The sequence below is a fragment of the Lipophrys pholis genome, assembly GCF_963383615.2.
Source record: "Lipophrys pholis genome assembly, chromosome: 2".
Classification (NCBI taxonomy): domain Eukaryota; kingdom Metazoa; phylum Chordata; class Actinopteri; order Blenniiformes; family Blenniidae; genus Lipophrys; species Lipophrys pholis.
The window spans coordinates 39,637,458-39,781,636 of NC_137636.1; the positions used below are offsets into that span (position 1 = coordinate 39,637,458).

At 48.5% G+C, this 144,179-nt stretch overlaps 3 protein-coding genes across 3 annotated transcripts; all 3 read left to right on the top strand.

Moving 5' to 3' along the window:
- Positions 1–30,505: 30,505 nt before the first annotated feature.
- hsd11b2 (hydroxysteroid (11-beta) dehydrogenase 2) lies at positions 30,506–73,787 on the top strand (the record flags this gene model as incomplete). Its single annotated transcript, XM_080458655.1, has 5 exons — positions 30,506–30,752; positions 43,465–43,677; positions 43,760–43,945; positions 73,114–73,251; positions 73,333–73,787. The coding sequence occupies 5 exons, from the start codon at positions 30,506–30,508 to the stop codon at positions 73,785–73,787; spliced, it is 1,239 nt and encodes a 412-aa protein (XP_080314781.1).
- Positions 73,788–86,472: 12,685 nt separating this feature from the next.
- LOC308106746 (transient receptor potential cation channel subfamily M member 1-like) lies at positions 86,473–136,139 on the top strand (the record flags this gene model as incomplete). The annotated part of the gene is made up of 28 exons (XM_080458656.1): positions 86,473–86,556; positions 88,681–88,757; positions 88,873–89,065; positions 90,204–90,417; positions 101,854–101,978; positions 102,713–102,884; positions 109,202–109,376; positions 113,290–113,413; positions 116,270–116,342; positions 116,432–116,532; positions 116,711–116,869; positions 117,025–117,159; positions 119,381–119,431; positions 124,449–124,589; positions 124,722–124,751; positions 125,011–125,294; positions 125,532–125,760; positions 127,810–127,935; positions 128,017–128,154; positions 129,609–129,737; positions 129,819–130,070; positions 130,144–130,318; positions 130,712–130,732; positions 130,882–131,026; positions 131,130–131,332; positions 131,517–131,649; positions 135,148–135,506; positions 135,604–136,139. 28 exons carry the CDS (start codon positions 86,473–86,475, stop codon positions 136,137–136,139), a joined length of 4,584 nt encoding a protein of 1,527 aa, XP_080314782.1.
- A 4,434-nt stretch (positions 136,140–140,573) lies between these two features.
- Positions 140,574–142,146, top strand: LOC308128343 (chymotrypsin B-like). The gene is made up of 7 exons (XM_080493436.1): positions 140,574–140,659; positions 140,730–140,833; positions 140,907–140,986; positions 141,166–141,247; positions 141,335–141,515; positions 141,604–141,737; positions 141,828–142,146. Exons 1-7 carry the CDS (start codon positions 140,608–140,610, stop codon positions 141,987–141,989), a joined length of 795 nt encoding a protein of 264 aa, XP_080349562.1. The 5' UTR covers positions 140,574–140,607; the 3' UTR covers positions 141,990–142,146.
- Positions 142,147–144,179: the final 2,033 nt, after the last annotated feature.

Sequence of the window (144,179 nt, forward strand, 5' to 3'; positions counted from 1 at the left end):
TCAGGTTGGTTGTGGTTGGTTGATGGGTAGGTTGGTTGGTTGATTGGCTGTGCTTTGTTGATGGGTTGGTGGGCTGGTTGGTTGGTTGTGGTTGGTTGATGGGTTGGTTGATAGGTTGTGCTTTGATGATGGGTTGGTTGGTTTGTTGTTGTTGGTTGGTTGTGTTTGGTTGATGGGTTGGTTGGTTGATAGGTTGGTTGTGGTTGGTTGATGGTCTGGTTGGGTGGTTGATGGTTTGGTTGATAGGTTGGTTGGTTGGTTGTGGTTGGTTGATGGGCTGGTTGATTGGTTGTGGTTGTTTGATGGGTTGGTTGGTTGTGGTTGGTTGATGGGCTGGTTGGTTGGTTGATGGGTTGGTTGTTGTTGTTGTTTGGTTAGTTGGTTGTTGTTGGTTGATGGTTTGGTTGATAGGTTGGTTGGTTGTTGTTGTGGTTGGTTAATAGGTTGGTTGATAGGTTGGTTGGTTGTGTTTGGTTGATGGGCTGGTTGGTTGGTTGTGCTTTCTTGATGGGTTGGTTGTTGTGGTTGGTTGATGGGTTTGTTGGTTGATGGGTTGGTTGGTTGATGGGCTGATTGGTTGGTTGGTTGTGGTTAGTTGATGGGCGGGTTGGTTGGGTGGTTGATGGGTTGATTGATGGGTTGATTGATAGGTTGGTTGGTTGGTTGTGGTTGGTTGGTTGGTTGTGGTTAGTTGATGGGCTGGTTGGTTGGTTGGTTCAATTCAATTCAATTCAGTTTTAATTGTAAAGCTCTAAATCACATCAACAAACATCTCAGAACCTCTTACAATGATAGAGAACAACAGAACCCAACTAAACCTTCCAGAACCTCTTACAATGATAGAGAACAACAGAACCCAACTAAACCTTCCAGAACCTCTTACAATGATAGAGAACAACAGAACCCAACTAAACCTTCCAGAGCCTCTTACAATGATAGAGAACAACAGAACCCAACTAAACCTTCCAGAACCTCTTACAATGATAGAGAACAACAGAACCCAACTAAACCTTCCAGAACCTCTTACAATGATAGAGAACAACAGAACCCAACTAAACCTTCCAGAACCTCTTACAATGATAGAGAACAACAGAACCCAACTAAACCTTCCAGAACCTCTTACAATGATAGAGAACAACAGAACCCAACTAAACCTTCCAGAACCTCTTACAATGATAGAGAACAACAGAACCCAACTAAACCTTCCAGAACCTCTTACAATGATAGAGAACAACAGAACCCAACTAAACCTTCCAGAACCTCTTACAATGATAGAGAACAACAGAACCCAACTAAACCTTCCAGAGCAGCAGATGGAACAAGCAACAGAGGAAACCAGGAAGAACTCCCTCTCAGGAAGAACAGTTCATAAGAAGTCCCTCTTCAGGAAGAAAGGGGGCGGAGCCTAGACTCTGGAAGGGCGGAGCCTAGACTCTGGAGGGGGGGGGCATCCACCTTGACCGGTTGGGGGGAGAAGTACATGGGATAGGACAGGGAGAGAGAGGAATAGAAGAAGGAGAGAGAGAGGAATAGAAGAGGGAGGGAGAGGAATAGAAGAGAGAGAGAGAGGCAGACAGACCAGAGAAGTACAAATACTAAGAAAAGTCTATGATGAGCGTTGGTCTGATGATGAACCAATCTCAGTCTGGAGTTTAAGGGCCGTGCCGTTGTGGTGGGGTCTCGGTGCTGTGGGGGGGGTCTCGGTGCTGTGGGGGGGTCCCGGTGCTGTGGGAGGGGCCCGGTGCTGTGGGAGGGGCCCGGTGCTGTGGTGGGGTCCCGGTGCTGTGGGGGGGTCCCGGTGCTGTGGGGGGGTCCCGGTGCTGTGGGGGGGTCCCGGTGCTGTGGGGGGGTCGGGTAGTAGGACCGTGGTAACTCCACTCTGGGAGTCTTGGGTCTGATCCCCTGGATCCTGCTCCCCTCCTGTCAGGATCTGGTGGCTCCAGTAATGTTGTTACACAGAGAGAAAGAAAGAAAGACAAGAAACAGAAGCTCCAAATGTAGAGTTCCTCCCTTTAACGGGAGAGAGGAAATCCCCTCAGCAGTCTAGGCCTAGAGCAGTTGGTTGGTTGGTTGGTTGGTTGGTTGGTTGGTTGGTTGGTAATATCGGGCCATTCAAAGGAAAATCCAATTCAATCAATTCAAATTGATAAATCTATTTTTCTATAGCCAGCACTATTGATCTGTAACACCCCATCAGACTGCCGGTAGAACCTAATCAGAGTATTGATCACGGTACAGGGACGGCACATGCTGTAGCTTCATGAGGATCAGGGTGGGGGCCCTGGCTTGTGTAGCCGGGTGGGGGCCCCCTGTGGAGCAGGGTGGAGCAGGGTGGGGGCCCCCTGTGGAGCAGGGTGTGTATAATACGTAAAAGTACAACTGCCACACTGCGTGTTGTTTACTGCGCTGCTCTGAAGCTCAATGAGCCGTGCTGCAGCCGCCATTGTTCTCGTCCCTGTTTACTGCCGACGTGCTGGAGCTGTGTGCTCGCTGGAGGTCTTGGTGTCACGCCATCCTCTAATGAGACTCCTGCTGCACCTCCTGCACCTCCACAAAGAGCTCCTTTCTTCTGCGGGAGGTTGACTCCACATTGTGACTGAGTGCTGACTGTTCCCATCATCCCCCGCTCACATGTTGCCCCGAGTTCTGTCCGGCCCTGCAGAGGAAACCAGGTCAGAGTGTTCAGAGGAGAGCAGGAGTCCTGCAGAGCAGCACGCTGCTCCTCCTCCTGCTCCTCCTCCTGCTCCTCCTCCTGCTCCCCCTCCTGCTCCCCCTGCTCCTCCTCCTGCTCCTCCCCCTGCTCCTCCTCCTGCTCCCCCTCCTGTTTACATGTTCAGCTGCTGTTCTGCTTTACTTCACTGGGGATCCTCAGGGAAAACACACACACACACACACACACACACACACACACACACACACACACACACACACACACACACACACACACACACACACACACACACACACACACACACACACACACACACACACACACACACACACAGAGCCAACAGGAACAAAGTTCACAAACAAAATCAATCTTTCATGAGTGAATAATTTTTCAAGGAAACACTGACCAACGTTCTGGTTGAACTTCTGACCTTCCAACAAACTAATAATACTACTAATACTGAACAATCCAGGTTAACCAACCGGCTGACCAAGCTGTTGACCCTCTTTATGACCAACCCAATGATCTACTGACCTACCTATTAACTAACCTACTGACCTACTACTGACCTACTGACAGACCATCATACCAATTTACAAAAGACTATAGTACCGATTCAGTCAAGATTCAAGATTGAAAAGAGTTTATTTGTCCCCAGCGGGCAATTAAAAGAGCACATAGAGCAGGCAGTGCAAACCACAGAGCAACTCCACAGAGCAACACCACAGAGCAACACAGCAGAGCAACACCACAGAGCAACTCCACAGAGCAACACCACAGAGCAACACAGCAGAGCAACACCACAGAGCAACACAGCAGCATTAATAGAAACCTGTCCCAGTAAAAACTGATCAAACAGTAGAAACGTGAGTTCAATATATGTACAAGAGCAAAAGAGATAAGAAGAGAGTGTAAATGTGTAGAAAACATGGTGCACATGAAGTCAGTGAGGGGGGATGAGTCCAGGGTGGGGGGGCAATGAGAGTGTTTCAGGAGGGGAGGGGGGATGAGTCCAGGGTGGGGGGGCAATGAGAGTGTTTCAGGAGGGGAGGGGGGGATGAGTCCAGGGTGGGGGGGCAATGAGAGTGTTTCAGGAGGGGAGGGGGGATGAGTCCAGGGTGGGGGGGCAATGAGAGTGTTTCAGGAGGGGAGGGGGGATGGGCCTACAGGTCACACTACCTACTGACCTACCCACTGACCTACAGGTCACTCTACCTACTGACCTACAGGTCACCCTACCTACTTACCTACCCACTGACCTACAAGTCACCCTACCTACTTACCTACCCACTGACCTACAGGTCACTCTACCTACTGACCTACAGGTCACCCTACCTACTTACCTACCCACTGACCTACAAGTCACCCTACCTACTTACCTACCCCCTGACCTACAGGTCACCCTACCTACTGACCTACAGGTCACCCTACCTACTTACCTACCCACTGACCTACAAGTCACCCTACCTACTTACCTACCCACTGACCTACAGGTCACCCTACCTACTGATCTACAAGTCACCCTACCCACTGACCCGCAGGTCACACTACCTACTTACCTACCCACTGACCTACAGGTCACCCTACCTACTGACCTACAGGTCACCCTGCCCACTAACCTACACCTCTACTCTTCACATTATACCTGCTTCCTGTAGGGAATATAATCAGGAAACAGTGATTTAGCTTTCATTGTTATGCAGATGATACTCTAACCTATTGATCAGTAGAACCAGATGATACTCTAACCTATTGATCAGTAGAACCAGATGATACTCTAACCTATTGATCAGTAGAACCAGATGATACTCTGACCTATTGATCAGTAGAACCAGATGATACTCTAACCTATTGATCAGTAGAACCAGATGATACTCTAACCTATTGATCAGTAGAACCAGATGATACTCTAACCTATTGATCAGTAGAACCAGATGATACTCTGACCTATTGATCAGTAGAACCAGATGATACTCTAACCTATTGATCAGTAGAACCAGATGATACTCTAACCTATTGATCAGTAGAACCAGATGATACTCTGACCTATTGATCAGTAGAACCAGATGATACTCTAACCTATTGATCAGTAGAACCAGATGATACACTGACCTATTGATCAGTAGAACCAGATGATACTCTGACCTATTGATCAGTAGAACCAGATGATACTCTAACCTATTGATCAGTAGAACCAGATGATACTCTAACCTATTGATCAGTAGAACCAGATGATACTCTGACCTATTGATCAGTAGAACCAGATGATACTCTGATCTATGATGATATTGATCAACTTGTCTTGAAGACATAAAAGCCAGTTGAGCTGTAACTTCCTGCTTGTGAACTCAGATAAAACAAAAGTTCTTCTATTAGAGAGAGAAATGATGTAAACGTCTAGAAACACTGGATGGTTTGACCTTTGACCTCCAGTATCACTGTGAGGAGCCTGGAGTTACTTTGGACCAGGACTGAACCTTCAACTCCCACATAAATCAAGTCTGCAGGTTTCTTCTCCTCTGGGTCTGGTTCTGCAGGTTTCTCCTCCTCATTGTTGGTTCTTCAGGTTTCTCCTCCTCTGACTCTGGTTCTGCAGGTTTCTCGTCCTCAGGGTTGGTTCTGCAGATTTCTTCTCCTTGGGGTCTGGTTCTGCAGGTTTCTCCTCCTCAGGGTTGGTTTTGCAGGTTTCTCCTCCTCTGGTTCTGCAGGCTTCTCCTCCTCAGGGTTGGTTCTGCAGATTTCTTCTCCTTGGGGTCTGGTTCTGCAGGTTTCCCCTCCTCTGACTCTGGTTCTGCAGGTTTCTCTTCCTCAAGGTTGGTTCTGCAGGTTTCCCCTCCTCTGACTCTGGTTCTACAGGTTTCTCCTCCACAGGGTTGGTTCTGCAGGTTTCCCCTCCTCTGACTCTGGTTCTGCAGGTTTCTCCTCCTCAGGGTTGGTTCTGCAGGTCTCTCCTCCTCTGAGACTGGTTCTGCAGGTTTCTCCTCCTACTGCTGAATGTGGAGTCATGTGACCTGGTCCTGTGGAGTCCTGTTGATCCTGAGCCGACACCTGAACCTGGTCCGACCACAGCTGTTTCACTCATTTAAGACCAAATATGCAAAACACCCAGAACTCTGCCACCTAGTGGACAAAGAAAAACAGAAGATTAAAAGCGAGACAGAGGGAGAGAGAGAGAGGGAAAGAGATACAGAGGGAGAGAAAGACAGAGGGAGACAGAGGGAGAGAGAGAGAGAGAGAGAGATCAATCACAGAGTGCGTGTAGAAACAGAGACTCCAGGTAGAAACAGAGACTCCAGGACCAGCAACTTAAGGACCAGCAGCTCCAGGACCAGCAGATACAGGACCAGGAGACACAGGACCAGCAGAAAGAGGAATAGCAGGACCAGGAACAGCAGATCCAGGACCAGCAGACACAGGACCAGCATCTCCAGGATCAGCAGACACAGGACCAGCAGCTCCAGGATCAGCAGCTCCAGGACCAGCAGATACTGGACCAGGAGACACTGGAACAGCAGACACAGGACCAGCAGACACAGGACCAGGTGACACAGAAACAGGAGACACAGGACCAGCAGACACAGGACCAGGAGAAAGAGGAACAGCAGACACAGGACCAGCAGACAGAGGACCAGCAGATAAAGGACCAGCCGCTACAGGACCAGCAGCTACAGGACCAGCAGACACAGGTCCAGCAGTCACAGAACAGCAGCTCCAGGACTAGCAGACACAGGACCAGCAGATATAGGACCAGCAGACACAGGACCAGCAGCTCCAGGACCAGCAGACACAGGACCATGAGTTCTGCTGCATCACATGCTGACATCAGCTTTGAACCATGTGATCAAGACTCCAGGCTGAGTTCAGTGAAGAACATTTCACACTCCACAACCCTGTGCTCTAGACTCTCACTGTCACAGAGTCAACGAGTCAGAGAGTCAATGAGACACCGAGTCAGAGTCAACGAGTCAGAGAGTCAGTCAATGAGTGAACGAGTCAGAGAGTCAATGAGACACCGAGTCAGAGTCAATGAGTGAACGAGTCAGAGAGTCAATGAGACACCGAGTCAGAGTCAACGAGTCAGAGAGTCAGTCAATGAGTGAACGAGTCAGAGAGTCAATGAGACACCGAGTCAGAGTCAATGAGTGAACGAGTCAGAGAGTCAATGAGACATCGAGTCAGAGTCAAATGAGTGAACGAGTCAGAGAGTCAATGAGACACCGAGTCAGAGTCAATGAGTGAATGAGTCAGAGAGTCAATGAGACACCGAGTCAGAGTCAATAAGTGAACGAGTCAGAGAGTCAATGAGACACTGAGTCAGAGTCAACGAGTCAGAGAGTCAATGAGACACCGAGTCAGAGTCAACGAGTCAGTCAATGAGTGAACGAGTCAGAGAGTCAATGAGACACCGAGTCAGAGTCAATGAGTGAACGAGTCAGAGAGTCAATGAGACATCGAGTCAGAGTCAATGAGTGAACGAGTCAGAGAGTCAATGAGACATCGAGTCAGAGTCAATGAGTGAACGAGTCAGAGAGTCAATGAGACACAGAGTCAGAGTCAATGAGTGAATGAGTCAGAGTCAATGAGACACCGAGTCAGAGTCAATGAGTGAACGAGTCAGAGAGTCAATGAGACACTGAGTCAGAGTCAATGAGTCAGAGAGTCAATGAGACACCGAGTCAGAGTCAACGAGTCAGAGAGTCAGTCAATGAGTGAACGAGTCAGAGAGTCAATGAGACACCGAGTCAGAGTCAATGAGTGAACGAGTCAGAGAGTCAATGAGACACCGAGTCAGAGTCAACGAGTCAGAGAGTCAGTCAATGAGTGAACGAGTCAGAGAGTCAATGAGACACCGAGTCAGAGTCAATGAGTGAACGAGTCAGAGAGTCAATGAGACATCGAGTCAGAGTCAATGAGTGAACGAGTCAGAGAGTCAATGAGAAACCGAGTCAGAGTCAATGAGTGAATGAGTCAGAGAGTCAATGAGACACCGAGTCAGAGTCAATAAGTGAACGAGTCAGAGAGTCAATGAGACACTGAGTCAGAGTCAACGAGTCAATGAGAGACCGAGTCAGAGTCAACGAGTCAGAGAGTCAGTCAATGAGTGAACGAGTCAGAGAGTCAATGAGACACAGAGTCAGAGTCAATGAGTGAATGAGTCAGAGAGTCAATGAGTGAACGAGTCAGAGAGTCAATGAGACACTGAGTCAGAGTCAACGAGTCAGAGAGTCAATGAGTGAATGAGTCAGAGAGTCAATGAGACACTGAGTCAGAGTCAACGAGTCAGAGAGTCAATGACTGAATGAGTCAGAGAGTCAATGAGACACCGAGTCAGAGTCAATGAGTTAACGAGTCAGAGAGTCAATGAGTGAACGAGTCAGAGAGTCAATGAGTCAGAGTCAACGAGTCAGAAGGTCAACGAGTCATCACAGTGGACAGGCTGTATGTCAACGGCCAGCTGTTCCAGGACCCAGCCGTATACACACTGAGTATAACCACTCTAACACACACATCACAGGTGTACTCCGGTCCAGGTAAGTATTTAACAGTAACGTCAGTATACTGATACTATCTACACCAGGGGTGGGCATTCCTGGTCCTCGAGGGCCGCAGTCCTGCATGGTTTCTATGTGTCCTCACGTCAAGACAGCTGACAGCAATTATTGGCTCCTTATCAAGCTTTCTGCAGAAACTCATCATGACAACTCAGGTGTGTTTGAGCAGGGAGACGTGGAAAACATGCAGGACTGCGGCCCTCAAGGACCAGGAATGCCCACCCCTGATCTACACACTGTGATCTCCATGATACTATCTACACACTGATCTCCCTGATACTATCTACACACTGATCTCCTGATACTATCTACACACTGATCTCCCTGATACTATCTACACACTGATCTCCTGATACTACCTACACACTGATCTCCTGATACTATCTACACACTGATCTCCCTGATACTATCTACACACTGTGATCTCCCTGATACGATCTACACACTGATCTCCTGATACTATCTACACACTGATCTCCCTGATACTATCTACACACTGATCTCCTGATACTATCTACACACTGTGATCTCCCTGATACGATCTACACACTGATCTCCTGATACTATCTACACACTGTGATCTCCCTGATACTATCTACACACTGTGATCTCCCTGATACTATCTACACACTGATCTCCTGATACTATCTACACACTGTGATCTCCCTGATACTATCTACACACTGTGATCTCCTGATACTATCTGCACACTGATCTCCCTGATACTATCTACACACTGTGATCTCCTTGACTTCACTGGCTCGGGCATGGCGCTGCCAGGAAGCTGAGGTGTGGTTCCCACTCCCCATTCGCGGTTGGATTAGTGGAGGATGGGATCTCGCAGTGGCCTGGTGGGGGCCCGGCTGGCGGTCTGGGGGGTGTTGCTGATGTTTTCTGCCATCATTCGTTCAACTTTCAAAATCATGTTCTTCTTTTGTTGTTGCTTCTTTGTTAATTCATGTTCCTGCTTGAAAATCATGTTACTGTCTAGATAGAGCTGCTCAGGCTGGTTTAATCTAATAACAGTTGGAAAGTATTTGGATCAGTGTGATAACTGCAAATAATATATGTAGTATTAACAAGGGTAGTGTATGTTGTCCGAGTTCGAGTCAACAAGTCCGACAGTCAGGGAGTCAGAGTGTCTGTCTGTTCCCACTGTTGTCAAGCTTGTTTACACCACAACATTTTAATGACTGACGAAGCTTTGGTCCTAGTCCTAGTCACCACGTTGGTTACTAGTTACTAATAGTTCTTCTGCACATACTCAGTAGAGCAAATCAGAACGTTTCCTCCCTGGTGTCATGATTCACAGTCCATATTCTCCTGGACTTGGTACTTTTATTTTGACAGTCACCGTAATAACAATCCTGTGATGACGAACTAAAGGACCCAGAAGCAGAGACGAAAAATCGGAGGAAAGGTGAACAGTTCATTGCTCAGAAAAAACACAAAACGAGACGGAATTTGGCTGGAAAACAAAAACTGGAGCGTTGGAAACTAACGGGAACGGGAAGCGACTCCGGGACCACTCTGGCAAAAAGAACAAAACGACTAGGATCAGGCAGAGCACCCAGAAAAACTAACTCCAGGAGGTACGTCGGGGGTGAGAGCACAGGACTGAATACCATGACAACTGACAATAATCCATCAGCGCCCTGCGATCAGACGCCGGCTGACGAATCACGCTGATTAAGATCAGCCTCAGGTGTGTGTAGTTGTCCACTAGGAGAAGACAGTCACCATAATAACAATCCAACTTGGTGGTCTGTGCACTAGAATGTCCATGTTCTCTCAGTGTTCATGATTAGAGCTTATTGTTCTTTGCTGCATGTGTGGGTGTTATTTCAGCACTAAAGCTAACAACAGAATCAATTAGTGGACCAACATTGAAAATACATCGTTTTCAGAACGGTGTTGTGTAAACGTGAAACATTTCATTTGACAGGTTGCTGTGTAAACAGAGCCTGAGAACCTCATAAGAAGAAATGTGTTTCAAAAAGGAGCCACTAAAGAACGATGGATGAATGAACTGTCACTCTCGCAATCAACCGTCATACTCGACAATGAACCGTCAAACTCACAATGAACCGTCACACTCACAATGAACCGTCACACTCACAATGAACCGTCACGCAATCAACCGTCACACTCACAATGAACCGTCAAACTCACAATGAACCGTCACACTCACAATGAACCGTCAAACTCACAATGAACCGTCACACTCACAATGAACCGTCACACTCACAATCAACCGTCACGCAATCAACCGTCACACTCACAATGAACCGTCACACTCACAATGAACCGTCAAACTCACAATGAACCGTCACACTCACAATCAACCGTCACACTCACAATCAACCGTCACGCAATCAACCGTCAAACTCACAATGAACCGTCACACTCACAATGAACCGTCAAACTCACAATCAACCGTCAAACTCACAATGAACCGTCACACTCACAATCAACCGTCACACTCACAATCAACCGTCACACTCACAATCAACCGTCACACTCACAATCAACCATCATACTTCATCACACTAACACTCAAACGTCACACTCACAATGAACCGTCAAACTCACAATCAACCGTCACGCAATCAACCGTCACACTCACAATAAACCGTCACACTCACAATGAACCGTCAAACTCACAATCAACCGTCACGCAATCAACCGTCACACTCACAATAAACCGTCACACTCACAATGAACCGTCAAATTCACAATCAACCGTCATACTTCGTCACACTAACACTCAAACGTCACAATCGGAATGAACCGTCACACTCACAATCAACCGTCACGCAATCAACCGTCACACTCACAATGAACCGTCAAACTCACAATGAACCGTCACACTCACAATGAACCGTCACACTCACAATGAACCGTCACGCAATCAACCATCACACTCACAATGAACCGTCAAACTCACAATGAACCGTCACACTCACAATGAACCGTCAAACTCACAATGAACCGTCACACTCACAATGAACCGTCACACTCACAATGAACCGTCAAACTCACAATGAACCGTCACACTCACAATGAACCGTCACACTCACAATCAACCGTCACGCAATCAACCGTCACACTCACAATGAACCGTCACACTCACAATGAACCGTCAAACTCACAATGAACCGTCACACTCACAATCAACCGTCACACTCACAATCAACCGTCACGCAATCAACCGTCACACTCACAATGAACCGTCACACTCACAATGAACCGTCAAACTCACAATGAACCGTCAAACTCACAATGAACCGTCACACTCACAATCAACCGTCACACTCACAATCAACCGTCACACTCACAATCAACCGTCATACTTCGTCACACTAACACTCAAACGTCACAATCGGAATGAACCGTCACACTCACAATGAACCGTCAAACTCACAATGAACCGTCACACTCACAATGAACCGTCACACTCACAATGAACCGTCACGCAATCAACCGTCACACTCACAATGAACCGTCAAACTCACAATGAACCGTCACACTCACAATGAACCGTCAAACTCACAATGAACCGTCACACTCACAATGAACCGTCACACTCACAATGAACCGTCAAACTCACAATGAACCGTCACACTCACAATGAACCGTCACACTCACAATCAACCGTCACGCAATCAACCGTCACACTCACAATGAACCGTCACACTCACAATGAACCGTCAAACTCACAATGAACCGTCACACTCACAATCAACCGTCACACTCACAATCAACCGTCACGCAATCAACCGTCACACTCACAATGAACCGTCACACTCACAATGAACCGTCAAACTCACAATCAACCGTCAAACTCACAATGAACCGTCACACTCACAATCAACCGTCACACTCACAATCAACCGTCACACTCACAATCAACCATCATACTTCATCACACTAACACTCAAACGTCACACTCACAATGAACCGTCAAACTCACAATCAACCGTCACGCAATCAACCGTCACACTCACAATAAACCGTCACACTCACAATGAACCGTCAAACTCACAATCAACCGTCACGCAATCAACCGTCACACTCACAATAAACCGTCACACTCACAATGAACCGTCAAACTCACAATCAACCGTCATACTTCGTCACACTAACACTCAAACGTCACAATCGGAATGAACCGTCACACTCACAATCAACCGTCACGCAATCAACCGTCACACTCACAATGAACCGTCAAACTCACAATGAACCGTCACACTCACAATGAACCGTCACACTCACAATGAACCGTCACGCAATCAACCATCACACTCACAATGAACCGTCAAACTCACAATGAACCGTCACACTCACAATGAACCGTCAAACTCACAATGAACCGTCACACTCACAATGAACCGTCACACTCACAATCAACCGTCACGCAATCAACCGTCACACTCACAATGAACCGTCACACTCACAATGAACCGTCAAACTCACAATGAACCGTCACACTCACAATCAACCGTCACACTCACAATCAACCGTCACGCAATCAACCGTCACACTCACAATGAACCGTCACACTCACAATGAACCGTCAAACTCACAATCAACCGTCAAACTCACAATGAACCGTCACACTCACAATCAACCGTCACACTCACAATCAACCGTCACACTCACAATCAACCATCATACTTCATCACACTAACACTCAAACGTCACACTCACAATGAACCGTCAAACTCACAATCAACCGTCACGCAATCAACCGTCACACTCACAATAAACCGTCACACTCACAATGAACCGTCAAACTCACAATCAACCGTCACGCAATCAACCGTCACACTCACAATAAACCGTCACACTCACAATGAACCGTCAAACTCACAATCAACCGTCATACTTCGTCACACTAACACTCAAACGTCACAATCGGAATGAACCGTCACACTCACAATCAACCGTCACGCAATCAACCGTCACACTCACAATGAACCGTCAAACTCACAATGAACCGTCACACTCACAATGAACCGTCACACTCACAATGAACCGTCACGCAATCAACCATCACACTCACAATGAACCGTCAAACTCACAATGAACCGTCACACTCACAATGAACCGTCAAACTCACAATGAACCGTCACACTCACAATGAACCGTCACACTCACAATCAACCGTCACGCAATCAACCGTCACACTCACAATGAACCGTCACACTCACAATGAACCGTCAAACTCACAATGAACCGTCACACTCACAATCAACCGTCACACTCACAATCAACCGTCACGCAATCAACCGTCACACTCACAATGAACCGTCACACTCACAATGAACCGTCAAACTCACAATCAACCGTCAAACTCACAATGAACCGTCACACTCACAATCAACCGTCACACTCACAATCAACCGTCACACTCACAATCAACCATCATACTTCATCACACTAACACTCAAACGTCACACTCACAATGAACCGTCAAACTCACAATCAACCGTCACGCAATCAACCGTCACACTCACAATAAACCGTCACACTCACAATGAACCGTCAAACTCACAATCAACCGTCACGCAATCAACCGTCACACTCACAATAAACCGTCACACTCACAATGAACCGTCAAACTCACAATCAACCGTCATACTTCGTCACACTAACACTCAAACGTCACAATCGGAATGAACCGTCACACTCACAATCAACCGTCACGCAATCAACCGTCACACTCACAATGAACCGTCAAACTCACAATGAACCGTCACACTCACAATGAACCGTCACACTCACAATGAACCGTCACGCAATCAACCATCACACTCACAATGAACCGTCAAACTCACAATGAACCGTCACACTCACAATGAACCGTCAAACTCACAATGAACCGTCAAACTCACAATGAACCGTCACACTCACAATCAACCGTCACACTCACAATCAACCGTCACGCAATCAACCGTCACACTCACAATGAACCGTCAAACTCACAATGAACCGTCACACTCACAATCAACCGTCACACTCACAATCAACCGTCACGCAATCAACCGTCACACTCACAATGAACCGTCACACTCACAATGAACCGTCAAACTCACAATCAACCGTCAAACTCACAATGAACCGTCACACTCACAATCAACCGTCACACTCACAATCAACCGTCACACTCACAATCAACCATCATACTTCATCACACTAACACTCAAACGTCACACTCACAATGAACCGTCAAACTCACAATCAACCGTCACGCAATCAACCGTCACACTCACAATAAACCGTCACACTCACAATGAACCGTCAAACTCACAATCAACCGTCACGCAATCAACCGTCACACTCACAATAAACCGTCACACTCACAATGAACCGTCAAACTCACAATCAACCGTCATACTTCGTCACACTAACACTCAAACGTCACAATCGGAATGAACCGTCACACTCACAATCAACCGTCACGCAATCAACCGTCACACTCACAATGAACCGTCAAACTCACAATGAACCGTCACACTCACAATGAACCGTCACACTCACAATGAACCGTCACGCAATCAACCATCACACTCACAATGAACCGTCAAACTCACAATGAACCGTCACACTCACAATGAACCGTCAAACTCACAATGAACCGTCACACTCACAATGAACCGTCACACTCACAATCAACCGTCACGCAATCAACCGTCACACTCACAATGAACCGTCACACTCACAATGAACCGTCAAACTCACAATGAACCGTCACACTCACAATGAACCGTCACACTCACAATCAACCGTCACGCAATCAACCGTCACACTCACAATGAACCGTCACACTCACAATGAACCGTCAAACTCACAATGAACCGTCAAACTCACAATGAACCGTCACACTCACAATCAACCGTCACACTCACAATCAACCGTCACACTCACAATCAACCATCATACTTCATCACACTAACACTCAAACGTCACACTCACAATGAACCGTCAAACTCACAATCAACCGTCACGCAATCAACCGTCACACTCACAATAAACCGTCACACTCACAATGAACCGTCAAACTCACAATCAACCGTCACGCAATCAACCGTCACACTCACAATAAACCGTCACACTCACAATGAACCGTCAAACTCACAATCAACCGTCATACTTCGTCACACTAACACTCAAACGTCACAATCGGAATGAACCGTCACACTCACAATCAACCGTCACGCAATCAACCGTCACACTCACAATGAATCGTCAAACTCGCAATGAACCGTAACACTCACAATCAACCGTCACACTCACGATGACGTCACACTCACGATGACCGTCACATTCACAATAAACCGTCACACTCGCAATCAACCGTCAAGCAATCAACCGTCACACTCACAATGAACCGTCACACTCACGATGACCGTCACATTCACAATGAACCATCACACTCACAATGAACCATCACACTCACAATGAACCGTCACACTCACAATGACCGTCACACTCAGGATGACCATCACACTCACAATGAACCATCACACTCACGATGACCATCACACTCACGATGACCGTCACACTCACAATGAACCGTCACACTCACGATGACCGTCACACTCACAATGAACCATCACACTCACGATGACCTTCACACTCACGATGACCGTCACACTCACGATGAACCATCACACTCACGATGACCTTCACACTCACAATGACCGTCACACTCACAATGAACCATCACACTCACGATGACCTTCACACTCACGATGACCGTCACACTCACAATGAACCATCACACTCACGATGACCATCACACTCACGATGACCATCACACTCACAATGAACCATCACACTCACAATGACCGTCACACTCACGATGAACCGTCACACTCACGATGACCATCACACTCACAATGAACCATCACACTCACAATGAACCGTCACACTCACGATGACCGTCACACTCACGATGACCGTCACACTCACAATGAACCATCACACTCACGATGACCATCACACTCACGATGACCGTCACACTCACAATGAACCGTCACACTCACAATGAACCGACACACTCTCAATGAAACCTCACACTCACAAAAAACAGTCACACTCAGAATGAACAGTCACACTCAAAATGAACCGTCACAATCGCAATGATCTGTCACACTCAAAATGAACCGTCACTCTTACTATGAACCGTCACACTGAGAATGAATGTCACACTCTCAATGAAACCTCACACTCGCAAAAAACAGTCACACTCAAAATGAACCGTCACAATCGCAATGATCTGTCACACTCACAATGATCTGTCACACTCACAATGATCCGTCACACTCACAATGATCTGTCACACTCACAATGATCTGTCACACTCACAATGATCTGTCACACTCACAATGATCCGTCACAATCGCAATGATCTGTCACACTCACAATGATCTGTCACACTCACAATGATCCGTCACACTCACAATGATCTGTCACACTCACAATGATCTGTCACACTCACAATGATCTGTCACACTCACAATGATCCGTCACACTCACAATGATCTGTCACACTCACAATGATCTGTCACACTCACAATGATCCGTCACACTCACAATGATCTGTCACACTCACAATGATCCGTCACACTCACAATGATCTGTCACACTCACAATGATCCGTCACACTCACAATGATCTGTCACACTCGCAATGAACCATCACACTCGGAGAGAATAGACCCTGTAGTGTGTGTGTGTGTGTGTGTGTGTGTGTGTGTGTGTGTGTGTGTGTGTGTGTGTGTGTGTGTGTGGTGCTGAGCAAACAGTTGACATGTCGGAGGAATCTGGCTGCTGAGATTATTCATCATATTACATGTTTCCAGACTATTTCACATGATTCCAACTGATTCCAGAAGATTCTAGAGGATTCCAGATGATTCCAGGGGATTCTAGAGGATTCCAGGGGATTCCAGATGATTCTAGAGGATTCCAGGGGATTCCAGATGATTCCAGGGGATTCTAGAGGATTCTAGATGTGCAGTTTGTACTAATCAAATGTTTTTATTAGCGCATTTCCAGATAGGATATAAACGTACACTGCAAGTATACAATGAACAAACTTTTGTGTTCTTTTCTTTTCTTCAAGTAAAACAAACAACAAACAATACCACTGACTAAAATGAACAACAAAAACAAATGATTAAAGTAAAAGGGTTCAGTGCTGAATCATGAAAGTGACTAAGGTAAAATAAGACACTGGGGAGGACGAGGACCACACACACAACCAACCACCCGTCCACCTGAGCAAAGGATCACATGGATTCTGAGTTGGAGGCGTTGAGGTGAACAGGGTGGAGGAGAAGGTCTTGGAAGAGAGGAGACCCCACCTCTTCAAAGTCAGAAAGATCATCTACAAGTGTCAATCTTCTAAGTAGAGAGTCGTCCTAAGTTCACCAAGCCACATTTCTATATGTCTTTCTTTGTCCAATGTGTGAGACACAGTGTCCTGGCAGTGATGATGCTGTAAGGAAGAAAACATTGCTTCACATTGTTCAGTGTCTGATATTCCTACAATGATCGTCTTTAAGTTCAGCTACTAGTTCAGTTTGAAGGATTTCAGATAAAATTCTAAACATATTCATCCAGTAGTAGAAGAGTATCGTCTGGGACTCCGCCTGTGTCACAGGTGGAGGACGTCTCAGGGGACGTTCTCCTTGGAACAATGAAGAGGACGCAAAATGTGGAATTGAATGAAACAGTGTTTATGGATGGAATCCAAGCTCTTTTCCCAGAGTGAGTCTGAGATCTGTAGGCTCACCTCCTTTTCATCTCCTCATCACCTCCTTCTCATCTCATCCCCAGCTCCTCCTCACCTCCTTCTCATCTCCTCCTCACCTCATTCTCATCTCATCCCCAGCTTCTTCTCATCTCCTCCTCACCTCCTCCCATCTCTTCCTCACCTCATCCCCATCTCCACCTCACCTCCTCATCTCATTATCATCTCCTCCTAACCTACTTCTCATCTCCTCCCCAGCTTCTTCTCATCTCCTCCCATCTCCACCTCACCTCCTCCCATTTTCTCCCCATCTCCTCCTCACCTCCTTCCATCTCTTCCTCATCTCCTCCTCACCTCCTCCTATCTCTTCCTCACCTCCTCATCTCCTTCCCATCTCCTCATCTCCTTCCCATCTCCTCCCATCTCCTCCTCATCTTCACCTCCCCTCCTCATCTCCTCCTCCTCACCTCCTCCCATCTCCTCCTCAAATCCACCTCATCTCCTCCCCATCTCCACCTCACCTCCTCATCTCCTTCACATCTCCTCCCATCTCCTCCTCATATCCTTCCCATCTCCTCCCATCTCATCCTCATCTCCTCCTCCTCACCTCCTCCCATCTCCTCCTCAAATCCACCTCATCTCCTCCCCATCTCCACCTCACCTCCTCATCTCCTTCACATCTCCTCCCATCTCCTCCTCATATCCTTCCCATCTCCTCCCATCTCATCCTCATCTCCTTCTCATCTCCTCCTCCTAATCTCCTCCCATTTCCTCCTCATCTCCTTCCCATCTCCTCCCCATCTCTTTCCCATCTCCTCCTCATCTCCTTCCCATCTCCTCCTCATCTCCTCCCCATCTCCTCCTCACCTCCTCATCTTCTCCCATCTCTTCCTCATCTTCTCCCATCTCCTCCTCATCTCCTTCCCATCTCCTCCTCATCTCCTCCCATCTCCTCCTCATCTCCTCCCCATCTCCTCCTCACCTCCTCATCTTCTCCCATCTCTTCCTCATCTTCTCCCATCTCCTCCTCATCTCCTTCCCATCTCCTCCTCAACTCCTTCCCATCTAATCCCATCTCCTTCTCATCTCCTCCTCATCTTCTCCCATCTCTTCCTCATCTTCTCCCATCTCCTCCTCATCTCCTTCCCATCTCCTCCCAATCTCCTCCTCACCTCCTCATCTTCTCCCATCTCTTCCTCATCTTCTCCCATCTCCTCATCTCCTCCCATCTCCTCCTCATCTCCTTCCCATCTCCTCCTCATCTCCCTCCCATCTCCTCCTCATCTCCATCCCATCTCCTCCTCATCTCCCTCCCATCTCCTCCTCATCTCCTTCCCATCTCCTCCCATCTCCTCCTCATCTCCCTCCCATCTCCTCCTCATCTCCTCCCATCTCCTCCTCATCTCCCTCCCATCTCCTCCTCATCTCCTTCCCATCTCTTCCTCATCTCCTCCCCACCGCCCCATCTCCTCCCATCTCCTCCTCATCTCCTTCCCATCTCCTCCTCATCTCCTCCTCATCTCCTCCCATCTCCTCCTCATCTCCCTCCCATCTCCTCCTCATCTCCATCCCATCTCCCTCCTCATCTCCCTCCCATCTCCTCCTCATCTCCTTCCCATCTCCCTCCCATCTCCTCCTCATCTCCTTCCCATCTCTTCCTCATCCCCTCCTCACCTCATCTTCTCCCATCTCTTCCTCATCTCCTCCTCATCTCCTTCCCATCTCATCCTCATCTCCTCCTCATCTCCCTCCCATCTCCTCCTCATCTCCCTCCCATCTCCTCCTCATCTCCCTCCCATCTCCTCCTCATCTCCTTCCCATCTCCTCCTCATCTCCCTCCCATCTCCTCCCATCTCCTCCTCATCTCCCTCCCATCTCCTCCTCATCTCCATCCCATCTCCCTCCTCCTCATCTCCTTCCCATCTCCTCCTCATCTCCTCCCCATCTCCTCACCTTCTCCCATCTCCTCCTCATCTCCTCCCATCTCCTTCCCATCTCCTCCTCATCTCCTTCCCATCTCCTCCTCATCTCCTCCCCATCTCCTCCCATCTCCTCCTCATCTCCCTCCCATCTCCTCCTCATCTCCATCCCATCTCCCTCCTCATCTCCCTCCCATCTCCTCCTCATCTCCTTCCCATCTCTTCCTCATCTCCTCCCCATCCCCTCCTCACCTCCTCATCTTCTCCCATCTAATCCTCATCTCCTTCCCATCTCCCTCCCATCTCCTCCTCATCTCCCTCCCATCTCCTCCTCATCTCCTTCCCATCTCCCTCCCATCTCCTCCTCATCTCCATCCCATCTCCCTCCTCCTCATCTCCCTCCCATCTCCTCCTCATCTCCTCCCCATCTCCTCACCTTCTCCCATCTCTTCCTCATCTTCTCCCATCTCCTCCCCATCTCCTCCTCACCTCCTCATCTTCTCCCATCTCTTCCTCATCCTCTCCCATCTCCTTCCCATCTCCTCCCCATCTCCTCCTCACCTCCTCATCTTCTCCCATCTCTTCCTCATCTTCTCCCATCTCCTCCTCATCTCCTCCTCACCTCCTCCCATCTCCTCCTCATCTCCCTCCCATCTCCTCCTCATCTCCATCCCATCTCCTCCTCATCTCCCTCCCATCTCCTCCTCATCTCCTTCCCATCTCCTCCTCATCTCCCTCCCATCTCCTCCCCATCTCCTTCCCATCTCTTCCTCATCTCCTCCCCATCCCCTCCTCACCGCCCCATCTCCTCCCCATCTCCTCCTCACCTTCTCCCATCTCTTCCTCATCTTCTCCCATCTCCTCCTCATCTCTTCCTCATCTCCTTCCCATCTCCTCCTCACCTCCTCATCTTCTCCCATCTCCTCATCTCCTCATCTCCTCCTCATCTCCTCCCATCTCCTCCTCATCTCCTTCCCATCTCCTCCTCATCTCCCTCCCATCTCCTCCTCATCTCCTCCCCATCTCCTCCTCATCTCCTTCCCATCTCTTCCTCATCTCCTCCCCATCCCCTCCTCACCGCCCCATCTCCTCCTCATCTCCTTCCCATCTCTTCCTCATCTCCTCCCATCTCCTCCTCACCTTCTCCCATCTCTTCCTCATCTTCTCCCATCTCCTCCTCATCTCTTCCTCATCTCCTTCCCATCTCCTCCTCACCTCCTCATCTTCTCCCATCTCCTCATCTCCTCATCTCCTTCCCATCTCCTCCTCATCTCCCTCCCATCTCCTCCTCATCTTCTCCCATCTCCTCATCTCCTCCCATCTCATCCTCATCTCCTTCCCATCTCCTCCTCATCTCCCTCCCATCTCCATCCCATCTCCTCCTCATCTCCTCCTCATCTCCTCCTCATCTCCTCCCATCTCCTCCTCATCTCCTTCCCATCTCTTCCTCATCTCCTCCCCATCCCCTCCTCACCGCCCCATCTCCTCCTCATCTCCTTCCCATCTCCTCCTCATCTCCTCCCATCTCCTCCTCATCTCCCTCCCATCTCCCTCCTCATCTCCCTCCCATCTCCTTCCCATCTCTTCCTCATCTCCTCCCCATCCCCTCCTCACCTCCTCCCATCTCTTCCTCATCTTCTCCCATCTCCTCCTCATCTCCTTCCCATCTCCTCCTCATCTCCCTCCCATCTCCTCCTCATCTCCCTCCCATCTCCTCCTCATCTCCTCCCCATCTCCTCCTCATCTCTTTCCCATCTCCTCCTCACCTCCTCCTCACCTCCTCATCTTCTCCCATCTCTTCCTCATCTTCTCCCATCACCTCCTCATCTCTTTCCCATCTCCTCCTCACCTCCTCATCTTCTCCCATCTCTTCCTCATCTTCTCCCATCTCCTCCCCATCTCCTCCTCATCTCCTTCCCATCTCCTCCTCATCTCCTCCCCATCTCCTCCTCATCTCTTTCCCATCTCCTCCGCACCTCCTCATCTTCTCCCATCTCTTCCTCATCTTCTGCCATCTCCTCCTCATCTCCTCCTCATCTCCCTCCCATCTCCTCCTCATCTCCTCCTCATCTCCCTCCCATCTCCTCCTCATCTCCTCCTCATCTCCTTCCCATCTCATCCTCATCTCCTCCTCATCTCCCTCCCATCTCCTCCTCATCTCCCTCCCATCTCCTCCTCATCTCCCTCCCATCTCCTCCTCATCTCCTTCCCATCTCCTCCTCATCTCCCTCCCATCTCCTCCCATCTCCTCCTCATCTCCCTCCCATCTCCTCCTCATCTCCATCCCATCTCCCTCCTCCTCATCTCCTTCCCATCTCCTCCTCATCTCCTCCCCATCTCCTCACCTTCTCCCATCTCCTCCTCATCTCCTCCCATCTCCTTCCCATCTCCTCCTCATCTCCTTCCCATCTCCTCCCCATCTCCTCCCATCTCCTCCTCATCTCCCTCCCATCTCCTCCTCATCTCCATCCCATCTCCCTCCTCATCTCCCTCCCATCTCCCTCCCATCTCCTCCTCATCTCCTTCCCATCTCTTCCTCATCTCCTCCCCATCCCCTCCTCACCTCCTCATCTTCTCCCATCTAATCCTCATCTCCTTCCCATCTCCCTCCCATCTCCTCCTCATCTCCCTCCCATCTCCTCCTCATCTCCTTCCCATCTCCTCCTCATCTCCCTCCCATCTCCTCCTCATCTCCATCCCATCTCCCTCCCATCTCCTCCTCATCTCCTCCCCATCTCCTCACCTTCTCCCATCTCTTCCTCATCTTCTCCCATCTCCTCCCATCTCCTCCCCATCTCCTCCTCACCTCCTCATCTTCTCCCATCTCTTCCTCATCCTCTCCCATCTCCTTCCCATCTCCTCCCCATCTCCTCCTCACCTCCTCATCTTCTCCCATCTCTTCCTCATCTTCTCCCATCTCCTCCTCATCTCCTCCTCACCTCCTCCCATCTCCTCCTCATCTCCCTCCCATCTCCTCCTCATCTCCATCCCATCTCCTCCTCATCTCCCTCCCATCTCCTCCTCATCTCCTTCCCATCTCCTCCTCATCTCCCTCCCATCTCCTCCCCATCTCCTTCCCATCTCTTCCTCATCTCCTCCCCATCCCCTCCTCACCGCCCCATCTCCTCCCCATCTCCTCCTCACCTTCTCCCATCTCTTCCTCATCTTCTCCCATCTCCTCCTCATCTCCTTCCCATCTCCTCCTCACCTCCTCATCTTCTCCCATCTCCTCATCTCCTCATCTCCTCCTCATCTCCTCCCATCTCCTCCTCATCTCCTTCCCATCTCCTCCTCATCTCCCTCCCATCTCCTCCTCATCTCCTCCCCATCTCCTCCTCATCTCCTTCCCATCTCTTCCTCATCTCCTCCCCATCCCCTCCTCACCGCCCCATCTCCTCCTCATCTCCTCCTCATCTCCTTCCCATCTCTTCCTCATCTCCTCCCATCTCCTCCTCACCTTCTCCCATCTCTTCCTCATCTTCTCCCATCTCCTCCTCATCTCTTCCTCATCTCCTTCCCATCTCCTCCTCACCTCCTCATCTTCTCCCATCTCCTCATCTCCTCATCTCCTTCCCATCTCCTCCTCATCTCCCTCCCATCTCCTCCTCATCTTCTCCCATCTCCTCATCTCCTCCCATCTCATCCTCATCTCCTTCCCATCTCCTCCTCATCTCCCTCCCATCTCCATCCCATCTCCTCCTCATCTCCTCCTCATCTCCTCCCATCTCCTCCTCATCTCCTTCCCATCTCTTCCTCATCTCCTCCCCATCCCCTCCTCACCGCCCCATCTCCTCCTCATCTCCTTCCCATCTCCTCCCATCTCCTCCTCATCTCCCTCCCATCTCCCTCCTCATCTCCCTCCCATCTCCTTCCCATCTCTTCCTCATCTCCTCCCCATCCCCTCCTCACCTCCTCCCATCTCTTCCTCATCTTCTCCCATCTCCTCCTCATCTCCTTCCCATCTCCTCCTCATCTCCCTCCCATCTCCTCCTCATCTCCCTCCCATCTCCTCCTCATCTCCTCCCCATCTCCTCCTCATCTCTTTCCCATCTCCTCCTCACCTCCTCCTCACCTCCTCATCTTCTCCCATCTCTTCCTCATCTTCTCCCATCTCCTCCTCATCTCTTTCCCATCTCCTCCTCACCTCCTCATCTTCTCCCATCTCTTCCTCATCTTCTCCCATCTCCTCCCCATCTCCTCCTCATCTCCTTCCCATCTCCTCCTCATCTCCTCCCCATCTCCTCCTCATCTCTTTCCCATCTCCTCCGCACCTCCTCATCTTCTCCCATCTCTTCCTCATCTTCTGCCATCTCCTCCTCATCTCCTCCCCATCTCCTCCTCATCTCCCTCCCATCTCCTCCTCATCTCCTCCTCATCTCCCTCCCATCTCCTCCTCATCTCCTCCTCATCTCCTTCCCATCTCCTCCCATGTCCTCCTCATCAGCTGGTATTATGGACTGTAAAGTATTACAGATATGAGCAGTGGACTTGTCCCTGTTTGAAGGAGGACACAGGCGTCTGTCTGGATCTGAGTCTTAGAAAGTCTCAAAGTTTTGGAGATTTTTTCTGACATAATCTTGATTTGCAAGAATCTAAAAAAATGGTTTCCTGGCAATTTATATTTTATATTTGCTCTGCAATGGAGAAAATGAAGCAGAGGTCCTGTGAATGTATGAATCTATTGTGTAGCTCCGCCTCCTGCCATTGAATGGACGTGTTCTCTCAGCAGGGTGGAGAAAGGAAGAGTTCTGGACGCTGACTCAGTGAAAAGTCTGGGTTTCAAACCAACATGAAGCTTCATCTGTTTCTACAGTGTCACGGCCACTCCAGTGTCCTGGTGCACATGTGTTTCTACAGTGTCACGGCCACTCCAGTGTCCTGGTGCACAGGTGTTTCTACAGTGTCACGGCCACTCCAGTGTCCTGGTGCACATGTGTTTCTACAGTGTCACGGTCACTCCAGTGTCCTGGTGCACAGGTGTTTCTACAGTGTCACGGCCACTCCAGTGTCCTGGTGCACAGGTGTTTCTACAGTGTCACGGCCACTCCAGTGTCCTGGTGCACAGGTGTTTCTACAGTGTCACGGCCACTCCAGTGTCCTGGTGCACAGGTGTTTCCACACTAGAAGGTGATAAGAGGGTGAGACCTGAGGAGTAAGGGTGACGTGCTTCCTGTTCTCCATTGGTTGTTGCTTCATCAAGCCACAGTGCCGTCATTTTAATACTAGTAGCCCGATAGTATTACAACTAGTAGCCCGATAGTATTAATACTAGTAGCCCGATAGTATTAATACTAGTAGCCCGATAGTATTAATACTAGTAGCCTGATAGTATAGTAAGAAGTAATAACAAGCCTCCTCCCTCCTTTCTAGATCTGCATGGATGTTTCTTGATAATCTGTGTGTTTTGTAATCCCAAAGAAAAGGAACTATAATTCAGTTGAACTGTCCAGAAAAGGATTTGTTGAGAAACAAGAGTAAGTACTGCAACTGAGGTCAGAAAATTATTTAGTTTACTGAAGATATTGGGAGCGTCTTCCAGAACTGTAGATTACTTTTCAGTTTTGAGATTAATGGAAGAAAATTGAATTTAGACAGTGAAGTGTATTCTTTAGTTGTGTCAATCCCTGAGCAGGTAAAGTTCTAATGAGAAACAAAAAGGAAGGATCAGAAACCAGGATCTGTCCTTCACACAGAGGGTCAGCTTCTTCCAGTTAATCCCACACCCTGGGAAGGTTCCCAACAGATCAGTTCTCTCCAGAACGTTTGGAATAGTAATCCTCGATTGCTGATGCTCAATAAAACCTCACACACATCCAGCCAGATTTAAATCTGGGATTATGTGTTCTAACCATGAATTCAGGGGTCGGAGTGGAAACTCCCAGTGAGTGGTTCCATTGCCAGTGTGCCTTGCCAATGCAGAGTGAGCCGTGAACACATTGTTTGATTAGTGAGTATCTGAGCTTTGGGATTACAATACAATCTCAACCAGATTAACCAGATGACTTCATCACCACATTTAAATTCTTTACAATTTCAAAAAGAAAAGACCATTCTACGTGGTGGAAAACTTTCTCTGCGTCCAGCGATAAGTCATTCTTCCTTTGACCTTTGGGCAGAATACTGAATATAGTATTATTGTCCCCCCCCCCCAAGAGGAAAACTTTGTGTAAATACTGTGAGAGGGTACTGAACATTTATAAAGCGGTCTGGGACGGGCCTTCTTGGTTTTTTCGTGACGCTGCGGCCTTTTGTATTTCCAAAAGAGACGTTTCAGAACTGAACAGGGCAGCAGGACATGAGTCCTCGTCCTCCAAGCAAGAGACATTACAGGTCTTCCAGGACATCACATCTCCGTCTGCGTCGTTGTTTGATTCAAAGAGCTTCTCATATTGAAGAAAATGGTCATTAATGTCTTTGGGTTTTATTAACATTTAATCTTTGTCAGACTTTATTTGATGTATTGAACCATCATGTCCTCGTTTGTCTTAGCTGCCGTCGACGAAGTCTGTCTGTCTCAGTAAATGATCAAATTAAAGTTTAGAGTAGAGAAAGGCTTTACAGGCCCTCGTCCAAACTGTTTTATAGTATTCAGATTTCAGAGATGAGATTTTCCTAAGTAAGTCAGTAGAAGGTTTATGCTCATTTTCCTCATCAAGGACATTGATCAGACTCTGGATCTCAAACAGTCTGGCCAGACTTGTCTTCTTCCAGGAAGCTTCATGAGAAACGAGCAGGTCTGAAATGTCTCCCCAGGATGGACGGTTCAGTCATCTGTCTGACAGTAAAGACAAATCTGGGGTTTGAAAGATTCACAAAACTCCTTCTCTGTGAGTAAGAAGGGCTAAACTCCAGTCTGGGCTTGGTTCCATCATATCTTCTAGGTTTGGGGTGCAGGTGATGGGGTGTGCAGGTGATGGGGTGTGCAGTGGGAGGTGTGCAGTGGGAGGTGTGCAGGTGATGGGGTGTGCAGTGGGAGGTGTGCAGTGGGAGGTGTGCAGGTGATGGGGTGTGCAGTGGGAGGTGTGCAGTGGGAGGTGTGCAGTGGGAGGTGTGCAGTGGGAGGTGTGCAGGTGATGGGGTGTGCAGTGGGAGGTGTGCAGTGGGAGGTGTGCAGTGGGAGGTGTGCAGGTGATGGGGTGTGCAGTGGGAGGTGTGCAGTGGGAGGTGTGCACGTGATGGGGTGTGCAGTGGGAGGTGTGCAGGTGATGGGGTGTGCAGTGGGAGGTGTGCAGTGGGAGGTGTGCAGGTGATGGGGTGTGCAGGTGATGGGGTGTGCAGTGGGAGGTGTGCAGTGGGAGGTGTGCAGGTGATGGGGTGTGCAGTGGGAGGTGTGCAGTTGATGGGGTGTGCAGTGGGAGGAAGAGCAGGTTGTGGTTTGAGGTTCTGGAGAGCAGAACCTTCCAGAGCGATGGTGGTCCGACCACACGAGCAGTTCATGTCCACCGGTTGGCTGCGACTCAGGAAGGTTCATCAGTTCAAGAGCAGCTGACTTCATGAGGAACTCTCAGTTGTGACGTTTCCCAGCCGACCCTGAACGCAGCACAGCGGCTTCCTGAGGACATCAGATAAGATGAAGTGAAAGTTCAAGATGGAGGAAACTTCTGATCCTCACAATGTGTTGTCCTTCAACTTCCTCTCTTCCTCCTCCTCCCCCTGCTCCTCTTCCTCCTCCTCTGCTCCTCTTCCTCCTCCTCCTAATCCTCTTCTTCTTCCCCCACTCCTCCTCCTCCTCTTCTTCCCCCACTCCTCCTCCTCCTCTTCTTCCTCCCCTGCTCCTCATCCTCCTTCTCCTCTTCTTCGTGCCCCGCTCCTCCTCCTCCTTCTCCTGCTACTCCTTCTCTTCCTCCTCCTCCTCATCTTCCTACCCTGCTCCTCTTCTCCGTGCCCCGCTCCTCCTCCTCCTTCTCCTGCTACTCCTTCTCTTCCTCCTCCTCCTCTTCTTCCTCCCCTGCTCCTCATCCTCCTTCTCCTCTTCTTAGTTCCCAGCTCCTCCTCCTCCTTCTCCTGCTACTCCTTCTCTTCCTCCTCCTCCTCTTCTTCGTGCCCCGCTCTTCCTCCTCCTTCTCCTGCTACTCCTTCTCTTCCTCCTCCTCCTCTTCTTCCTCCCCTGCTCCTCATCCTCCTTCTCCTCTTCTTAGTTCCCAGCTCCTCCTCCTCCTTCTCCTGCTACTCCTTCTCTTCCTCCTCCTCCTCATCTTCCTACCCTGCTCCTCTTCTTCGTTCCCCGCTCCTCCTCCTCCTCCTGCTACTCCTTCTCTTTCTCCTCCTCCCCCTGCTCGTCCTTCTCTTCCTACTGCTCCTCCTCTTCCCTCACTGGGTCCTGGTTTTGCTCCTGGTCTGGGTCCTGGTCCTGTTGTCCTCCCAGCAGCAGCTGCAGCTCCTCCTGAAGGTCGTTCTTCCCATGATGCTTTGCAGTAATCTGCAGGTGTCCATGGGTGAGAGGTCAGGGTGTCATGAAGCTGATCTGGGACACGTGAGGACTACCCCCCCCTCCCGCCCCCGCCCATTGCCCCCCGCCCCCCACCCCCCAGGTCAACCGGCGGGGGGATTAAGGGAAAGCGGTTAGCAGTTAGCGGTTAGCGGCGTGGCTCAGCTCAGCAGGTGAGTAATGGTGTCAGACAGCAACGGCTCACCGCCACATGATCCCGACCAAAACCGTCAGCCAATCAGAGCACAGCAATCAGGGGTGTCCAACCTCTAACACAGATTCAGCCTTTCTGTCCACATCATCATCATCATCATCATCATCACTAACACCACCTTCATCATCGCCATCATTAGAGAAATAGAGAACACGTGGAACAAAACAGTTCATAACACCGGTCGCAGTTCTGAAGAGTGGAGTCGGTTCAGTGTGAAGAATTGTTGTAGAGCTGAAAACATCTGGAAACATCTGGACCTACCTGGAAACACCTGGAGTTACCTGAAAACATCTGGAAATACCTGTACTTACTTGGAAACACCTGGAACCATCTGGACCTATCTGGAAACACCTGGAGTTACCAGAAAACATCTGGAAACACCTGTACTTACCTGAAGTTACCTGAAAATACCTGGAAACATCTGGACCTACCTGGAAACACCTGGAGTTACCTGAAAACATCTGGAAACACCTGTACTTAACTGGAAACACCTTGAAACATCTGGACCTACCCGGAAACACCTGTACTTACTTTGAAACACCTGGAGTTACCTGAAAACACCTGGAGTTACCTGGAAACACCAGCACTAACCTGGAAACACCTGGGGTTACCTGAAAACACCTGGAAATACCTGTACTTACCTGGAAACACCTGGGGTTACCTGAAAACACCTGAAAACACCAGTACTAACCTGGAAACACCTGGGGTTACCTGAAAACACCAGTACTAACCTGGAAACACCTGGGGTTACCTGAAAACACCTGTACTTACCTGGAAACACCTGGGGTTACCTGAAAACACCTGGAAACACCTGTACTTACCTGGAAACGTGACGCTGCTCACATTGATCTCTGGTACTGAAAAATGGCTGATTTTCAGATTTCTCAAGGCTCAGGAACTAGGACCCAGACCCAAACCAGGACCAGGACCCAGACCATAAATATAACCAGAACCCAGACCAGGACCAGGACCCAGACCATAACTAAAACCAGAACCAGGACCCAGACTAGAACTAAAACCAGGGCCCAGACCAGAACTAAAACCAGAACCAGGTCCCAGACTAGAACTAAAACCAGGACCCATCCCAGAACTAACACATGAACCAGGACCCAGACTAGAACTAAAACCAGGACCCATCCCAAAACTAACACCAGAACCAGGGCACAGACTACAACTAAAACCAGAACCAAGACTCAGACCAAGTAGACCTAGGAGTACTGAAGCGTAGCAGAGACTGAACACTCCTTTCTGAATGAATGACTCAACTTTGATAAAAACAAAGTGTAACACACACACAGAGAGAGAGAGACAGACAGACAGACAGACAGACAGACAGACAGACAGACAGAGAGAGAGACAGACACACACACACACACACACACACACACACAGAGAGAGAGACAGACAGACAGACAGACAGACACACACACACACACACACACACACACACACACACACACACACACACACACACACACACACACACACACACACACACACACAGTGAGCAAAGTAAACATATTATGGAACACATGTCTCCAAGAAATCACAGTGTGTCTCAGTGTGTGTGTGTGTGTGTGTGTGTGTGTGTGTGTGTGTGTGTGTGTGTGTGTGTGTGTGTGTGTTCTAGATTAGATCGCTCCTCCTCCTGCAGATCCTCTATATATTCAGAGTCAGAGTAAACCAGCAGCTCGAGCTCCGCAGTTGCGACACACACTCAAACACACACACACACACACACACACTCATACACGCACGCACACACACACACACACTCGAACACACTTGCACACTCCCGGACACACACTCAAACACACGTACACACTCCCGGACACACACACACGGATACAGGCGCGCAGTGAGAGACGTCACTGCTGGCCTCAGCCTACAGGTGTGCGGAGGAAACTGCGGGGGTGTGCGGGTCAGACGGGCGTGCGGGTCACAGGGAGGAGCGGGGTGATGGAGGACTCTGCGCTGCCCCGGTGGATTTACCTGGCCGTGCTGACGGTGTTTGTGGGCGGGGCCATGAAGCACCTGAGCTGGGCCCCGGCGGCGTGGCTCGGGGCCCTGTTGGAGCCGCTGTTGACCTCCTCCCTGCTGGGCCTGCTGTTGCTCCTCCTGCTCCTCTTGCTCCTCCTGCTCTTCTTGCTCCTCTTCTCCTCCGGGCGCCCCCTGCCGGCCAGCGGAAAGGCCGTCTTCATCACCGGTGAGGAACACCCGCCTAAGGCACGCTCACATGTCGCTGGGGCAGACGGGCCTTTAGAGTGTGTGTGGTGTTTGTGTTGTGTGTGTGTGTGTGTGTGTGTGTGTGTGTGTGTGTGTGTGTGTGTGTGTGTGTGTGTGTGTGTGTGTGTGTGTGTGTGTGTGTGTGTGTGTGTGTGTGTGTGTGTGTTGTGGTCCTTCAGTGGTAATCTGGCTGAGTTCCTTTGTGTCGCAAATAACAAGATAATCAGATTCACAGATTAATGTAAAGATTGAACAACACACACACACACACACACACACACACACACACACACACACACACACACACACACACACACACACACACACACACACACACACACACACACACACACACAGTAGATCAAGCAGTGTTATTATGACAGTCTGCTGCCCTCTGGCGGCCAATCGGACCAGTAAAATGTTGTAAAATATTTTACAGTCTAATCTGTGGTCGTTACAGGCTAATCTGTGGATGTTACAGTCTAATCTGTGGATGTTACAGTCTATTATGTGGATGGTACAGTCTAATCTGTGGTTGTTACAGTCTAATCTGTTGATGTTACAGTCTAATCTGTGGTTGCTACAGTCTAAACTGTGGATGTTACAGTCTGAACTGTAGATGTTACAGTCTAATCTGTGGTAGTTACAGTCTAATCTGTGGTCGTTACAGTCTAAACTGTGGATGTTACAGTCTGAACTGTAGATGTTACAGTCTAATCTGTGGTTGTTACAGTCTAATCTGTGGTCGTTACAGTCTAAAAGGTTGATGTTACAGTCTAAACTGTGGTTGTTACAGTCTCATCTGTGGATGTTACAGTCTAATCTGTGGTCATTACAGCCTAAACTGTGGATGTTACAGTCTAATCTGTGGTCGTTACAGTCTAAATTGTGGATGTTACAGTCTAATCTCTGGTTGTTGCAGTCTAATCTGCGGATGTAACAGTCTAATATGTGGGTGTTACAGTCTAAACTGTGGATGTTACAGTCTAATCTGTGATCGTTACAGTCTAATCTGTGGTCGTTACAGTCTAAACTGTGGATGTTACAGTCTAAACTGTGGATGTTACAGTCTAATCTGTCGTCATTACAGTCTAATCTGTGGATGTTACAGTCTAATATGTGGTCATTACAGTCTAAACTGTGGTTGTTACAGTCTAATCTGTTTTTGTTACAGTCTAAACTGAGGATGTTACAGTCTAATCTGTGGTCATTACACTCTAAACTGTGGTTGTTACAGTCTAATCTGTGGATGTTACAGTCTAATCTGTGGTCATTACAGTCTAAACTGTGGTTGTTACAGTCTAAACTGTGGTTGTTACAGTCTAATCTGTCGTCATTACAGTCTAATCTGTGGATGTTACAGTCTAATCTGGATGTTACAGTCTAATATGTGGTCATTACAGTCCAAACTGTGGTTGTTACAGTCTAATCTCTTTTTGTTACAGTCTAAATTGAGGATGTTACAGTCTAATCTGTGGTCATTACAGTCTAATCTGTGGATGTTACAGTCTAATCTGGATGTTACAGTCTAATATGTGGTCATTACAGTCCAAACTGTGGTTGTTACAGTCTAATCTCTATTTGTTACAGTCTAAATTGAGGATGTTACAGTCTAATCTGTGGTCATTACAGCCTAAACTGTGGATGTTACAGTCTAATCTGTGGTCGTTACAGTCTAAATTGTGGATATTACAGTCTAATCTGTGGTTGTTGCAGTCTAATCTGCAGATGTAACAGTCTAATCTGTCATCATTACAGTCTAATCTGTGGATGTTACAGTCTAATATGTGGTCATTACACTCTAAACTGTGGTTGTTACAGTTTAATCTCTTTTTGTTACAGTCTAAACTGAGGATGTTACAGTCTAATCTGTGGTCATTACACTCTAAACTGTGGTTGTTACAGTCTTATCTGTGGATGTTACAGTCTAATCTGTGGTCATTACAGTCTAAGCTGTGGTTGTTACAGTCTAATCTCTTTTTGTTACAGTCTAAACTGTGGATGTTACAGTCTAATCTGTGGTCGTTACAGTCTAATCTGTGGTCGTTACAGTCTAAACTGTGGATGTTACAGTCTAATCTGTGGATGTCACAATCTAATCTATGGATGTTACAGTCTAATCTGTGGATGTTACAATCAAAACTGTGGTCATTACAGTCTAATCTGTGGATGTTATAGTCTAATCTGTGGTCATTCCACTCTAAACTGTGGTTGTTACAGTCTAATCTCTTTTTGTTACAGTCTAATCTGTGGATGTTATAGTCTAATCTGTGGTCATTCCACTCTAAACTGTGGTTGTTACAGTCTAATCTCTTTTTGTTACAGTCTAAACTGTGGATGTTACAGTCTAATCTGTGGTCGTTACAGTCTAATCTGTGGTCGTTACAGTCTAAACTGTGGATGTTACAGTCTAATCTGTGGTCGTTACAGTCTAAATTGTGGATGTTACAGTCTAATCTGTGGTCGTTACAGTCTAAATTGTGGATGTCACAGTCTAATCTGTGGTCGTTACAGTCTAAATTATGGATGTCACAGTCTAATCTGTGGTCGTTACAGTCTAAATTGTGGATGTTACAGTCTAATCTGTGGTCGTTACAGTCTAAATTGTGGATGTCACAGTCTAATCTGTGGTCGTTACAGTCTAAATTGTGGATGTCACAGTCTAATCTGTGGTCGTTACAGTCTAAATTGTGGATGTCACAGTCTAATCTGTGGTCGTTACAGTCTAAATTGTGGATGTCACAGTCTAATCTGTGGTCGTTACAGTCTAAATTGTGGATGTTACAGTCTAATCTGTGGTCGTTACAGTCTAAATTGTGGATGTCACAGTCTAATCTGTGGATGTTAAATCTTAATCTATGGAAAACTGTCAAAACAAAGTTGAAACTGAAGCGCCCTGAGACGGAGTGTAACCCACAGAGTTTATCCTCAGAGGAACAGACCTGGTGGTTCCTGGAACCTCTCACTCACTGCTGGCTGCTGGAGCTCATGTGGTTCAGGACCGGAGGAATGTGTCCCTCCGGTAAAAGGTTGAGTCTCTGATCTAGAGGAAGATTTTCAGGATGAAGGTGGACATTGACAGAACTGAGAAAGGAGAACAGCTCAGCCAGTTCCCAGCCTAGAAGGAGACGTCAGTTTCTTTCCACATGTTGACACGGAGACTATTGGACCTGTAACCACTGCCAGTAGGGGGCGCTCATCCTCAAAACTGGACTGTGAAGGCGTCAGAAAAGTGACTTTAGACTTTAGACTCAGCTTTATTAATCCCTGAGGATTACTCCCTCAGGGAATTCTGAGTTCCAGCAGTTTAATAGAAGAGGAGCAGCACACAGAGGAACAGAGATGAGTTACAGAAAAAAAGGTAATTCACCTTAACTTAACTAGATATAGAAGTGGCAAAAAGAACTAGACTTCTAGCAGAATATAGTACAAAATATATCAAATAATATAAACTCTTAACTAACCTTAAGTTAACTAGATATAGAAGTGGTAAACAGAATCAGCCTCTAACAGAATCTAGGAGTGAAAGTGACCGAAGGTTAAACTGCTGGGTGGTTACAGACACTATTATTAACCAGGAGGATCATCTGCAGTGAAGAGACACTTAGATGTTCTGTTCTGCATTATGGGATGTGAGATGGAGGATGGTGAGGTGGAGGAGGTGGATGGAGGCTACTGCTCCTTCCCTTCTGCCCCCCCCCCCCCCCCTCCAGTGAGGACTTGTACAGCCTGATGGCCTGAGGGACAAAGAGACTCTCAGCCAGGAAAAGTAGGAGGAGCCTGGAGAGGTAAGGGGGTTCATTGCTGTTCATTGCTGTTCATTGCTGTTCATTGCTGTTCATTGCTGTTGTTGCTGTTCGTTGCTGTTCGTTGCTGTTCGTTGCTGTTGTTGCTGTTCATTGCTATTCGTTGCTGTTCGTTGCTGTTCATTGCTGTTGTTGCTGTTCGTTGCTGTTCGTTGCGTCATTGCTATTCGTTGCTGTTCATTGCTGTTCGTTGCGTCATTGCTATTCGTTGCTGTTCGTTGCTGTTCGTTGCGTCATTGCTGTTCGTTGCTGTTCATTGCTGTTTGTTGCTGTTCGTTGCTGTTCGTTGCGTCATTGCTGTTCGTTGCTGTTCATTGCTGTTTGTTGCTGTTCGTTGCTGTTCATTGCTGGTCATTGCTGTTGTTGCTGTTCGTTGCTGTTCGTTGCTGTTCGTTGCTGTTCGTTGCGTCATTGCTATTCGTTGCTGTTCATTGCTGTTCGTTGCTGTTCGTTGCTGTTCATTGCTGTTCATTGCGTCATTGCTGTTCGTTGCTGTTCGTTGCAGTTCGTTGCTGTTCGTTGCGTCATTGCTGTTCGTTGCGTCATTGCTGTTCGTTGCTGTTCATTGCTGTTCATTGCTGTTGTTGCTGTTCGTTGCTATTCGTTGCTGTTCGTTGCTGTTCGTTGCTGTTCGTTGCTGTTCATTGCTATTCGTTGCTGTTCGTTGCTGTTCGTTGCTGTTCGTTGCGTCATTGCTATTCATTGCTGTTCGTTGCTGTTCGTTGCTATTCGTTGCTGTTCGTTGCTGTTCATTGCTGTTCGTTGCTGTTCGTTGCTATTCGTTGCTGTTCGTTGCTGTTCGTTGCTGTTCGTTGCGTCATTGCTATTCATTGCTGTTCGTTGCTGTTCGTTGCTATTCGTTGCTGTTCGTTGCTGTTCGTTGCTGTTCGTTACCATCCTGATGTCTGCAGCTGCTCTGTTACTGTTCATTGTTGAATCTGGTTTTGCTCTTCTGCTGGATTTGCATGAGAACACCAGCTGGTCTGTGCTGGTTTAGCTAAAACCTGCTTTTATACTTTTTGGTAGTTTTATTTAGTTACCATTGAAGACATTGGACTAGTAGAGCCGGTGATCACAGCACCCCCACACTGGGGCAGCTCTGGCTCGTAGAGCAACAGACTTCCCAATAGGATGGTTGCAGATTAAATTCCCACCTCTGCCTGTCCAGATGTCGAAGTGTCCTTGGGCAAGACACTGCTCCCAATGGATAGATTAAGCCCCCTACATGGCGACTGCCTCCACTGGTGCGTGAATGGCTGAACGTTAGGATTAGGGTGAAGCAGTGGAAAACATGCTGTGGAAGCCAAATTCATTTACATCGCAATGAGTCAATAGGCTCTACAAAATCCACTCCCTAGAGGTTCTCCAGCAGTACTACTCGTCCCCATACCTGGACTGACGTCCCAGAAGTGAAGACAGTCTGTCCTCTCTGTCCCTGGCTTGTTCCAGGTTTTAAAAAGTGTGTTGCTCCAACCAGCCAATCAGAAATCAAACCCTATATAGTGTCATCGGGGGTTTAGCCAATCCCAATCAAGGTAGGCCCTCCCTTTGACTCCTCCCACAATTAGGCAGCTCTGCTCTGGCACATGGCACCACGAGAGGAAGTACTTCCTCCTCTTCCCAAGATGGGCATGTGTGGGCGGAGCCAGTCCAGCTCACACAGACACAGCAGATTCTGAATGTAGCTCCTATGATCCAATATTCAAATGAGGAAAATCAAGGCGGAGCTAGAAACTTAGAATACTGAAGGTTTCTGGACCGACCAGACCAGGAGGAGGAGGAGAACAGGAGGAGGAGGAGGAGGAGGAGGAGGAGAACAGGAGGAGGAGGAGAACAGGAGGAGGAGGAGGAGGAGAACAGGAGGAGGAGGTGAACAGGAGGAGGAAAACAGGAGGAGGAGGAGGAGGAGGAGGAGGTGAACAGGAGGAGGAGGAGGAGAACAGGAGGAGAAGGAGAACAGGAGGAGGAGGAGGAGAACAGGAGGAGGAGGAGGAGGAGAACAGGAGGAGGAGGAGGAGGAGGAGGAGAACAGGAGGAGGAGGAGAACAGGAGGAGAACAGGAGGAGGGGGAGAACAGGAGGAGGAGGTGAACAGGAGGAGGAGGAGGAGAACAGGAGGAGGAGGTGAACAGGAGGAGGAGGAGAACAGGAGGAGGAGGTGAACAGGAGGAGGTGAACAGGAGGAGGAGGAGAACAGGAGGAAGAGGAGAACAGGAGGAGGGGGTGAACAGGAGGAGGAGGTGAACAGGGGGAGGAGGTGAACAGGAAGAGGAGGTGAACAGGAGGACAAGGTGAATAGGAAGAGGAGGTGAATATGAGGAACAGGAGGAGGAGGAGGAGGAGGTGAACAGGACGAGGAGGAGGAGGAGGTGGTGAACAGGAGGAACAGGAGGAGGAAGAGGTAAAGAGGAGGAGGAGGTGAACAGGAGGAGGAGGTGAACAGGAGGAGGAGGAGGTGAACAGGAGGAACAGGAGGTGAACAGGACGAGGAGGAGGAGGTGGTAAACAGGAGGAGGAGACCAGGAGGAGGAGGTGAACAGGAGGAGGAGGAGAACAGGAGGAAGAGGAGAACAGGAGGAGGGGGTGAACAGGAGGAGGTGAACAGGAGGAGGAGGAGAACAGGAGGAGGAGGAGAACAGGAGGAGGGGGTGAACAGGAGGAGGAGGTGAACAGGAGGAGGAGGTGAACAGGAGGAACAGGGGGAGGAGGTGAACAGGAAGAGGTGAACAGGAGGAAGAGGAGAACAGGAGGAGGAGAACAGGAGGAGGTGGTGAACAGGAGGAGGAGGAGGAGAACAGGAGGAGGAGGAGGAGGTGAACAGGAGGAGGAGGTGAACAGGAGGAACAGGAGGACAAGGTGAATAGGAAGAGGAGGTGAATAGGAGGAACAGGAGGAGGAGGAGGAGGTGAACAGGACGAGGAGGAGGAGGAGGTGGTGAACAGGAGGAACAGGAGGAGGAGGAGGTTAAGAGGAGGAGGAGGTGAACAGGAGGAGGAGGTGAACAGGAGGAACAGGAGGAGGAGGAGGTTAAGAGGAGGAGGAGGAGAACAGGAGGAGGAGGTGAACAGGAGGAGGAGGTGAACAGGAGGAACAGGGGGTGAACAGGACGAGGAGGAGGAGGAGAACAGGAGGAGGAGGAGGAGTCCAGGAGGAGGAGGTGAACAGGAGGAACAGGAGGAGGAGGTGAACAGGAGGAGGAGGAGAACAGGAGGAGGTGGTGAACAGGAGGAGGAGGTGAACAGGAGGAGGAGGAGGTAAACAGGAGCAGGAGGTGAACAGGAGGAGAACAGGAGGAGGGGGTGAACAGGAGGAGGTGAACAGGAGGAGGAGGAGAACAGGAGGAGGAGGAGAACAGGAGGAGGGGGTGAACAGGAGGAGGAGGTGAACAGGAGGAGGAGGTGAACAGGAGGAACAGGGGGAGGAGGTGAACAGGAAGAGGTGAACAGGAGGAAGAGGAGAACAGGAGGAGGAGAACAGGAGGAGGTGGTGAACAGGAGGAGGAGGAGAACAGGAGGAGGAGGAGGAGGTGAACAGGAGGAGGAGGAGAACAGGAGGAGGAGGAGGAGGTGAACAGGAGGAGGAGGTGAACAGGAGGAACAGGAGGACAAGGTGAATAGGAAGAGGAGGTGAATAGGAGGAACAGGAGGAGGAGGAGGAGGAGGTGAACAGGACGAGGAGGTGAACAGGAGGAGGTGAACAGGAGGAGGAGGAGAACAGGAGGAGGAGTTGAACAGAAGGAACAGGAGGAGGAGGTGAACAGGAGTACAGGAGGAAGAGGAGAACAGGAGGAGGAGGTGAACAGGAGGAGGAGGAGGAGGTGAACAGGAGGAACAGGAGGAGGAGGTGAACAGGAGGAGGAGGAGGAGGTAAACAGGAGGAACAGGAGGAGAACAGGAGGAGGAGGTGAACAGGAGGAGGAGGAGGAGGTAAACAGGAGGAACAGGAGGAGAACAGGAGGAGGAGGAGAACAGGAGGAGGAGGTGAACAGGAGGAGGAGGAGGTGAACAGGAGGACACGATGAGGAGGTGAACAGGAGGAGGAGGAGGTAAACAGGAGGAGGAGGTGAACAGGAGGAACAGGAGGAGGAGGTGAACAGGAGGAGGAGGGGAACAGAAGGAGGAGGTGAACAGGAGGACAGGAGGAAGAGGAGAACAGGAGGAGAAGGTGAACAGGAGGAGGAGGTGAACAGGAGGAACAAGAGGACGAGGTGAATAGGAAGAGGAGGTGAATAGGAGGAACAGGAGGAGGAGGAGGAAGTGGTGAACTGGAGGAGGGGGATGTGAACAGGAGGAACAGGAAGATGAGGAGAACAGGAGGAACAGGAGGAGGAGGTTAAGAGGAGGAGGAGGTGAACAGGAGGAACAGGAGGAGGAGGTGAACAGGAGGAGAACAGGAGGAGGAGGTGAACAAAAGGAGGAGGTGACCAGGAGGACACGGGGAGGAGGTGAACAGGAGGAGGAGGTGAACAGGAGGAGGAGGTGAATAGGAGGAGGAGGTGAACAGGAGGAGAACAGGAGGAGGAGGAGAACAGGAGGAGGAGGAGGTGAACAGGAGGAGGAGGTGAATAGGAGGAGGGGGAAGAGGAGGAGGTGAACAGGAGGAGGAGGTGAACAGGAGGAGGTGAACAGGAGGACAGGAGGAGGAGGAGAACAGGAGGAGGAGGTGAACAGGAGGTGAACAGCAGGAACAGGAGGAGGAGGAGGTGAACAGGAGGAGGAGGAGGAGAACAGGAGGAGGAGGCGAACAGGAGGAGGAGGAGAACAGGTGGGTAAAGCCTCATTACCACTGCACAGGAGGTGACGGAACGGAAAGGAGCGGTATCGTACGGTATCGTACGGTACCGTTTGGTCCGACACAGTACGGTTCAGGGTTTCGGTACCATTCTGTTCCGTTCCGTCACATTCTGTGCAGTGGAAACGAGGCGTAATCTGACTCCTTTAAAGATAGTTCGGATAATGACACAGAAGATCAGAGACGATGTTTATACATACTAACCCTATACTAATGGTAAAGACCTAAATGCTGAGCCGTTGCTGAGGGAGTCTGAGTTTTGTTCTCCGTAGTCCCAAAGTGGTCCGTATGGTCAGTGGTGGCGGGAAACACAAAGATCTGGAGATTTACTGATGAGATTTTGTGACAATTCTAATTTAATCATAAACGTGCCAGAGAAGGTAGATTAATCCTTGGGTTTTGTGTTTTTAATATGCAGGTTTTAGTCTTTGTACTTAACGAAAGAAACTAAGTTCCAGGTATTATTTCCAGGGTTTTATTTTCCTTGTACCCCTACAAAGGGATGGGAGCAGAGACTTTGACTGGAGTACCAGAAAGGGTAAAGGTTCACCTCCTGATAGTCCTCTGGCTAGTTTATGCTCATGGTAAAACGTCATTATTTGGTTTAATGTATTTCTTTCCTTTAAAGCTTTAATTTATTTCTTTTATTAATATTTTTGTTCTGTCTTTGTAAAGTTTTTCTATATTTCTTTAATTTCTTTAATTTCTTTGTAAAGCAACGTTGTTGCCGTGCTGTAGTGACCCGCCACATGGGGCGGGGCCACATGAGGCAGGGAAACATGAAGCGGGGTCACATGGGGCGGGGTCACATGGGGTGGGGCCACATGAGGCAGGGACACATGGGGCGGGGACACATGAGGCAGGGAAACATGAAGCGGGGACACATGGGGCGGGGTCACATGGGGCGGGGACACATGGGGCGGGAACACATGGGGCGGGGCCACATGAGGCAGGGAAACATGAAGCGGGGACACATGGGGCGGGGTCACATGGGGTGGGGCCACATGAGGCAGGGACACATGGGGCGGGGACACATGGGGTGGGGTCACATGGGGTGGGGTTACATGAGGCAGGGAAACATGAAGCGGGGACACATGGGGTGGGGCCACATGAGGCAGGGACACATGGGGCGGGGACACATGGGGTGGGGTTACATGGGGTGGGGTTACATGGGGTGGGGTTACATGAGGCGGGGCCACAAGAGGTGGGGTTACATGAGGCAGGACCACATGGGGTGGGGTTACATGGGGTGGGGGTCACATGGTGTGGAGTAACATGGGGCGGGGCCACATGAGGCAGGGAAACATGAAGCGGGGACACATGGGGTGGGGTCACATGGGGTGGGGTTACATGAGGCGGGGCCACAAGAGGTGGGGTTACATGAGGCGGGACCACATGGGGTGGGGTTACATGGGGTGGGGGTCACATGGCGGGACCACATGGGGTGGGGTTACATGGGGTGGGGGTCACATGGTGTGGAGTAACATGGAGTGGGGTCACATGGCATGGGGCCACATGAGGTGGGGCCACTTGAGGCGGGACCACATGGGGTGGGGTTACATGGAGCGGGGTCAGTTGAGGCGGGGTCACATGGGGTGGGGTTACATGGAGCGGGGCCACATGGGGTGGGGTTACATGGAGCGGGGCCACATGAGGCAGGGACACATGAATCGGGGACACATGAGGTGGGGTTACATGGAGTGGGGTCAGTTGAGGCGGGGTCACATGGGGTGGGGTTACATGGAGCGGGGCCACATGAGGCGGGGCCACATGAGGCAGGGACACATGAGGCAGGGACACATGGGGCGGGGCCACATGAGGCAGGGACACATGAAGCGGGGACACATGGGGTGGGGTTACTTGGGGTGGGGTCACATGGGGTGGGGTTACATGAGGCGGGGCCACAAGAGGTGGGGTCACATGGGGTGGGGTTACATGGGGTGGGGGTCACATGGTGTGGAGTAACATGGAGCGGGGTCACATGGCGTGGAGCCGCATGAGGTGGGGCCACATGGGGTGGGGCCACTTGAGGCGGGACCACATGAGGTGGGGTTACATGGAGCGGGGTCAGTTGAGGCGGGGTCACATGGGGTGGGGTTACATGGGGTGGGGGTCACATGGTGTGGAGTAACATGGAGCGGGGTCACATGGCGTGGAGCCGCATGAGGTGGGGCCACATGGGGTGGGGCCACTTGAGGCAGGACCACATGAGGTGGGGTTACATGGAGCGGGGTCAGTTGAGGCGGGGTCACATGGGGTGGGGTTACATGGAGCGGGGCCACATGGGGCGGGGCCACATGAGGCGGGGTCACATGAGGCAGGGACACATGAGGTAGGGACACATGAGGCAGGGACACATGAAGCGGGGAACCTTGAGGTGGGGTTACATGGGGTGGGGTTACATGGAGCGGGGCCACATGAGGCAGGGACACATGAGGCAGGGACACGTGAGGTAGGGACACATGAGGCAGGGACACATGAAGCGGGGCCACATGAGGCAGGGCCACATGAGGTAGGGACACATGAGGTAGGGACACATGAGGCGGGGACACATGAAGTGGGGACACATGAGGCAGGGACACATGGGGCGGGGCCACATGAGGCAGGGACACATGAAGCGGGGACACATGGGGTGGGGTTACTTGGGGTGGGGTCACATGGGGTGGGGTTACATGAGGCGGGGCCACAAGAGGTGGGGTCACATGGGGTGGGGTTACATGGGGTGGGGGTCACATGGTGTGGAGTAACATGGAGCGGGGTCACATGGCGTGGAGCCGCATGAGGTGGGGCCACATGGGGTGGGGCCACTTGAGGCGGGACCACATGAGGTGGGGTTACATGGAGCGGGGTCAGTTGAGGCGGGGTCACATGGGGTGGGGTTACATGGAGCGGGGCCACATGGGGCAGGGCCACATGAGGAGGGGCCATATGAGGTGGGGTTACATGGGGTGGGGTTACATGGAGCGGGGCCACATGGGGTGGGGTTACATGGAGCGGGGCCACATGGGGTGGGGTTACATTAAGCGGGGCCACATGGGGCGGGGCCACATGAGGCAGGGACACATGAGGTAGGGACACATGAGGTAGGGACACATGAAGCGGGGAACCTTGAGGTGGGGTTACATGGAGCGGGGCCACATGGGGCGGGGCCACATGAGGAGGGGCCACATGAGGCAGGGACACATGAGGTAGGGACACATGAGGCAGGGACACATGAAGCGGGGAACCTTGAGGTGGGGTTACATGGGGTGGGGTTACATGGAGCGGGGCCACATGGGGTGGGGTTACATGAAGCAGGGCCACATGGGGCGGGGCCACATGAGGCGGGGCCACATGAGGCAGGGACACATGAGGCAGGGACACATGAAGCGGGGCCACATGAGGCAGGGCCACATGAGGTAGGGACACATGAAGTAGGGCCACATGAGGCAGGGACACATGAAGCGGGGCCACATGAGGCAGGGCCACATGAGGTAGGGACACATGAGGCGGGGCCACATGAGGCAGGGCCACATGAGGTAGGGACACATGAGGCAGGGACACATGAAGCAGGGACACATGAAGCGGGGCCACATGAGGCGGGGCCACATGAGGCAGGGACACATGAGGTAGGGACACATGAGGCAGGGACACATGAAGCGGGGCCACATGAGGCAGGGACACATGAGGTAGGGACACATGAGGCAGGGACACATGAAGCAGGGACACATGAGGCGGGGCCACATGAGGCAGGGACACATGAGGTAGGGACACATGAGGCAGGGAAACATGAAGCGGGGCCACATGAGGCAGGGCCACATGAGGCAGGGCCACATGAGGTAGGGACACATGAAGCGGGGAACCTTGAGGTGGGGTTACATGGGGTGGGGTTACATGGAGCGGGGTCAGTTAAGGCGGAGTCACATGAGGTGGGGTCACTTGAGGCGGGGCCACGTTCCTCCTCACCGCTACTCCAGGAGGTGCTGACCCCTGCTCCTCTCTTCTCCAGGAGCTGCTGACTCCTTTTCCTCTCTTCTCCTCCAGGAGGTGCTGACCATGTCCTCCTCTCTTCTCCTCCAGGAGGTGCTGACCCCTGCTCCTCTCTGCTCTTCATCAGGTTGTGACTCTGGCTTTGGGAAGGCCACCGCCCGGCGTCTGGACTCTCTGGGATTCCAGGTCTTTGCCACGGTTCTGGACCTGAATGGAGAAGGTGCCCAGGAGCTGAGGAGGTGCTGCTCCTCGCTGCTCACGCTCCTGCAGGTCGACATCACTCAGCCGCAGGAGGTGCAGGAGGCACTGCTCCTCACCAAGGCCAAGCTGGGCCTCCGAGGTGAACCAGAACCCTGACCCTGACCCTGACCCTGACCCTGACCCTGACCCTGACCGTGTGTGTGTGTGTGTGTATGCTGCAGGCCTCTGGGGCCTGGTGAACAACGCCGGAGTGTGTGTGAACTTCGGGGACGTTGAACTCTCATTGATGAAGAACTTCCGTGGCTGCATGGAGGTAAATTTCTTCGGGACACTAAACGTCACCAAGAGCTTCCTGCCGCTGCTGCGACTGACCAGAGGACGGATCGTCAATATCTCCAGCCCCGCAGGTCTCACAACACACACACACACACACACACACACACACACACACACACACACACACACACACACACACACACACACACTGGCTTGTCTATCACAGATCTTCAACACATTAGAAAAACTGATAAAAAACCATCTGGATTAATTCAATTTATAAACACGGCGGAGGAGGTGCTGGACTGGCTGAGGAGTCATTGACCTAACGAGGAGGTGCTGGACTGGCTGAGGAGTCATTGACCTAATGAGGAGGTGCTGGACTGGCTGAGGAGTCATTGACCTAACGAGGAGGTGCTGGACTGGCTGAGGAGTCATTGACCTAACGAGGAGGTGCTGGACTGACTGAGGAGTCATTGGCCTAACGAGGAGGTGCTTTACTTATTGACTTTACGAGGAGGTGCTGGATTGGCTGAGGAGTCATTGACCTAACGAGGAGGTGCTGGACTGGCTGAGGAGTCATTGACCTAACGAGGAGGTGCTGGACTGGCTGAGGAGTCATTGACCTAATGAGGAGGTGCTGGACTGGCTGAGGAGTCATTGACCTAAGGAGGAGGTGCTGGACTGGCTGAGGAGTCATTGACCTAATGAGGAGGTGCTGGACTGGCTGAGGAGTGTTTGACCTAACGAGGAGGTGCTGGACTGACTGAGGAGTCATTGACCTAACGAGGAGGTGCTTTACTTATTGACCTAACGAGGAGGTGCTGGACTGGCTTAGGAGTCATTGACCTAAGGAGGAGGTGCTGGGCTGGCTGAGGAGTCATTGACCTAACGAGGAGGTGCTGGACTGGCTGAGCAGTCATTTACCTAACGAGGAGGTGCTTTACTTATTGACCTAACGAGGAGGTGCTGGACTGGCTTAGGAGTCATTGACCTAACGAGGAGGTGCTTTACTTATTGATCTAACGAGGAGGTGCTGGACTGGCTGAGGAGTCATTGACCTAATGAGGAGGTGCTGGACTGGCTGAAGAGTCATTGACCTAATGAGGAGGTGCTGGGCTTGCTGAGGAGTCATTGACCTAATGAGGAGGTGCTGGACTGGCTGAGGAGTCATTGACCTAATGAGGAGGTGCTTTACTTATTGACCTAACGAGGAGGTGCCTGGCTGGCTAAGGAGTCATTGACCTAACGAGGAGGTGCTGGACTGGCTGAGGAGTGTTTGACCTAACGAGGAGGTGCTGGACTGGCTGAGGAGTGTTTGACCTAACGAGGAGGTGCTTTATTTATTGACTTAACGAGGAGGTGCTGGACTGACTGAGGAGTCATTGACCTAACAAGGAGGTGCTTTACTTATTGACCTAACGAGGAGGTGCTGGACTAGCTGAGGAGTGTTTGACCTAACGAGGAGGTGCTGGACTGGCTGAGGAGTGTTTGACCTAACGAGGAGGTGCTTTATTTATTGACTTAACGAGGACGTGCTGGACTGACTGAGGAGTCATTGACCTAACAAGGAGGTGCTTTACTTATTGACCTAACGAGGAGGTGCTGGACTGGCTTAGGAGTCATTGACCTAACGAGGAGGTGCTTTACTTATTGGCCTAACGAGGAGGTGCTGGATTGGCTTAGGAGTCATTGACCTAAGGAGGAGGTGCTGGGCTGGCTGAGGAGTCATTGACCTAACGAGGAGGTGCTGGATTGGCTGAGGAGTCATTGACCTAACGAGGAGGTGCTGGACTGGCTGAGGAGTCATTGACCTAACGAGGAGGTGCTGGATTGGCTGAGGAGTCATTGACCTAACTAGGAGGTGCTGTATTTATTGATCTCACGAGGAGGTGCTGGACTGGCTGAGGAGTCATTGACCTAATGAGGAGGTGCTGTATTTATTGACCTAACGAGGAGGTGCTGGACTTGCTTAGGAGTCATTGACCTAACGAGGAGGTGCTGTATTTATTGAACTAACGAGGAGGTGCTGGGCTGGCTAACGAGTCATTGACCTAACGAGGAGGTGCTGTATTTATTGACCTCACGAGGAGGTGCTGGACTGGCTTAGGAGTAATTGACCTAAGGAGGAGGTGCTGTATTTATTGACCTAACGAGGAGGTGCTGGATTGGCTGAGGAGTCATTGACCTAACGAGGAGGTGCTGTATTTATTGACCTAACGAGGAGGTGCTGGATTGGCTGAGGAGTCATTGACCTAACGAGGAGGTGCTGGACTGGCTGAGGAGTCATTGACCTAACGAGGAGGTGCTTTACTTATTGACCTAACGAGGAGGTGCTGGATTGGCTGAGGAGTCATTGACCTAACGAGGAGGTGCTGGACTGGCTGAGGAGTCATTGACCTAATGAGGAGGTGCTGGACTGGCTGAGGAGTCATTGACCTAACGAGGAGGTGCTGGACTGGCTGAGGAGTCATTGACCTAACGAGGAGGTGCTGGACTGACTGAGGAGTCATTGACCTAACGAGGAGGTGCTTTACTTATTGACTTTACGAGGAGGTGCTGCATTGGCTGAGGAGTCATTGACCTAACGAGGAGGTGCTGGACTGGCTGAGGAGTCATTGACCTAACGAGGAGGTGCTGGACTGGCTGAGGAGTCATTGACCTAATGAGGAGGTGCTGGACTGGCTGAGGAGTCATTGACCTAACGAGGAGGTGCTGGACTGGCTGAGGAGTCATTGACCTAATGAGGAGGTGCTGGACTGGCTGAGGAGTGTTTGACCTAACGAGGAGGTGCTGGACTGACTGAGGAGTCATTGACCTAACGAGGAGGTGCTTTACTTATTGACCTAACGAGGAGGTGCTGGACTGGCTTAGGAGTCATTGACCTAAGGAGGAGGTGCTGGGCTGGCTGAGGAGTCATTGACCTAACGAGGAGGTGCTGGACTGGCTGAGCAGTCATTTACCTAACGAGGAGGTGCTTTACTTATTGACCTAACGAGGAGGTGCTGGACTGGCTTAGGAGTCATTGACCTAACGAGGAGGTGCTTTACTTATTGATCTAACGAGGAGGTGCTGGACTGGCTGAGGGGTCATTGACCTAATGAGGAGGTGCTGGACTGGCTGAAGAGTCATTGACCTAATGAGGAGGTGCTGGGCTTGCTGAGGAGTCATTGACCTAATGAGGAGGTGCTGGACTGGCTGAGGAGTCATTGACCTAATGAGGAGGTGCTTTACTTATTGACCTAACGAGGAGGTGCCTGGCTGGCTAAGGAGTCATTGACCTAACGAGGAGGTGCTGGACTGGCTGAGGAGTGTTTGACCTAACGAGGAGGTGCTGGACTGGCTGAGGAGTGTTTGACCTAACGAGGAGGTGCTTTATTTATTGACTTAACGAGGAGGTGCTGGACTGACTGAGGAGTCATTGACCTAACAAGGAGGTGCTTTACTTATTGACCTAACGAGGAGGTGCTGGACTAGCTGAGGAGTGTTTGACCTAACGAGGAGGTGCTGGACTGGCTGAGGAGTGTTTGACCTAACGAGGAGGTGCTTTATTTATTGACTTAACGAGGAGGTGCTGGACTGACTGAGGAGTCATTGACCTAACAAGGAGGTGCTTTACTTATTGACCTAACGAGGAGGTGCTGGACTGGCTTAGGAGTCATTGACCTAACGAGGAGGTGCTTTACTTATTGGCCTAACGAGGAGGTGCTGGATTGGCTTAGGAGTCATTGACCTAAGGAGGAGGTGCTGGGCTGGCTGAGGAGTCATTGACCTAACGAGGAGGTGCTGGATTGGCTGAGGAGTCATTGACCTAACGAGGAGATGCTGGACTGGCTGAGGAGTCATTGACCTAACGAGGAGGTGCTGGATTGGCTGAGGAGTCATTGACCTAACTAGGAGGTGCTGTATTTATTGATCTCACGAGGAGGTGCTGGACTGGCTGAGGAGTCATTGACCTAATGAGGAGGTGCTGTATTTATTGACCTAACGAGGAGGTGCTGGACTTGCTTAGGAGTCATTGACCTAACGAGGAGGTGCTGTATTTATTGAACTAACGAGGAGGTGCTGGGCTGGCTAAAGCAGTCATTGACCTAACGAGGAGGTGCTGTATTTATTGACCTCACGAGGAGGTGCTGGACTGGCTTAGGAGTAATTGACCTAAGGAGGAGGTGCTGTATTTATTGACCTAACGAGGAGGTGCTGGATTGGCTGAGGAGTCATTGACCTAACGAGGAGGTGCTGTATTTATTGACCTAACGAGGAGGTGCTGGATTGGCTGAGGAGTCATTGACCTAACGAGGAGGTGCTGGACTGGCTGAGGAGTCATTGACCTAACGAGGAGGTGCTTTACTTATTGACTTAACGAGGAGGTGCTGGACTGGCTGAGGAGTCATTGACCTAACGAGGAGGTGCTGGACTGGCTAACGAGTCATTGACCTAACGAGCAGATGCTGTATTTATTGACCTAACGAGGAGGTGCTGGATTTATTGACCTAACGAGGAGGTGCTGGACTTGCTTAGGAGTCATTGACCTAACGAGGAGGTGCTGTATTTATTGACCTAACGAGGAGGTGCTGGGCTGGCTAACGAGTCATTGACCTAACGAGGAGGTGCTGGATTTATTGACTTTACGAGGAGGTGCTGGACTGGCTAACGAGTCATTGACCTAACTAGGAGGTGCTGTATTTATTGATCTCACGAGGAGGTGCTGGATTGGCTGATGAGTCATTGACCTAATGAGGAGGTGCTTTACTCATTGACCTAAAGAGGAGGTTCTGGACTGGTTGAGGAGTCATTGACCTAATGAGGAGGTGCTGTATCTATTGACCTAACGAGGAGGTGCTGTATTTATTGACCTAACGAGGAGGTGCTGGACTTGCTTAGGAGTCATTGACCTAACGAGGAGGTGCTCGATTGGCTGAGGAGTCATTGACCTAATGAGGAGGTGCTTTACTTATTGACCTAACGATGATGTGCTGGATTGGCTTAGGAGTCATTGACCTAAAGAGGAGGTGCTGTATTTATTGATCTCACGAGGAGGTGCTGGACTGGCTGAGGAGTCATTGACCTAACGAGGAGGTGCTGTATTTATTGACCTAACGAGGAGGTGCTGGACTTGCTTAGGAGTCATTGACCTGACGAGGAGGTGCTGTATTTATTGACCTAACGAGGAGGTGCTGCGCTGGCTAACGAGTCATTGACCTAACGAGGAGGTGCTGTATTTATTGACCTAACGAGGAGGTGCTGGATTAGCTGAGGAGCTATTGACCTAATTAGGAGGTGCTGTATTTATTGATTCAACAAGGAGGTGCTGGGTTGGCTGAGGAGTGATTGACCTAACGAGGAGGTGCTAGACTGGCTCAGGAGTCATTGACCTAACGAGGAGGTGCTGGACTGACTGAGGAGTCATTGACCTAACGAGGAGGTGCTGTATTTATTGACCTAACGAGGAGGTGCTGGACTTGCTTAGGAGTCATTGACCTAACGAGGAGGTGCTGTATTTATTGACCTAACGAGGAGGTGCTGGATTGGCTGAGGAGTCATTGACCTAATGAGGAGGTGCTGTATTTATTGACCTAACGAGGAAGTGCTGGACTTGCTTAGGAGTCATTGACCTAATGAGGAGGTGCTTTACTTATTGACCTAACGAGGAGGTGCTGTATTTATTGACCTAACGAGGAGGTGCTGGATTGGCTGAGGAGTCATCTACCTAATGAGGAGGTGCTGTATTTATTGACCTAACGAGGAGGTGCTGGACTTGCTTAGGAGTCATTGACCTAACGAGGAGGTGCTGGACTGACTGAGGAGTCATTGACCTAACGAGGAGGTGCTGTATTTATTGACCTAACGAGGAGGTGCTGGATTAGCTGAGGAGTCATTGACCTAACGAGGAGGTGCTGTATTTATTGACCTAATGAGGAGGTGCTGTATTTATTGACCTAACGAGGAGGTGCTCTACTGGCTGAGGAGTCATTGACCTAACGAGGAGGTGCTGGACTGACTGAGGAGTCATTGACTTAACGAGGAGGTGCTTTACTTATTGACCTAACGAGGAGGTGCTGGATTAGCTGAGGAGTCATTGACCTAACGAGGAGGTGCTGTATTTATTGACCTAATGAGGAGGTGCTGTATTTATTGACCTAACGAGGAGGTTCTGTATTCATTGATCCTACGAGGAGGTGCTGGATTGGCTGAGGAGTGATTGACCTAACGAGGAGGTGCTGGACTGGCTGAGGAGTCATTGACCTAATGAGGAGGTGCTGGATTGGCTGAGGAGTCATTGACCTAACAAGGAGGTGCTGGACTGGCTGAGGAGTCATTGACCTAACGAGGAGGTGCTGGATTGGCTGAGGAGTCATTGACCTAACGAGGAGGTGCTTTACTTATTGACCTAACGAGGAGTTGCTGGACTGGCTAAGGAGTCATTGACCAAACAAGGAGGTGCTGGACCAGCTGAGGAGGTGCTGTATTTATTGACCTAACGAGGAGGTGCTGGACTGGCTGAGGAGCCATTGACCAAACGAGGAGGTGCTGGACTGGCTGAGGAGTCATTGACCTAATGAGGAGGTGCTGGGCTGGCTGAGGAGTCATTGACCTAATGAGGAGGTGCTGGGCTGGCTGAGGAGTCATTGACCTAACGAGGAGGTGCTAGACTGGCTCAGGAGTCATTGACCTAACGAGGAGGTGCTGGACTGACTGAGGAGTCATTGACCTAACGAGGAGGTGCTGTATTTATTGACCTAACGAGGAGGTGCTGGACTTGCTTAGGAGTCATTGACCTAACGAGGAGGTGCTGTATTTATTGACCTAACGAGGAGGTGCTGGATTGGCTGAGGAGTCATTGACCTAATGAGGAGGTGCTGTATTTATTGACCTAACGAGGAGGTGCTGGACTTGCTTAGGAGTCATTGACCTAATGAGGAGGTGCTTTACTTATTGACCTAACGAGGAGGTGCTGTATTTATTGACCTAACGAGGAGGTGCTGGATTGGCTGAGGAGTCATCTACCTAATGAGGAGGTGCTGTATTTATTGACCTAACGAGGAGGTGCTGGACTTGCTTAGGAGTCATTGACCTAACGAGGAGGTGCTGTATTTATTTACCTAACGAGGAGGTGCTGGGCTGGCTGAGGAGTCATTGACCTAACTAGGAGGTGCTGTATTTATTGACCTAACGAGGAGGTGCTGGACTGGCTGAGGAGTCATTGACCTAACGAGGAGGTGCTGGACTGACTGAGGAGTCATTGACCTAACGAGGAGGTGCTGTATTTATTGACCTAACGAGGAGGTGCTGGATTAGCTGAGGAGTCATTGACCTAACGAGGAGGTGCTGTATTTATTGACCTAATGAGGAGGTGCTGTATTTATTGACCTAACGAGGAGGTGCTCTACTGGCTGAGGAGTCATTGACCTAACGAGGAGGTTCTGTATTCATTGATCCTACGAGGAGGTGCTGGATTGGCTGAGGAGTGATTGACCTAACGAGGAGGTGCTGGACTGGCTGAGGAGTCATTGACCTAATGAGGAGGTGCTGGATTGGCTGAGGAGTCATTGACCTAACAAGGAGGTGCTGGACTGGCTGAGGAGTCATTGACCTAACGAGGAGGTGCTGGATTGGCTGAGGAGTCATTGACCTAACGAGGAGGTGCTTTACTTATTGACCTAACGAGGAGGTGATGGACTGGCCTACGAGTCATTGACCTAATGAGAAGGTGCTGGATTGGCTGAGGAGTCATTGACCTAACAAGGAGGTGCTGGATTGGCTGAGGAGTCATTGACCTAACAAGGAGGTGCTGGACTGGCTGAGGAGTCATTGACCTAACGAGGAGTTGCTGGACTGGCTAAGGAGTCATTGACCAAACGAGGAGGTGCTGGACTGGCTGAGGAGTCATTGACCTAACGAGGAGGTGCTGGACCAGCTGAGGAGGTGCTGTATTTATTGACCTAACGAGGAGGTGCTGGACTGGCTGAGGAGTCATTGACCTAACGAGGAGGTGCTGGACTGACTGAGGAGTCATTGACCTAACGAGGAGGTGCTGTATTTATTGACCTAACGAGGAGGTGCTGGATTAGCTGAGGAGTCATTGACCTAACGAGGAGGTGCTGTATTTATTGACCTAATGAGGAGGTGCTGTATTTATTGACCTAACGAGGAGGTGCTCTACTGGCTGAGGAGTCATTGACCTAACGAGGAGGTTCTGTATTCATTGATCCTACGAGGAGGTGCTGGATTGGCTGAGGAGTGATTGACCTAACGAGGAGGTGCTGGACTGGCTGAGGAGTCATTGACCTAATGAGGAGGTGCTGGATTGGCTGAGGAGTCATTGACCTAACAAGGAGGTGCTGGACTGGCTGAGGAGTCATTGACCTAACGAGGAGGTGCTGGATTGGCTGAGGAGTCATTGACCTAACGAGGAGGTGCTTTACTTATTGACCTAACGAGGAGGTGATGGACTGGCCTACGAGTCATTGACCTAATGAGGAGGTGCTGGATTGGCTGAGGAGTCATTGACCTAACAAGGAGGTGCTGGATTGGCTGAGGAGTCATTGACCTAACAAGGAGGTGCTGGACTGGCTGAGGAGTCATTGACCTAACGAGGAGTTGCTGGACTGGCTAAGGAGTCATTGACCAAACGAGGAGGTGCTGGACTGGCTGAGGAGTCATTGACCTAACGAGGAGGTGCTGGACCAGCTGAGGAGGTGCTGTATTTATTGACCTAACGAGGAGGTGCTGGACTGGCTGAGGAGCCATTGACCAAACGAGGAGGTGCTGGACTGGCTGAGGAGTCATTGACCTAATGAGGAGGTGCTGGGCTGGCTGAGGAGTCATTGACCTAATGAGGAGGTGCTGGGCTGGCTGAGGAGTCATTGACCTAAAGAGGAGGTTCTGGATTGGCTGAGGAGTCATCTACCTAATGAGGAGGTGCTGTATTTATTGACCTAACGAGGAGGTGCTGTATTTATTGACCTAACGAGGAGGTGCTGGACTGGCTGAGGAGTCATTGACCTAATGAGGAGGTGCTGGATTGGCTGAGGAGTCATTGACCTAACAAGGAGGTGCTGGACTGGCTGAGGAGTCATTGACCTAACGAGGAGGTGCTGGATTGGCTGAGGAGTCATTGACCTAACGAGGAGGTGCTTTACTTATTGACCTAACGAGGAGTTGCTGGACTGGCTAAGGAGTCATTGACCAAACAAGGAGGTGCTGGACCAGCTGAGGAGGTGCTGTATTTATTGACCTAACGAGGAGGTGCTGGACTGGCTGAGGAGCCATTGACCAAACGAGGAGGTGCTGGACTGGCTGAGGAGTCATTGACCTAATGAGGAGGTGCTGGGCTGGCTGAGGAGTCATTGACCTAATGAGGAGGTGCTGGGCTGGCTGAGGAGTCATTGACCTAACGAGGAGGTGCTAGACTGGCTCAGGAGTCATTGACCTAACGAGGAGGTGCTGGACTGACTGAGGAGTCATTGACCTAACGAGGAGGTGCTGTATTTATTGACCTAACGAGGAGGTGCTGGACTTGCTTAGGAGTCATTGACCTAACGAGGAGGTGCTGTATTTATTGACCTAACGAGGAGGTGCTGGATTGGCTGAGGAGTCATTGACCTAATGAGGAGGTGCTGTATTTATTGACCTAACGAGGAGGTGCTGGACTTGCTTAGGAGTCATTGACCTAATGAGGAGGTGCTTTACTTATTGACCTAACGAGGAGGTGCTGTATTTATTGACCTAACGAGGAGGTGCTGGATTGGCTGAGGAGTCATCTACCTAATGAGGAGGTGCTGTATTTATTGACCTAACGAGGAGGTGCTGGACTTGCTTAGGAGTCATTGACCTAACGAGGAGGTGCTGTATTTATTTACCTAACGAGGAGGTGCTGGGCTGGCTGAGGAGTCATTGACCTAACTAGGAGGTGCTGTATTTATTGACCTAACGAGGAGGTGCTGGACTGGCTGAGGAGTCATTGACCTAACGAGGAGGTGCTGGACTGACTGAGGAGTCATTGACCTAACGAGGAGGTGCTGTATTTATTGACCTAACGAGGAGGTGCTGGATTAGCTGAGGAGTCATTGACCTAACGAGGAGGTGCTGTATTTATTGACCTAATGAGGAGGTGCTGTATTTATTGACCTAACGAGGAGGTGCTCTACTGGCTGAGGAGTCATTGACCTAACGAGGAGGTTCTGTATTCATTGATCCTACGAGGAGGTGCTGGATTGGCTGAGGAGTGATTGACCTAACGAGGAGGTGCTGGACTGGCTGAGGAGTCATTGACCTAATGAGGAGGTGCTGGATTGGCTGAGGAGTCATTGACCTAACAAGGAGGTGCTGGACTGGCTGAGGAGTCATTGACCTAACGAGGAGGTGCTGGATTGGCTGAGGAGTCATTGACCTAACGAGGAGGTGCTTTACTTATTGACCTAACGAGGAGGTGATGGACTGGCCTACGAGTCATTGACCTAATGAGAAGGTGCTGGATTGGCTGAGGAGTCATTGACCTAACAAGGAGGTGCTGGATTGGCTGAGGAGTCATTGACCTAACAAGGAGGTGCTGGACTGGCTGAGGAGTCATTGACCTAACGAGGAGTTGCTGGACTGGCTAAGGAGTCATTGACCAAACGAGGAGGTGCTGGACTGGCTGAGGAGTCATTGACCTAACGAGGAGGTGCTGGACCAGCTGAGGAGGTGCTGTATTTATTGACCTAACGAGGAGGTGCTGGACTGGCTGAGGAGTCATTGACCTAACGAGGAGGTGCTGGACTGACTGAGGAGTCATTGACCTAACGAGGAGGTGCTGTATTTATTGACCTAACGAGGAGGTGCTGGATTAGCTGAGGAGTCATTGACCTAACGAGGAGGTGCTGTATTTATTGACCTAATGAGGAGGTGCTGTATTTATTGACCTAACGAGGAGGTGCTCTACTGGCTGAGGAGTCATTGACCTAACGAGGAGGTTCTGTATTCATTGATCCTACGAGGAGGTGCTGGATTGGCTGAGGAGTGATTGACCTAACGAGGAGGTGCTGGACTGGCTGAGGAGTCATTGACCTAATGAGGAGGTGCTGGATTGGCTGAGGAGTCATTGACCTAACAAGGAGGTGCTGGACTGGCTGAGGAGTCATTGACCTAACGAGGAGGTGCTGGATTGGCTGAGGAGTCATTGACCTAACGAGGAGGTGCTTTACTTATTGACCTAACGAGGAGGTGATGGACTGGCCTACGAGTCATTGACCTAATGAGGAGGTGCTGGATTGGCTGAGGAGTCATTGACCTAACAAGGAGGTGCTGGATTGGCTGAGGAGTCATTGACCTAACAAGGATGTGCTGGACTGGCTGAGGAGTCATTGACCTAACGAGGAGTTGCTGGACTGGCTAAGGAGTCATTGACCAAACGAGGAGGTGCTGGACTGGCTGAGGAGTCATTGACCTAACGAGGAGGTGCTGGACCAGCTGAGGAGGTGCTGTATTTATTGACCTAACGAGGAGGTGCTGGACTGGCTGAGGAGCCATTGACCAAACGAGGAGGTGCTGGACTGGCTGAGGAGTCATTGACCTAATGAGGAGGTGCTGGGCTGGCTGAGGAGTCATTGACCTAATGAGGAGGTGCTGGGCTGGCTGAGGAGTCATTGACCTAAAGAGGAGGTTCTGGATTGGCTGAGGAGTCATCTACCTAATGAGGAGGTGCTGTATTTATTGACCTAACGAGGAGGTGCTGTATTTATTGACCTAACGAGGAGGTGCTGGACTGGCTGAGGAGTCATTGACCTAATGAGGAGGTGCTGGATTGGCTGAGGAGTCATTGACCTAACAAGGAGGTGCTGGACTGGCTGAGGAGTCATTGACCTAACGAGGAGGTGCTGGATTGGCTGAGGAGTCATTGACCTAACGAGGAGGTGCTTTACTTATTGACCTAACGAGGAGTTGCTGGACTGGCTAAGGAGTCATTGACCAAACAAGGAGGTGCTGGACCAGCTGAGGAGGTGCTGTATTTATTGACCTAACGAGGAGGTGCTGGACTGGCTGAGGAGCCATTGACCAAACGAGGAGGTGCTGGACTGGCTGAGGAGTCATTGACCTAATGAGGAGGTGCTGGGCTGGCTGAGGAGTCATTGACCTAATGAGGAGGTGCTGGGCTGGCTGAGGAGTCATTGACCTAACGAGGAGGTGCTAGACTGGCTCAGGAGTCATTGACCTAACGAGGAGGTGCTGGACTGACTGAGGAGTCATTGACCTAACGAGGAGGTGCTGTATTTATTGACCTAACGAGGAGGTGCTGGACTTGCTTAGGAGTCATTGACCTAACGAGGAGGTGCTGTATTTATTGACCTAACGAGGAGGTGCTGGATTGGCTGAGGAGTCATTGACCTAATGAGGAGGTGCTGTATTTATTGACCTAACGAGGAGGTGCTGGACTTGCTTAGGAGTCATTGACCTAATGAGGAGGTGCTTTACTTATTGACCTAACGAGGAGGTGCTGTATTTATTGACCTAACGAGGAGGTGCTGGATTGGCTGAGGAGTCATCTACCTAATGAGGAGGTGCTGTATTTATTGACCTAACGAGGAGGTGCTGGACTTGCTTAGGAGTCATTGACCTAACGAGGAGGTGCTGTATTTATTTACCTAACGAGGAGGTGCTGGGCTGGCTGAGGAGTCATTGACCTAACTAGGAGGTGCTGTATTTATTGACCTAACGAGGAGGTGCTGGACTGGCTGAGGAGTCATTGACCTAACGAGGAGGTGCTGGACTGACTGAGGAGTCATTGACCTAACGAGGAGGTGCTGTATTTATTGACCTAACGAGGAGGTGCTGGATTAGCTGAGGAGTCATTGACCTAACGAGGAGGTGCTGTATTTATTGACCTAATGAGGAGGTGCTGTATTTATTGACCTAACGAGGAGGTGCTCTACTGGCTGAGGAGTCATTGACCTAACGAGGAGGTTCTGTATTCATTGATCCTACGAGGAGGTGCTGGATTGGCTGAGGAGTGATTGACCTAACGAGGAGGTGCTGGACTGGCTGAGGAGTCATTGACCTAATGAGGAGGTGCTGGATTGGCTGAGGAGTCATTGACCTAACAAGGAGGTGCTGGACTGGCTGAGGAGTCATTGACCTAACGAGGAGGTGCTGGATTGGCTGAGGAGTCATTGACCTAACGAGGAGGTGCTTTACTTATTGACCTAACGAGGAGGTGATGGACTGGCCTACGAGTCATTGACCTAATGAGAAGGTGCTGGATTGGCTGAGGAGTCATTGACCTAACAAGGAGGTGCTGGATTGGCTGAGGAGTCATTGACCTAACAAGGAGGTGCTGGACTGGCTGAGGAGTCATTGACCTAACGAGGAGTTGCTGGACTGGCTAAGGAGTCATTGACCAAACGAGGAGGTGCTGGACTGGCTGAGGAGTCATTGACCTAACGAGGAGGTGCTGGACCAGCTGAGGAGGTGCTGTATTTATTGACCTAACGAGGAGGTGCTGGACTGGCTGAGGAGTCATTGACCTAACGAGGAGGTGCTGGACTGACTGAGGAGTCATTGACCTAACGAGGAGGTGCTGTATTTATTGACCTAACGAGGAGGTGCTGGATTAGCTGAGGAGTCATTGACCTAACGAGGAGGTGCTGTATTTATTGACCTAATGAGGAGGTGCTGTATTTATTGACCTAACGAGGAGGTGCTCTACTGGCTGAGGAGTCATTGACCTAACGAGGAGGTTCTGTATTCATTGATCCTACGAGGAGGTGCTGGATTGGCTGAGGAGTGATTGACCTAACGAGGAGGTGCTGGACTGGCTGAGGAGTCATTGACCTAATGAGGAGGTGCTGGATTGGCTGAGGAGTCATTGACCTAACAAGGAGGTGCTGGACTGGCTGAGGAGTCATTGACCTAACGAGGAGGTGCTGGATTGGCTGAGGAGTCATTGACCTAACGAGGAGGTGCTTTACTTATTGACCTAACGAGGAGGTGATGGACTGGCCTACGAGTCATTGACCTAATGAGGAGGTGCTGGATTGGCTGAGGAGTCATTGACCTAACAAGGAGGTGCTGGATTGGCTGAGGAGTCATTGACCTAACAAGGAGGTGCTGGACTGGCTGAGGAGTCATTGACCTAACGAGGAGTTGCTGGACTGGCTAAGGAGTCATTGACCAAACGAGGAGGTGCTGGACTGGCTGAGGAGTCATTGACCTAACGAGGAGGTGCTGGACCAGCTGAGGAGGTGCTGTATTTATTGACCTAACGAGGAGGTGCTGGACTGGCTGAGGAGCCATTGACCAAACGAGGAGGTGCTGGACTGGCTGAGGAGTCATTGACCTAATGAGGAGGTGCTGGGCTGGCTGAGGAGTCATTGACCTAATGAGGAGGTGCTGGGCTGGCTGAGGAGTCATTGACCTAAAGAGGAGGTTCTGGATTGGCTGAGGAGTCATCTACCTAATGAGGAGGTGCTGTATTTATTGACCTAACGAGGAGGTGCTGTATTTATTGACCTAACGAGGAGGTGCTGGACTTGCTTAGGAGTCATTGACCTAACGAGGAGGTGCTGGACTGACTGAGGAGTCATTGACCTAACGAGGAGGTGCTGTATTTATTGACCTAACGAGGAGGTGCTGGATTAGCTGAGGAGTCATTGACCTAACGAGGAGGTGCTGTATTTATTGACCTAATGAGGAGGTGCTGTATTTATTGACCTAACGAGGAGGTGCTCTACTGGCTGAGGAGTCATTGACCTAACGAGGAGGTTCTGTATTCATTGATCCTACGAGGAGGTGCTGGATTGGCTGAGGAGTGATTGACCTAACGAGGAGGTGCTGGACTGGCTGAGGAGTCATTGACCTAATGAGGAGGTGCTGGATTGGCTGAGGAGTCATTGACCTAACAAGGAGGTGCTGGACTGGCTGAGGAGTCATTGACCTAACGAGGAGGTGCTGGATTGGCTGAGGAGTCATTGACCTAACGAGGAGGTGCTTTACTTATTGACCTAACGAGGAGTTGCTGGACTGGCTAAGGAGTCATTGACCAAACAAGGAGGTGCTGGACCAGCTGAGGAGGTGCTGTATTTATTGACCTAACGAGGAGGTGCTGGACTGGCTGAGGAGCCATTGACCAAACGAGGAGGTGCTGGACTGGCTGAGGAGTCATTGACCTAATGAGGAGGTGCTGGGCTGGCTGAGGAGTCATTGACCTAATGAGGAGGTGCTGGGCTGGCTGAGGAGTCATTGACCTAACGAGGAGGTGCTAGACTGGCTCAGGAGTCATTGACCTAATGAGGAGGTGCTGGACTGACTGAGGAGTCATTGACCTAACGAGGAGGTGCTGTATTTATTGACCTAACGAGGAGGTGCTGGACTTGCTTAGGAGTCATTGACCTAACGAGGAGGTGCTGTATTTATTGACCTAACGAGGAGGTGCTGGATTGGCTGAGGAGTCATTGACCTAATGAGGAGGTGCTGTATTTATTGACCTAACGAGGAGGTGCTGGACTTGCTTAGGAGTCATTGACCTAATGAGGAGGTGCTTTACTTATTGACCTAACGAGGAGGTGCTGTATTTATTGACCTAACGAGGAGGTGCTGGATTGGCTGAGGAGTCATCTACCTAATGAGGAGGTGCTGTATTTATTGACCTAACGAGGAGGTGCTGGACTTGCTTAGGAGTCATTGACCTAACGAGGAGGTGCTGTATTTATTTACCTAACGAGGAGGTGCTGGGCTGGCTGAGGAGTCATTGACCTAACTAGGAGGTGCTGTATTTATTGACCTAACGAGGAGGTGCTGGACTGGCTGAGGAGTCATTGACCTAACGAGGAGGTGCTGGACTGACTGAGGAGTCATTGACCTAACGAGGAGGTGCTGTATTTATTGACCTAACGAGGAGGTGCTGGATTAGCTGAGGAGTCATTGACCTAACGAGGAGGTGCTGTATTTATTGACCTAATGAGGAGGTGCTGTATTTATTGACCTAACGAGGAGGTGCTCTACTGGCTGAGGAGTCATTGACCTAACGAGGAGGTTCTGTATTCATTGATCCTACGAGGAGGTGCTGGATTGGCTGAGGAGTGATTGACCTAACGAGGAGGTGCTGGACTGGCTGAGGAGTCATTGACCTAATGAGGAGGTGCTGGATTGGCTGAGGAGTCATTGACCTAACAAGGAGGTGCTGGACTGGCTGAGGAGTCATTGACCTAACGAGGAGGTGCTGGATTGGCTGAGGAGTCATTGACCTAACGAGGAGGTGCTTTACTTATTGACCTAACGAGGAGGTGATGGACTGGCCTACGAGTCATTGACCTAATGAGGAGGTGCTGGATTGGCTGAGGAGTCATTGACCTAACAAGGAGGTGCTGGATTGGCTGAGGAGTCATTGACCTAACAAGGAGGTGCTGGACTGGCTGAGGAGTCATTGACCTAACGAGGAGTTGCTGGACTGGCTAAGGAGTCATTGACCAAACGAGGAGGTGCTGGACTGGCTGAGGAGTCATTGACCTAACGAGGAGGTGCTGGACCAGCTGAGGAGGTGCTGTATTTATTGACCTAACGAGGAGGTGCTGGACTGGCTGAGGAGCCATTGACCAAACGAGGAGGTGCTGGACTGGCTGAGGAGTCATTGACCTAATGAGGAGGTGCTGGGCTGGCTGAGGAGTCATTGACCTAATGAGGAGGTGCTGGGCTGGCTGAGGAGTCATTGACCTAAAGAGGAGGTTCTGGACTGGCTGAGGAGTTATTGACCTAACGAGGAGGTGCTGTATTTATTGACCTAACGAGGAGGTGCTGGACTTGCTTAGGAGTCATTGACCTAACGAGGAGGTGCTGTATTTATTGACCTAACGAGGAGGTGCTGGATTGGCTGAGGAGTCATTGACCTAATGAGGAGGTGCTTTACTTATTGACCTAACGAGGATGTGCTGTATTTATTGACCTAACGAGGAGGTGCTGGATTGGCTGAGGAGTCATTGACCTAATGAGGAGGTGCTGTATTTATTGACCTAACGAGGAGGTGCTGTATTTATTGACCTAACGAGGAGGTGCTGGACTTGCTTAGGAGTCATTGACCTAACGAGGAGGTGCTGTATTTATTTACCTAACGAGGAGGTGCTGGGCTGGCTGAGGAGTCATTGACCTAACGAGGAGGTGCTGGACTGACTGAGGAGTCATTGACTTAACGAGGAGGTGCTTTACTCATTGACCTAACGAGGAGGTGCTGGACTGACTGAGGAGTCATTGACTTAACGAGGAGGTGCTTTACTCATTGACCTAACGAGGAAGTGCTGGACTTGCTTAGGAGTCATTGACCTAACGAGTAGGTGCCGTATTTATTGACCTAACGAGGAGGTGCTGTATTTATTGACCTAACGAGGAGGTGCTGGGCTGGCTAACGAGTCATTGACCTAACGAGGAGGTGCTCGATTGGCTGAGGAGTCATTGACCTAATGAGGAGGTGCTTTACTTATTGACCTAACGATGATGTGCTGGATTGTTTTAGGAGTCATTGACCTAAAGAGGAGGTGCTGTATTTATTGATCTCACGAGGAGGTGCTGGACTGGCTGAGGAGTCATTGACCTAACGAGGAGGTGCTGTATTTATTGACCTAACGAGGAGGTGCTGGACTTGCTTAGGAGTCATTGACCTGACGAGGAGGTGCTGTATTTATTGACCTAACGAGGAGGTGCTGCGCTGGCTAACGAGTCATTGACCTAACGAGGAGGTGCTGTATTTATTGACCTAACGAGGAGGTGCTGGATTAGCTGAGGAGCTATTGACCTAATTAGGAGGTGCTGTATTTATTGATTCAACAAGGAGGTGCTGGGTTGGCTGAGGAGTGATTGACCTAACGAGGAGGTGCTAGACTGGCTCAGGAGTCATTGACCTAACGAGGAGGTGCTGGACTGACTGAGGAGTCATTGACCTAACGAGGAGGTGCTGTATTTATTGACCTAACGAGGAGGTGCTGGACTTGCTTAGGAGTCATTGACCTAACGAGGAGGTGCTGTATTTATTGACCTAACGAGGAGGTGCTGGATTGGCTGAGGAGTCATTGACCTAACGAGGAGGTGCTGTATTTATTGACCTAACGAGGAAGTGCTGGACTTGCTTAGGAGTCATTGACCTAATGAGGAGGTGCTTTACTTATTGACCTAACGAGGAGGTGATGGACTGGCCTACGAGTCATTGACCTAATGAGGAGGTGCTGGACTGGCTGAGGAGTCATTGACCTAACGAGGAGGTGCTGGACTGGCTGAGGAGTCATTGACCTAACGAGGAGGTGCTGGACTGGCTGAGGAGTCATTGACCTAACGAGGAGGTGCTGTATTTATTGACCTAACGAGGAGGTGCTGGATTAGCTGAGGAATCATTGACCTAACGAGGAGGTGCTGTATTTATTGACCTAATGAGGAGGTGCTGTATTTATTGACCTAACGAGGAGGTGCTCTACTGGCTGAGGAGTCATTGACCTAACGAGGAGGTTCTGTATTCATTGATCCTACGAGGAGGTGCTGGATTGGCTGAGGAGTGATTGACCTAACGAGGAGGTGCTGGACTGGCTGAGGAGTCATTGACCTAATGAGGAGGTGCTGGATTGGCTGAGGAGTCATTGACCTAACAAGGAGGTGCTGGACTGGCTGAGGAGTCATTGACCTAACGAGGAGGTGCTGGATTGGCTGAGGAGTCATTGACCTAACGAGGAGGTGCTTTACTTATTGACCTAACGAGGAGTTGCTGGACTGGCTAAGGAGTCATTGACCAAACAAGGAGGTGCTGGACCAGCTGAGGAGGTGCTGTATTTATTGACCTAACGAGGAGGTGATGGACTGGCCTACGAGTCATTGACCTAATGAGGAGGTGCTGGATTGGCTGAGGAGTCATTGACCTAACAAGGAGGTGCTGGATTGGCTGAGGAGTCATTTACCTAATGAGGAGGTGCTGGACTGGCTGAGGAGTCATTGACCTAACGAGGAGTTGCTGGACTGGCTAAGGAGTCATTGACCAAACGAGGAGGTGCTGGACTGGCTGAGGAGTCATTGACCTAACGAGGAGGTGCTGGACCAGCTGAGGAGGTGCTGTATTTATTGACCTAACGAGGAGGTGCTGGACTGGCTGAGGAGCCATTGACCAAACGAGGAGGTGCTGGACTGGCTGAGGAGTCATTGACCTAATGAGGAGGTGCTGGGCTGGCTGAGGAGTCATTGACCTAATGAGGAGGTGCTGGGCTGGCTGAGGAGTCATTGACCTAAAGAGGAGGTTCTGGACTGGCTGAGGAGTTATTGACCTAACGAGGAGGTGCTGTATTTATTGACCTAACGAGGAGGTGCTGGACTTGCTTAGGAGTCATTGACCTAACGAGGAGGTGCTGTATTTATTGACCTAACGAGGAGGTGCTGGATTGGCTGAGGAGTCATTGACCTAATGAGGAGGTGCTTTACTTATTGACCTAACGAGGATGTGCTGTATTTATTGACCTAACGAGGAGGTGCTGGATTGGCTGAGGAGTCATTGACCTAATGAGGAGGTGCTGTATTTATTGACCTAACGAGGAGGTGCTGTATTTATTGACCTAACGAGGAGGTGCTGGACTTGCTTAGGAGTCATTGACCTAACGAGGAGGTGCTGTATTTATTTACCTAACGAGGAGGTGCTGGGCTGGCTGAGGAGTCATTGACCTAACTAGGAGGTGCTGTATTTATTGACCTAACGAGGAGGTGCTGGACTGGCTGAGGAGTCATTGACCTAACGAGGAGGTGCTGGACTGACTGAGGAGTCATTGACTTAACGAGGAGGTGCTTTACTTATTGACCTAACGAGGAGGTGCTGGATTAGCTGAGGAGTCATTGACCTAACGAGGAGGTGCTGTATTTATTGACCTAATGAGGAGGTGCTGTATTTATTGACCTAACGAGGAGGTGCTGTATTCATTGATCCTACGAGGAGGTGCTGGATTGGCTGAGGAGTGATTGACCTAACGAGGAGGTGCTGGACTGGCTGAGGAGTCATTGACCTAACGAGGAGGTGCTGGATTGGCTGAGGAGTCATTGACCTAACGAGGAGGTGCTGGACTGGCTGAGGAGTCATTGACCTAACGAGGAGGTGCTGGATTGGCTGAGGAGTCATTGACCTAACGAGGAGGTGCTTTACTTATTGACCTAACGAGGAGGTGCTGGATTGGCTGAGGAGTCATTGACCTAACGAGGAGGTGCTTTACTTATTGACCTAACGAGGATGTGCTGTATTTATTGACCTAACGAGGAGGTGCTGGACTTGCTAAGGAGCCATTGACCAAACGAGGAGGTGCTGGACTGGCTGAGGAGTCATTGACCTAATGAGGAGGTGCTGGGCTTGCTGAGGAGTCATTGACCTAACGAGGAGGTGCTGGACTGGCTGAGGAGTCATTGACATAATGAGGAGGTGCTGTATTTATTGACCTAACGAGGAGGTGCTGGATTAGCTGAGGAGTCATTGACCTCATTAGGAGGTGCTGTATTTATTGATCCAACAAGGAGGTGCTGGGTTGGCTGAGGAGTGATTGACCTAACGAGGAGGTGCTGGACTGGCTCAGGAGTCATTGACCTAACGAGGAGGTGCTGGACTGACTGAGGAGTCATTGACCTAACGAGGAGGTGCTGTGTTTATTGACCTAACGAGGAGGTGCTGGACTGACTGAGGAGTCATTGACCTAACGAGGAGGTGCTGTATTTATTGATCTAACGAGGAGGTGCTGGATTGGCTGAGGAGTCATTGACCTAACAAGGAGGTGCTTCACTTATTGACCTAATGAGGAGGTGCTGTATTTATTGACCTAACGAGGAGGTTCTGTATTTATTGATCCTACGAGGAGGTGCTGGATTGGCTGAGGAGTGATTGACCTAACGAGGAGGTGCTGGACTGGCTCAGGAGTCATTGACCTAACGAGGAGGTGCTGGACTGACTGCTGAGTCATTGACCTAACGAGGAGGTGCTGTATTTATTGACCTAACGAGGAGGTGCTGGATTAGCTGATGAGTCATTGACCTAATTAGGAGGTGCTGGACTTGCTTAGGAGTCATTGACCTAACGAGGAGGTGCTGTATTTATTGACCTAACGAGGAGGTGCTGGATTGGCTGAGGAGTCATTGACCTAATGAGGAGGTGCTTTACTTATTGACCTAACGAGGATATGCTGTATTTATTGACCTTACGAGGAGGTGCTGGACTTGCTTAGGAGTCATTGACCTAATGAGGAGGTGCTTTACTTATTGACCTAACGAGGAGGTGCTGGATTGGCTGAGGAGTCATTGACCTAATGAGGAGGTGCTGTATTTATTTACCTAACGAGGAGGTGCTGGGCTGGCTGAGGAGTCATTGACCTAACTAGGAGGTGCTGTATTTATTGACCTAATGAGGAGGTGCTGTATTTATTGACCTAACGAGGAGGTGCTCTACTGGCTGAGGAGTCATTGACCTAACGAGGAGGTGCTCTACTGGCGGAGGAGTCATTGACCTAACGAGGAGGTTCTGTATTCATTGATCCTACGAGGAGGTGCTGGATTGGCTGAGGAGTGATTGACCTAACGAGGAGGTGCTGGACTGGCTGAGGAGTCATTGACCTAACGAGGAGGTGCTGGACTGGCTAAGGAGTCATTGACCTAACGAGGAGGTGCTGGACCAGCTGAGGAGGTGCTGTATTCATTGACCTAACGAGGAGGTGCTTTACTTATTGACCGAATGCGGAGGTGCTGGACTGGCTGAGGAGTCATTGACCTAATGAGGAGGTGCTGTACTGGCTGAGGAGTCATTGACCTAACGAGGAGGTGCTGGACTGGCTGAGGAGTCATTGACCTAATGAGGAGGTGCTGGGCTTGCTGAGGAGTCATTGACCTAACGAGGAGGTGCTGTATTTATTGATCTAACGAGGAGGTGCTGGATTGGCTGAAGAGTCATTGACCTAACGAGGAGTTGCTTTACTTATTGACCTAACGAGGAGGTGCTGGACCGGCCTACGAGTCATTGACCTAACGAGGAGGTGCTGGACTGGCTAAGGAGTCATTGACCTAACGAGGAGGTGCTGGACCAGCTGAGGAGGTGCTGTATTTATTGACCTAACGAGGAGGTGCTTTACTTATTGACCGAACGCGGAGGTGCTGGACTGGCTGAGGAGTCATTGACCTAATGAGGAGGTGCTGTACTGGCTGAGGAGTCATTGACCTAAAGAGGAGGTGCTGGGCTGGCTGAGGAGTCATTGACCTAACGAGGAGGTGCTGGACTGGCTAAGGAGTCATTGACCTAACGAGGAGGTGCTGGACCAGCTGAGGAGGTGCTGTATTTATTGACCTAACGAGGAGGTGCTTTACTTATTGACCTAATGAGGAGGTGCTGGGCTGGCTGAGGAGTCATTGACCTAATGAGGAGGTGCTGTACTGGCTGAGGAGTCATTGACCTAAAGAGGAGGTGCTGGGCTGGCTGAGGAGTCATTGACCTAACGAGGAGGTGCTTTATTTATTGATCTAACGAGGAGGTGCTGGATTGGCTGAGGAGTCATTGACCTAACAAGGAGGTGCTGGACTGGCTGAGGAGTCATTGACCTAACGAGGAGGTGCTGGATTGGCTGAGGAGTCATTGACCTAACGAGGAGGTGCTGGGCTGGCTAAGGAGTCATTGACCTAACGAGGAGGTGCTTTACTTATTGACCTAACGAGGACGTGCTGGACTGGCTGAGGAGGTGCTGTATTTATTGACCTAACGAGGAGGTGCTGGACTGGCCTACAAGTCATTGACCTAACGAGGAGGTGCTGGACCAGCTGAGGAGGTGCTGTATTTATTGACCTAACGAGGAGGTGCTGGACTGGCTATGGAGCCATTGACCTAACGAGGAGGTGCTTTACTTATTGACCGAACGCGGAGGTGCTGGACTGGCTGAGGAGTCATTGACCTAATGAGGAGGTGCTGGACCAGCTGAGGAGGTGCTGTATTTATTGATCTAACGAGGAGGTGATGGATTGGCTGAGGAGTCATTGACCTAACGAGGAGGTGCTTTACTTATTGACCGAACGCGGAGGTGCTGGATTGGCTGAGGAGTCATTGACCTAACAAGGAGGTGCTGGACTGGCTGAGGAGTCATTGACCTAATGAGGAGGTGCTGGGCTGGCTGAGGAGTCATTGACCTAATGAGGAGGTGCTGTACTGGCTGAGGATTCATTGACCTAACGAGGAGGTGTTGGACTGGCTGAGGAGTCATCGACCTAACGAGGAGGTGCTGGACTGGCTGAGGAGTCATTGACCTAATGAGGAGGTGCTGGGCTTGCTGAGGAGTCATTGACCTAACGAGGAGGTGCTGTATTTATTGATCTAACGAGGAGGTGCTGGATTGGCTGAGGAGTCATTGACCTAACAAGGAGGTGCTGGACTGGCTGAGGAGTCATTGACCTATCGAGGAGGTGCTTTACTTATTGACCTAACAAGGAGGTGCTGGACTGACTAAGGAGTCACTGACCTAATGAGGAGGTGCTGTATTTATTGCTCTAACGAGGAGGTGCTGGACTGACTAAGGAATCATTGACCTAATGAGGAGGTGCTGTACTTATTGATCTAACGAGGAGGTGCTGGATTGGCTGAGGAGTCATTGACCTAACGAGGAGGTGCTGTATTTATTGACTTAACGGGGAGGTTCTGGACTGGCTGAGGAGTCATTGACCTAACGAGGAGGTGCTGTATTTATTGACCTAACGAGGAGATGCTGTACTGGCTGAGGAGTCATTGACCTAACGAGGAGGTGCTTCACTTCTTGACCTAATGAGGAGGTGCTGTATTTATTGACCTAACGAGGAGGTGCTGTACTGGCTGAGGAGTCATTGACCTAAAGAGGAGGTTCTGGACTGACTAAGGAGTCATTGACATAACGAGGAGGTGCTTCACTTATTGACCTAACAAGGAGGTGCTTGACTGACTAAGTAGTCATTGACCTAATGAGGAGGTGCTGTATTTATTGACCTAACGAGGAGGAGGAGGTGCTGGACTGGCTGTTACAGGTTCGATTCCCATCTCCACCGGCCTACATGCCGTAGTGTCTTTGGGCAAGACACTGATCCCAAACTGCCTGTCTGAATGTAGTGAGAGAGTGAGTGGTTGGTGGTGGTCAGAGGGTGAGAGAGTGAGAGAGTGAGTGGTTGGTGGTGGTCAGAGGGTGAGAGAGTGAGTGGTTGGTGGTGGTCAGAGGGTGAGCGAGTGAGAGAGTGAGTGGTTGGTGGTGGTCAGAGGGTGAGAGAGTGAGTGGTTGGTGGTGGTCAGAGGGTGAGAGAGTGAGCGAGTGAGTGGTTGGTGGTGGTCAGAGGGTGAGAGGGTGAGAGAGTGAGTGGTTGGTGGTGGTCAGAGGGTGAGAGAGTGAGTGGTTGGTGGTGGTCAGAGGGTGAGAGAGTGAGAGAGTGAGTGGTTGGTGGTGGTCAGAGGGTGAGAGAGTGAGTGGTTGGTGGTGGTCAGAGGGTGAGAGAGTGAGAGATTGAGTGGTTGGTGGTGGTCAGAGGGTGAGAGAGTGAGAGAGTGAGTGGTTGGTGGTGGTCAGAGAGTGAGTGGTTGGTGGTGGTCAGAGGGTGAGAGAGTGAGAGAGTGAGTGGTTGGTGGTGGTCAGAGAGTGAGTGGTTGGTGGTGGTCAGAGGGCTGATGGTGCAGATTAGCAGCCTCTCCTCCGTCAGTCTGCTCCAGAGCAGCTGTGGCTACAGACAGTCTACCACCATCCAGTGGAGGGAATGAATAATGCAACGTAAAGCATCTTTGAGGGTCCAGAAAAGCTCCATATGGAACCTCAGCTTTGGGTTCTGTTACTGAGTTTATTAAAGTAAATGAGTTGAACAGGAACTGAACTCAAAATGAAAGTCTTAACTTTGATCCGGGGTCTGAGGGGTCCCAGCTGGTCCTCCACCAGCCAAGTTCTCATTTGAGAGGGATTCTAGTAGCGGCTTTGCAGAGTCGAGTGAATCCTCCCAGAACGGGTCGCTCACCGGGGCCCCGGGGCCAGACGGCCCAGACTGAGTGGTGGGGCAGCAGGAGATGCTAGTGAGGCTGGATTCAGGGAACAGGGACACGTCGGTTCTGGAGAAAAGAGAGCAGAGTTAGTGGAGTTAGTGGAGTTAGTGGAGTTAGTTAAAGCTGAGAGGAACCCTCGTCACCACACAGACTGTTAGAGTGCTAAGATCCAGAGCAGAGTGGTGTCAGGCTCCTGATTCAGGCCCCGTTTACACCACAACCAATTCCAGTGTATCCGCAAAACCTTCTTCACTTCTGGGGGGTCCGTTTCCACGACACCAGTGTTCTGATCCACTGTATCCTGAAGATTTTAATCCGGCTCTCAAGGTGGAAAGATTCTTTCATGGTGCAAATCCCTCCTGCAGAGACTGATGGAGGCTACAGAGCCTGTTACTGCTCATCTCCCCCCCCCTCCTGCTCATCCAGTTGTAAACAAACAGGGCGGCCGCGTAGTGGTTCGACCCGTAGTGGTTCGACCCGTAGTGGTACGACCCGTAGTGGTACGACCCGTAGTGGTACGACCCGTGGTGGTACGACCCGTGGTGGTACGACCCGTAGTGGTACGACCCGTGGTGGTACGACCCGTAGTGGTACGACCCGTAGTGGTACGACCCGTAGTGGTACGACCCGTAGTGGTACGACCCGTAGTGGTACGACCCGCGGTCCATATTCTAGTTTTCTCCTCCAGATCAGTAGTTTAATAGTTGAGACTCTCCCTGATAGAATCCGGTTCCTCATCAGTCCACTAGGATGTCAGGTTCTCTACATTTTCTTCACCTCTATAGTGTTTTGTTCTCTGCACACGTCTGTGTAGTTTCATTACAAAATCAAGCAACAGCGCCCTCCTGTGGCTCGGCAGACTAACTACATCGTTGTCTCTGTGTCCGCTGCTGCAGTGGAAACGCCACCACTTTTTTTAGCAGATCAGGTGTTGTCAGGTGAAACGTTGTCGTGGAAACAGGGCCTGAGAAGTGCAGAAGATCAGCAGGAGAAACGAGCTTCTCCCGGTCGGAGCAGCTGAACCGAGTCGGATGAAAAAGGCCCCCAGCGTCTCCACTTCTGCAAACACAGTCCAACACGTCTGCCTGGAACACAACAAGGGGAGGAGAACTAGGGGAGGGAAAGCTGAACGCTGGACAACAGCGCCCCTATGAGGCCACTGAGGAGTGGGGCATGACACGTCTACAAACCAAATTCTGGGATGGATCACAATATTGAATAAGACAAAACAGGTTCTGGCTCATAAATCCTTCCGCAGACTGTTGTGTTCCATAGTCTTACCTTATCTAACATACTGCGCAGAGGTCTGGGCCAATCCCTACACAACTCCAACACATACATCAGTAACTCTACAAACAGAGCAATCAGGATCATTAATGGAGCAGGATATACGGATCACATACATTGATTACTTTCAGAATGGAAAATACTAAAATGTTTAGTCCTGCTAGAATTACAGACAAAACAGACGACATTCAAAGCAAAACCATCCTGGTCCCAGGAAATCTTCAGCTGATTGACAGAGAGAGAAGATGATTCAAATCTAGGGGGACAATGTCTTTATTTCTCTGTGCGGTGTACTATAATATTCTACTCAAGTAAACATACATTTACTTTGATCACATTTTACTCATGTACAAGTAAAAGTACCTGTTTAAAAATTTACTCAAGTAAAAGCAAAAAATAGCTCATATAAAATGTACTCAGCGTAAAACTTCCATAGTTACTTTTTGACAGCAGGAGAACCCTCTCTCCTCAGGACCTGAAAGTACTAGTTCTTAATGAAAGGAACATCCATCCATCTCCTCCCTCCCTCCCTCCCTCCCTCCATCCCTCCCTCCCTCCCTCCCTCCCTCCATCTCCTCCCTCCCTCCCTCCATCCCTCCCTCCATCCATCTCCTCCCTCCCTCCCTCCCTCCCTCCCTCCCTCCCTCCCTCCATCCATCCATCTCCTCCCTCTCTCCCTCCATCCATCTCCTCCCTCCCTCCCTCCATCCATCTCCTCCCTCCCTCCCTCCATCCATCTCCTCCCTCCCTCCCTCCCTCCCTCCATCCATCTCCTCCCTCCCTCCCTCCCTCCCTCCATCCCTCCCTCCCTCCCTCCCTCCATCCCTCCCTCCATCCATCTCCTCCCTCCCTCCCTCCATCCCTCCCTCCATCCATCTCCTCCCTCCCTCCCTCCCTCCCTCCCTCCATCCATCCATCTCCTCCCTCTCTCCCTCCATCCATCTCCTCCCTCCCTCCCTCCATCCATCTCCTCCCTCCCTCCCTCCCTCCATCCATCTCCTCCCTCCCTCCCTCCCTCCCTCCCTCCATCCATCCATCTCCTCCCTCCCTCCCTCCATCCATCTCCTCCCTCCCTCCCTCCCTCCCTCCCTCCATCCATCTCCTCCCTCCCTCCCTCCATCCATCCATCCATCCCCTCCCTCCCTCCATCCATCTCCTCCCTCCCTCCCTCCATCCATCCATCTCCTCCCTCCCTCCCTCCCTCCCTCCCTCCATCCATCCATCTCCTCCCTCCCTCCATCCATCCATCCATCTCCTCCCTCCCTCCCTCCCTCCCTCCCTCCCTCCATCCATCCATCTCCTCCCTCCCTCCCTCCATCCATCCATCCATCTCCTCCCTCCCTCCTTCCCTCCCTCCATCTCCTCCATCCCTCCCTCCATCCATCCATCCATCCATCTCCTCCCTCCCTCCCTCCCTCCATCCATCCATCACTTCCCTCCCTCCCTCCCTCCCTCCCTCCATCCATCTCCTCCCTCCCTCCCTCCATCCATCCATCACCTCCCTCCCTCCCTCCCTCCCTCCCTCCCTCCCTCCATCCATCTCCTCCCTCCCTCCATCCATCCATCCATCTCCTCCCTCCTTCCCTCCCTCCCTCCATCCATCTCCTCCCTCCCTCCCTCCCTCCCTCCCTCCCTCCATCCATCCATCTCCTCCCTCCCTCCCTCCCTCCCTCCCTCCCTCCCTCCATCCATCTCCTCCCTCCCTCCCTCCCTCCCTCCATCCATCTCCTCCCTCCCTCCCTCCCTCCCTCCTAACCATCCATCTCCTCCCTCCCTCTCTCCCTCCATCCATCCATCCATCCCCTCCCTCCCTCCCTCCATCCATCTCCGACCTCCATCCCTCCCTCCCTCCCTCCATCCATCCATCCATCCCCTCCCTCCCTCCCTCCATCCATCTCCTCCCTCCCTCCCTCCCTCCCTCTCTCCCTCCCTCCATCCATCCATCTCCTCCCTCCCTCCCTCCCTCCCTCCCTCCCTCCCTCCATCCATCCATCCCCTCCCTCCCTCCCTCCCTCCTTCCCTCCCTCCCTCCCTCCATCCATCCATCTCCTCCCTCCCTCCCTCCCTCCCTCCATCCATCCATCCATCCATCTCCTCCCTCCCTCCCTCCCTCCCTCCCCCCTCCCTCCATCCATCTCCTCCCTCCCTCCCTCCATCCATCCATCCATCCCCTCCCTCCCTCCCTCCCTCCATCCATCTCCTCCCTCCCTCCCTCCCTCCCTCCCTCCCTCCCTCCCTCCATCCATCTCCTCCCTCCCTCCCTCCCTCCCTCCCTCCCTCCCTCCATCCATCTCCTCCCTCCCTCCCTCCCTCCCTCCATCCATCTCCTCCCTCCCTCCCTCCCTCTCTCCCTCCATCCATCCATCCATCTCCTCCCTCCCTCCCTCCCTCCCTCCATCCATCCATCCATCTCCTCCCTCCCTCCCTCCATCCATCCATCTCCTCCCTCCCTCCCTCCCTCCCTCCATCCATCCATCCATCTCCTCCCTCCCTCCCTCCCTCCATCCATCCATCCCCTCTCTCCCTCCCTCCATCCATCCATCTCCTCCCTCCCTCCCTCCCTCCCTCCATCCATCCATCCATCTCCTCCCTCCCTCCCTCCCTCTCTCCCTCCATCCATCCATCCATCTCCTCCCTCCCTCCCTCTGTGTTTAATTTCACCCTGCCTCGGAATTCCTGTTTGTGTGTGTCAAAATAAAAGCTTCTGTCTCTATCAGGTGCTTGTTCTCAAGCATTGCTCTTTCACAATGCTTGCCTCAAATGTATTTCTGGAACACAGTATTTTTAATTTAATTTATTGTCAAAATGTACTCTGTCAGGATACTTTCATTAAAACATACCTGAGTAAAAGTACAAGTACAGAATTCTAAAACGACTTAAAAAAATACAAGTACAAAAACGAGCTACTCAATTAGTCATGTGAGTAAATGTAATTCGTTACTTTCTCCCTCTGTGTAAAACTATGGAACAGCCACTTTGATGTCACTGTGATGTCACTGTGATGTCACTGTGATGTCACTGTTTCAGGCGACCAGCCGTTTCCCTGCCTGTCTGCGTACGGAGCATCTAAAGCGGCTCTCAACCTGCTGACCGACACACTGAGACATGAGCTAGAGCCCTGGGGGGTCCAGGTGTCCACCGTGCTGCCCTCCTCCTACAGGACAGGTAACGTCCCTGCCCTTTGACCCTATAGCATGCAGCCTCCCGCTGCTAATTACCATGGTAACGCTGCAGCACCGCCCACAGGTCACTGCAGCGATCGTGAGCACTGGGAGCGGCAGCACAAGGAGCTGCTGCAGGGCCTGCCGCCGGCGCTGCTGGAGGACTACGGCGAGGACTACGTGACGGAGACCAAGGACCTGTTCCACAGCTACGTCACCCGGGCCAACCCCGACCTCAGCCCCGTGGTGGACGCCATCGTGGCAGCCCTGCTGGTTCCGCGGCCGCGGACACACTACTATGCCGGTCCCGGGGTCGGCCTCATGTACTTCATCCACAGCTACTGTCCACTACAGGTCAGCAGCCACTTCCTGAAGAAACTGTTCATGAGGAAGACTCTGAAGCCGCGAGCGCTGCGGGCGCCATCCAGTTCCGACCCGGACCTGGACCTAGACTCAGACCTGGACCTGAGCCTGCACAACAACAACAACAACAACAACAACAACAACAACAACAACAACAACATCCAGAAGCTGCAGTAGCTCCATATCCCACTGCCCTTCAAGGGGGGCGGGGCCAGGGGCGGGGCGGGGCTGGGAAGCAGGGTGCTCCAGCACTCCATCAGGGGGGCGGGGCCAGGGGGCGGGGCCAGGGGGCGGGGCTGGGAAGCAGGTTGCTCCAGCACTCCAGCAGGGGGGCGGGGCTGGGAAGCAGGGTGCTCCAGCACTCCAGCAGGGGGGCGGGGCCAGGGGGCGGGGCTGGGAAGCAAGGTGCTCCAGCACTCCAGCAGGGGGGGGGGGCATGGGGCGGGGCTGGGAAGCAGGGTGCTCCAGCACTCCAGCAGGGGGGCGGGGCCAGGGGGCGGGGCTGGGAAGCAAGGTGCTCCAGCACTCCAGCAGGGGGGGGCATGGGGCGGGGCTGGGAAGCAGGGTGCTCCAGCACTCCAGCAGGGGGGGGGGGGCAGGGGGCGGGGCTGGGAAGCAGGGTGCTCCAGCACTCCAGCAGGGGGGCGGGGCCAGGGGGCGGGGCTTGGGAAGCAAGGTGTTCCAGCACTCCAGCACGGGGGCGGGGCTGGGGAGCAAGGTGCTCCAGAGGCCTGTACTGGGAACCTGATCAACATACCAGGTTCTCTGGTTCCTGGTTAACTGATCCAGATGTACACGATCCTGATCACCGTTCCTACCAAGCAGGTTCTCAACTCTCTGGTTCAACACAGACCAGGTGTGAGCGGTCACATGAAAGGGGCGGAGCTTGCAGCGTGTGACCAATCACAGAGGGAGAAACCCTGCAGAGCAGCTGACTCTACCATAGAGAAGCAGTTAATCTCTGAGATTATGAAGAATTCAAATCCATCCAGCAGCTCAGAGCAACACTGCTGCTGCAGCCAGAACCAGAACCTTCCTGACTTGTTAATGCTGACTTGGTGAGATTAGAGCAGATTAATTCATGGGACAATAGAACCGGAGTCACTTTCACTTTATTCCAGCAGAACGGTTCCAGGCAGAGCTTCCTCACTGCTCTTCTTTTACTTTTTACCTCCACTGGTTCTGAGGCGGAGGTTCTGAGGAGGAGGTTCTGAGGCGGAGGTTCTGAGGAGGAGGTTCTGAGGCGGAGGTTCTGAGGAGAAGGTTCTGAGGCGGAGGTTCTGAGGAGGAGGTTCTGAGGCGGAGGTTCTGAGGAGGAGGTTCTGAGGCGGAGTGTGAGTGTGTTTCCTGTTGGAATATTAATTCATCACCGTGACGACAGGAGAAGTTCTGCTTCCATTAATTCATGGTTCTGTCAGCATCAGCTTTATTATTAAGATCATTATTCCAGATCAACCCTCGTGGAGCCAAACAGACCTGGAACAAGAACCAGAACCAGAACCTCCTTCAGAGCCTCAGAGACCAGGATTTATTTTATTATGTCAAGAAGATTGTTCTGGATTAATTTATCATCTCCTCTCTGCTGCAGCTCAGAGCTGAACCCGCCCACCAATCACCATCATTTAAGAATGGGCGGGGCATTTCCCAAGAGCTGTGATTGGTCAGGAGGCGGAGCTCTGACCTCATCCAGAACATAACCTGGTTAGACTTTCAGCGTCAGTTACCAGGTGATTTATCCTGGTGAGAAGTGAACCAGCGTCGTAGTATGGAAAACCTGAGTTAATCCTTGAAGTTACCTGGATAAGAGAAAACCTGAGTTCATCCTGAAGTTACCTAGATAAGAGAAATCAGAGTTAATCCTGAAGTTAACTGGTTTAGGGAAAATTCAGCTTGGTAGTACAGGACTCCAGAGGGGGCGTGGCCAGGGGGCAGTGGGTTTGGGACAAAACACAGCCCAAGTGACAAGTAATGAGATTACTGTCCGGAAGCAAGGTTGACTGCCCTAATGACAGGCAACAAGTAATCAGATTACTGTCAGGAAACAAGGCCCACAGCCCCAGTGAGGAGTAATCAGATTACTGTTAGGAAACAAGGCCCACTGCCCCAGTATAAGTAATGAGATTACTTTCAGGAAGCGAGGCCCACAGCCCTAGTGAGGAGTAATCAGATTACTCTCCATTGAGTTTAGCTGCTGCAGTGCTGCATGCATCCATGTCCTGTGACCTGCAATGTACCTACCTACCTTCAATGTAAATGTTCTTTCTATGTGAAATAAACCCATGTTTGATTTTCACAATAAAACTGTCCTCATCACAGCCTTTTGAAAATAGAATTCACTTGTTTTTATTCTATTTTTTGAAATCTATGAAAGTGAAACATGTTGGAGGGTAAAATTGCTTTTATTTCAAGTCAGATTAAACCCAGATTAACCGATTGAATGAACCCAGATTAAACTAAAAAATTAATCCAGATTAAATTCAGATTAAAAAAACTACAGAATGAGTCCAGATTAAACCCAGATTAAAAAACAAAACTGCAGAATGAACCCAGATTAAACTCAGATTAAAAAACTACAGAATGAACCCAGATTAAACTCAGATTAAAAAACTACAAAATGAACCCAGATTAAAGTACAGAATTGTTGTGTTGGGTTCTTTATAATAAACAACATCTGCTTGTAGTTTTCACAGAGCCTCTTTAATGAACCGGCTGCACAGCCATTCTAACTCTGCCACCTAGTGGGAAAACATATGTAATACTTTAGATTACGCCACAAGAAACCAAGACTGAACCCAAATTAAACTCAATTTAAAATACAGAATGAACAGTGATTAAACTCGGATCAAACTAGATTGAACTCAAATTAAACTACAAACTGAACTCAGATTAAACTACAGAATCAACAAAACAAAAAAAAACAACACAGAATTAACCCAGATTAAACTCATGAAAAAAATACAGAATTAATTCAGATTGAACTCAGATTAAAATAAAATTACTAAACAAATCCAGATTAAACTCAGGTTAAAAAACTACAGAATGAACCCAGATTAAACCCAGATGAAAAAAGTACAGAATGTGTCCGGATTAAATTTAGATAAAGAAAAAACAAAACTACAGAATGAACCCAGACATCACACATCATCATCACACATCATCATCACACATCATCATCATCACACATCATCATCACACATCATCATCACACATCATCATCACACATCATCATCATCACACATCATCATCACATGTCATCATCACACATTCAATTAAATTCAATTCAGTTTTATTTGTAAAGCTCTAAATCACATCAACAAACATCTCAGAACCTCTTACAATGATAGAGAACAACAGAACCCAACTAAACCTTCCAGAACCTCTTACAATGATAGAGAACAACAGAACCCAACTAAACATTCCAGAACCTCTTACAATGATAGAGAACAACAGAACCCAACTAAACCTTCCAGAACCTCTTACAATGATAGAGAACAACAGAACCCAACTAAACCTTCCAGAACCTCTTACAATGATAGAGAACAACAGAACCCAACTAAACCTTCCAGAGCAGCAGATGGAACAAGCAACAGAGGAAACCAGGAAGAACTCCCTCTCAGGAAGAACAGTTCATAAGAAGTCCCTCTTCAGGAAGAAAGGGGGCGGAGCCTAGACTCTGGAAGGGGGGGGGGGGGGGGGGGCATCCGCCTTGACCGGTTGGGGGGAGAAGTACATGGGATAGGACAGGGAGAGAGAGGAATAGAAGAGGGAGAGAGAGAGGAATAGAAGAGGGAGAGAGAGAGGAATAGAAGAGGGAGAGAGAGGAATAGAAGAGAGAGAGAGAGGAATAGAAGAGGGAGAGAGAGAGGAATAGAAGAGGGAGAGAGAGAGGAATAGAAGAGGGAGAGAGAGGAATAGAAGAGAGAGAGAGAGGAATAGAAGAGGGAGAGAGAGAGGAATAGAAGGGAGAGAGAGAGGAATAGAAGAGGGAGAGAGGAATAGAAGAGGGAGAGAGAGAGGAATAGAAGGGAGAGAGAGAGGAATAGAAGAGGGAGCGAGAGAGGAATAGAAGAGGGAGAGAGAGAGGAATAGAAGGGAGAGAGAGAGGAATAGAAGAGGGAGAGAGGAATAGAAGAGGGAGAGAGAGAGGAATAGAAGAGGGAGAGAGAGGAATAGAAGAGGGAGAGAGAGAGAGGAATGGGAGAGAGAGGAATAGAAGAGAGAGAGAGAGAGAGGAATAGAAGAGGGAGAGAGAGGAATAGAAGAGGGAGAGGGAGAGAGGAATAGAAGAGGGAGAGAGAGAGGAATAGAAGAGGGAGAGAGAGAGAGGAATGGGAGAGAGAGGAATAGAAGAGGGAGAGAGAGAGAGGAATGGGAGAGAGAGGAATAGAAGAGGGAGAGAGAGAGAGGAATGGGAGAGAGAGGAATAGAAGAGAGAGAGAGAGAGAGAGAGGGGAATAGAAGAGGGAGAGAGAGGAATAGAAGAGGGAGAGAGAGAGGAATAGAAGAGGGAGAGAGAGAGAGGAATAGAAGAGGGAGAGAGAGAGGAATAGAAGAGAGAGAGAGGAATAGAAGAGGGAGAGAGAGGAATAGAAGAGGGAGAGAGAGAGGAATAGAAGAGGGAGAGAGAGAGGAATAGAAGAGGGAGAGAGAGGAATAGAAGAGAGAGAGAGAGAGAGAGAGAGAGAGGAATAGAAGAGGGAGAGAGAGAGGAATAGAAGAGGGGGAGAGAGAGGAATAGAAGAGGGAGAGAGAGAGGAATAGAAGAGGGAGAGAGAGAGGAATAGAAGAGGGAGAGAGAGGAATAGAAGAGAGAGAGAGAGAGAGAGGAATAGAAGAGGGAGAGAGAGAGGAATAGAAGAGGGAGAGAGAGAGGAATAGAAGGGAGAGAGAGAGGAATAGAAGAGGGAGAGAGAGGGGAATAGAAGGGAGAGAGAGAGGAATAGAAGAGGGAGAGAGAGAGGAATAGAAGAGGGAGAGAGAGGAATAGAAGAGAGAGAGAGAGGAATAGAAGAGGGAGAGAGAGAGGAATAGAAGATAGGGAGAGAGAGAGGAATAGAAGAGGGAGAGAGAGAGGAATAGAAGGGAGAGAGAGAGGAATAGAAGAGGGAGAGGGAGAGAGGAATAGAAGAGGGAGAGAGAGAGAGGAATGGGAGAGAGAGGAATAGAAGAGAGAGAGAGAGAGAGAGAGGAATGGGAGAGAGAGGAATAGAAGAGGGAGAGAGAGAGAGGAATGGGAGAGAGAGAGGCAGACAGGCCAGAGAAGTACAAATACTAAGAAAAGTCTATGATGAGCGTTGGTCTGATGATGAACCAATCTCAGTCTGGAGTTTAAGGGCCGTGCCGTTGCGGTGGGGTCTCGGTGCTGTGGGGGGGTCCCGGTGCTGTGGGGGGGGTCCCGGTGCTGTGGTGGGGTCTCGGTGCTGTGGGGGGGTCCCGGTGCTGTGGTGGGGTCCCGGTGCTGTGGGGGGGTCTCGGTGCTGTGGGGGGGTCCCGGTGCTGTGGGGGGGTCCCGGTGCTGTGGGTAGGTCGGGTAGTAGGACCGTGGTAACTCCACTCTGGGAGTCTTGGGTCTGATCCCCTGGATCCTGCTCCCCTCCTGTCAGGATCTGGTGGCTCCAGTAATGTTGTTACACAGAGAGAAAGAAAGAAAGACAAGAAACAGAAGCTCCAAATGTAGAGTTCCTCCCTTTAACGGGAGAGAGGAAATCCCCTCAGCAGTCTAGGCCTAGAGCAGCTCAACTTAGTGCTCCTATTTTATTCCTAATGAGAAGCTCTATCAAAGAGGAAGCTTTTTAGTCTCCTCTTAAATAAACTAATGGTGTGGGCCCTTCGGACCGAGGCTGCTAGTTGATTCCAGAGTAAAGGAGCCATATGGCTGAAACTCCTGCCTCCTCTTTTACTTTGAAGGACTTTAGGGATTACCAACAGTCCTGCATCCTCAGAGCCAAGGGCTCGTGGAGGGTGAGACCCTTCTAGAAGTTTCTCCATATAGGACGGAGCCTGGTGATGAAGAGTTTTAGATGTGATCAGAAGGATGTTGAATTCTATTCTAGATTTAAACCAGTTTAAGGCTAAGTTTTTAATGCCGACGGCATCTTCTAATCTCCTTAAGAGTATATTATGATGGACAGTATCAAATGCAGTACTAAGGTCCAGAAGAAGTAAAGTAGATAGAAGAGCTCTATCTGAGGCCATTAGAAGGTCATTAGTAACTTTTAGCAGAGCAGTCTCTGTACTGTGGTTCATTCTGAAGCTGGACTGAAGGTCCTCTAACAGATTATTCTCCTGCAGATAATCCTGGAGTTGTTTAGCCACTACTTGCTCCAGAACCTTTGACAGGAAAGGAAGGTTGGAGATGGGCCTGTAGTTTGAGAGAAGGCTTGTGTCTAAGTTTGGCTTCTTAATGAGAGGTTTAATAACTGCTAGTTTAAAGGATTGGGGCACATAGCCTATTGTTAGAGACTGGTTAATAATTGCCAGTATAGAATTATTGATTAGTGGCAGTGCCTCTTTCAGAATTCTAGTAGGAATTGGGTCCAACAGGCTAGTAGTTGGTTTAGCAGAAGAAATAAGGGAGTTTAGTTGGACTAGTTGTATTTGCTGAAAGCATTCCAGATGACTGTTAGGTTTAACCAGTTCCTCTGTTATGGGGCTAACGGACGGTAGGGTTTGATGGATGTTATCCCTAAGCCTTGTCATTTTATTTTGAAAGAACTTCATGAAGTCCTCACTACATATATTGATAGGAATGGTGGGCTCAACGCTATTTTGGTTCTTGGTCAGTTTGGCTACAGTACTGAAAAGAAAGCGAGGCTTGTTTTTGTTTTCCTCTATTAAGGATGAGTAGTAATTAGTTCTACTTCTACTCAGAGCTTTCTTATAAGTTTTGAAGCTATCCTTCCAGGCTATATAATCTAGCTCTGTTTTTGTTGAACGCCAAGTTCTTTCTAATCTACGGGAGCGTTGTTTAAGCTGGCGGGTTGATGAGTTAAACCATGGGGAGGACTTTTCCTGTTTTTTCAGTTTCATTTTTTGAGGAGCTATGTCGTCTAGCGTTGTTTTTAGCATATCTGTCAGACTGTTTGTTAGGTGTTCAATGTCTGAGCTAGCAACAGTATACGGGTCAGGAAGATCCACTACTGATTCTATAGCAGAGGGAATTCTTTCCTTGAATTTAGTTACTATGTTATCAGAGAGAGACCTGGTTAACACGGCTTTAACCGGAGGGTTAGAACTATTTAGAACAAAGTTGTCAGGTTTAGGCTACGGACATTTATTAAATCTGCAAGAAAGAAGAAGACAACAAGAATGAGCTTTTGATTACTCGAGGAGAAATGGCTAGGAGTGTGCCCAAATACACCTCCTATCCACTCTGCTCCCAGGCCATTTCTCCTGCGTTTTTATTCCATTCAACAAAGGGGAGGGTTTACAGGATACATATCATAGAAACAAACATTCTGTGAGCTTTAACAGTTTTATCAACTATGAGTACAATCAAAGGACATCCCCTGCGCATGGGACCTCGAGAAGGCAGCTGTGTGGACAACATGGCTCATCCTGCTTATCAGCTTGGTCAGGTTGACCTGCGCCTCAGAGGCGCTGCATAAGAAAGAACACAAGGAATATAACTGAACTTGAACATGAATATAATTAAGCACGGATATGGCAACTATATATAAAATTACTCTAACAAAAGTCAAAGGTTATTAAGAAGTGATCTGACAGGAAATCATAGTGAGGAGAGATGGTCAGATGCTCTATATTCAAACCATAAGTTAGAATAAGGTCTAGGGTGTGGAGATGTTTCTGGGTAGGCCCGTCTACTACCTGAGAGAAACCTAGAGAGTCAAGTGTAGATCTAAAGCTGCACTGAAACTATCATTTTCTAGGTCAACATGAACATTGAAGTCTCCTACCATGATAACCTTATCTTTAGTCAGGGCTACATCTGACAACAATTCAGAGAATTCAGTTAGAAAAGTTGAAGAAGGTCCAGGAGGACGAGAAATGATTACAGATTCTACAGAATTTACTATTTTATTTGACGGGTGTGGCATGGTCATGCTCAGACTCTCAAAAGAACTAAAGTTGGGTTTTGGGTTCATGTTAATTAGTAAGTGAGAGTTCTAGATGGCTGCCTCCACCCTCCTCCACCACCTCCACCAGCTATTTGAGTGTTAGTATGACTTGGAGGGGAGGCTTCATTTAGACTAACATACTCATCTTTACGTAGCAGGTTTCTGTTCATCCAAAGAGATCAATGTTGTGTTCACTTATCAGATCATTGACTAGAAGAGCTTTGGATGATAAAGATCTCATGTTTAGGAAACCACATCTCATTTGTTTGTCTTGATTTTGTCTAGTTTCACACTTGATACGGATGAAGTTTTTGTAGTCATTAGAAGTAGTTTTCCTAGGTTTAGATAGTTTTATACTTGTGGTGGTCCGAGGGATAGACACAGTCTCTATGGGATGTTTAACTAAGTTAGCTATGGTTGGTGACTGCCCAGAGGGAAACTCAGAGAGGCGTGTAGGACTGCCACTCTGTTGCCTGGTCCCCACTCTGCTACGTCAGGATGGAGGAGCTAAGCTTTTAACTCTGTTTCTAGATAAGAGGTACGCTCCATCCAACGTGGGATGGATGCCGTCCCTCCTGATGAGACCAGGCTTGTCCCAGAAGGACTTCCAGTTATTAATGAAGCCTACCGAGTTACTGGGACACCACCCTGACAGCCAGCGGTTAAAAGATGAGGTGCGGCTAAACATCTCGTCTCTGATGACATCATCACATGTCATCATCACATGTCATTATCATCACAGATCATCGCATGTCATCATCACAGGTCATCACATGTCATCATCCCACGTCTTCACACGTCATCATCAAACATCATCATATGTCATCATCACACGCCATCATCATCACACATCATCAAACATGATCCCACGTCATCATCAAACATCATCACACATCATCACGAGTCATCACACATCATCTACCATCGTCATCACACATCATCACGAGTCATCACTCATCATTACTCATCACACATCATCGCGTGTCATTTTCACACATCATCACACGTCATCATGACACATCATCACACATGTTGGGATTTATGGTTGGTTATTAGCCTTAAATTACTGTAAGTAATGGATTACTGAACGTAATAAATCACTGGAAGTAATTTATGAAAAATTGAAATTATTAATGGAAGCAAACGGTCATTTACTCATTAACAACTCCTGAAGTAATTGAGTAATTACTTTCAAAAAAAAGAATAAATTATCAAAAATAATTTATTAATAAAAAAAACATTATTAATTTGCATGAATTTGTTATTTATGTATTAATAATAAATCGGGGCACCACCAGATAAACTGGAAATAGCTAATACCAAAATATCAGTCTCGTTTGTAAAAGTTTATTTAAGTTAGTTAATATTTCTGTGTGAAAATATAACAATCTTAAATAAAAGGGAAGGTGTGAGATCCGAGCACAGACTGTTACAAACCAGTGAATTGTCAACAATAAATACACAATAATCACCAAGAAGCGTTCAATTCAGCTAACAGGCGTTTATTAATAAAAATGTATTAATTCATAAATAATTCTGGAATCATCTCATAAATCAACACATTCAAATAGCAAACGACATCTAACACAGAGATCTACTCTATTAAACAGCAACACTATGTACAAAGAGTGTGTGTGTGTGTGTGTGTGTGTGTGTGTGTGTGTGTGTGTGTGTGTGTGTGTGTGTGTGTGTGTGTGTGTGTGTGTGTGTGTGTGTGTGTGTGTGTGTGTGTGTGTGTGTGTGTGTGTGTGTGTGTGTGTGTTCTGGAGTGTAATGACCTTGAACGTCCACCACGTTTGGAGACAAACGTTGGCGGGTCAGTGTGGTGACCGTGACGACCACTAGGGGCGTTTGACTCGCTCTTTCTGGGGACGCGGCGGTTGCTTAGCGGCCAGATAAACAAGACGTCCGTCGAGCGCGCATGCACGAGGGCGGTCTCGGAGCGGGGCAGTCAACCGAGGGCGTAACGAACGGGCGGTTCCGTTGGCCCGGTTCTGAGCGCCAGGGTTCTAAGTGGATGTTGGGACATGCAGTTAGAACTCTGGTGATGGAGGCAGATGTGTTCTTGCAACAGATAACAGTTGGTTGTTACATGTAGCTGTGTGTGTCTGTGAGCTTATCTGATCAGGTAAGGGGGGGCGCATGGCTGCCGGGCAGATCCGGGTTAGTAGAAGGAGGGGGGAAATGAGAGAGGGGGAAGACAAGAGAAAGACAGAGAATTCTGTCAACGCTCGGTTCTGAACCCTGGTTCCTCCACACAGAGCTCCCAGTGGGCCTGGAGCTCACTTGGACCTCTGGTTCTGAGGTGGAAAACCCGAGTCCCGGACCTGGTTGGTGCGCGTGAACGCGCATACACAAACACATGAGCCGCTGCGGCCTTCTCAGAGGCACACTGAAACACATTGCATGTTAGCTTCACGCTAATCAAATCATCAGCCCAGACAAAAGCTCTCACCGTCCGTGGTTTGGACAGCACCATCTGTGGTGCTGTTGGTTCTGTGAGGCTGTGGTAACTGGTTGTTACCGGATCTGAATTCAGCGTCCTGGCTTCAGCTGCAGGAGTGGACAGCCAGGCAGCTGAAGGAGGAGAGGAGACGCTGGCCTGAGTCTCCAGAATCCCCAAAAAGGAAAAATAGAGGAAAAAGTAGTCCCAACTGGGTCCTGCTCGTCCAGCGGGCTGGTGTTGGTGTTTCTTTTCTTCCTACTTGATGCTCTCTTCATCATCCTGAGGCGCATCCTGAGCGTGTGTCTCCCTCCATGGTCAGATTGAGAAGCCGAGACAGTTGGTAGGAAAGGAGTCTCACCAAGTTGAATTTCGGACCCCTGTGGTGTCCGGGTCGGGTTCGATCATCCTCATTGGTTGGAAACTTCCTGGAGTCTCTGGCCGGCTCCCTGCTGCTTTATGGCCTGTTCATTGTTCCTGGTGTTTCTCCTCTCAGGGAGAAACTTCTGGAGGAGTTCAGTGGAATCTGAAGCCCAACACACATCATCATCAAACATCATCACACATCATCACACGTCATGACATCACATCAGTAAACCTCCATCATTCTAAACCATCAGTTTAAAACTCCATCAGTCTAAACCTCCATCAGTCTGAACCTCCATCAGTCTAAACCTCCCTCAGTACAAATCTCCATCAGTAAACTTCCATCAGTTTAAACTCCATTGGTAAACCTCCATCAGTCTAAACCTCCATTAGTAAACCTCCATCAGTCCAAATCTCCATCATTAAACCACCATCAGTTTACACCTCCATCAATAAACCTCCATTAGTTTAAAACTTTGTCAGTAAACCTCCATCAGTCGAAGCCTCCATCAATAAACCTCCATCAGTAAATCTCCATCAGTCTAAACTTCCATCAGTAAACTTCCATCAGTCTAAACCTTCATCAGTAAACCTCCATCAGTCGAAACCTCCATCAATAAACCTCCATCAGTAAATCTCCATCAGTCTAAACTTCCATCAGTCTAAATCGCCATCAGTAAACCTCCATCAGTTTAAACCTCCGCCAATAAACATCCATCAGTTTAAAACTCCATCAGTAAACCCCCAACCTCCATCAGTAAACCTCCATCATTTTAAAACTACTTCAGTAAACCTCCATCAGTCTATACCTCTATCAGTAAACCTCCATCAGTCGAAACCTCCATCAATAAACCTCCATCATTTTAAAACTACTTCAGTACACCTCCATCAGTCATAACCTCTATCAGTAAACCTCCATCAGTCGAAACCTCCATCAATAAACCTCCATCAGTAAATCTCCATCAGTCGAAACCTTTATCAGTAAACCTCCATCAGTCTAAATCTCCATCAGTAAACCCCAACCTCCATCAGTAAACCTCCATCATTTTAAAACTACTTCAGTAAACCTCCATCAGTCTATACCTCCATCAGTCTAAACCTCCATCAGTCTAAAACTCCATTAGTCTAAACTTCCATCAGTAAACCTCCATCTTTTTAAAACTTCCATCAGTAAACCTCCATCTTTTTAAAACTAGTTCAGTACACCTCCATCAGTCATAACCTCTATCAGTAAACCTCCATCAGTCTAAACCTCCATCATTAAACTTCCATCAGTCTAAAACTCCATCAGTCTAAACCTCCATCAGTAAACCTCCATCAGTAAACCTCCATCAGTAAACCTCCATCATTTTAAAACTACTTTAGTAAACCTCCATCAGTAAACCTCCATCAGTCTAAACCTCCATCAGTCCAAACCTCCATCAGTAAACCTCCGTCAGCTGGACTGTAACAATGTCCAGGGTCCAGAAGCAGCTTCAGTGTCGCTTCATTCAATATTAAAGCTTTGAGCCTTTTATGTGCCTCAATGGCAGCAGATGGTTCACTTCAGTGTTTGGCCAGTAGAGGGCGCTGTGGCCACTGCTCTCAAAGTGAAACCTGCTTAGAGCCTAAAAGAAGATTTACCTTCAATCACCATTTATTAAATCTGCTTCCATTACTTCCATTAAAGAGCTCCGTCCCCTCAAAACAATAATCCTGATGACACACACACACACACACACACACACACACACACACACACACACACACACACACACACACACACACACACACACACACACACACACACACACACACACACACAGAGGACTGGATTGCAAAGAGACAACACAACAAGGAGAATCACAGAGGAAACAGAGAAGAGAAGTAGAGAGGAGTAGAGAGGAGGTGTAGAAAGGAGGAGAGGAGGAGTAGAGAGGAGGAGAGAAGAGAAAGAGAGGAGGAAGAAGGAGGTGAAGAGATGAACTTGGAGAAGATGGATAACAGAGGGAGGAGAGGAACCAACGGCTCCTACAAACGTTCCTCTATAAAACGCAGCACTTCTTCTGGATCACAGAAGGTAAAACACATTCACTCTTTATCCACTCTTCATTCACTCTTTATCCACTCTTCATTCACTCTTTATCCACTCTTCATTCACTCTTTATCCACGCTTCATTCACTCTTTATCCACGCTTCATTCACTCTATATTCACTCTACATTCACTCTATATTCACTCTACACACACTTTACATTCACTCTTCATTCACTCTACATTCACTCTATATTCACTCTATATTCACTCTACATTCACTCTATATTCACTCTACACACACTCTACATTCACTCTATATTCACTCTACATTCACTCTTCATTCACTCTACATTCACTCTATATTCACGCTACATTCACTCTATATTCACTCTACATTCACTCTATATTCACGCTACATTCACTCTACATTCACTCTATATTCACTCTATATTCACTCTACATTCACTCTATATTCACGCTACATTCACTCTACATTCACTCTATATTCACTCTACATTCACTCTATATTCACTCTACATTCACTCTACATTCACTCTATATTCACTCTATATTCACGCTACATTCACTCTACATTCACTCTATATTCACTCTATATTCACTCTACATTCACTCTATATTCACTCTACACACACTCTACATTCACCTTAACCAGAATGACAGGATGAGAAGATAAAAATATGTGGAGATGAGAAGTTGAGAAGTTGAGAAGATGTAGAGATCATAAGAGGGGGGTGAGAACATGAGAAGATGTGGAGATGATGAGAGAGGGATGAGAACATGGTAATATGTGGATATGATAATAGGGGGATGAAAACATGAGAAGAAGTAGAGATGAGAAGAGGGAATGAGAACATGAGAAGACGTGGAGATGATGAGAGGGTGATGATGATATGATAATATATATGTAGAGATGATACGAGGGGGATGAAAATATGAGAAGATGTAGATATGATAAGAGGGAGATGAGAACATGACAATATGTGGAAATGAGGATATGTAGAGATGATAAGAGGGAGATGAGAACATGACAATATGTGGAGATGAGAAGATGGGATGAGAACATGATAATATGTTGAGATGAGAAGATGGGATGACAACATGATAAGATGTGGAGATGAGGAGAGAGGGGGATTAGGACATGAAAATATGTAGAGATGAGGAGATGTAGACTTTGGCAGATCGTAACACGATGAAGGTGTGTGGATGAGAAGATGAGGAGTTGAGAGGATTATATTATGATGAGAAGATGAGATGATGATGACATGAGAAGATGGGCAGATATGGTATCATGATGAATGACGGTCGACAGGATTGATCAAGATGGAAACTGTTTCTGTTCACGTGAAAGAGAAGAACAATAAACCCTCATGATGTTATCACTAATCCTCCATCAGGCATAGTCCACACACACACACACACACACACACACACAGACACACACACACACACACACACACACACACACACACCCTCCCGGGGGGGGGGGGGGGGGGGGGGGGGGGGGGTAATAGCAGGGACTAAGAGGATTACATCTACAGACAAACAGAAAGCGGTCTCAGTGATTAGCAGGATCTGAGCCGCCTGGAATTCAAGGTTTTTCTGATTCTTCTTGTCAATCAAACACAAACGAGTTCTATCATGATCCTCCCTGATCCTGAGTCTCCATGTTCCCGAGTCTCCATGTTCCTGAGTCTCCATGTTCCCGAGTCTCCATGTTCCCGAGTCTCCATCTTCCTGAGTCTCCATCTTCCTGAGTCTCCATGTTCCCGAGTCTCCATGTTCCAGAGTCTCCATGTTCCCGAGTCTCCATGTTCCTGAGTCTCCATGTTCCTGAGTCTCCATCTTCCCGAGTCTCCATCTTCCAGAGTCTCCATGTTCCCGAGTCTCCATGTTCCTGAGTCTCCATGTTCCTGAGTCTCCATGTTCCCGAGTCTCCATGTTCCCGAGTCTCCATCTTCCCGAGTCTCCATGTTCCCGAGTCTCCATGTTCCCAAGTCTCCATCTTCCAGAGTCTCCATGTTCCTGAGTCTCCATGTTCCCGAGTCTCCATGTTCCCGAGTCTCCATGTTCCTGAGTCTCCATGTTCCTGAGTCTCCATGTTCCTGAGTCTCCATGTTGCTGACCTTCTTCATGTTCTTCTGTTTCAGGTTCATCGAGCTTGGATTGAAAGAACTTTTCAGAAGAGAGAATGTGTTCAGATTATTCCGAGCAAAGACCCCAGCAGGTAGATTACACTTCTCCACCTCTCAGTCCTGCTCCACCTCTCAGTCCTGCTCCACCTCAGGTTTGCTCCAGACAGCAACACACTTCTCACTGTAGTTGTTGTTGTTGTTATTTAGGTGTAGTTGTGGTCAGCTGGTGACTCAGCACACCACCGTCCCTCCAAGACCCAAAGAGGACCAGGCCCTCCTGGTCCAGCTGGAGATCCAGGCTCCAGAGAGGTGGAGTCCCCTAAAACACACCCAGGCCTCCCCCACTGATGCCTATGGAGTCCTGGAGTTCCAGGGTGGAGGACACATCAACAAGGCCATGGTACCTGCCCATGGGAGGTGGGGCTAGGGGTGGTGGGATGATTGTGGCGGGGCTGTGCTGGTGGCTGGGAGGGTGGTGGTTTTGGGGGTAGTGGTGTTGGGTGGGGGTGTTAGATGGTGGTGTCGGGTAGTTTTGGGAGTGGGGGTGTTGTGTGGTGGTGTCGGGTAGTTTTGGGAGTGGGGTGTTGTGTGGTGGTGTTAGGTGGTGGTGCAGGGTAGTTTTGGAAGTGGGGGTGTTGGGTGGTTCTGGGGGTTGTGTTGGGTGGGTCTGGGGGATGGTGGTGTTAGGTGGTTCTGGACTGGTGTTGTTGGGTGGTTTTGGGTGGTTCTGGGGTGGTGTTGTTGGGTGGTGTTGGGTGGTTCTGGGGTAGTGTTGTTGGGTGGTGTTGGGTGGTTCTGGGGTAGTGTTGTTGGGTGGTTCTAGGGTGGTGTTGTTGGGTGGTTCTTGGGTGGTGTTGTTGGGTGGTTCTGGGGTGGTGTTGTTGGGTGGTTCTGGGGTGGTGTTGGGTGGTTCTGGGGTAGTGTTGTTGGGTGGTGTTGTTGGCTGGTTCTGGGGTGGTGTTGTTGGGTGGTGTTGGGTGGTTCTGGGGTGGTGTTGTTGGGTGGTGTTGGGTGGTTCTGGGGTGGTGTTGTTGGGTGGTTCTGGGGTAGTGTTGTTGGGTGGTGTTGGGTGGTTCTGGGGTGGTGTTGTTGGGTGGTGTTGGGTGGTTCTGGGGTAGTGTTGTTGGGTGGTGTTGGGTGGTTCTGGGGTAGTGTTGTTGGGTGGTTCTAGGGTGGTGTTGTTGGGTGGTTCTTGGGTGGTGTTGTTGGGTGGTGTTGGGTGGTTCTGGGGTGGTGTTGTTGGGTGGTTCTGGGGTGGTGTTGGGTGGTTCTGGGGTAGTGTTGTTGGGTGGTGTTGTTGGCTGGTTCTGGGGTGGTGTTGTTGGGTGGTGTTGGGTGGTTCTGGGGTGGTGTTGGGTGGTTCTGGGGTAGTGTTGTTGGGTGGTGTTGGGTGGCTCTGGGGTGGTGTTGTTGGGTGGTGTTGGGTGGTTCTGGGGTGGTGTTGTTGGGTGATGTTGGGTGGTTCTGTGGGGTGCTGGTGGTGTTGGGTGGGGTTGGCGGAGGTCTTCAGGTCCTGACCCGGGTCCTTCCTGTCCCAGTACATCAGGGTGGCCTACGACTCAAGACCGGACTCCCTGCTGCACCTGATGGTCCAGGACTGGCAGCTGGACCTGCCCACCCTGCTGATCTCGGTCCATGGGGGTCTGCAGAACTTCCAGCTGCCCCCCAAACTCAAGCAGGTCTTTGGTAAAGGTCTGATCAAAGCTGCAGTTACCACCGGGGCCTGGATCTTCACCGGGGGAGTCAGTACAGGTACCAGGACCCAGACCAGGTCCCACAGGAGGAGTAGAACAGAATAGAATATAACTTTATTTCTATAGCACCTTTCACAGACGTGAGTCACAAGGTGCTTAACGGCACTAAAACCAGACAAAATCAAACCGATCAGATCATGAAGCGTATAGAAGCAAGAAAAAACAGACATGGTTATAGAGCAAAGTAAGATTGAGCAGCTGCAGGTCAAAGGCCTGCCTGAATATTAGAGTTTTGAACTGCTTCATCACTGGACCACAGGAGTCAACACATCTCAGCTGGAGGGGAAGAGCATCCCACAGCTTTGGTTTCAGAGCTTCAAACCACAGTCACCTCGGGTTCCCAGCTTGGTGTGTGGAACCACAAGCAGCGTTGGTTCTTCACACCTGAGACTCTACTTGGGACAAACAGGTGGGGGAGGGTGGAAATATAAACAGTGTTTGGCAATGGAATGCTTTAAAAGTTAACACTAGTATTTTAAAATGAACACCGAAGGTGATCAGGATCCACTGAAGGGAGGGAGGATGGAGTGATGTGAAGGAAAGGAGGAGATGATGGAGTGATGTGGAGGGAGGGAGGAGAGAATGGAGTGATGTGGAGGGAGGGAGGATGGAGTGATGTGGAGGGAGAGAGGAGATGATGGAGTGATGTGAAGGAAAGGAGGAGATGATGGAGTGATGTGGAGGGAGAGAGGAGATGATGGAGTGATGTGAAGGAAGGGAGGAGATGATGGAGTGATGCGGAGGGAGCGAGGAGAGAATGGAGTGATGTGGAGGGAGGGAGGGAGGATGGAGTCATGTGGAGGGAGGAGATGATAGAGTGATGTGAAGGAAGGGAGGAGATGATAGAGTGATGTGGAGGGAGGAGAGGATGGAGTGATGTGGACGGAGGGAGGGGAGGATGGAGTGATGTGGAGGAAGGGAGGAAATGATGGAGTGATGTGGGCGGAGGGAGGGGAGGATGGAGTGATGTGGAGGGAGGAGAGGATGGAGTGATGTGGAGGAAGGGAGGAGAGGATGTAGGGATGTGGAGGGAGGAGAGGATGGAGTGATGTGGAGGGAGGAGAGGATGGGGTGATGTGGAGAGAGGGAGGAGAGGATGGAGTGATGTGGAGAGAGGGAGGAGAGGATGGAGTGATGTGGAGGGAGGAGAGCATGGGGTGATGTGGAGGGAGGGAGGAGAGGATGGAGTGATGTGGAGAGAGGGAGGAGAGGATGGAGTGATGTGGAGGGAGGAGAGGATGGAGTGATGTGGAGGGAGGAGAGCATGGGGTGATGTGGAGGGAGGAGAGGATGGAGTGATGTGGAGGGAGAGAGGAGAGGATGGAGTGATGTAGAGGGAGAGAGGGGAGGATGGAGTGATGTGGGCGGAGGGAGGGGAGGATGGAGTGATGTGGAGGGAGGAGAGGATGTAGGGATATGGAGGGAGGAGAGGAGGAGGGAATGCAGGCTCTCTGGGTTGTCCCCATTAAAAGACAAGAAGCTGCATTTTGGAAGGTTTGAAGAACTGATTAAAACTGTTAAAAAGTTGAAGAGAAAGAAGGATGTTACAGTATTCTAAAGGAGAGAAAGAAGGATGTTACAGTAGTCTAAAGGAGAGATAGAAGGATGTTACAGTAGTCTAAAGGAGAGAAAGAAGGATGTTACAGTAGTCTAAAGGAGAGAAAGAAGGATGTTACAGTAGTCTAAAGGAGAGATAGAAGGATGTTACAGTAGTCTAAAGGAGAGATAGAAGGATGTTAAAGTAGTTTAAAGGAGAGAAAGACGGATGTTACTGTATTCTAAAGGAGAGAAAGAATTTTCAATTCAATTCAATTCAATTTTATTTGTAAAGCGCTAAATCACATCAACAAACATCTCAAAGCGCTCTTACAATGATAGAGAACAACAGGACCCAACTAAACCTTTCCAAAGCAGCAGGTGTAACAAGCAACAGTGGCCAGGAAAAACTCCCTCGCATGGAGAGAAGTTCAAGAACTCCCTCTTCAGGAAGAAACCGTGGGGCGGAGCCTAGACTCTGGAAGGACGGCCATCCGCCTTGACCGGTTGGGGGGAGAAGTACATGGGATAGGACAGGGAGAGAGAGGAAAAGAAGAGGGAGAGAGAGAGAGGAATAGAAGAGAGAGAGAGAGAGAGGAATAGAAGAGAGAGAGAGAGGAATAGAAGAGAGAGAGAGAGAGAGAGGCAGACAGGCCAGAGAAGTACAAATACTAAGAAAAGTCTATGATGAGCGTTGGTCTGATGATGAACCAATCTCAGTCTGGAGTTTAAGGGCCGTGCCGTTGCGGTGGGGTCCCGGTGCTGTGGGGGGGTCTCGGTTCTGTGGGGGAGTCCCGGTGCTGTGGTGGGGTCTCGGTGCTGTGGGAGGGTCCCGGTGCTGTGGGGGGGTCCCGGTGCTGTGGGGGGGTCGGGTAGTAGGACCGTGGTAACTCCACTCTGGGAGTCTTGGGTCTGATCCCCTGGATCCTGCTCCCCTCCTGTCAGGATCTGGTGGCTCCAGTAATGTTGTTACACAGAGAGAAAGAAAGAAAGACAAGAAACAGAAGCTCCAAATGTAGAGTTCCTCCCTTTAACGGGAGAGAGGAAATCCCCTCAGCAGTCTAGGCCTAGAGCAGCTCAACTTAGTGCTCCTATTTTATTCCTAATGAGAAGCTCTATCAAAGAGGAAGCTTTTTAGTCTACTCTTAAATAAACTAATGGTGTGGGCCCTTCGGACCGAGGCTGCTAGTTGATTCCAGAGTAAAGGAGCCATATGGCTGAAACTCCTGCCTCCTCTTTTACTTTGAAGGACTTTAGGGATTACCAACAGTCCTGCATCCTCAGAGCCAAGGGCTCGTGGAGGGTGAGACCCTTCTAGAAGTTTCTCCATATAGGACGGAGCCTGGTGATGAAGAGTTTTAGATGTGATCAGAAGGATGTTGAATTCTATTCTAGATTTGATGTGAAGCCAGTGTAAGGATGCTAAGACTGGGGAGATGTGCTCTCTTCTTCCAGTTCTGGTTAGTAAACCTGCAGCAGCGTTCTGCTCTAGCTGGAAGATCCTAACAGAGGAGTTTGGACATCCTGACATTAGGGAGTTACAATCATCTCATCTTGAAGTCACAAAGGCAGGAAGCATTTGTTCTGCATCTTTGAAGGACAAGAAGTTTCTCATTTTTTCAATATTCCTTAGATGGAAGAAGGCTGTCCTGGAGACATGTTTAACATGGGACATAAAGGACAGATCCTGATCAGAAATAACACCCAGGTTCCTAATATCACTGTTAGAGGTTAAGGTAATATTATCTAAGGTAATCAGACTATCTGAAAAGTAATCCCTGAGCTTTTTAGGACCTAGGATTAGAACCTCAGTCTTGGATGTGTTGAGCATTAAGAAGTTGATAGACATCCAGGACTTAACGTCCCTTAACGAGAGAAAGAAGGATGTTACAGTAGTCTAAAGGAGAGAAAGAAGGATGTTACTGTAGTCTAAAGGAGAAGAGAAAGAAGGATGTTACAGTAGTCTAAAGGAGAGATAGAAGGATGTTACAGTCGTTTAAAGGAGAGAAAGAAGGATGTTTAAGTAGTCTAAAGGAGAGATAGAAGGATGTTACAGTAGTCTAAAGGAGAGGAAGAAAGATGTTACAGTAGTCTAAAGGAGAAGAGATAGAAGGATGTTACAGTAGTCTAAAGGAGAAGAGATAGAAGGATGTTACAGTAGTCTAAAGGAGAGAAAAAAGGATGTTACAATAGTCTAAAGGAGAGAAAGAAGGATGTTACAGTAGTCTAAAGGAGAGATAGAAGGATGTTACAGTAGTCTAAAGGAGAGAAAGAAGGATGTTACAGTCGTCTAAAGGAGAGATAGAAGGATGTTACAGTAGTTTAAAGGAGAGAAAGAAGGATGTTACAGTAGTCTAAAGGAGAGATAGAAGGATGTTAAAGTAGTCTAAAGTAGAAGAGAAAGAAGGATGTTACAGTAGTCTAAAGGAGAAGAGATAGAAGGATGTTACAGTAGTCTAAAGTAGAAGAGAAAAAAGGATGTTACAGTAGTCTAAAGGAGAAGAGATAGAAGGATGTTACAGTAGTCTAAAGGAGAGGAAGAAAGATGTTACAGTAGTCTAAAGGAGAAGAGATAGAAGGATGTTACAGTAGTCTAAAGGAGAGATAGAAGGATGTTACAGTAGTCTAAAGGAGAAGAGATAGAAGGATGTTACAGTAGTCTAAAGGAGAGAAAAAAGGATGTTACAATAGTCTAAAGGAGAGAAAGAAGGATGTTACAGTAGTCTAAAGGAGAGATAGAAGGATGTTACAGTAGTCTAAAGGAGAGAAAGAAGGATGTTACAGTCGTCTAAAGGAGAGATAGAAGGATGTTACAGTAGTTTAAAGGAGAGAAAGAAGGATGTTACAGTAGTCTAAAGGAGAGATAGAAGGATGTTAAAGTAGTCTAAAGTAGAAGAGAAAGAAGGATGTTACAGTAGTCTAAAGGAGAAGAGATAGAAGGATGTTACAGTAGTCTAAAGTAGAAGAGAAAAAAGGATGTTACAGTAGTCTAAAGGAGAAGAGATAGAAGGATGTTACAGTAGTCTAAAGTAGAAGAGAAAAAAGGATGTTACAGTAGTCTAAAGGAGAAGAGATAGAAGGATGTTACAGTAGAATAAAGTAGAAGAGATAGAAGGATGTTACAGTAGTCTAAAGGAGAGAAAGAAGGATGTTACAGTAGTTTAAAGGAGAGAAAGACGGATGTTACTGTAGTCTAAAGGAGAGATAGAAGGATGTTACAGTCGTTTAAAGGAGAGAAAGAAGGATGTTTAAGTAGTCTAAAGGAGAGAAAGAAGGATGTTACTGTATTCTAAAGGAGAGAAAGAAGGATGTTACAGTAGTCTAAAGTAGAGAAAGAAGGATGTTAAAGTAGTCTAAAGTAGAAGAGAAAGAAGGATGTTACAGTAGTCTAAAGGAGAGATAGAAGGATGTTAAAGTAGTCTAAAGTAGAAGAGAAAGAAGGATGTTACAGTAGTCTAAAGGAGAGAAAGAAGGATGTTACTGTAGTCTAAAGGAGAAGAGATAGAAGGATGTTACAGTAGTCTAAAGGAGAAGAGAAAGAAGGATGTTACAGTAGTCTAAAGGAGAGATAGAAGGACGTTACAGTAGTCTAAAGGAGAGATAGAAGGATGTTACAGTAGTCTAAAGGAGAGAAAGAAAGATGTTACAGTAGTCTAAAGGAGAGATAGAAGGATGTTACAGTAGTCTAAAGGAGAGGAAGAAAGATGTTACAGTAGTCTAAAGGAGAAGAGATAGAAGGATGTTACAGTAGTCTAAAGGAGAGATAGAAGGATGTTACAGTAGTCTAAAGGAGAGAAAGAAAGATGTTACAGTAGTCTAAAGGAGAGATAGAAGGATGTTACAGTAGTCTAAAGGAGAGGAAGAAAGATGTTACAGTAGTCTAAAGGAGAAGAGATAGAAGGATGTTACAGTAGTCTAAAGGAGAGAAAAAAGGATGTTACAATAGTCTAAAGGAGAGAAAGAAGGATGTTACAGTAGTCTAAAGGAGAGATAGAAGGATGTTACAGTAGTCTAAAGGAGAGAAAGAAGGATGTTACAGTCGTCTAAAGGAGAGATAGAAGGATGTTACAGTAGTTTAAAGGAGAGAAAGAAGGATGTTACAGTAGTCTAAAGGAGAGATAGAAGGATGTTAAAGTAGTCTAAAGTAGAAGAGAAAGAAGGATGTTACAGTAGTCTAAAGGAGAAGAGATAGAAGGATGTTACAGTAGTCTAAAGTAGAAGAGAAAAAAGGATGTTACAGTAGTCTAAAGGAGAAGAGATAGAAGGATGTTACAGTAGTCTAAAGTAGAAGAGAAAAAAGGATGTTACAGTAGTCTAAAGGAGAAGAGATAGAAGGATGTTACAGTATAATAAAGTAGAAGAGATAGAAGGATGTTACAGTAGTCTAAAGGAGAGAAAGAAGGATGTTACAGTAGTTTAAAGGAGAGAAAGACGGATGTTACTGTAGTCTAAAGGAGAGATAGAAGGATGTTACAGTAGTTTAAAGGAGAGAAAGAAGGATGTTACAGTAGTTTAAAGGAGAGAAAGACGGATGTTACTGTAGTCTAAAGGAGAGATAGAAGGATGTTACTGTATTCTAAAGGAGAGAAAGAAGGATGTTACAGTAGTCTAAAGGAGAGAAAGAAGGATGTTACTGTAGTCTAAAGGAGAGATAGAAGGATGTTACAGTAGTCTAAAGGAGAGAAAGAAGGATGTTACAGTAGTTTAAAGGAGAGAAAGAAGGATGTTAAAGTAGTCTAAAGGAGAGATAGAAGGATGTTACTGTAGTCTAAAGGAGAAATAAAAGGATGTTACAGTAGTCTAAAGGAGAGAAAGAAGGATGTTACTGTAGTCCAAAGTAGAGAAAGAAGGATGTTACAGTAGTCTAAAGGAGAAGAGAAAGAAGGATGTTAAAGTAGTCGAAAGGAGAGAAAGAAGGATGTTACAGTAGTCTAAAGGAGAGATAGAAGGATGTTACAGTATTCCAAAGGAGAGATAGAAGGATGTTACTGTAGTTTAAAGGAGAGATAGAAGGATGTTACAGTAGTTTAAAGGAGAGAAAGAAGGATGTTAAAGTAGTCTAAAGGAGAGAAAGAAGGGTGTTACTGTAGTCTAAAGGAGAAGAGAAAGAAGGATGTTAAAGTAGTCGAAAGGAGAGAAAGAAGGATGTTACAGTAGTTTAAAAGAGAGAAAGAAGGATGTTACTGTAGTTTAAAGGAGAGAAAGAAGGATGTTAAAGTAGTCGAAAGGAGAGAAAGAAGGATGTTACAGTAGTTTAAAGGAGAGAAAGAAGGATGTTACAGTATTCTAAAGGAGAGAAAGAAGGATGTTACAGTAGTTTAAAAGAGAGAAAGAAGGATGTTACTGTAGTTTAAAGGAGAGAAAGAAGGATGTTAAAGTAGTCGAAAGGAGAGAAAGAAGGATGTTACAGTAGTTTAAAGGAGAGAAAGAAGGATGTTACAGTATTCTAAAGGAGAGAAAGAAGGATGTTACAGTAGTCTAAAGGAGAAGGGAAAGAAGGATGTTAAAGTAGTCGAAAGGAGAGAAAGAAGGATGTTACAGTAGTCTAAAGGAGAGATAGAAGGATGTTACAGTATTCCAAAGGAGAGATAGAAGGATGTTACAGTAGTCTAAAGGAGAGAAAGAAGGATGTTACTGTAGTTTAAAGGAGAGATAGAAGGATGTTACAGTAGTTTAAAGGAGAGAAAGAAGGATGTTAAAGTAGTCTAAAGGAGAGAAAGAAGGATGTTACTGTAGTCTAAAGGAGAAATAAAAGGATGTTACAGTAGTCTAAAGGAGAGAAAGAAGGATGTTACTGTAGTCTAAAGGAAAAGAGAAAGAAGGATGTTAAAGTAGTCGAAAGGAGAGAAAGAAGAATGTTACAGTAGTTTAAAAGAGAGAAAGAAGGATGTTACAGTAGTTTAAAAGAGAGAAAGAAGGATGTTAAAGTAGTCGAAAGGAGAGAAAGAAGGATGTTACAGTAGTTTAAAGGAGAGAAAGAAGGATGTGACAGTATTCTAAAGGAGAGAAAGAAGGATGTTACAGTAGTCTAAAGGAGAGAAAGAGGGATGTTACAGTAGTCTAAAGGAGAAGAGAAAGAAGGATGTTAAAGTAGTCGAAAGGAGAGAAAGAAGGATGTTACAGTAGTTTAAAGGAGAGAAAGAAGGATGTTAAAGTAGTCTAAAGGAGAAATAAAAGGATGTTACTGTAGTTCAAAGTAGAGAAAGAGGGATGTTATAGTAGTCTAAAGGAGAAGAGAAAGAAGGATGTTAAAGTAGTCGAAAGGAGAGAAAGAAGGATGTTACAGTAGTTTAAAGGAGAGAAAGAAGGATGTTAAAGTAGTCTAAAGGAGAAATAAAAGGATGTTACTGTAGTTCAAAGTAGAGAAAGAGGGATGTTATAGTAGTCTAAAGGAGAAGAGAAAGAAGGATGTTAAAGTAGTCGAAAGGAGAGAAAGAAGGATGTTACAGTATTCTAAAGGAGAGAAAGAAGGATGTTACAGTAATCTAAAGGAGAGATAGAAGGATGTTACAGTAGTCTAAAGGAGAGAAAGAAGGATGTTACAGTAGTCTAAAGGAGAGAAAGAAGGATGTTACAGTAGTTTAAAGGAGAGAAAGAAGGATGGTACAGTAGTCTAAAGGAGAGATAGAAGGATGTTACAGTAGTTTAAAGGAGAGAAAGAAGGATGTTACTGTAGTCTAAAGGAGAGAAAGAAGGATGTTACAGTAGTCTAAAGGAGAGAAAGAAGGATGTTACAGTATTCTAAAGGAGAGAAAGAAGGATGTTACAGTAGTTTAAAGGAGAGAAAGAAGGATGTTACAGTATTCTAAAGGAGAGAAAGAAGGATGTTACAGTAGTCTAAAGGAGAGAAAGAAGGATGTTACAGTAGTCTAAAGGAGAGATAGAAGGATGTTACAGTATTCTAAAGGAGAGAAAGAAGGATGTTACAGTAGTCTAAAGTAGAAGAGAAAGAAGGATGTTACAGTAGTTTAAAGGAGAGAAAGAAGGATGTTACAGTATTCTAAAGGAGAGAAAGAAAGATGTTACAGTATTCTAAAGGAGAGAAAGAAGGATGTTACAGTAGTCTAAAGGAGAGAAAGAAGGATGTTACAGTAGTTTAAAGGAGAGAAAGAAGGATGTTACAGTAGTCGAAAGGAGAGAAAGAAGAATGTTACAGTAGTCTAAAGTAGAAGAGATAGAAGGATGTTGCAGTAGTTTAAAGGAGAGAAAGAAGGATGTTACAGTAGTCGAAAGGAGAGATAGAAGGATGTTACAGTAGTCTAAAGGAGAGAAAGAAGGATGTTACAGTAGTCTAAAGTAGAAGAGATAGAAGGATGTTGCAGTAGTTTAAAGGAGAGAAAGAAGGATGTTACAGTAGTCGAAAGGAGAGAAAGAAGAATGTTACAGTAGTCTAAAGGAGAGATAGAAGGATGTTACAGTAGTCTAAAGGAGAGAAAGAAGGATGTTACAGTAGTTTAAAGCAGAGAAAGAAGGATGTTACAGTTGTCTAAAGGAGAGATAGAAGGATGTTACAGTATTCTAAAGGAGAGATAGAAGGATGTTACAGTAGTTTAAAGGAGAGATAGAAGGATGTTACAGTAGTTTAAAGGAGAGAAAGAAGGATGTTACAGTAGTCTAAAGGAGAGAAAGAAGGATGTTACAGTATTCTAAAGGAGAGAAAGAAGGATGTTACTGTAGTCTAAAGGAGAAGAGAAAGAAGGATGTTGCAGTAGTTTAAAGGAGAGAAAGAAGGATGTTACAGTAGTCTAAAGGAGAGAAAGAAGGATGTTACAGTAGTCTAAAGGAGAGAAAGAAGGATGTTACTGTAGTCTAAAGGAGAGAAAGAAGGATGTTACAGTAGTCTAAAGGAGAGAAAGAAGGATGTTACAGTAGTCTAAAGGAGAGAAAGAAGGATGTTACTGTAGTCTAAAGGAGAGAAAGAAGGATGTTACAGTAGTTTAAAAGAGAGAAAGAAGGATGTTACAGTAGTCTAAAGGAGAGATAGAAGGATGTTACAGTAGTCGAAAGGAGAGATAGAAGGATGTTACAGTAGTCTAAAGGAGAAGAGATAGAAGGATGTTACTGTAGTTTAAAGGAGAGAAAGAAGGATGTTACAGTAGTCGAAAGGAGAGAAAGAAGGATGTTACAGTAGTCTAAAGGAGAAAAGAAAGAAGGATGTTACAGTAGTCTAAAGGAGAAGAGAAAGAAGGATGTTACAGTAGTCGAAAGGAGAGAAAGAAGGATGTTACAGTAGTCGAAAGGAGAAGAGATAGAAGGATGTTACTGTAGTTTAAAGGAGAGAAAGAAGGATGTTACAGTAGTCGAAAGGAGAGAAAGAAGGATGTTACAGTAGTCTAAAGGAGAAGAGATAGAAGGATGTTACAGTAGTCTAAAGGAGAGAAAGAAGGATGTTACAGTAGTCTAAAGGAGAAGTAAAAGAAGGATGTTACAGTGAGGTCCACCACAGGACATAGCGGCTGATTCAGACATGTACTGGCTGTGGTGATCCACAGTGTCAGAATACTGTGATCCACAGTGTCAGAATACTGTGATCCACAGTGTCAGCAGCAGAGCTGAGGTCCAGAAGTACCAGTACACAGTATTTCCCATCATCTGCTGCCCTCAGAAGTTCCTCAGTGACTTTAGTCAGAACAGATTCAGAGGAATGAAGTTTATAGAAGCCAGATTGGAACGGCTCTAACGTACCAAGTACCTGTAGAGCAGATGGAAGCTGCTCTACTACCTGTTCTAGTATTTTAGAGACAAAGGACAGTTTGGAGTTTTGGCCTATCGTTCATATGAAGGTCCAGATTAAGTTTGTTCAGCAGAGCCTGGATTATAGCTGCTTAACCAGTGCAGGGACAGAGCGGCTGATAGGGAGAGATTTATTCTATGAACAATGGAGGGACCAGTTGATTTAAAAACATTAATAAACAAAGATGGAGGGAGAAAATGAAAGGAGCCATAGGAAGACTTCAGTTTGGTCATCAGGCCTGTAACGTCCTCCAGGGAGACGGAGACGAGTTTAAACTGAGATGTTGGAGCAGCTGCAGGGAGAGGACAGACGACGGAGGATCCTGGTTTCACTCACTTTATTGACAGAATATTTTAATAAGTATTTGCACTCAGTGTGAGAGGACACGGGGACTGGTGGACTGGAAGGACAGACTATCACATTTATGGTGTTAAAGAACTTTGGAATTTCTTTTGTTCACAGAAATGAGGTTGGTGAAGTTTGATGTTCTTACAACTGTCCTCCTCTCATTGAGTTCCAGTAATAATTCTTTAAGAAGCAGCCGGGGGACCTGCAGTTCAGTGGATTTCCATAAACACTCTGTCCTCCTACACTGACGCCTGAGACAGAGACCTGACTGGTTAATCCAAGGGGAGGGTTTACTGAGGAATGTTTCTTAGGTTTGAGGGGAACAAACATGTCTAGACCAGCTCCACCAGGGTCTAACACCATCACAGTCTGACAGGACATGTCCACCAAATAAAGCAGGACAACTGTCAGTGTCTTCAGTTATGATGGACTTAGATTGAGACATGGAGTTACGTGGTTTCATATCCAGAAGTAGAATCAGCCAGGAGGACCAGGAGGACCAGGAGGACCAGGAGGACTAGGAGGACTAGGAGGTCCAGGAGAGCCAGGAGGGCCAGGAGGACCTTGAGGTCACGAGATTAAAATACAGTTCAAAGGGTTAACACGGCCAACTTTGGTTACTGTGAGTTCAGTGAGTCAGTACAGGTACCAAAACAAAGTCCATCACGGGACCACTACTGGACCAGGACCAGGTTTTCTACAGGAGTCACGTGAACCAGAACAGAGTCGTCTTTTGATCTGAAAAACAGTTTCCATCAGTCCTTGGTCTGGTTGTTGCACGTCCTGGTTGATCAGGTCCTGGTCTGATTGTTGCAGGTGTGATCCGCCATGTTGGAGACGCCCTGAAGGACCACAGCTCCAAGTCCAGAGGAAGAGTCTGCGCCGTCGGTTTCGCCCCCTGGGGGATCATCCAGAACCGGGAGGACCTAATCGGACGAGACGTGAGGAACCAGGGACCAGACTGACCAGAGACCCAACTGACTAGACTGAACCAGACTGAACCAGACTGAACCAGAGACTGAACCAGAGCCTGAACCAGACTGACCAGAGACCCAACTGACGAGACTGAACCAGACTGGACCAGAGACCGAACCAGACTGAACCAGACTGACCAGAGACCTAGCTGACTAGACTGAACCAGACTGACCAGACTGAACCAGAGACTGAACCAGACTGACTAGACTGAACCAGACTGACCAGACTGAACCAGAGACTGAACCAGAGACTGAACCAGAGACTGAACCAGAGACTGAACCAGAATGAACCAGACTGACCAGAGGCCTACCTGACTAGACTGAACCAGACTGACCAGACTGAACCAGAGACCAAACCAGACTAAACCAGACTGAATCAGACTGACCAGACTGAACCAGAGACTAAACCAGAGACTGAACCAGACTGAACCAGACTGACCAGAGACCTACCTGACTAGACTGAACCAGACTGAACCAGAGACTGAACCAGAGAAAACCAGACTCAACCAGACTCAACCAGACTGAACCAGAGACTGAACCAGAGACAACCAGACTGAACCAGAGCCTGAACCAGACTGAATGAGAGACTGAACCAGACTGAACCAGAGACTGAGCCAGAGTGAACCAGAGACTGAACCAAAGTCTGAATCAGACCAAGACCAAACCAGATACCCCTACTGAGTGAGGTCTTGGTGTTACAGGTGACCCGGTCCTACCAGACCATGTCCAACCCCCTCAGTAAGCTGGCGGTCCTGAACGGGAGCCACTCCCACTTCATCCTGTGCGACAACGGAACCGCTGGCAAGTACGGTGCCGAGGTCCGCCTACGCCGGACTCTGGAGAAACACATTGCCCTGCAGAAGATCAACACACGTGAGTCCAGGGACCGGGCCAGAACTGGGCCAGAACCTAGCCAGAGCTGGGGAAGAACCCAAGCCACAAATTTAAACATGTGTGTGTGTCTAATGAAATGTCCCTCATCTTTGTTTGTTTATATTGGAGGCTTTTCCACCATAAAGAACCAGGTTCTTGTTCGGAGCCAGTGCATGATTTAGCACCAGTTCTTTGTCTTTCCACCGCCAAAGCCCCGGCCTATCAGGGGCTAAATGAGTGCTAAACTGGCCCCACATCGTTGCTGGGCCAGAACAGGGTCTGACAGGTCATCAGCTGGGGACGGAGTTATCGTTGGAGGTATCACTTCCTACGAGGCAGAAGTCTCTTCTGCCTCGTAGGAAGTGATAACTCCAACGCTGAACAAGCAAGAAGTCGCTCCCTCAAGTCAATAATGTGAGGGAAGGAGATAATAAGTTGTTCCCTCAAGTTGATGATACGAGGGAAGGAGATAATCTAATGGGCGATGGCAGAGCCGTGGTTCTAGAGCTGCAGAGCTCCTCCAGTCAGTCAGCTGGTGGATCTAGAACCTAGAACCAGTTCTTTTCAGACTTTTCATGGTGACATCATTGTAACTAACTCCACCTCCAGGTCTTGTTTGGTGTTCTGACCGCAGGCTGAGGTCCTCATGAGGCAGCAGGGGGCGCTCCGCTATGAGACGCTCTACAGAACTTCTTTCTAATGAAGCCAGACTTCTGGTTCCTCAGGAACTACTAAACAAACTACAAACTACTGGAAATGAAAGTTGGAGTTTTTAGAGCTAAAATGAGCTTTTTAATGGCTTCATGTGAAAGAGAACTTTAATCAGAGTGGTTACCTAGGTTACCATGGAAACGGCTGTAGAGCAGCGTTCTATCATTCTACACCTCCATGTTGAAGCTTTTGATTCAGACACGTCCAGAAATAAAGTGAAAGGAGCAGAAAGTCACTATGGAATGTTGGAATGGTGAAAAATAAGACCCAAACTCATTCATGTTATTATTTTTATTTATTTATTTATTTATTTTTTTTTAATTGTATTTTTTTTTTTTAATTTTTATTTAATTTTTATTTATTTTTTTTATTTTATTTTATTTTATTTTATTTTTTTTAATTTTAATTTATCTATCCATCTATTTATTTATTTATTTATTTATTTATTTATTTATTTATTTATTTATTTATTTATTTATTTTTAATTTAATTTAATTTAATTTAATTTTGTTTTTCCTCTCTGGCCACTCCGGGGCTCCAGACTAAAACAAGGCAGATGTTAAAAAACCCAATAGAGACACGAGGAGACTCAATGTTTTCATCTGAGGTTCAGGTCAGACTAGATGGAGTGACTGAATAGCACCTGAAGTAGCAGGTGGTTCTTTTTGGTGGAAAAGACACCCTACTGCAAAGGTAGAGTTCTATAACCAGCTAAAGAAACCTGTTGAAATTACATGTCCAAAATACAGACATCGTCATTATTGGCAATTTCAATATTAACTGGGATGATAACGAGCAGTGGTGAGCAGTCAGGGGCAGCAGTGGTGAGCAGTCAGGGGCAGCAGTGGTGAGCAGTCAGGGGCAGCACTGGTGATCAGTCAGGGGCAGCAGTGGTGAGCAGTCAGGGGCAGCAGTGCACTGCTGCTTGTTCAGTCTGCAACTTCATCTTGACAACGAATGGTTATATTTTGTGGAGCTCAAATCTCCTACGTCCTCTAAACGCACCACTGCTCCTTTCCTCTCCTGGGGCCTGCAGGAATGCCATTGCTCACCTCTGATGGAAGCTGGACGCTGCTATTGGGTTGAAATGTTGAGTGACAGGATCATCAGCCAATCAGATTGTGATGTTATTGCCAGAGCGCCCCAGGACAAGCAGAGTTTCTAGCGCTGGTCTGGGTGTCATCATTGAAATGAGCTTCACTGATTGGCCCGTGAGCAGGTGGTGATGACGCACTGTTATTATCTGATGTTCTGGAGGGGATGGCGGCGAATTAAACATCTAGATCAGGTGATGGCGGACCTGCTTCTGGACCTTTTTCAAGGAGCTCGTTTGAAGAAGAAATGGAAACTGTGAGTAGAAGAAGACCGAAGCAGGAAACCACCAACACTCCCACTGGGTGGCAGCTGTTCTATTGGCCATGTTGACTCTTCACTAAAGCTCCAGAAGCTGTTCTGCTGGTCATGGTGACCCTTCAGTACAGCTCCAGAAGCTGTTCTGCTGGCCATGTTGACTCTTCACTAAAGCTCCAGAAGCTGTTCTGCTGGCCATGTTGACTCTTCAGTAAAGCTCCAGAAGCTGTTCTACTGGCCATGGTGACCCTTCACTAAAGCTCCAGAAGCTGTTCTGCTGGCCATGTTGACTCTTCACTAAAGCTCCAGAAGCTGTTCTATTGGCCATGGTGACCCTTCAGTAAAGCTCCAGAAGCTGTTCTGCTGGCCATGTTGACTCTTCACTAAAGCTCCAGAAGCTGTTCTACTGGCCATGGTGACTCTTCACTAAAGCTCCAGAAGCTGTTCTATTGGCCATGGTGACCCTTCAGTAAAGCTCCAGAAGCTGTTCTGCTGGCCATGTTGACTCTTCACTAAAGCTCCAGAAGCTGTTCTACTGGCCATGGTGACTCTTCACTAAAGCTCCAGAAGCTGTTCTGCTGGCCATGTTGACTCTTCAGTAAAGCTCCAGAAGCTGTTCTACTGGCCATGGTGACTCTTCACTAAAGCTCCAGAAGCTGTTCTATTGGCCATGGTGACCCTTCAGTAAAGCTCCAGAAGCTGTTCTGCTGGCCATGTTGACTCTTCACTAAAGCTCCAGAAGCTGTTCTACTGGCCATGGTGACTCTTCACTAAAGCTCCAGAAGCTGTTCTGCTGGCCATGTTGACTCTTCACTAAAGCTCCAGAAGCTGTTCTACTGGCCATGGTGACTCTTCACTAAAGCTCCAGAAGCTGTTCTACTGGCCATGGTGACTCTTCACTAAAGCTCCAGAAGCTGTTCTGCTGGTCATGGTGACTCTTCAGTACAAGAACATGGAATAGCAGTGGCTTTAGCAGTGGTTTATCAGTGGCTTTAGCAGTGGTTTAGCAGTGGTTTAGCAGTGGTTTAGCAGTGGCTTTAGCAGTGGTTTAGCAGTGGTTTAGCAGTGGTTTATCAGTGGCTTTAGCAGTGGCTTTAGCAGTGGTTTATCAGTGGCTTTAGCAGTGGTTTAGCAGTGGCTTTAGCAGTGGTTTAGCAGTGGTTTAGCAGTGGTTTAGCAGTGGTTTAGCAGTGGCTTTAGCAGTGGCTTTAGTTAAATGTTAAAAAGAAATACTTAAAAACTGGCCTGTCCACTGTCCGGGACCAATGTACACATGGTGGTAATAAAGTTAACAACCCTTAAAAAAAGCCAAAGCATATCGCTTTGTTAACATCACAGAAAACGTAACAGAAGAAAATTGGCAAATTTGAAATAAATTCCTTGGTAAAAGTTTGAAATCTGTGATGGAACCTCTTGAAATAGAAATCAAAGGTGAGTTGATCAGTGGTCCTTTGACATTGGCCAATGCCTTCAATAATCGTTTCGTAGACAGGATATTTGATATTACAAAGTTCTGTCCTCCATCTACTATTCTACTTCATTCAGTCAATGAAGAGCAGCCCAGCTTTCAGCTACAAGGTTTATCAGTGGCTGAGGTACCCAGAATTATCTCTGCCCTTAGAACCTCCAGAGCCAGGGGTGTGCAGGGGATGGACAGCAACTTTTTAAGAACCCGCTGAGGCACTGCTCCACCCTGTTACTCACTTGGTCAATCAGTCAATCAATCAAGAAGCAGTTCCGTCCTCTTGGAAGGAGGACAACATAACACCCGTTTTTAAGTCAGGCTGTGAAACAGATTTCAAATTATCGACCAATAAGCATCGAACCCTTTGAATCTAAAATCACTGAGAAGATGGTGGCGACTCACTGAATGAAACATCTTCAATAAGGATTCTCTCCACTGCATAGAACGCAGTTTGGTTTCCAGCCATATCACTCTACAGAGACAGGAAACTGCTTTTTCATGTGACAAACTGAAACTGCTATGAGACAACAACCCCTGTTCTTAGATGTCCAGAAGGCATTGGACACAGTCAACCACCAAGTCCTCTGGAACAAACTCACATTTCTCAGCTGACTCCTTCGCATGGTGTCACTCTTATCTGAAACTCCTCTCCACTCTGAAACCTGCTGGCAGCCCCACCCCATGGTCCCTGCTGGCAGCCCCACCCCATGGTCCCTGCTGGCAGCCCCACCCCATGGTCCCTGCTGGCAGCCCCGCCCCATGGTACCTGCTGGCAGCCCCACCCCATGGTCCCTGCTGGCAGCCCCGCCCCATGGTACCTGCTGGCAGCCCCGCCCCTTGGTACCTGCTGGCAGCCCCACCCCACGGTAGCTGCTGGCAGCCCCGCCCCTTGGTACCTGCTGGCAGCCCCGCCCCTTGGTACCTGCTGGCAGCCCCACCCCACGGTAGCTGCTGGCAGCCCCGCCCCTTGGTACCTACTGGCAGCCCCACCCCACGGTAGCTGCTGGCTGGCTACGGAAGGTTTTTGATGCTGTTCATGCCCTATCGCATCAGGGCGTGATCAAGGCTTTACTCACCTCCTCACTATGGTGGACAGGACTACTAGGTGGCCGGAGGTGGTTCCTCTGGACCACTGGGTGGCTGGAGGTGGTTCCTGTGGAAAACTGGGTGGCCGGAGGTGGTTCCTCTGGAACACTAGGTGGTCCAAGGTGGTTCCTCTGGACCACTGGATGGCCGGAGGTGGTTCCTCTGGACCACTGGATGGCCGGAGGTGGTTCCTCTGGACCACTGGGTGGCCGGAGGTGGTTCCTCTGGACCACTGGGTGGCCGGAGGTTGTTTCTCTGGACCACTAGGTGGCCGGAGGTGGTTCCTCTGGACCACTAGGTGGCCGGAGGTGGTTCTTCTGGACCACTAGGTGGCCGGAGGTGGTTCTTCTGGACCACTAGGTGGCCGGAGGTGGTTCCTCTGGACCACGAGCTGGCCGGAGGTGGTTCCTCTGGACCACTAGGTGGCAGGAGTTGGTTCCTCTAGCATCGACAACATCATGCGCCTTCATATCCACCTGGGTGGCCCGGTTCAGCATGCTGTTGGACGTCACTTCGGACAGAGGCTCCCAGTTCACCTCTGAGCTGTGGACAGAGGTGGCTAAAGGCCTGGGAGTGCAGCTACACCAGAAGACGGCTTTCAACCCTCAAGCCAATGGACTGTGAGCGTTTCCATCGCACGATGAACGCCACTCTCACTCTCATGGACAGCAACTGGGTCGACCGACTGCCGTGGATCATGTCGGGCCTGCGTTCGGCCTCGAAGGAAGATCTCCGGGCATCGTCTGCAGAGCTGGTGTTTGGTCAGCCGCTGCAGGTCCCCGGAGAGTTCCTGCCAGAACCATCAGATCCCTGGTTGTTTACAGCCAGGCGGCCTGTTGTCAAGGAGGCGGCCCGCACGTTCGACCCGGTTCCAGCTCATCCCTGCCTGCCCCGGTCCTCCGGGAGGTGTGTGGGTGACGGGGAGGTGTGTGGGTGACGGGGAGGTGTGTTGGTGACGGGGAGGTGTGTGGGTGACGGGGAGGTGTGTGGGTGACGGGGAGGTGTGTTGGTGTCGGGGAGGTGTGTGGGTGACGGGGAGGTGTGTGGGTGACGGGGAGGTGTGTTGGTGACGGGGAGGTGTGTTGGTGACGGGGAGGTGTGTGGGTGACGGGGAGGTGTGTTGGTGACGGGGAGGTGTGTGGGTGACGGGGAGGTGTGTGGGTGACGGGGAGGTGTGTTGGTGACGGGGAGGTGTGTGGGTGACGGGGAGGTGTGTGGGTGACGGGGAGGTGTGTTGGTGACGGGGAGGTGTGTTGGTGACGGGGAGGTGTGTGGGTGACGGGGAGGTGTGTGGGTGACGGGGAGGTGTGTGGGTGACGGGGAGGTGTGTGGGTGACGGGGAGGTGTGTGGGTGACGGGGAGGTGTGTGGGTGACGGGGAGGTGTGTGGGTGACGGGGAGGTGTTAAAAGAAGAAGTGCAGTGACACACTAGAGGAGCACACAGGTGAACTGTCTTGTTGCTGGAGGTAATAAAAGAAAACCGACTGGACATCTTCGTCCATCTCGTCCTTCTCTGCCTCCACATTGATTTGTCTTCTAGTGTGTGCTGTGTTTTACATGTTTTATAGAAGCGGTGTCATGTGAGTGTTTGGTGGACAGGTTTTACCTCCTGGGACTCAGATTAAAATAATCTCTCAGCTCAATCTGGTTTATTTACAGCAGCTGGTGTGTGTGTGTGTGTGTGTGTGTGTGTGTGTGTGTCCAGGTCTGGGTCAGGGGGTCCCGGTGGTCTGCCTGGTCCTGGAAGGGGGTCCCAACGTGATCTCCGTGGTCCTGGAGAGTCTGGGGCAGGAGCCCCCAGTCCCGGTGGTGGTCTGTGATGGAAGCGGTCGAGCTGCTGACATCCTGTCCTTCGCCCACCGCTACAGCGAGGAGGACGGGTGAGTGGACACTCCAGGCCCGGGGGGCCTGTCTCTGCTGGGTTCCTCATGCTGACTGGGTGGGTCTGTTTCCTCATGTTGACTGAAGGTCTCTGTTTCCTCATGCTGACTGGAGGTCTCTGTTTCCTCATGCTGACTGGAGAGGTCTGTTTCCTCATGCTGACTGGAGGTCTCTGTTTCCTCATGCTGACTGGAGAGGTCTGTTTCCTCATGCTGACTGGATGGGTCTGTTTCCTCATGCTGACTGGAGAGGTCTGTTTCCTCATGCTGACTGGAGGGCTCTGTTTCCTCATGCTGACTGGATGGGTCTGTTTCCTCATGCTGACTGGAGGGGTCTGTTTCCTCATGCTGACTGGAGGGGTCTGTTTCCTCATGTTGACTGGATGGGTTTGTTTCCTCATGCGGACTGGAGGGGTCTGTTTCCTCATGTTGTTTGGATGGGTTTGTTTCCTCATGTGGACTGGAGGGGTCTGTTTCCTCATGTTGACTGGGTGGGTTTTGTTTCCTCATGTTGACTGGATGGGTTTGTTTCCTGATGCTGACTGGAGGGGTCTGTTTCCTCATGTTAACTGGATGGGTTTGCATCCTCATGCTGACTGGAGGGGTCTGTTTCCTCATGTTGACTGGATGGGTTCTGTTTCCTCATGTTGACTGGATGGGTTTGTTTCCTCATGTTGACTGGATGGGTTTGTTTCCTCATGCTGACTGGAGGGGTCTGTTTCCTCATGTTAACTGGATGGGTTTGTTTCCTCATGTTGACTGGATGGGTTTGTTTCCTCATGCTGACTGGAGGGGTCTGTTTCCTCATGCTGACTGGAGGGGTCTGTTTCCTCATGCTGACTGGAGGGGTCTGTTTCCTCATGTTGACTGGATGGGTTTGTTTCCTCATGCTGACTGGAGGGGTCTGTTTCCTCATGTTGACTGGAGGGGTCTGTTTCCTCATGCTGACTGGAGGGGTCTGTTTCCTCATGTTGACTGGAGAGGTTTGTTTCCTCATGCTGACTGGAGGGTTCTGTTTCCTCATGCTGACTGGATGGGTTTGTTTCCTCATGTTGACTGGAGAGGTTTGTTTCCTCATGCTGACTGGAGGGTTCTGTTTCCTCATGCTGACTGGAGGGGTCTGTTTCCTCATGCTGACTGGATGGGTTTGTTTCCTCATGTTGACTGGATGGGTTTGTTTCCTCATGCTGACTGGAGGGGTCTGTTTCCTCATGCTGACTGGAGGGGTCTGTTTCCTCATGTTGACTGGAGGGGTCTGTTTCCTCATGTTGACTGGAGGGGTCTGTTTCCTCATGTTAACTGGATGGGTTTGTTTCCTCATGTTGACTGGATGGGTTTGTTTCCTCATGCTGACTGGAGGGGTCTGTTTCCTCATGCTGACTGGAGGGGTCTGTTTCCTCATGTTAACTGGATGGGTTTGTTTCCTCATGCTGACTGGAGGGGTCTGTTTCCTCATGTTGACTGGAGGGGTCTGTTTCCTCATGTTGACTGGATGGGTTTGTTTCCTCATGTTAACAGGATGGGTTTGTTTCCTCATGCTGACTGGAGGGTTCTGTTTCCTCATGCTGACTGGAGGGGTCTGTTTCCTCATGCTGACTGGATGGGTTTGTTTCCTCATGCTGACTGGAGGGGTCTGTTTCCTCATGCTGACTGGATGGGTTTGTTTCCTCATGCTGACTGGAGGGGTCTGTTTCCTCATGCTGACTGGATGGGTTTGTTTCCTCATGTTGACTGGAGGGGTCTGTTTCCTCATGCTGACTGGAGGGGTCTGTTTCCTCATGCTGACTGGAGGGTTCTGTTTCCTCATGTTGACTGGATGGGTTTGTTTCCTCATGCTGACTGAATGGGTTTGCATCCTCATGCTGACTGGAGGGGTCTGTTTCCTCATGTTAACTGGATGGGTTTGTTTCCTCATGCTGACTGGAGGGGTCTGTTTCCTCATGTTGACTGGATGGGTTTGTTTCCTCATGCTGACTGGAGGGTTCTGTTTCCTCATGTTGACTGGATGGGTTTGTTTCCTCATGCTGACTGGAGGGTTCTGTTTCCTCATGTTAACTGGATGGGTTTGTTTCCTCATGCTGACTGGAGGGTTCTGTTTCCTCATGCTGACTGGATGGGTTTGTTTCCTCATGCTGACTGGAGGGTTCTGTTTCCTCATGTTGACTGGATGGGTTTGTTTCCTCATGCTGACTGGAGGGTTCTGTTTCCTCATGTTGACTGGATGGGTTTGTTTCCTCATGTTGACTGGATGGGTTTGTTTCCTCATGCTGACTGGAGGGGTCTGTTTCCTCATGTTGACTGGATGGGTTTGTTTCCTCATGCTGACTGGAGGGGTTTGTTTCCTCATGCTGACTGGATGGGTTTGTTTCCTCATGCTGACTGGAGGGTTCTGTTTCCTCATGTTGACTGGATGGGTTTGTTTCCTCATGCTGACTGGAGGGTTCTGTTTCCTCATGTTAACTGGATGGGTTTGTTTCCTCATGCTGACTGGATGGGTTTGTTTCCTCATGCTGACTGGAGGGGTCTGTTTCCTCATGTTGACTGGAGGGGTCTGTTTCCTCATGCTGACTGGAGGGTTCTGTTTCCTCATGTTAACTGGATGGGTTTGTTTCCTCATGTTGACTGGAGGGGTCTGTTTCCTCATGTTAACTGGATGGGTTTGTTTCCTCATGCTGACTGGAGGGTTCTGTTTCCTCATGTTGACTGGATGGGTTTGTTTCCTCATGCTGACTGGAGGGTTCTGTTTCCTCATGTTGACTGGATGGGTTTGTTTCCTCATGTTGACTGGATGGGTTTGTTTCCTCATGCTGACTGGAGGGGTCTGTTTCCTCATGTTGACTGGATGGGTTTGTTTCCTCATGCTGACTGGAGGGGTTTGTTTCCTCATGCTGACTGGATGGGTTTGTTTCCTCATGCTGACTGGAGGGGTCTGTTTCCTCATGTTAACTGGATGGGTTTGTTTCCTCATGCTGACTGGAGGTCTCTGTTTCCTCATGCTGACTGGAGAGGTCTGTTTCCTCATGTTGACTGGATGGGTTTGTTTCCTCATGCTGACTGGAGGGTTCTGTTTCCTCATGTTGACTGGATGGGTTTGTTTCCTCATGCTGACTGGAGGGTTCTGTTTCCTCATGTTGACTGGATGGGTTTGTTTCCTCATGCTGACTGGATGGGTTTGTTTCCTCATGCTGACTGGAGGGGTCTGTTTCCTCATGCTGACTGGATGGGTTTGTTTCCTCATGTTGACTGGAGGGGTCTGTTTCCTCATGCTGACTGGATGGGTTTGTTTCCTCATGTTGACTGGAGGGGTCTGTTTCCTCATGCTGACTGGATGGGTTTGTTTCCTCATGCTGACTGGAGGGGTCTGTTTCCTCATGTTGACTGGAGGGGTCTGTTTCCTCATGTTGACTGGATGGGTTTGTTTCCTCATGTTGACTGGAGGGGTCTGTTTCCTCATGTTAACAGGATGGGTTTGTTTCCTCATGCTGACTGGAGGGTTCTGTTTCCTCATGCTGACTGGATGGGTTTGTTTCCTCATGCTGACTGGATGGGTCTGTTTCCTCATGTTGACTGGATGGGTTTGTTTCCTCATGCTGACTGGATGGGTCTGTTTCCTCATGTTGACTGGAGGGGTCTGTTTCCTCATGTTGACTGGATGGGTTTGTTTCCTCATGCTGACTGGAGGGGTCTGTTTCCTCATGCTGACTGGATGGGTTTGTTTCCTCATGCTGACTGGATGGGTCTGTTTCCTCATGCTGACTGGAGGGGTCTGTTTCCTCATGTTGACTGGAGGGGTCTGTTTCCTCATGTTGACTGGATGGGTTTGTTTCCTCATGCTGACTGGAGGGGTCTGTTTCCTCATGTTGACTGGATGGGTTTGTTTCCTCATGCTGACTGGAGGTCTCTGTTTCATCAGGCTGGTCAGTGACAGTGTCAAGGAGCAGCTGCTGGTCACCATCCAGAAGACCTTCAACTACAGCCGCAGCCAGGCCCAGCAGATCTTCATCATGGTGATGGAGTGCATGAAGAAGAGAGCTCTGGTAGGTCCTCCTCCATCCTCTTCATCATCACCATCACCATCATCACCATCATCATCATCTTCCTCATCATCATCATCACCACCATCACCATCACCATCATCATCATCATCATCATCATCACCATCACCATCATAGGTTGAGTGAGAGGATTTGACTGGAAATTTTCAACATCAGAAAACTGCAGTTGGTTTGTTGAAAATACTTTCTTTGTTAGTATCGAGGTTCTGGGGCCTGATGAAGCTCATGTTCATGAGATAAACATAGATCATGAGAACTTTGTTTAACTTTATTTCTTTGTTACACAACATGAGAAAGCAGGGTTCTGTACTACTCTACACATACTCTACTGTAACTCTGGTTTTCTCTTATCTAGATAACTTCAGGATTAACACTGGTTTCTCTAATCTCTGTGACTTCAGGATTAACTCTGGCTTCTCTTATCTAGGTAACTTCAGGATTAACTCTGGTTTTCTCTCATGGAGTTAACTTCAGGATTAACTCTGATTTCTCTTATCTAGGTAACTTCAGGATGAACTCAGGTTTTCTCTTATCCAGGTAACTTCAAGGATTAACTCAGGTTTTCCGTACTACGACGCTGGTTCAATTCTCACCAGGATAAATCACCTGGTAACTGACGCTGAAAGTCTAACCAGGTTATGTTCTGGATAAGAGGTCAGAGCTCCGCCTCCTGACCAATCACAGCTCTTGGGAAATGCCCCGCCCATTCTTAAATGATGGTGATTGGTGGGCGGGTTCAGCTCTGAGCTGCAGCAGAGAGGAGATGATAAATTAATCCAGAACAATCTTCTTGACATAATAAAATAAATCCTGGTCTCTGAGGCTCTGAAGGAGGTTCTGGTTCTGGTTCTTGTTCCAGGTCTGTTTGGCTCCACGAGGGTTGATCTGGAATAATGATCTTAATAATAATGCTGACGCTGACAGAACCATGAATTAATGGAAGCAGAACTTCTCCTGTCGTCACGGTGATGAATTAATATTCCAACAGGAAACACACTCACACGGAGGAACCTCCGCCTCAGAACCTCCTCCTCAGAACCGCCTCCTCAGAACCTCCTCCTCAGAACCTCCGCCTCAGAACCTCCGCCTCAGAACCTCCGCCTCAGAACCTCCTCCTCAGAACCAGTGGAGGTAAAATGTAAAGTAAAAGAAGAGCAGTGAGGAAGCTCTGCCTGGAACCGTTCTGCTGGAATAAAGTGAAAGTGACTCCGGTTCTATTGTCCCATGAATTAATCTGCTCTAATCTCACCAAGTCAGCATTAACAAGTCAGGAAGGTTCTGGTTCTGGCTGCAGCAGCAGTGTTGCTCTGAGCTGCTGGATGGATTTGAATTCTTCATAATCTCAGAGATTAACTGCTTCTCTATGGTAGAGTCAGCTGCTCTGCAGGGTTTCTCCCTCTGTGATTGGTCACACGCTGCAAGCTCCGCCCCTTTCAGGTGAACGCTCTGATCCTGGAGGGAAACTCTGGTTGAACTAGTGAGGTGAGAACCTGCTTCCTGTTAATGCTGATCAGATCCAGAATGTCTGGGTTAGTTAATCCAGACAGCAGAGATATCCTGGTATGTTAATCCAGGTAACAGAGATACCCTGGATATGTTGATCACGGTAACAGAGATATCCCGGTATGTTAAATCAGGTAACAGAGATACCCTGGATATGTTGATCACGCTATTCTGGTATGTTAATCCAGCTAACAGATATTCTGGTATATTAATCCAGGTAACAGAGATAAACTAGTATTTTAATCCAGCTAACAGATATCCTGGTCAGTTAATCCAGGTAAAAGAGATATCCTGGCATGTTAATCCAGGTAACAGAGATATCCTGGGATGTTAAACCAGGTAGGAGATATTCTGGTATGTTAATCCAGGGAACAGAGATATGTTTTTATATTAAACCAGGTAGGAGATACTCTGGTATGTTAATCCAGGGAACAGAGATAGCCTGGTATGATAATCCAGCTAACAGAGATATCCTGGTATGTTAATCCAGGTAACCAAGAGATATCCTGGTATGTTAATTCAGGTAACAGAGATATCCTGGTATGATAATCTAGCTAACAGAGATATCTAGGTATGTTAAACCAGGGAGAAGATATCCTGGTATGTTAAACCAGGGAGAAGATATCCTGGTATGTTAATCTAGGTAGGAGATATCCTGGTATGTTAATCCAGAGTGGTAGTACAGGGCCCAGGTTTCAGGTTGTTGTTTTGAGTGGAACATCAACATCAATATCAATATATTGTTGTGGTGTGGATTAGAGAACCATTAACTGATTGTGTGGGACTGCTGAAGTATCCGAGTATGAAGCAGCAGGTTCAGAGGAACACGAGGAAGAACCTGCGAATCGGACATGAGCAGAATGATGAAGGATTTACCTTTGACCCCAAACTCCAGCTCTTAATGGACATTGTTGTTTATTTAATCCCACAATCCTCTACTTTTTCCCAAGAGCTGGCTCACACACACGCAAGCACGCACACGCACACAAACACACACACACACATGCACATACCACAGATACTGTATATACATACAGTAAATGCATGTACAAATCGACAGACAGACACACACACACACACACATTAAATACACGCACGTCGGGATGCTGTACTCACAGTGTGTTGTTGGTTGTGTAGATCACCGTGTTCAGGATGCTGTACTCACAGTGTGTTGTTGGTTGTGTAGATCACGCGTGTTCAGGATGCTGTACTCACAGTGTGTTGTTGGTTGTGTAGATCACCGTGTTCAGGATGCTGTACTCACAGTGTGTTGTTGGTTGTGTAGATCACGCGTGTTCAGGATGCTGTACTCACAGTGTGTTGTTGGTTGTGTAGATCACCGTGTTCAGGATGGGCTCGGAGGGACAGCAGGATATCGAGATGTCCATCCTCACAGCTTTACTGAAAGGTAACAAGCTCATTGTTTTGTGTGTGTGGATGTTTGAAGTTTGTCCTCAGATCAGCTGAGTATTCACTGTGGTAATCTGATTACTTCAGGTACAAATGCTTCAGCTTCAGACCAGCTGAGTTTGGCTTTGGCCTGGAACAGAGTCGACATCGCAAGAAGTCAGATCTTCGTGTTTGGACACCACTGGCCTGTGAGCTGTGTGTGTGTGTGTGTGTGTGTGTGTGTGTGTGTGTGTGTGTGTGTGTGTGTGTGTGTGTGTGTGTGTGTGTGTGTGTGTGTGTGTGTGTGTGTGTGTGTGTGTGTGTGTGTGTGTGTGTGTGTGTGTGTGTGTGTGTGTGTGTGTGTCTCATGCTCTCCTCTCTGTTCAGCCTGTCAGTCTTTCACATAGCGACAGACCCAAAAGCCCCGGTGCTCAGAGACAAGCAGCAGCTAAGGGGAAGGGCCGGGGCAAAAAGGGCAAAGGGGCAAAAAACAAACCTGAACCACCCGAAGAGACAGACCCCCGGAAACTGGAACTACTGAGCTGGGTGAGGAAACAGAGACCACGATGATGATGATGATGATGATGATGATGTTTGCGGTGATTATAATGATGATGATGATGATGATGATGTTTGCGGTATTTATAATGATAATGATGATGATGATTATTATGATCATGATGATGCCTGTGGTGGTACAGGTACACTCTCTGGAACAGGCCATGATGGATGCTCTGGTGTTGGACCGAGTTGACTTTGTTAAACTTCTGATTGAAAATGGCGTCAACATTCATCATTTCCTGACGATTCCCCGCCTGGAGGAGCTCTACAACACGGTGAGGAGGAGTCAGAGTGGGAGGTGTAAGAGGGGGAGGAGTGTGAGGGAAGAGGAGTCAGAGTGGGAGGAGTCTAAGGGAAGAGGAGTTAGAGTGGGAGGAGTCAGAGGGATGAGAAGTCAGAGGGGGAGGAGTCAGAGGGGGAGGAGTCAGAGGGAAGAGGAGTCAGAGTGGGAGGTGTCAGATGGGGAGGAGTCAAAGGGAATAGAAGTCAGAGGGAAGAGGAGTCAGAGTGGGAGGAGTCAAAGGGAAGAAGAGTCAGAGTGGGAGGAGTCAGAGGGAAGAGGAGTCAGAGTGGGAGGTGTTCAAGGAGAGAGGATTCAGAGGGAAGAGGAATCAGAGGGGGAGGAGTCAGGGAAGAGGAGTCAGAGGGATGAGGATTCAGAGGGGGAGGTGTCAGAGGAAAGAGGAGTCAGAGGAAAGAGGAGTCAGAGGGGGAGGAGTCAGAGGGGGAGGAGTCAGAGGGAAGAGTAGTCTGAGGGAAGAGTAGTCTGAGGGAAGAGTAGTCTGAGGGAAGAGTAGTCTGAGGGAAGAGGAGTCTGAGGGAAGAGGAGTCTGAGGGAAGAGGAGTCTGAGGGAAGAGGAGTCTGAGGGAAGAGGAGTCAGAGGGGGAGGAGTCAGAGGAAAGAGGAGTCAGAGGGGGAGGAGTCAGAGGGAAGAGGAGTCAGAGTGGGAGGTGTCAAAGGAGAGAGGAGTCAGAGGGAAGAGGAGTGAGAGGGAAGAGGAGTCAGAGTGGGAGGACTCAGAGGGAATAGAAGTCAGAGCGAAGAGGAGTCAGAGTGGGAGGAGTCTAACGGAAGAGGAGTCAGAGGGAAGAGGAGTCAGGTGGAAGAGCAGTCAGAGTGGGAGGAGTCAGTGGGAGGAGTCAGAGGGAATAGAAGTCAGAGGGAAGAAGAGTCTGATGGGGAGGAGTCAGAGGGAAGAGGAGTCAGAGGGGGAGGTGTCAGAGGGAAGAGGAGTCAGAGGGATGAGGATTCAGAGGGGGAGGAGTCTAAGAGAAGAGGAGTCAGAGGGAAGAGGAGTCAGAGGGGGAGGTGTCAGAGAGAAGAGGAGTCAGAGGGGGAGGAGTCAGAGGGAAGAGGAGTCAGAGGGATGAGGATTCAGAGGGGGAGGAGTCTAAGAGAAGAGGAGTCAGAGGGAAGAGGAATCAGAGTGGGAGGTGTCAGAGGGGGAGGAGTCAGAGGGAAGAGGAATCAGAGTGGGAGGTGTCAGAGGGGGAGGAGTCTGAGGGAAGAGGAGTCAGAGTGGGAGGAGTCAGAGGAGGAGGAGTCAGAGGGAAGAAGAGTCAGATGGGGGAGGAGTCAGAGGGGGAGGAGTCAGAGGCAGGTCAAGTCCACCTTTATCGAGTCCAAGACAAGTCCTGATGAGATCAAGAGTAAACCTCATGACAGAAAAATACATTTCAGGATCACAAAATTAGAGAAATGTCATTATACTCATAGCTCTTCTGACATGGCGTGTACTCCTCACTGTGAGTAGCGGATAAACCACAGGAACATTCTCAAAAACAAAGTCTCGTTATTAAACTATTCACCTCCACATAATTCTTTAAACAAACCATAAGCACTTGCTTGGTGGTTTCTGGGGCTGATTGGAGCTTTTGGCGGACGGTTTTGGTCCATGAGCCTCATGTTTGACTGGAGTAAACTTCACAGCAGCACCCCCTGCTGGAGGCTGTAGGTCGTGCTCCATTATTAGACCGCCATCAGACCTCCATATGACCTCCATCAGACCTCCATCAGATGGAGGTCAGACCTCCATCAGATCTCCATCAGGCCTGCATCAGACCTCCATCAGACCTCCATCAAGCCTCCATCAGATCTCCATCAAGCCTCCATCAGACCTCTATCAGATCTCCATCAAACCTCCATCAGACAGCCATCAGACCTGATGGCTCAGGTCTGATGGAGGTCAGACCTCCACAGGATCTCCATCAGGCCTCCATCAGACCTCCATCAGAACTCCATCAGACCTCCATCAGACCTACATCAAGCCTCCATCAGATCTCCATCAAGCCTCCATCAGACCTCCATCAGATCTCCATCAGGCCTCCATCAGACCTCCATCAAGCCTCCATCAGACCTCCATCAAACTTCCATCAGACCTCCATCAGACCGCCATTAGATCTCCATCAGACCGCCTTCAGACCTCCATCAGACCTCCATCAGACCTCCATCTTTTAACTCTCTGAAATCAATGCCTCTTCTCTCGGTGTCTGCAGAAACTGGGTCCTGCTAATACGCTGCACTTTGTGGTCCGAGACGTTAAGAAGGTGAGAGCTTCATTTAGGGACGAGCTTCATTTAGGAACAAGCTTCATTTAGGGACGAGCTTCATTTAGGAACAAGCTTCATTTAGGGACAAGCTTCATTTAGGGACGAGCTTCATTTAGGGACGAGCTTCATTTAGGGACAAGCTTCATTTAGGAACAAGCTTCATTTAGGGACAAGCTTCATTTAGGAACGAGCTTCATTTAGGGACAAGCTTCATTTAGGGACGAGCTTCATTTAGGGACAAGCTTCATTTAGGAACAAGCTTCATTTAGGGACAAGCTTCATTTAGGGACAAGCTTCATTTAGGAACAAGCTTCACTTAGGGACGAGCTTCATTTAGGAACAAGCTTCATTTAGGGACAAGCTTCATTTAGGGACAAGCTTCATTTAAGGACGAGCTTCATTTAGGGACAAGCTTCATTTAGGAACAAGCTTCATTTAGGAACAAGCTTCATTTAGGGACAAGCTTCATTTAGGAACAAACTTCATTTAGGGACAAGCTTCATTTAAGGACGAGCTTCATTTAAGGACGAGCTTCATTTAGGGACAAGCTTCATTTAGGAACAAGCTTCATTTAGGGACAAGCTTCATTTAGGGACAAGCTTCATTTAGGAACAAGCTTCATTTAGGAACAAGCTTCATTTAGGGACAAGCTTCATTTAGGAACAAGCTTCATTTAGGAACAAACTTCATTTAGGGACAAGCTTCATTTAGGGACAAGCTTCATTTAAGGACGAGCTTCATTTAGGGACAAGCTTCATTTAGGAACAAGCTTCATTTAGGAACAAGCTTCATTTAGGAACAAGCTTCATTTAGGGACAAGCTTCATTTAGGGACAAGCTTCATTTAGGAACAAGCTTCATTTAGGAACAAGCTTCATTTAGGGACAAGCTTCACCTATGGACGAGCTTCATGTAGAGACAAGCTTCATTTAGGGACAAGCTTCATTTAGGGCCAAGCTTCATTTAGGGACAAGCTTCATTTAGGGACGAGCTTCATGTAGGGACAAGTTTCATTTAGGGCCAAGCTTAATTTAGGGACAAGCTTAATTTAGGGACAAGCATCATTGAGAAACAAACTTCATTTAGAAACAAACTTCATTTAGAAACAAGCTTCATTTAGAAACAAACTTCATTTAGAAACAAACTTCATTTAGAAACAAGCTTCATATCGGGACGAGCTTCATTTAAGGACGAGCTTCATTTAGGGACGAGCTTGAGGCTTGAAGCTTCCTAAATGAGGCTTGCTTCATTTAGGAACAAGCTTCATTTAGGAACAAGCTTCATTTAGGGACAAGCTTAATTTAGGGACGAGCTTCATTTAGGAACAAGCTTCATTTAGGGACAAACTTAATTTAGGAACGAGCTTCATTTAGGAACAAGCTTCATTTAGGGACAAGTTTCATTTAGGGACGAGCTTCATTTAGGAACAAGCTTCACCTATGGACGAGCTTCATGTAGAGACAAGCTTCATTTCGGAACAAGCTTCATTTAGGGACAAGCTTCATTTAGGGACGAGCTTCATTTAGGGACGAGCTTCATTTAGGGACAAGCTTCATTTAGGGACAAGCTTCATTTAGGGACGAGCTTCATTTAGGACGAGCTTCATTTAGGGACAAGCTTCATTTAGGAACAAGCTTGAGGCTTGAAGCTTCCTAAATGAGGCTGGCTTCATTTAGGAACAAGCTTCATTTAGGAACAAGCTTCATTTAGGGACAAGTTTCATTTAGGGACAAGCTTCATTTAGGGACGAGCTTCATTTAGGAACGAGCTTCATTTAGGGACAAGTTTCATTTAGGGACAAGCTTCATTTAGGGACAAGCTTAATTTAGGGACAAGCTTCATTTAGGGACAAGCTTCATTTAGGGACAAGCTTCATTTAGGGACGAGCTTCATTTAGGACAAGCTTCATTTAGGAACAAGCTTCATTTAGGGACAAGCTTCACCTATGGACGAGCTTCATGTAGAGACAAGCTTCATTTAGGGACAAGCTTCACCTATGGACGAGCTTCATGTAGAGACAAGCTTCATTTCGGAACAAGCTTCATATAGGGACAAGCTTCATTTAGGGCCAAGCTTAATTTAGGGACAAGCTTCATTTAGGGACAAGCGTCATTGAGAAACAAACTTCATTTAGAAACAAACTTCATTTAGAAACAAGCTTCATATCGGGACGAGCTTCATTTAAGGACGAGCTTCATGTAGAGACAAGCTTCATTTAGGGACGAGCTTGAGGCTTGAAGCTTCCTAAATGAGGCTTGCTTCATTTAGGAACAAGCTTCATTTAGGAACAAGTTTCATTTAGGGACAAGCTTCATTTAGGGACAAGCTTCATTTAGGAACAAGCTTCATTTAGGAACAAGCTTCATTTAGGGACAAACTTAATTTAGGAACGAGCTTCATTTAGGAACAAATTCATTTAGGGACAAGTTTCATTTAGGAACGAGCTTCATTTAGGGACAAGCTTCATTTAGGAACAAGCTTCATTTAGGGACAAGTTTCATTTAGGAACGAGCTTCATTTAGGGACAAGTTTCATTTAGGGACGAGCTTCATTTAGGAACAAGCTTCATTTTGGGACAAGTTTCATTTAGGAACGAGCTTCATTTAGGGACAAGCTTCATTTAGGGAAAAGCTTCATTTAGGAACAAGCTTCATTTAGGGACAAGTTTCATTTAGGGACGAGCTTCATTTAGGAACAAGCTTCATTTTGGGACAAGTTTCATTAAGGAACGAGCTTCATTTAGGGACAAGCTTCATTTAGGGACAAGCTTCATTCAGGAACAAGCTTCATTTAGGGACAAGTTTCATTTAGGAACGAGCTTCATTTAGGGACAAGCTTCATTTAGGGACGAGCTTCATTTAGGGACAAGCTTCATTTAGGGACAAGCTTCACCTATGGACGAGCTTCATGTAGGGACAAGCTTCATTTAGGGACAAGCTTAATTTAGGGACAAGCTTCATTTAGGAACAAGCTTGAGGCTTAAAGCTTCCTAAATGAGGCTGGCTTCATTTAGGAACAAGCTTCATTTAGGAACAAGCTTCATTTAGGGACAAGTTTCATTTAGGGACAAGCTTCATTTAGGGACGAGCTTCATTTAGGAACAAGCTTCATTTAGGGACAAACTTAATTTAGGAACGAGCTTCATTTAGGAACAAGCTTCATTTAGGGACAAGTTTCATTTAGGAACGAGCTTCATTTAGGGACAAGCTTCATTTAGGGACAAGCTTCATTTAGGGACAAGCTTCATTTAGGAACAAGCTTCATTTAGGGACAAGTTTCATTTAGGAACGAGCTTCATTTAGGGACGAGCTTCATTTAGCGACGAGCTTCATTTAGGGACAAGCTTCATTTAGGGACGAGCTTCATTTAGGACAAGCTTCATTTAGGAACAAGCTTCATTTAGGGACAAGCTTCACCTATGGACGAGCTTCATGTAGAGACAAGCTTCATTTATGGACAAGCTTCACCTATGGACGAGCTTCATGTAGAGACAAGCTGCATTTCGGAACAAGCTTCATTTAGGGACAAGCTTCATTTAGGGCCAAGCTTAATTTAGGGACAAGCTTCATTTAGGGACAAGCGTCATTGAGAAACAAACTTCATTTAGAAACAAACTTCATTTAGAAACAAGCTTCATATCGGGACGAGCTTCATTTAAGGACGAGCTTCATGTAGAGACAAGCTTCATTTAGGGACGAGCTTGAGGCTTGAAGCTTCCTAAATGAGGCTTGAAGCTTCCTAAATGAGGCTTGCTTCATTTAGGAACAAGCTTCATTTAGGAACAAGTTTCATTTAGGGACAAGCTTCATTTAGGGACAAGCTTCATTTAGGGACAAACTTAATTTAGGGACGAGCTTCATTTAGGAACAAGCTTCATTTTGGGACAAGTTTCATTTAGGAACGAGCTTCATTTAGGGACAAGCTTCATTTAGGGACAAGCTTCATTTAGGGACAAGTTTCATTTAGGAACGAGCTTCATTTAGGGACAAGTTTCATTTAGGGACGAGCTTCATTTAGGAACAAGCTTCATTTTGGGACAAGTTTCATTTAGGAACGAGCTTCATTTAGGGACAAGCTTCATTTAGGAACAAACTTCATTTAGGGACAAGTTTCATTTAGGGACGAGCTTCATTTAGGAACAAGCTTCATTTTGGGACAAGTTTCATTTAGGAACGAGCTTCATTTAGGGACAAGCTTCATTTAGGGACAAGCTTCATTTAGGAACAAGCTTCATTTAGGGACAAGTTTCATTTAGGAACGAGCTTCATTTAGGGACAAGCTTCATTTAGGGACGAGCTTCATTTAGGGACAAGTTTCATTTAGGGACGAGCTTCATTTAGGAACAAGCTTCATTTTGGGACAAGTTTCATTTAGGAACGAGCTTCATTTAGGGACAAGCTTCATTTAGGGACAAGCTTCATTTAGGAACAAGCTTCATTTAGGGACAAGTTTCATTTAGGAACGAGCTTCATTTAGGGACAAGCTTCATTTAGGGACGAGCTTCATTTAGGGACGAGCTTCATTTAGGGACAAGCTTCATTTTGGGACAAGTTTCATTTAGGAACGAGCTTCATTTAGGAACAAGTTTCATTTAGGGACAAGCTTCATTTAGGAACAAGCTTCATTTAGGGACGAGCTTCATTTAGGGACAAGCTTCATTTAGGGACAAGCTTCATTTAGGAACAAGCTTCATTTAGGGACAAGTTTCATTTAGGAACGAGCTTCATTTAGGGACGAGCTTCATTTAGGGACGAGCTTCATTTTGGGACAAGCTTCATTTTGGGACAAGCTTCATTTAGGAACGAGCTTCATTGTGAAACAAACTTCATTTAGAAACAAACTTCAATTAGAAACAAACTTCATTTAGAAACAAGCTTCATATCGGGACGAGCTTCATTTAAGGACGAGCGTCATATAGGGACAATCTTCATTTAGAAACCAGCTTCATGTAGGAACAAGCTTCACCTAGTTTCTGGGTGGGAGTAAGTGTTCAGGAGGTCTGATGTGTGTTTCAGGGGAATCTTCCTCCAGATTATCAGATCACACTCATCGACATCGGGCTGGTGCTGGAGTTCCTCATGGGCGGAGCCTATCGCTGCAAATACACCCGCAAGAGTTTCCGGACACTCTACAACAACCTGTATGGTCTGAAGCGGGTGAGGTGGGGGGTGGCAGGGCAGGGCAGGTTGAGGTCGGGTGAGGTGGGGGGTGGGGTAAGGTGGGGTGGAGCGGTGTCTGTTCAGCTGAGCTCACTTCATCGGGTGTCTGTGTTCTTTTATGTCTCACAGCCCAAAGCCCTGAAGCTTCTGGGGATGGAGGTGTGTACGTGTTGTATATGTTCTATGTGTGTGTGTGTGTGTGTGTGTGTGTGTGTGTGTGTGTGTGTGTGTGTGTGTGTGTGTGTGTGTGTGTGTGTGTGTGTGTGTGTGTTGTAGAGTGTCCGGAAACTCTGTACGTGTTGTATATGTTCTATGTGTTGCTGTACGTGTTGTATATGTTCTATGTGTTGCTGTACGTGTTGTATATGTTCTATGTGCGTCTGGAGACCTGCTGGTAGGCTCTGCACTGCTCTTACAGGACGATGAGCCCCGGTCCAAGGGGAAGGGCAAGAAGAAAGAGGAGGAGGTGGACATTGACGTGGACGACCCTGAGCTCAGCCGCTTCCAGTACCCCTTCCATGAGCTGATGGTCTGGGCAGTGCTGATGAAGCGCCAGAAGATGGCGCTCTTCCTTTGGCAGCGGGGGGAGGAGGCCATGGCGAAGGCTCTGGTGGCTTGTAAACTCTACAAAGCCATGGCCCACGAGTCGTCCCAGAGTGAGCTGGTGGACGACATCTACCAGGACCTGGAGAACAACTCCAAGTGAGTCCCACGCTGTGTGTGTGTGTGTGTGTGTGTGTGTGTGTGTGTGTGTGTGTGTGTGTGTGTGTGTGTGTGTGTGTGTGTGTGTGTGTGTGTGTGTGTGTGTGTGTGTGTGTGTGTGTGTGTGTGTGTGTGTGTGTGTGTGTGTGTGTGTGTGTGTGTGTGTGTGTGTGTGTGTGTGTGTGTGTGTGTGTGGCCAGCCTGAATGCCTGATGGGAGCGCTGTGCCTCCACACAGGGAGTTTGGTCAGCTGGCCTATGAGCTGCTGGACCAATCCTACAAACACGATGAGCAAGTGGCCATGAAGCTGCTGACCTACGAGCTGAAGAACTGGAGTAACTCCACCTGCCTGAAGCTGGCGGTCGCCGCCAAACACCGAGACTTCATCGCCCATACCTGCAGCCAGATGCTGCTCACAGACATGTGGATGGGCTGTCTGAGGATGGGCAAGAGCAACAGTCTGAAGGTACACACACACACACACACACACACACACACACACACACACACACACACACACACACACACACACACACACGGGTCAGTACTCGAACTCATAACATTTTTGTTGTGAGGGGAGAGCACTCACCACTGCTCACTGTGCCAGCCTACTTCATTATTCCCACAGTGAACTTGTTTACAGTTACTCCACACAGAATAGAATCGGATGTTTGTTAAAGAGCAGAATACAATGTATTTCAGCGTGAGAACATATATTTTTAGTGTGTTAAAATTCAAGCAGTGATGATTATTGTACTCATAATCACTGAAGTTGAACTTCACCTTCCTCAGTAGAAATAAAAGCACAGGAGGTTCAGGGAGACCCATCCAAGATGGCGGCCGTGCTGAACATCAGCTCCAATAGGCAGCACCAGTCAATGAGGCGTCTCCATCTATCATGTCAATGCTCATATCGGGTAATATTTTAACACTCAAATCATTCGAGTCATTGTTTCTTAAGTCGAGTCCCGAGTCTTTAACTTCCAAGTCCAAGTCAAGCCTCAAGTCTTTGTTTTGTTTTTTAAATTAAGTCACGAGTCATCAAAAAAGCAACTCAAGTCACATGACCAAGTCCTCTCCGGTGCAGATCGCTCTCACACAGGTCCATAGCAGCGGCTCTGATTCCTGATACTTCCTAAACCCCTCCAACCAGACATCTCGGGGAGTACGGTGATAGACCTTCTCCAAGTCCACAAAACTTATGTCCACTGGATTTTTGAACTCCCAAGCCTGATCGATAATCTGTGAGTGGTCCAGCACGGTTCCTCCCATATCTGAGTTTTGGCTTTGATTCAGTGCCTCTGTTCCAGAACCCCCATGGACTTTCTCAGGGGGGCTGAGATGTGTGATAACCAGCACACGCTCCCCCTTCTTGGTGATTAAAGGTTTGAACCTCCACCTCAAAGTGTTCCCTCCATCAAAAATGATACTCTCATTCCAAGTCAAAGATCAGAGCCCTCTACTAGCACACCTGTCTATCGGGTCTGACAGGTCTGTCGGGTCTGACAGGTCTGTCTGGTCTGTCTGGTCTGTAGGGTCTGTCTGGCCTGTCGGGTCTGTCAGGTCTGTTGGGTCTGTCTGGCCTGCCGGGTCTGTCGGGTCTGTCTGGCCTGTCGGGTCTGTCGGGTCTGTCGGGCCTGTCGGGTCTGTCTGGTCTGTCGGGTCTGTCTGGCCTGCCGGGACTGTCGGGTCTGTCGGGTCTGTCGGGTCTGTCGGGTCTGTCGGGCCTGTCGGGTCTGTCGGGCCTGTCGGGCCTGTCGGGCCTGTCGGGCCTGTCGGGCCTGTCGGGCCTGCCGGGTCTGTCTGGCCTGTCGGGTCTGTCTGGTCTGTTGGGCCTGTCAGGTCTGTCTGGCCTATCGTGTCTGTCAGGTCTGTCGGGTCTGTCAGGTCTTTCTGGCCTGCCGGGTCTGTCTGGCCTGTCGGGTCTCTCTGGTCTGTCGGGTCTGTTGGGCCTGTCGGGTCTGTCTGGCCTGTTGGGTCTGTCGGGTCTGTCTGGCCTGTTGGGTCTGTTGGGTCTGTCGGGTCTGTCGGGTCTGTCGGGTCTGTCGGGCCTGTCGGGCCTGTCGGGTCTGTCTGGCCTGTCGGGTCTGTCGGGTCTGTCGAATCTGTCTGGTCTGTCTGGTCTGTCGGGTCTGTCTGGCCTTTCGGGTCTGTTGGGTCGGTCAAGTCTGTCGGGTCTGTCGGGTCTGTCGGGTCTGTCTGGTCTGTCTGGTCTGTCTGGCCTGTCGGGTCTGTCGGGTCTGCGGGTCTGTTGGGCCTGTCAGGTCTTCCATTGCCTGATCCAACTGACAGACAGTGATCAGCTCTGCACTGCTCTTCATCGGAGTCTGGAGAAAATACGCTCTCAGGTGAAACCACAACAAAGTGGAAGGTCGACCTGAGACTGGAGGAGCTCTGGTACCAAGAGAGAGACCAACCCACCTCTGGTACCAAGAGAGAGACCAACCCACCTCTGGTACCAAGAGAGAGACCAACCCCTCACTGTGACTTTGTTGATGCTGGAATTTGTCTGTAGGTCATCGTGGGGATCATCTTCCCGCCTGCTATTCTGCTCCTGGAGTTTCGTCTAGGAGATGAAGCGACACACTACTCCAGAGGAGGCGACGACTCCACGACCAAAGACAAGGACAAGTCCAGCAAAGTGAGAGTGAGACCCAGCCTGTGCAGCTGCCATGCTAAAGCTATGCTAATAGTTCTAGGTCTGACTGACTGTTGTTTTCAGGATGCCGTGTCTAATGTGGACGCTGCGTCAAAGAAAGGAGATGAAGAAGAAAATCAGAAGCCGGGCCGGAGAATCCCCATCGGCAGGAAGATTTATGAGTTCTACAACGCCCCCTTCACCAAGTTCTGGTTCAACACCGTAAGTCTGATGTTTCCTCATCGCCAAACCTGAATGACCAGTGAGAAGCCTGTAGAGGCGTGGGTTCCTGCCTGGCAGCACATGGGCTCACGTCTGTTTACCTTGGGTTACATTGGGTTATGTCGGGCTAAGTCGTGTTATTTCGGGTTACGTCTGGTTACATTGTGTTCCATTGGTTACGTTGGGTTACATCGGGTTACTTTGAGTTATGTCGGGCTAAGTCGGGTTGGGTTGGGTTACGTCTGGTTACGGTGGACTATGTCGGGCAACCTCTGTTTATTTTGGGTTGCGTCGGGTTACGTCTGGTTGGGTCGGGTTACGTCTGGTTGGGTCGGGTTACGTCTGGTTACGTCTGGTTGCGTCGGGTTACGTCTGGTTGGGTCGGGTTACGTCAGGTTGCGTCGGGTTACGTCTGGTTGGGTCGGGTTACATCTGGTTACGTCTGGTTGCGTCGGGTTACGTCTGGTTGGGTCGGGTTACATCTGGTTACGTCTGGTTGCGTCGGGTTACGTCAGGTTGCGTCGGGTTACGTCTGGTTGGGTCGGGTTACATCTGGTTACGTCTGGTTGCGTCGGGTTACGTCGGGTTACGTCTGGTTGCGTCGGGTTACGTCTGGTTGGGTCGGGTTACGTCTGGTTGCGTCGGGTTACGTCTGGTTGGGTCTGATTGCGTCGGTTTACGTCTTGTTGGGTCGGGTTACGTCAAGTTGCGTCGGGTTGGGTCGGGTTACGTCTGGTTGGGTCTGGTTGCGTCGGGTTACGTCTGGTTACGTCTGGTTGTGTCGGGTTACGTCTGGTTGGGTCGGGTTACGTCTGGTTGCGTCGGGTTACGTCTGGTTGGGTCTGATTGCGTCGGTTTACGTCTTGTTGGGTCGGGTTACGTCTGGTTGGGTCTGGTTGCGTCGGGTTACGTCTGGTTGCGTCGGGTTACGTCTGGTTGGGTTGGGTTACGTCTGGTTGGGTCGGGTTACGTCTGGTTTCATCGGGTTATTTATAGTTGTATATAATATACTGTAGTATAGTACTAATATAGTATAGTATATATTTTATTCAATAGAACTATTGAAGTCAATGACACAACTTCCAAAAATATCGTTTCTTTCAATGACGCTAAAGGATCAATTTACACATCATCATCATCATCATCATCATCATCATCATCATCATCATCATCATCATCATCATCATCATCATCATCATCATCATCATCATCGTAATTGGCTTGATTCCCTTCATCTTCATCATCATCGTTGTCTTTGTCCTCTTCATCGTCTGTCTCCCAGCTGAGTTGCTCCATGATGTTCAGCTTCTTCTGTTTAGAAATGTTTGATTTGAGTCCCTAAAAGTGGGTCTCCACTGTGGAGCTCCACCTGCATGAACAGGTGGAGCTCCACCTGCATGAACAGGTGGAGCATACCATGAGGACCTGAACTAAACAGTGTCTCTGTGTGTCAGATCTCCTACCTGGTCTACCTGATGCTCTATAACTACATCATCCTGGTGAAGATGGAGCGCTGGCCATCTTTGCAGGAGTGGATAGTTATCTCCTACATCATCACTCTGGGCCTGGAGAAAGTCCGACAGGTGTGCAGGTGGAGGTTCAGCTGCTTCAGTTGCAGGCTCTTCAGGCACAGGTGCTTCAGGTGTCTCTGTGCATCCTGCCAGATCCTGATGTCGGAGCCGGGGAAGCTGAAGCAGAAGATCAACGTGTGGCTGGAGGACTACTGGAACATCACGGACGTGGCGGCGATCTCGGTGTTCCTGCTGGGCCTCCTGCTGCGGCTGCAGAACGAACCGTCCATGGGCTATGGACGAGTCATCTACTGCGTGGACATCATCTTCTGGTACATCCGTGTGCTGGACATCTTCGGAGTCAACAAATACCTGGGGCCCTACGTCATGATGATCGGAAAGATGGTATACTCCCTCACACTTCCTACCACAAGAACAACCCCATCCACCACTCACCTCCATCCGTCTCCACCCTCAGATGATCGACATGCTGTACTTTGTGGTCATCATGCTGGTGGTGCTGATGAGCTTCGGTGTGGCACGACAGGCCATCCTACACCCAGATGAGGAGCCCACCTGGAGGCTCGCCCGCAACATCTTCTACATGCCCTACTGGATGATCTACGGAGAGGTGTTTGCAGACTCCATAGACCGTAAGACTAGAGTCCATAGTAAGAGTCCCGCAAGTCTGTCCTCACCCAGACCTCACCTGTCCTCATCTATCCAGTGAGGTCTGGTCTAGATGGAAGAGAACAGGTGAGGACCTGTTCTCTTCCATCTAGACCAGACCTCACCTGTCCTTCATGCAGACCTCACCTGTCCTCATCCATAGTAATCCCCGCTGGTCCATTTCAACACGTGGACTTTCCTTGTTGGTAAATTTAGGTGATTTTAGAATTTTTGAAAATCAATTTAAAATATTTGTATTTATAATGAAACATATCTTTTTCTATAGAACAGCTTTACAGATATTATCCTTTTGCACTACATGAAAAGTTGTTTATTTTCTGATTGGTTGATTGATTGTCATCTGTTTTCTTGCTCAGTTTATGCGATGGAGATAAATCGTGAGTATCTGACCGCTTCGCTTCCGCCATCGCTTCAGTCTCACCAAACAAGCAGAAGTGAAGCTGTGTGTGTGCGTGCGTGTGTGCGTGCGTGCGTGTGTGCGTGCGTGCGTGCGTGTGTGTGTACTGTATGTGTGTGTGTGTTCCAGCCCCCTGTGGAGACAACATGTATGATGAAGATGGGAAGAAGCTGCCTCCTTGTATTCCCGGCGCCTGGCTCACGCCCGCCATCATGGCATGTTACCTGCTGGTCGCCAACATCCTTCTAGTCAATCTGCTGATCGCTGTGTTCAAGTCAGTCACATGATAAGTCACATGACCTCAATCACATGGATGATCAGAGCTTTTAGAGAACCACAAAAGGCATTAAACCACTTTTCCTCCTCCTGCTGCACAGTAACACCTTCTTTGAGGTGAAGTCCATCTCTAACCAGGTGTGGAAGTTTCAGCGTTATCAGCTCATCATGACCTTCCACGACCGGCCCATCCTGCCCCCCCCACTCATCGTGCTCCCCCACATCTACATCGTGCTGAGGAGGCTGTGCTGTCGCTGCAGGAGGAGGACAGAGGGGGAGCGTGAGGAGCGTGAGCGCCGCCTCCGTGAGTCCGGCCTCATCACGTGAGAGAATAGAAAAACTTCAAAAATCCCAGAGGGATATCTTCATTGTGTGTGTGTGTGTGTGTGTGTGTGTGTGTGTGTGTGTGTGTGTGTGTGTGTGTGTGTGTGTGTGTGTGTGTGTGTGTGTGTGTGTGTGTGTGTGTGTGTGTGTGTGTGTGTCTTCAGAGTTGGTGCTGAACTTTGAGGAGCTGAAGAGCCTTCACGAGTTTGAGGAGCAATGTGTGGAGGAGTACTTCAGGGAAAAAGACGACGAGAAACAGTCATCCAACAACGAGAGGATCAGAGTTACATCAGAAAGGTGTGTGTGTGTGTGTGTGTGTGTGTGTGTGTGTGTGTGTGTGTGTGTGTGTGTGTGTGTGTGTGTGCGTGCGTCCACATGTTCCATATACACACATTCATGCCCTCCCACATGCATATAAAACACAGAAGGGCCACGAACCTGGAGTCGAACCTGGAATCCTCTCACTGTGAGGTGGGACTAGAACCAAACACATGAGAGTGTATGAGGTTCTCACTCACTGTTTGAAGTCCCTCAGGACTCCGTTTAAGAGCCCATCAGTGTTTATACTCCGTTCTGACCTTTGTCAAGTTGATAAATTCAGAGATATGATCACACTTTGGCTGGTTTGTGTCATCATTGGGGGTGTTGTTGTTGTTGTGGGTGTTGTTCTTGTTGTTAATGGTGTTGTTGAAATTGTAGCTGGCCTTATTGTTGCTGTTGTATTTTATTTGTTTGTTGTTGTTGCTGGTGGTGGTGGTGGTGGTGTTGTTGTTGTTATTGGTGGTGTTATTTGTGTTGTTGTTGTGGTGGTGGTTGTTGTTGTTGTTATTTGTGTTGATGGTGTTATTGACGGTGTTGTTGTTGTTATTTGTGTTGTTGTTGTGGTGGTTGTTGTTGTTGTTATTTGTGTTGATGGTGTTATTGACGGTGTTGTTGTTATTTGTGTTGTTGTTGTTGTTGTTATTGGTGTTGTTGGTGTTGTAGCTGAGGCCTGTACTACAAAGCTGGATTTTTACTTATCCAGGTAACTTCAAGGATTAACTCAGGTTTTCTCTTATCTAGGTAACTTCAAGGATTAACTCAGGTTTTCTCTTATCCAGGTAACTTCAAGGATTAACTCTGATTTCTCTTATCTAGGTAACTTCAGGATTAACTCAGGTTTTCTCTTATCTAGGTAACTTCAAGGATTAACTCAGGTTTTCCGTACTACGACGCTGGTTCACTTCTCACCAGGATAAATCACCTGGTAACTGACGCTGAAAGTCTAACCAGGTTATGTTCTGGATAAGAGGTCAGAGCTCCGCCTCCTGACCAATCACAGCTCTTGGGAAATGCCCCGCCCATTCTTAAATGATGGTGATTGGTGGGCGGGTTCAGCTCTGAGCTGCAGCAGAGAGGAGATGATAAATTAATCCAGAACAATCTTCTTGACATAATAAAATAAATCCTGGTCTCTGAGGCTCTGAAGGAGGTTCTGGTTCTGGTTCTTGTTCCAGGTCTGTTTGGCTCCACGAGGGTTGATCTGGAATAATGATCTTAATAATAATGCTGACGCTGACAGAACCATGAATTAATGGAAGCAGAACTTCTCCTGTCGTCACGGTGATGAATTAATATTCCAACAGGAAACACACTCACACGGAGGAACCTCCGCCTCAGAACCTCCTCCTCAGAACCGCCTCCTCAGAACCTCCTCCTCAGAACCTCCGCCTCAGAACCTCCGCCTCAGAACCTCCGCCTCAGAACCTCCGCCTCAGAACCAGTGGAGGTAAAATGTAAAGTAAAAGAAGAGCAGTGAGGAAGCTCTGCCTGGAACCGTTCTGCTGGAATAAAGTGAAAGTGACTCCGGTTCTATTGTCCCATGAATTAATCTGCTCTAATCTCACCAAGTCAGCATTAACAAGTCAGGAAGGTTCTGGTTCTGGCTGCAGCAGCAGTGTTGCTCTGAGCTGCTGGATGGGTTGGAATTCTTCATAATCTCAGAGATTAACTGCTCCTCTATGGTAGAGTCAGCTGCTCTGCAGGGTTTCTCCCTCTGTGATTGGTCACACGCTGCAAGCTCCGCCCCTTTCAGGTGAACGCTCACACCTGGTCTGTGTTGGTAACCTGCTTGGTTGGTGATCAGGATCATGTACATCTGGATAAGTTAACAAGGAACAAGGAAACACAGAGATCCTGTGTGTTTATTGGTGCTGTTTGTGTTATTGTTGTTGTTGTTGGTGGTGTTATTTACGGTGTTGTTGGTGTTATTGGTGCTGTTAGTGTTGTTGGTATTGTTATTATTTGTGTTGTTGTTGGTTTTAATAGTGTTGTTATTGGTGTCATTGTTGGTATTGTTATTATTTGTGTTGTTGTTGTTGGTTTTAATAGTGTTGTTATTGGTGTCATTGTTGGTATTTGGTCTTATTGTTCTTGTTGTTGTTATTAGTTTGTTGGTGTTATTGGTGGTGTTGTTGTTTTTATTGGTGTAGTTTATGTTATTGGTGTTGTTGGTAGTGTTATTTGTGTTGTTATCTGTGTTGTTGTTATTATTGACTGGGTTTTTGGTGCTACTGGTGTGATTGATTTTAGTGTTGTTATTGGAGTTGTTGTTGTTACTATTAGTGTTGTCTGTGTTATTAGTGTTGTTGTTGTTGTTATTGGTTTGGTTGGTGGTGGTGATGTTATTCGTGTTGTTTGTGTTATTGTTGGTGTGATTGTTTTTGTTGGTGTTGGTGTTATTGGTTTTTTTTTTGCATTATTGGTGTTGTTATGGGTGTCGTTGTTATTGGTGTTGTTGGTGTCATTGTAATAGCAATGCTGCAGGTTCAATTCCCATCTCTGCAATCTCTGCCTGCCTACATGCCGAAGTGTCCTTAGGCAAGACACCGAACCCCAAACTGCCCCCACTGGAGTGACAGCGCCTTGCACAGCTGCAGCCTCCAGTGGGGTGTGAATGTGTGTGTGTGAACGGGTGAATGTGATGAGCTGTGTAAAGCGCTTTGGGGTTGTTGTCAGCAAAAAGGTGCTATATGAGTGAGTCCATTAATTATTATTTATTGGTGGTGCTGTTGTTGTTATTGGTGTTGTTGTTGTTGTTGTTGTCTACGTTGTTGGTGTTGTTATCGGTGGGGTTGTTGTTGTTATTTATGTTGTTAGTGTTATTGGTGGGGTTGTTGTTATTGGTGTTGTTGTTATTTACGTTGTTGGTGTTGTTATTGGTGGTGTTGTTGTTGGTGTTGTTGTTATTTACGTTGTTGGTGTTATTGGTGGGGTTGTTGTTGGTGTTGTTATTGGTGTTGTTGTTGTTATTTACGTTGTTGGTGTTATTGTTATTGGTGGGGTTGTTGTTGTTGGTGTTGTTGTTATTGGTGTTGTTGTTATTTATGTTGTTGGTGTTATTGGTGTTGTTGTTGTCATTGTTGTTGTTATTTATGTTGTTGTTGTTATTGGTGGGGTTGTTGTTATTGTTGTTGGTGTTATTTGTGTTGTTGTTGTTTTTTTGTGTTGTTGTTGTTATTGGTGGGGTTGTTGATGTTATTGTTGTTCGTGTTGTCCATTAAGCAGCTCTATGATATATTAGAGAGCTGTTAGTCCCATATCTCCCCAGAAGAACACTTGGTTCTCAGTGCTTCCGCCTGGAGGTTCCAGTAGAATGGAGGCGGAGCTTCCAGCTCTCAGGCTCCTCCCATGAGGAAGCAGCTCCCAGGTTCAGTAGGGAGGCTGATTCAGTCTCTACTGTCAAGGTTTGGCTCCAGTTGTTTAGTTACTGACGGTGTGTTGTTGTGGATCGTGTTGCTGATGTTGTGGACACAGGGTGGAGAACATGTCCATGCGCCTGGAGGAGGTGAACGAGCGAGAACATTCCATGAAGTCCTCGCTGCAGACGGTGGATCTGCGTCTGGCGCAGTTGGAAGAGTTTTCCAGTCGCATGATGAACGCCTTGGAGAAGCTGGCAGGTGTGGACCGAGCCGAGCTGGTTGGGACTCGCTCCAGAGGCTCGTCGGTGTGTGAGCCCGCCGCACTGCTGCGACATGGCAGCGTCAACAGCGCAGACGGATACAGTCTGTACCGCTACGAGCAGGAGGAGCGCAGCTCGGTGTGTGGGGAACCAGGGGCGGAGTCAAAGAGGGCACCGCCGAGCCCAGAGAGACAAGGAGGGGGAGGAGCCACAGGCAAGGACACAACATCAAAAATACTGCCACTGTTTTTCTGGGTAATGTGTCTGATTTGAAGTTTGGGATATTTGTGGAGACTTGCTTCTTCTTTCAGGCGCCGTCCCAGAATTCGGTCCCACGCTGGAGGTTGGAGGACTGAAAGACCGCACTCAGTCTCTGTCCAGCATCGACATCCAGATTTCCCCCTGTGACCCAGAGCGCCCCCCCTCGGTCTCAATCCTACAGCCTGAGCAGAGCCAGCTGGAGGCTGTGGCACCCTCTCTGCTGGAGAGGTCAAAGGTCACACAGGGTTCATCCTCTCAGCCTCTCAGCAGTAGCATCAGCTCCACCCCTCAGGATCAGAACCAGACGACCGGTGCCATGGCTACTGAGGAGGCAGAACGGGAGGCGGTGCTGCTCGAGGAGAAGGTGGAGCCTCTGGACAGAATCCACGGTGAAGAGGACAGAACGTACCCGACTCTGCGCTCTAAAAGTCTAAACATCAACCCGAGGAAGACCAGGATGAAAAAGAGTGATGATGAGGAGATACCACGCCTGGCCAGCAGTGTCAGGGACCTGGTGTCCTCCTTCAGTGGGGGGGCCGCTGATCCCCGGCCCCGGAGCTCCAGAGACTCTGAAAATTCAACATAAAATCCAATAAGACAAGTGAAGAAAGGCCTGATGAGACACTGGAAATACTTTCCTCCTCGTTTCAAACTGTCTCTGATGGACGAGTGAATCTGATTCCATAAATCAATAAGTTGTGTGGTGGTCCTGGGGGGGGGGGTGACTGATTCATAGGAATCCAACCAAAGAAAAACAGTGATCCAACCCTTCTCAAACCATCCAGTGTTTCTAGACGTTTACATCATTTCTCTCTCTAATAGAAGAACTTTTGTTTTATCTGAGTTCACAAGCAGGAAGTTACAGCTCAACTGGCTTTTATGTCTTCAAGACAAGTTGATCAATATCATCATAGATCAGTGTATCATCTGGTTCTACTGATCAATAGGTTAGAGTATCATCTGGTTCTACTGATCAATAGATCAGTGTATCATCTGGTTCTACTGATCAATAGGTTAGAGTATCATCTGGTTCTACTGATCAATAGGTCAGAGTATCATCTGGTTCTACTGATCAATAGGTCAGTGTATCATCTGGTTCTACTGATCAATAGGTTAGAGTATCATCTGGTTCTACTGATCAATAGGTCAGAGTATCATCTGGTTCTACTGATCAATAGATCAGTGTATCGTCTGCATAATAATAGACGTTAATCAGGTGTTTTCTGGTGATATAGAGTCATTAACATGAAGGAATCTGTCATGACTATCAGCTCCATATAGTCATTAACCCAACTGTCTATATGAAGGCAGTTTGACTTTCTCACTTTCCAGTTTATTAAAAAAATAATGATCAAAATAATAATAATAATAATAATAATAATGATGATGATGATGATGATGATGATCAAAATAATGATAATGATAACAATAATGAAATAAAACCTCCATACGTCCTAACACAGAGGTGAACTTCTGGCTGCCTCTGGTGGTTAGCACTCTTGCCTCACAGTGAGAAGATGGAGGGTTCAAATCCAGCCCAGGGCCTTTCTGTGTGGCGTTTGCATGTTCTACCCGTATGTGTTCTTTCCTCCGGGTTCTCCCTTAGTCGGTTCAGGGAATACATTCCCCTCAAGGGGATTAATAAAGTAGGATTCTTCTTCTAAGACGGATGTATTCGAGTAGAATAGAATTAGGGTTCCAGACTTCCTATGTCCATGCCAACACATCAGAATTCATTTTATTTAATCTATGTGGTGTAATATAAAAACTATGTCAACATTTTAACTGTGTCATTGTATACACGTTGTGACAAATCATTTCACATTGTGAGTACTGCCCTGTGGTCAGTCTGAAGCTACGTCTCTTTCCCACTGATCTACAATCGATTAAAAATAATTAGATAAATTATCTTGGAAAGTTTTGGTACTGGCTTCCTACAGTTGGTTACTCTTTTCGATTAACAATCAAGGGATTCCTCTGTATTATTGAAAGAAAAACTGCATAAAATGGATTTTAATTGTAAATATTTGGAGAATACACCAGTGGTTCTGGAATGGAATCAGCTCTCCATCTTTCACAAACCATTTGGTAGTATTTTCAAATGAATTGAGGAAAAGAGAACAGAAAGGTGTGGTAATACCCCCATAGTGACAAACAGTGGTGGACCCCCCCCCCCCCCCCCCCCCCCCAACACACACACACAACCCCCATGTTGATTTTATATTGATAGCTAAATATTTCCTACCCTGTGGTTTCCATTTAATAGATGCATCATTTCAAATATTAGAAGATGTGGAAGGATTTAAAGGATTACTGAACTTTTACACCAGTTGATCTTCTTCCAAAGTCACTGATCAATTTTAGCAGGAGGAATCAATTCCTCTGGTGGCCAAAGTGTCATGAACACATCATCTGCAAAGAGATTAATTTTGAAATCAGATTTGTAGAGTGTGATACCAGATATATTCTAAACTAACCGGCAACACACAGGCAAAGGGTTCTATAGCTAAAATCACTAAGGTTATGGAGGCTGGACGCTCTTGTTCTGTGGATCTGAAAAGTCTATTTGTCTATTACCGTATTTTTCGGACCATAGGGCGCACCGGATCATTAGGCGCACTATAAATAGCTGTGTCAATTTTCATAAATAAGGCGCACTGGATTGTAAGGCGCAACAATTAAGCGAGACAAAACGGCCAGACAAGTCAAACATTACTCAATTTATTTATTATAAAGTCAATAATTAAAACATTTGTTTTAAATAAAACATTTTTTGATTGTAATTCATGAAATACTAAATAAACTCAACAATTTCAATCACTCAACTCATTTTTTAGTTTTTATTCATGAAATACGAAATAAACTGAATAATTTCAAAAACTCAAAAAATTCAGCTAAAACTCGTGAAATACTAAACAATACACATACTTGTCAGTTCATTCCTCTTCCGCAAATCCTTCAAAATCTTCGCCATCAGTGTCTGAGTTAAACAGTTGTGCGATGGTGGCGTCAAGCACACCTGTATCCCTCTCGTCCTCATCCGACTCACTCTCACTGTTACTTGGCTGCTCCGTGATGATTCCTGCCTTCATGAACGCTCGAACTACACTTGTACGGAAACCTTGGCCCAGGCATCCACGATCCACGATCCACTGGCAGATAAGTGAGTAGCTTGCCCGGCGTTGTCTCCCTGTGAATGTGTGTTCGCCGTCTGTCATCCAGCGCTCCCACGTTGCTCGCAGTTTAACTTTGAACGACCTGTTGACGCCAATATCCAGCGGTTGGAGTTCTTTCGTTAATCCACCGGGAATGACGGCGAGCTCCGAGTTTGTTTTCTTTACCTGGTCTTTGACGGCGTCGGTGAGATGGGCGTGCATGGAGTCGTAGATCAAAAGGGACGGAACTGTGTGGAAAAAGCCATTCGGTCGCTGCACGTAAATTTCACTCAGCCACGCACTCATCATCCCCTCGTCCATCCAGCCCTTTGACAATGACGCCAGCTGGAAACTTTTCTTTTGGAACAGTTTTTCTCTTGAAAATGACCATCGGTGGTAGTTTCTGGCCGTTTGCCTGGCAACCGAGGACAACCGTGAAAGATGACTTTTCGTTCCCTGTGGTGCGGATAGACACCGTGCTCGTCCCTGTTTTCTCGACCGTACGGTTCATGGGAATATCAAAGGTGAGTAGCACTTCATCCATGTTGGTTATGTGCTCTACGCGGATCTTCTTTTCAGCGATCTTTCCCGCGCAGTAGGTGCGGAAAAGGGCTAGCTTTTCAACGTAATCTTTTGGCAGTTGTTGTGAGACGGTAGTTCTTGTGCGTATGGAGAGATTACGTCTTTTCATAAAACGAAAGCACCAAGAAGGGCCACCTCGAAAGTCGTTGATTTGCATATCACTCGCTACTGCTGTTGCCTTGAGTCGTATAGTGACAGTAGAGACGCTTCTACCCGCTGCTCTCTGTTGAATGACCCACTGTTCAATGTTGTCCTCCAACTTTGGCCATCTTGCTTTGTTCCCGCGGAAACCTTTTTTAGTCTTTTTTACTTGGCGCAGGTCGTCTGCTTGCTTCCTCCATTTACGTACCATTGATTCGTTAATATTAAATTCTCTCGCAGCTGCTCTATTTCCATGTTGATCTGCGTGACTCAATTCAAGCCTTAAGCTTGAATTCTGCTTCGTAAGCGTGTCTCTTCACAGGAGCCATTTTAGGGTCATTAAATAAACACAACAATATTACAGTACATAATGTGTATTACTCCGCGAGGCGGCAAAATCCGATGGGCAAAATACTCAGCGGCGCAGCTAGGTCCGTAAACACAGCTGGAAGTGATACACAAGGCGCACCGGAATGTAAGGCACACTGTTGATTTTGGAAAAAAATATGGACATTTAAATGCGCCTTATGGTCCGAAAAATACGGTAGTCCTAACAGTTGCAAAAGGTTTATTATACATTGACTGACCAACGGAATGCATTTGAGAACAATTCCATGCTTCGATAATACATTGAATAAATATGTCTACTCAATCCAGTAAAAGGTTTTTTTCTGTGTCCAGGAATATTGCAACTACTAGAAGACAAAGACATTCTGCCTCAGTCATGATATAATATTTCTCATATCCTCTGCTGCTTTCTGTTCTGGGATAAAACCTGTCTGGTCTCGATTTAGAATTGATGGTAGGATTTTTTTAAGCCACATTGCAAGTATTTTATAGTCGTTATTCAGAAAACTCAAAGCGTGAAGAATCTCTAGTTTGTGGGTTTAGGTGTCAGAGTGTGTGTGTGTGTGTGTGTGTGTGTGTGTGTGTGTGTGTGTGTGTGTGTGTGTGTGTGTGTGTGTGTGTGTGTGTGTGTGTGTGTGTGTGTGTGTGTGTGCCAGCCAGTCAGAGCGCAGCAGGCTGGGGCGTGTGTGTCGTGGGATCTGATCATGATAAGCAGCTGGTGTGTGACCCGCCGCTTCAGCGGCTTCTCTGATTGGTGGAGGTTCCACCGAGCTCGGGTATAAAACAGCAGCACTTTTCATCTTCATCATCAGAATCATCAGAAGCACCATGGCCTTCCTCTGGATTGTGTCCTGCCTCGCCTTCATCAGCGCTGCCTACGGTGAGAAACGCCCACCGCTGGGGTCTGTTTGTTGATGTTGCTGTTATAAATCCTTCTCTGGCACCGGCAGGCTGCGGCACTCCGGCCATCGCCCCCCAGGTGACCGGCTATGCTCGCATTGTGAACGGTGAGGAGGCGGTGCCTCACTCCTGGCCCTGGCAGGTGTCTCTGCAGGTGACTACTACTTCTTCTTCTTTTTCTTCTTCTTCTTCTTCTTTGGTGTCTCACCTCCATTGATTTTCCTCAGCAATCCAGTGGCTTCCACTTCTGTGGAGGATCTCTGATCAACGAGAACTGGGTGGTCACTGCTGCTCACTGCAACGTCAGGTCAGAAACACAAACACCTGAGAGGGAAGCTGATTGTTTGCTGCTGAGACGTGAGAACGATCAGATGTTCAGCACAAGTTCCTGGACTCAGAAGGATTCAGCCTGGTTCTCTCCTTGTGCAGAAAGTCTTGTGGGTTTTAGAGCTGACTGTTTGTTTGTTTGTTTGTTTGTTTGTTTAGGACTTACCACCGTGTGGTTGCCGGTGAGCATAACAAGGGCTACAGTTCCAATGAAGATGTCCAGATTCTGAAACCCGCTCAGGTAAGGCACAGCTTTCAGCCAACCATTGGTCCGAGTGCCCGGCCCGGCCCGGCTCCCTCTAACTCCCCCCCCCCCCCCCCCCCCCAGGTCTTCACCCATCACAGCTGGAACCCCAGCACTATCAACAATGACATCGCCCTTATCAAGTTGGCCTCACCCGCTCGCCTGGGAACCAACGTCTCTCCCGTCTGCCTTGCCGAGTCTGGCGACCTGTTTGCCGCCGGCAGGCTGTGCGTCACCTCCGGTTGGGGACTGACCAGATATAACGGTGAGACACACACAGTTGTTTTGAGGGGATCTGGCGGTGCTGCTGTGTGTTGACTTTGTGTGTGTGTGTGTGTGTGTGTGTGTCTCAGCTGCCAACACTCCCAACAACCTCCAGCAGGCGGCGCTGCCTCTGCTGTCTAACGACCAGTGCAAGAGGCACTGGGGCAGCAACATATCAGATGTCATGATCTGCGCCGGAGGAGCTGGAGCCACGTCTTGCATGGTGAGGCCCCGCCCACTCACCTGTCTTGGCCTGTCCTGATTGGGTTGCTGGCAGGGTTTTTGTTTACTTGTTTACTTGTCAACCTTGCAGGGCGACTCTGGCGGCCCTCTGGTCTGTGAGAAGGACAACGTCTGGACTCTGGTGGGCATTGTGTCCTGGGGAAGCAGCAGATGCTCCACCTCCACCCCTGCCGTCTATGCCCGTGTCACCGAGCTCCGTGGTTGGGTGGACCAGATCCTCGCTGCCAACTAAACACTGTGTAGCAGAGCTGCAGCCAACAGGAGCCCAAGAATCTGATCCTGGACCTAAGACCAAGGACTCTAGGTCCAGGTCCCTGATCCTGGACTTGCCTGGAAGCCAAACGTCAGACTTCAAACTCGCTGAATGAAAATAAAACATTTGAAACCAGTAAAAGTCTTTTTGTGTGTTTGCACAGCAGAGTTTAGTGGAATCAACAGAAAATTTCAGAATTTCACTCAACTTAATTCATTGATCTCGATCTGGGATTTCTGTTTGCACAAACTCTGGAAAAGGATTTGATTGGTTGATAGTTTACTTGTCAGAGCCTGTCTGATGACCTCCACCTCCACCGCCACCTTGAAGTGGAGTTCCTGATGAAGTACACCAGGAGATGGAGTGACTGATAAGCTGGGTTAGGGTTACTGGGTTGGGTAGGGAATTGTGTAGTAAGCCTAACCCTAACCCAAACCCGAACTTATAACCCTAGCCCTAAATAATAATGCTAACCCTAACTCATAACGCTAACCCTAACCTCTAACCCTAACTCATAACGCTAACCCTAACTCGTAATGCTAACTGCTAACCTCTAAGCCTAACCCTAACTCATAATGCTAACCCTAACTCATAACGCTAACCCTAACCTCTAACCGTAACTCATAACGCTAACCCTAATTCCTAACCCTAACTCTTAACCCTAACCCTAACTCGTAATGCTAACTGCTAACCTCTAATCCTAACTCATAACCCTAACCCTAACATCTAACCCTAACTCATAATGCTAACCCTAACCTCTAATCCTAACTCATAACCCTAACCCTAACCTCTAACCCTAACTCCTAACCCTAACTTAACGTTGTAGTGAAGTTATCAATGTTCAACGGTTCCGTTGGCCCAGTTCTGAGCACCGGATTCCTAAGTGGAGGTCGGGACCTGCAGTTAGAACTCTTGTGATCAAGGGTTAGGGTTAGATAACATGCAGTGTGTGTGAGCTTATCTTGATCAGATAAGAGGAGAGCAGGGCTGCGAGGAGATCCGGGTTCGTGGAGAAAGGAGGAGAATGAGAGAGGATGAAGACAAGAGAAAGACAGAGAATTCTGCGAGGCTCGGTTCTGAACCCTGGTTCTTCCACACAGAGCTCCCAGTGGGCCTGGAGCTCACTTGGACCTCTGGTTCTGAGGTGGAAAACCAGAGTCCTGGACTTGGTTGGTGCGCGTGAACGTGCATACACAAACATATGAGATGCTGCTGCCTTCTGAGCGGCACATTGAAACACATTGCATTTTCAACAGAACATCATTCTAACTATATATCTCTGCCCAGACAAAAGCTCTCACCCTCCGTGGTTTGGTGCTGTTGGTTCTGTGAGGCTCTGGTAACTGGTTGTTACCGGGTCTGAATTCAGAGGCCTGGCTTCAGCTGCAGGCCTGAAGCTGAAGCCGTGGACAGCATGACAGTTGAAGGAGGAGAGGAGACGATGGCTCTGGTCTCCAGAATCCCCCAAGAAAGGGAAAAATAGAAGAAACAGACGGAGTAGTCCAAACTGGGTCCTGCACGTCCAGCGGGCTGGTGTTGGTTCTGTCTCTTTGTTTCGGCTTGGTGCTCTCTAATACCATCCTGAGGCAAGCAGAGACTTGTGTCTCCCTCGATGGTCAGATTGAGAAGCAGAGAGTGTTGGTAGAAAGAGAGTCTCACCAAGTTGAATTCTGGACCCCTGTGGTGTTTGGGTCGGATTTGACCATCCTTATTGGTTATCAACCTGGGGGGGGGGGGGGGGGGGGGGGGGGGGGCGTAAAACTGGCTCGCTCCCCTGCTGTTTTATGGCTTGTTTATTGTCCCTGGTGTTTCTCCTCAGTCAGAGAAACTTCTGGAGGAGTTCACTGGAATCTTCAGCCCAACACATCCAATTATTTTATTCCCTAATTTATCTATTTTTGTTTTAAAGTTTAAATTTCAAACAAATTGTTGAGTTTATTACCACTGAAATAGTCTGGAACCTGTTCAGTATTCAGCTTCTGGTCTTTTGAATCTATCATTCATACGTCACTTGATTTTTTGGAACAAGATTTTCCATGTTCCAAGTTCCATGTTCTCTGTTCCGAGGCTGGTCAGTGTGGTGAGGCGTCCCCTACACACACACTGAACTGTCTCTGTGTCTTCTGTCTGTACCGCAAAAGTACTGAAGGAAGACACAAATTTCTAAAA

What these genes read in the sequence shown, in the direction of transcription:
- LOC308128343 (XM_080493436.1), top strand. Translation starts at nt 140,608, where the DNA reads ATGGCCTTCCTCTGGATTGTGTCCTGCCTCGCCTTCATCAGCGCTGCC. An exon ending in CTTCATCAGCGCTGCCTACG is followed by an intron (nt 140,660 to 140,729) that starts GTGAGAAACGCC and finishes TGGCACCGGCAG; the next exon opens with GCTGCGGCACTCCGGCCATC. An exon ending in CCTGGCAGGTGTCTCTGCAG is followed by an intron (nt 140,834 to 140,906) that starts GTGACTACTACT and finishes GATTTTCCTCAG; the next exon opens with CAATCCAGTGGCTTCCACTT.